Genomic DNA, 144,179 nt, shown 5'->3' on the forward strand with positions numbered 1-144,179 from the left:
AACAAAAGTTACAAGCGTGACAACTCTAGTGGCTCTAGGGTGTGTATTTTGCGTTTCATATAATTGACTCGTGGAGGTGATTGACTATATACCTATTGTTATACATAATCTCTCTATTTCAGTGTTTTGGAGCTATTATTATGATTATTATTAGCTGTTATATAATAGCAATAAGGCCCGAGGGGGTGTGGTATATGACCGATATACCAAGGAAAGGGCTGTTCTTAAGTTCGACGCAACGTGGAGTGCCTTTATACAGCCTTTAGCTGTGGTACATTGGCCATGTACCACAAACCCCTGAGGTGCCTTATTGCTATCATAAACTGGTTACCAACGTTGTTAGAGAAGTACAAATAAATGTTTTGTCATACCCATGGTATACAGTCTGATATACCACGGCAGTCAGCCAATCAGCATTCAGGGATTTAATCACCCAGTTTATATTTTGCAACAAATCTGCTTTATAATCTCAAGGGACGGTGCTAGATACCCGCGTAGAGTTGACAATATATTCTGTCTCACTCACTGTTGAAAGGATTTAATGCAAATGTTAATCCATTATGCCCTTCTTAATGTGGATAGCCTATGTGTAGGATTATCTATATGCCTCTATGGCCTCATTCCGTTCTCCATATGGTGTAACTATACTTTCAGCCTTGGGGGGGGGGGGGGGGGGGGGCAACTGATGCAAAACAAAGATGGACGTTTGATACATGTTTTATTTCTTCCTCTACACAGCCTTTTATTGCATTGTTGCATCACCAGATATTGTACTTGCAGGGCCCACCATCTCAAGCACTGTGTGACAAAACCAACCATTGGCAATTAAAATTCCATGTATTTTGAGATGCAGACGATGATGATAGATAGGTAAAACCACTGTTTTCTCATCTCAAGGGAACAACCTATAGAGAAGCATTTCAGATGGCTCAGTAGGATCGGCTAGAGACGGCTACAGCTGCATAGTAGGTCATGAAACGTAGATTCAGTTTCTCGTTGCAATACTCTATCATATTTACAGATGAACAGGTAAATAAATACTATAGACATGTACAACCCTTATATAACTCTTGTATGTTATTAGATATTTTCCCCACAGTTTGTTTGTTTGTTTGAGCACAGGAGAAGAACACATGCTCTCGAGATGAATAAGAGATTGGAGGCTAAATCATGCAACTGGGTCAAAACATTGTTTTTCTTTTCACTGAGAATCACTGTAGAGAGTGTTTTTTTCTTCCTCCTGTACCAGTGACTCATCTTCTACTTGCTGTCTGCTTGAAGAAATGGACAACTGTGGTGAGGAGCGGGTGAGAAAATGTGATACCTTAACGGTTCAGTGACGAAATCCCATTTGCTATTTATAGCTCCTTCTCCAGAGACAAATTCCTCTTCGAAAGGCTTCTTATGATGATTGTAGAATAATCTCTACAGTATATTGTGATGTAGTATTATGTCCACTGATGCCAATTGTATGGTGTACGGTAATGCAAACTCACCATGTCCTAATGAGGCATTGTCTATTTCTAAAAACTCCCATTGATTAGTAGATGCTAATAGCTTTACATATACCTTTGTCCCTTTCCTGCATATGCACAATATGCTATGGTCTGTGGCAATAACTTTTCAAACTCTCATTTCTATAGGAAGTGTATGGAGCCATGGTTGTAAAAAAAAAAGTCCTTGATTGTCAAAATGGCAAACACAAGTGGAGAGAGAGTTTCCAGGTTTCACTAGAGGTGTTTCTTGCAAAGAACCATTTCAGTGATGATGCATCATCACATTGTCCTCGTCCAAACCTGCTGCCAGAGTCAGAGTCACTGTCCGCACAGTGAAGAGCCTCCTCACCGCTTTCTGCAGGAGATGCTTTAAGTCCTTCGCTGTCTTCGTTCTGAAAGACAGCAAGAAGGATGTGGGACATCAGTTCATAAAGCCTGTGGCCTTTTTTCCCATTGAACTGTCATTGCTGAAGAGAGAGTCCCACTTGCGCTCTGTTTAAGTTTGAAAGAACACAACGTTAGTCAGCTGTTAGCAAGATCTTCAGCAGAAAAAAATCCAGGAAGAGTAAAAAGGCAATCAGTGTAAGTACTGAGTATCCCACTGAGATACTACTCTAGTCATGAACACCTTGTAATGCTATACATTTTTCATGCATAACTCTACATCATTTATTCTTCTTGGCAAGTTGTTGTTCCGCTTTCTTCCGCTTGTGTCGGTTGATCTCCTCCATCTGCAAGCCATGAGCCATTTTCCTGAAACATACATTGGAGAGGTAAAGCAAATGCCACACATGGGAACTCAAGACCAGAGCTGGCCAACCCTCCTCATAATGCGCTGCATGTATCCACTTTACGTTGGCAGAGGCTGTATTTACACAGGCGGCACAATTCTGATATTTTTTCCACTTATTGGACTTTTGACCAATCACATCAGATCTTTTCACGTCAGCTCTTTTTCAGAACTGATCTGATTGGTCAAAAGACCAATTAGTGAACCAAAATATCAGAATTGGGCTGCCTGTTTTAACACAGCCATTGTAACTATTTTTGAGCTGCTGGTAAAGTGCAGTTTGTATACAAATCAGTTCATGATACATACACTATATATACAAAGGTATGTGAACATACCCTTCAAATTAGTAGATTAGGCTGTTTCAGCCACACCCGTTACTGACAGCTGTATAAAATCAAGCACACAGCCATGCAATCTCCATAGACAAACATTGGCAGTAGAATGGCCTTACTGAAGAGGTCAGGGACTTTCAACGTGACATAGGATGCAACCTTTCCAACAAGTCAGTTCATCACATTTATTCCCTGCTTGAGCTGTCCCGGGCAACGGTAAGTACTGTTATTGTGAAGTGGAAACGTCTAGGAGCAACAACGGCTCAGTCGCGAAGTAGTCAGACAAACAAGCCCACAAGCCCACAAAATAAGTACTGAAGTGCGCAGCTCGTAAAAATTGTCTGTCCTTGGTTGCAACACTCACTACCGAGTTCCAAACAGCACAATAACTGCGCAATGCCAAGCGTCGGTTGGAGTGGTGCAATACCAAGCGTCGGTTGGAGTGGTGTAAAGCTCGCCGTTATTGGACTCTGGAGCAGTGGAAAAGCATTCTCTGGAGTGATGAATCATGCTTCACCATCTGGCAGTCCGACGACGAATCTGGGTTAGGAGGATGCCAGGAGAACGCTACCTGCCCAAATGCATAGTGCCAACTGTAAAGTTTGGTGGATGAGGAATAATGGTCTGGGGTTGTTTTTCATGGTTCGGGCTCTGCCCATTAGTTCCAGTGAAGGGAAATCTTAATGCTACAGCATACAATGACATTCTAGACGATTCTGTGCTTCCAACTTTGTGGCAGCAGTTTGAGGAAGGCCCTTTCCTGTTTCAGCATGACAATGCCCCCATGCACAAAGCAAGGTCTTTACAGAAATGGTTTGTTGAGATCGGTGTGGAAGAACTTGACTGGCCTGCACAGAGCCCTGACCTCAACCCCATCGAACACCTTTGGGATGAATTGGAACGCCGAATGCGGGCCTAATCGCCCAACATCAATGCCCAATGCTGTTGTGGCTGAATGGAAGCAAGTCCCCAACATCTAGTGGAAAGCCTTCCCAGAAAAGTGGAGGCTATTATAGCAGCAAAGGGGGGACCAACTCCATATTAATGCCCATGATTTTGCAATGAGATGTTCGACAAGCAGGTGTCCACACATTTTGGTAATTTAGTGTAGTTTGATACCTGCAGGATCACGGTCACTTGGAACAAAGATAATCATTCCTTTTTCAGGACTTAGCTTTGACTTTCCTTACCCTGACTTAAGCTCAGGTGGCACAGGCAGGGGTTTGGTGAAACTGTCCCTTCCAACCAGCCAGTAGGTCTCCTCCATTCCTTTCCCCTGTGGAGACATGAGACATCCAAGGTCATTATTATTCAGTTGTTCATTTTATGATTTACTTTGAGGGTAATTTAAATGCCAGAGAGTGGGAGCACAAAGCTGACCTTGAGCTCTGTCTTTCCACGAAGTTGAACCTGGTAGCCTTCTCTCAGATCCACCAGGATCTTTGCTGTGCTATGGCTCAAATGGATTCGGGAGGCTGCAAACAATATGGTAGGAAAAATCTTATTTTGGGAGTCTGGTATAAAGCGCTTACTAAAACGCAGCCTAGAATTGCTTAATCTTTTAGCCATATTTGGCTCTTTGGTGGCAGGTCTTACGCATTCCTGTGGATTCCATCCTGGAGGCAGTGTTGACTGTGTCACCAAACAGACAGTACCTGGGCATGGTGAGGCCTACCACCCCAGCAACACATGGGCCTACAAACACACACACACACACACACACACACACACACACACACACACACACACACACACACACACAAAGTGGTGGAAAAAGTATCCAATTGTGATACTTTAATAAAAGTATAGATACCTTAATAGAAATTTCAAAGTGAAAGTCACCCAATAAAATACTACTTGAGTGAAAGTATATGGTTGTAAATATACTTACATATAAAACTAAATGTAATTTCTAAAACATACTTAAGTATCAAAAGTAAGATTATAAATCATTTCAAATTCCTTACATTAAGCAAAGCAGACAGTACCATTTTCTTGTTTTTACATTTTCCTTATAGCTGGGGCAAACTCCAACACTCAGACATCATTTACAAATTATGCATTTGTGTTTAGTGAGTCCGCCAGATCAGAGGCAGTAGGGATGATCACGTGTTCTCTTGATAAGTACATGAATTGGACCTTTTTCCTGTCCTGCTAAGCATTCAAAATGTAACGAGTACATTTGGGTGTCAGGGAAAATGTGTGGAGTAAAAAGTAAATTATTTTATTTATGAATATAGTGAAGTAAAAGTAAAAGTTGTCAAAAAGATAAATAGTAAAGTACAGATACCCCCCCAAATTACTTAATTAGTACTTTAAAGTATTTTTACTTAAGTAGTTATATCACTTCACACACACAGCACTGGTGACATGCCTGTTCCTAGGGGACATTTCATATCAACACTGTCAGAAAAATATAAACGCACTGGGAAGTTCATGGCAGTTTGACTGTTTATGATGTTTGACATCAGTATAGTTTGTGGCGTTAATTTCAAAATGATTTGTACTTCCATTTTGTTGATACGGGGGTCTTTAAAATGGAGCCCTGACCTGAGTGCAGTCCAATGCGTATGCGAACAGGTACATCCGGCATGTGTCTCATCTTGAAGGTGCCAACAGCACTCAGGATGTCCAGGGCCATGCTGGATATCTCTGCAGCATGACGGTTTCCATTGGGAACAGGTAGGCCGGACGCCACCATGTATGCATCTCCTATTGTCTCCACCTACAATCGAAGAGGAAATATCTTCAGTAGGTTACAAAGGTGCACAAGAAGACACACTAAGTCATTAATTCAAGACTAAGCAAAAGGCTTACCTTGTATACATCATGATTGCCAATGATGGCGTCAAATAGAGTATATAGGTCATTGAGGAGGTCCACCACTTCGATAGGCTCGCTGTTGGCAGAGATTGTGGTAAAACCTACTATGTCGCTGAAGTAAAGTGTTACATTTTCAAAATGCTCTGGTTCCACAGTACCGCCAACCTTCAGGACGTCTGCAACAGATCTGCAAACAGAGAAGAAATACCATTTAGGGCCCTCGTCATCGGAAACTGTATACTTTGTTTGAGGAGAAACATTTGTACATCCTAGTCAGTATCTTTGAGTGTATGTGTCATTGTCTGTTATTCACGGAGGCAGCATCTGAGTGAGTAGTTTCTCAGTCTTCAGTTTCTCTATCTCCAGCTCCTCGGTCCTCTCTCTGATCAGCTCCTCCAGGTTAGAGGAGTACTGCTCCAGCATCCGCAGCATGGAGTCTATAATGTTGGTCTTCCTCCCTTTGTTGATGTTCTTAAACTGGGATTGATGGGGGATGTGTTAAAGGTGAACTCGAATGATGCTTTTATATCCCCCAGTCAAACGTATACAGACAAAAGGTTCCCTTATATTAGTCTATTTGTTTAAAGACACTGATTGTGAGTGGTCTGTTTGAAGTCTCAGTCTAAGGTACCTGGTCAAAGATGTCATTGAAGTGCGGCCGCCTATCTGCCTGTTCGTTCCAGCACTGTTTCATCAGCTGGATACACTCCAGGGGGGCGTGGTCTGGTGATACCACAGGGCGGCACAGTGGTGGAGAATTCCTCACCTTCTGGATGACATCTGACAGACCGGAGCAGACACTCTGAGTTACCCCACCAAGACCAAGCTACAGTATCTACTACTGACATTTTCTTTTGCACATTTTAGTCATTGAGCAACTTACAGTAGTTAGTGCATGCATTTTTGTTATTTCTCCCCGTGGGGAATCAAACCCACAACCTTGGTGTTGCAAGCACCATGCTCTACCACCTGAACCACAAGGAGGACCAACAGACAGCACTGGGACCATGCATGCAACAGACGTTATTTATGTATACGCATTCAAATGAAGCCTGAATCACCCACCCATCCCCTATTAAACCACCCTGTTAAACCACACACCCTATTAAACCACATCCCTATTAAACCACATCCCTATTAAACCACATCCCTATTAAACCACACCCCTATTAAACCACACCCCTATTAAACCACACCCCTATTAAACCATACCCCTATTAAACCACACCCCCCATTGAACCACACCCCTATTAAACCACACCCCCATTGAACCACACCCCTATTAAACCACACCCCTATTGAACCACACCGTTGAAACCCGACTCTTCTACTTTGTTGTTTTAAATTGTGTTTGGGGTTGTGATTGGGTGAGTGATCCACACCTTCAGCAGACAGGTCCAGCATACAGAAGGGAGGTCCCCGCAGCACCACCTCCTGCATGATGATGGCGAAGCTGTAGACGTCCCCTAGCTGGGTGCCGCACAACCCTGGGTGAGGGCTCCGTAGGATCTCAGGGGCCGTCCACAGCAGCTCTGCACAACCAAACAGGCAAGTAGGCATGCACACACACTACAGTTGAAGTCAGAAGTTTACATACACTAAAGTTGGAGTCATTAAAACTTTTTTTTCAGCCACTCCACAAATTTCTTGCTAACAAACTATAGTTTTGGCAAGTCGGTTAGGACATCTACTTTGTGCATGTCACAAGTAATTTTTCCAACAATTGTTTACAGACAGATTATTTAACTTTAAATCCACTGTATCATCATTCCAGTGGGTCAGAAGTTTACATACACTAAGTTGACTGTGCCTTTAAACAACTTGGAAAATTCCAGAAAATGTCAAGCTTTGGAAACTTCTGACATAATTTGAGTCAATTGGAGGTGCACCTGTGGATGTATTTCAAACTCTGTGCCTCGTTGCCTTGACATCATAGGAAAATCAAAAGAAATCAGCCAAGACCTCAGAAAAAAATTGTAGACCTCCACAAGTCTGGCTCATCCTTGGGAGCAATTACCAAACGCCTGAAGGTACCACGTTCACCTGTACAAACAATGGTACACAAGTATAAACACCATGGGATCATGCAGCCGTCATACTGCCCAGGAAGGAGACGCGTTCTTTCTCCTAGAGAGTAACGTACTTTGGTCCGAAAAGTGCAAATCAATCCCAGAACGACAGCAAAGAACCTTGTGAAGATGCTGGAGGAAACAGATACAAAATTATCTATATCCACAGTAAAATGAGTCCTATATTGAAATAACCTGAAAGGCCCTCAGCAAGAAAGAAGCCATTGCTCCAAAACCGCCATAAAAAAAGCCAGACTACGGTTTGCAACAGCACATGGGGACAAAGATCATACTTTTTTTTAGAAATGTGCTCTGGTCCGATGAAACAAAAATAGAACTGTTTGGCCATAATGACCATCGTTATGTTTGGATGAAAAAGGGGGATGCTTGCAAGCCGAAAAACACCATCCCAAAGTACGCTTGCGGGTTATACACTCTATCTCCAGGACAGAACAGTAGCCTCTGGAAAGACACAGGGCGGGGTCCTATGCATTTATGTGAACAACAGTTGGTGTACGATATATAAGGAAGTCTCAAGGTTCGCCTGAAGTAGAGTATCTCACGATAAGCTGTAGACCACACTATCTACCTAGAGAGTTTTCATCTGACATTTTCCGTATCTGTCTCCATACCACCCCAGACCGAGGCAGGCACTAAAACCGCACTCAATGAGCTGTATTCCGCAAACAGGAAAACGCTCATCCAGAGGTGGCGCTCCTAGTGGTCGGGGACTTTAATGCGGGAAAACTTAAATCAGTTTTACCTCATTACTATCAGCATGTTTAATGTGCAACCAGAGTGAAAAAAATTCTAGACCACATTTACTCCACACACACATGCGTACAAAGCTCTCCCTCACCCTCCATTTGGCAAATCTGACCATAACTCTATCCTCCTGATTCCTGCTTACAAGCAAAAATTCAAACAGAAAGCACCAGTGACTTGGTCTATAAAAAAGTGGTCAGATGAAGCAGATGCTAAACTACGGGACTGTTTTGCTAGCACAGACTGGAATATGTTCCAGGATTCTTCCAATGGCATTGAGGAGTACACCACATCAGTCACTGGCTATATCAATAAGTGCATCGAAGACGTCGTCCCTACAGTGACTGTACGTACATACCCCAACCAGAAGCCATGGATTACAGTCAGCATTCACACTGAGGTAAAGGGTAGAGCTGCCGGTTTCAAGGAGCAGTACTCTAACACGGAAGCGTATAAGAAATCCTACTATGCCCTCCGACAAACCATCAGACAGGCAAAGTGTCAATACAGGAATAAGATCGAATCGTACTACACCAGCTCTGACAATCGTTGGATGTGGCAGGGCTTGCAAACTATTACAGACTATAAAGGGAAGCACAGCTGAGAGCTGCCCAGTGACACAAATATACCAGACGAGCTAAATAACTTCTATGCTCGCCTCGAGGCAAGTAACACTGAAACATGCATGAGAGCATCAGCTGTTCCAGATGACTGTGTGATCACGCTCTCCGCAGCTGATGTGAGTAAGACCTTTAAACAGGTTAACATTCACAAGGCCGATGGGCCAGACGGATTACCAGGATGTGCAATCCCAGAATGTATTGACCAACTGGCAAGTGTCTTCACTGATATTTTCAACCTCTCCCTGTCTGAGTCTGTAATACCAACATGTTTCAAGCAGACCACTATAGTCCCTGTGCCCTTGAACACTAAGGTAACCTGCCTATACGACTACCAAACCCATAGCACTCACATCTGTAGCCATGAAGTGCTTTGAAAGGCTGGCCATGGCTCACATCAACACCATTATCCCAGAAACCCTAGACCCACTCCAATTTGCATACCGTACAAGCAGATCCACAGACGATGCAATCTCTATTGCACTCCACACTGCCCTTTCCACACTGCCCTTTCCCATTGACAGCTTCCAACACCACAGTGCCCTCAAAGCCCATCAATAAGTTAAGGACCCTGGGACTACACACCTCCCTCTGCAACTGGGTCCTGGACTTCCTGGCAGGCCACCTCCAGGTGATAAGGGTAGGTAACAACACATCCGCCACGCTGATCCTCAACACGGGGGCCCCTTAGGGGTGCGTGCTCAGACCCCTCCTTTTCTCCCTGTTCACTCATGACTGCACGGCCAGGCATGACTCCAACACCATCATTAAGTGCTGATGACATAACAGTGGTAGGCCTGATCACCAACAATGATGAGACAACCTATAGGGAGAAGGTCAGAGACCTGACCATAGAGAGCCTTTTTATTCTCTATTTTGGTGTGACTAGAGTGGGTGATCTAGTGCATTTATTTCTATGTTGGCCTGGTATTGTTCCCAATCAGAGGCAGTTGTTTATCGTTGTCTCTGATTGGGGATCATATTTAGGCAGCCATTTCCCCACTGTGTTTTGTGGGATCTTGTTTCTGTGTAGTTGCCTGTTGAGCACTGCTTGAGCTTCACATTGTCACGCCCTGACAAATTGACTTTATTGAAATTAGGTGACTTCTGAAGGTAATTGGTTGCACCAGATCTTATTTAGGGGCTTCATAGCAAAGGGGTGAATACATATGCACACACCTCTTTTCCGTAATTTTTTTTTAAATAATTTTTTTAAACAAGTAATTTTTTTAATTTCACTTCACCCATTTGGACTATTTTGTGTATGTCCGTTACATGAAATCCAAATAAAAATCAATTTATATTACAGGTTGTAATGAAACAATATAGGAAAAACGCCAAGGGGGTGAATACTTTTGCAAGGCACTGTACATGTACATAATTATCTTCAATTACCTCAACACCGGTGCCCCCGCACATTGACACATTGGCTCTGTACTGGTACCCCCTGTATATAACCCCACTATTGTTATTTACTGCTGCTCTTTAATTATTTGTTATTCTTATCTCTTACTTTTTATGTTTTATTTTTTGAGGTATTTTCCTAAAACTGCATTGTTGGTTTAAAGGCTTGTAAGTAAGCATTTCTCTGTAAGGTCTACCTGTTGTATTTGGCGCATGTGACAAATTAAATTTGATTTGATTTGAGTGGTCTTAACACCCACCTTCTGCGGAGGGATCTTCATATGGGAATCTTTGTGCCATCAAAATCTTGTTGTAGCCGTAGTCTGTGAGCTTGAGCACAAAGCGGCCATCCACTACGCAGTTCCGAGACTTGAGTCGTCCATGACAAACACCTCGGTGGTGGAGGTACTTCATGCCCTATGGAAGACAGAAAAAAAGTAGTGTTGGTGTCATGTCAGAGAGAAAGGTAGCTTGCTGTAGGTATACCGTGAGTTGGGCATTAAATTAACTTTGGGACCTAAACTCTAACAAATCTGTAATGTAAAATGATTTAAAGCACATTGTGGCAGCTGCAGGTCTTCCTATAGGAATAGTGTAACTGTATGTCTCTGAGGGGATTTTGGCCACACCCCACTACTAGTGGTTACCTTGATAAGGTCCAATAACAGGGAGGTCTTAAACATCCAGTCCAGTTTAACGTCACTATTGCTTAGCAAGTCCTGCAAGCTGCTACGTGAGCAATACTCTGTCATGATGCCGAAAACACCACAGTCAAGGAAAAACCCCAGGAAGAGGTTGACGTTCTCGTGTCGTATGTCCTTCATCTGAAAGAACAGAGCCGTGACAATGGGCTCATTTTAATTGACAACAGAGATACATTAGTTATAGTCAGACGGATTTCTCATCATCAAATCTTCTTACATCGTAACTGGCAGTATATTTTACAGTAGAACCTCACCAACTCAAAGACGTCACTGGTCTGGGGAGTAATGGCTTTAAAGTTTCCAGACGGGAGTCTTTTCATCCAAGCCCAGTCTCCCTGTAAAAAGGTACGTGTTTGAATCAACTTTCAGACAAGCCTCAGAACTCCCTGAACCATTCTTAGAAGAGAGCCTCCTGCCCCCGTTACCTCAAAGATGGCTATGTTGGAGTTTGCATAGGTTGCCGGGGTGACGGTGGAGTCAGAGAAGGGAGTAGAGAGGCTCTGACGATCCGTGTCTGAGGGTTTCCTACGCATATCACCCACTTTGCTATCATCTAAACTTAGCTTCTGAAACATGGAGAGAAAAACATAGGTTGTTGACAAAACCACTCGTCATGCTGCAAAGATATCAAAGAAAAATATATATATATTTTCAATTGCATGTGTTGTCCAACCAAAAGTATGTGGACACCTGCTCTTTGAACATCTCATTCCAAAATCATGGACATTAATATGGAGTTGTTCCCCCCTTCGCCTCTATAACAGCCCTTCACTCTTCTGGGAAGGCTTTCCACTAGATGTTGAAACATTGCTGGACTTGCTTCCATTCAGTCACAAGAGCATTAGTGAAGTCGGGCACAGATGTTGGGCAATTAGGCCTGGCACGCAGTTTGCATTCCAATTCATCCCAAAGGTGTTCTATGGGGTTGAGATCAGGGCCCTCTGCCGGGCAGTCAAGTTCTTCCACACTGATCTCAATTTCTGTATGGATCTCACTTTGTACACAGGTGCATTGTCATGCTGAAACATGACAACATCCGCCAAACCAGATTCGTCCGTCATACTGACAGATAGTGATGCGTGATTCATCACTCCAGAGAACACGTTCCCACTGCTCCAGAGTCCAATGGCGGTGGCAGTGGCTGAAATAGCCAAATCCACTAAGTTGAAGGTGTGTCCACATACTTATGGCCATATGCTGTATATCAATCATTATGTGGGAACTTAAATATGACCCCATTGGATCTTCCAGACACTGTCAGTTAGGGGATCTGACCTTATTACTGAGTGAGGGGTTGATGAAGATCACATCTGCCAGGGTTAGCATGATCTTGTCAGGACCCCTGACTAAACTAATCTGGTTGATACGCCTCCTAAAAGTGAAAGGTGGAAGGAGGGGTGTAGAGGGAGGGGAGAGGAGGGGTGAGGGAGGAGTGCCATCAGCAGTAGTTCAGAAGGTACCTAAAGGTCTGTGAAGACATATTGAGAAATGTTGCTGCTATTACCAGCTGTTATAAACTTGAGTCATACAAATGTAGAAAATAGCAAACAAGAATATGTGGAAAGTACTGTACAGTATTATAAATTGGGTGGTTCGAGCCCTGAATGCTGATTGGCTGAAATCTGTGGTATACCACTGGTATGACAAAAACATTTCTTTTTACTCTTCTAATTATATTGGTCACCAGTTTATAATAGCAATAATGCACCTCAGGGGTTTATGGTATATGGCCAATATACCACGGCTAAGGGCTGTATCCTGGCACTCCGCGTTGTGTCATGCATAAGAACAGCCCCTTAGCCGTGCACACCCCCTCAGGTCTTATTGTTTAAATAGAATACCTTATACAGTAGTAGAGTCCACTTGAGAAGATAATGGTCAAAAGGATACACAGGAAGACTATGATAAGATGGAATGGATCCACTCTCCCTAAAACAAAGCATATCATAGTAGAACATCATATAAAGAATCACACCTGATTTAAAAAGATACCTAGCTTATCACAGACTATGTCAACATACCACCAAACCCTGATCTAATTCTCTGTTCCACTTTCCTCTAGAGAAAGATGTCCTCTTTATGAACAGATGGTAACTGTTCCCCTCCTGTTTGCTGGTGTGTGTGCACATGCGTACTTGCCTGCGTGTGAGCGTGCGTAAGTGCAGTGTGTGAGTGTGTGTTTTCATCTGTCTGCATTTAGCCCCCTTACCATCATTTGTCATTTAGTACAATTTACTGTGTTCTCACCTCCTGTGCATAAGGTGCCTGGAATGAACCAGCAGCTAGAGTCTGGGCTGGGCTGGACCCCCCCTGGGAAGTGGATGCTGCGGCCCAGAGACATCACCATCCCAGCCTCCAGGTCCACACAGTGGGTGGGCAGCAGAGGCCAGGACTGCCCATCTGTGTCCAGCATCACATACTTCAACAAGCTGGCCCCGGAACCGTTGGTGCGGACACGCTGGCTGAAACCATAGAAAGCCATGTTCCTGGAGTGGCGCACCAGGTTGGCTCCAGACCTCCACTCCCCAGCATCACGAACATTCTGCAGAGCGTTAGCCATGAAGAGGATCGAGCTGTAGATGGTACCAAACAGAGGAGAAATCTGGAAAAAATGAAATAAGAACATAACGATATTTAGTCAGATATGTTTACGTAGTCTGTCCACAAGATATTCGTGTTACACAAATGCAAATATACAAAACCATGGACACTATAATGGCCTGATAGGATTTAGTCCAAAAACATGGACACTATAATGGCCTGATAGGATTTAGCCCAAAACTATGCCTATGCATGTAAGCCCCAGTTGTCCTCAGCTCATTCAGCTGTACCTGGTGGAGCTTGATGTGTCTGGGAACCCCCCCAACATTCACAGTCTTCTGGTAGGCCTTGTAGAATGAGTTCTCCTCTGAGTCCATGGTGACGGTCAGGACAGCGTCGTATGCTCTCCGCAGCTTGCCGTTGTTGATGAGGGCTGGGTAGCGGACATCCCTGTAGGGCAGGCTGTAGAGCAGTGTGTCGTAGGGGATGAACACCAGGGAACCGTCCGTCAGGTGCATGTCCAGAGCAGTCTCCAACAGCAACCTCTGGATGTGTCCTCCAATCAGCACAGAGTGCATGCAGAGGATCACCACTGATTATGGTAAACACAAATCACTATGAGACATGAGGTTAATAGTAGGATAAGTAGTAGTATTAGTAGTAACAGTAGTAGTAGTAATAGTAGTAATAGTAGTAATAGTAGTAATGGTAGTAATAGTAGTAATAGTAGTAATGGTAGTAATAGTAGTAATAGTAGTAATAGTAGTAATGGTAGTAGTAGTAATAGTAGTAATAGTAGTAATAGTAGTAATAGTAGTAGTAGCAGCAGTAATAGTAATTGTAGTAACAGTAATAGTAGTAGTAGTGGTAAAAGTAATAGTAGTAATGGTAGTAGTAGTAATAGTAGTAGTGGCAGTAATAGTATTAATATTCATGGTAATAGTAGTAGTAGTTATAGCAGTAGTAGTAGTAAGAGTAACAGCAACCTCTGGATGTGTCCTCCAATCAGCACAGAGTGCATGCAGAGGATCACCACTGATTATGGTAAACACAAATGACTATGAGACATGAGGTTAATAGTAGTATTAGTAGTAGTATTAGTAGTAACAGTAGTAGTAGTAATAGTAATAGTAGTAGCAAAAGTAATAGTAGTAATAGTAGTAATAGTAGTAGTAGTAGTAATAGTAGTAGTAGCAGTAGTAGTATTAGTAATAGTAGTAATAGTAGTAGTAGCAGTAATAGTAATAGTAGTAGTAGTCAAAGTAATAGTAGTAATAGTAGTAATGGTAGTCGTAGTAGTAATAGTAGTAGTAGGAGTAGTAATAGTAGCAGTAGTAGCAGTAATACTAATAGTAATAGCAGTAGCAGCAGTAGCAGTAGTAGTAGCAGTAGTAGTAGTAGTAGCAGAAGTAGCAGCAGTAGCAGTAGCAGTAGCAGCAGAGCAGTAGCTGCAGTAGCAATAGCAGTAGCAGCAGCAGCAGGGAGCAGTAGCAGTAGTAGTAGCAGTAGTAGTAGTAGCAGTAGCAGCAGCAGCAGAGCAGCAGCAGCAGTAGCAATAGCAGTAGCAGCAGCAGCAGGGAGCAGTAGCAGCAGCAGCAGCAGTAGCAGTAGCAGCAGAGCAGCAGCAGCAGCAGTAGCAGCAGAGCAGTAGTAGCAGTAGCAGTAATAGCAGTAGCAGTAGCAGCAGAGCAGTAGCAGCAGTAGCAATAGCAGTAGCAGCAGCAGCAGGGAGCAGTAGCAGTAGCAGCAGCAGCAGTAGCAGTAGTAGTAGTAGTAGTAGCAGTAGTAGTAGCAGTAGTAGTAGAAGCAGCAGCAGCGAGTAGTAGCAGTAGTAGCAGCAGCAGTAGCAGTAGTAGTAGCAGTAATAGCAGTAGTAGCAGCAGCAGTAGCAGTAGCAGTAGTAGCAGTAGCAGTAGCAGTAGTAGTACTAGCAGCAGTAGCAGTAGTAGCAGTAGCAGCAGCAGCAGTAGCAGCAGTAGTAGCAGTAGTAGTAGTAGCGGTAGTAGCGGTAGCAGCAGTAGTAGCAGCAGTAGCAGTGGTAGCAGTAGTAGCAGTAGCAGCAGCAGCAGTAGCAGTAGCAGTAGTAGCAGTAGTAGCAGTGGTAGCAGTAGCAGTAGTAGCAGTACCAGTAGCAATAGCAGTATTAGCAGTAGTAGCTGTATTAGCAGTAGTAGCAGTAGTAGTGGTAGTAGCAGTAGTAGTAATAGTAGTATTAGTAGTAATAGTAGTAGAAGTAATAGTAGTAGTAGTACCAGTAGTATTAATAGTATCTCTCTGGCTCCTGAGTGGTGCAGCGGTCTAAGGCACTGCATCTCAGTGCTTGAGGTGTCACTACAAACACCCTGCTTCGATTCCAGGCTGTTTCACAACCGGCCGTGATTGGGAGTCCCATAGGACGGCGCACAATTGGCCCAGCATTGTCCGGGTTTGGCCGGTGTAGGCTGTCATTGTAAATAAGAATTTGACTTGCCTAGTTATATAAAGGTTACATTATAAAAAAATAACAGTAGTAGTAGCAGTAGTATTAGTAGTAGCAGTGTAATACTTGTAGTAGTAGTAGCAGTAGGATTGGTAGTAGTAGCAATAGCAGTAGTATTAGTAGTAGCAGTATTATTATTAGTAGTAGCAGTAGTAATACTACTAGCAGTAGTAGCAGTAGAATTAGTAGTAGTAGCAGTAGTAATACTACTAGTAGTATTAGCAGTAGTAGCAGTAGTAATACTAGTAGTAGTAGTAGCAGTAGTATTAGTAGTAGTAGCAGTAGTAATACTAGTAATATTAATTGCAGTAGCAGTAGCAGTAGTAGCAGTAGTAGTAGTAGCAGTCTCCTGACCCCTCCTGTCTCAGCCTCCAGTATTTATGCTGCAGTAGTTTATGTGTCGGGGGGCTAGGGTCAGTCTGGAGTACTTCTCCTGTCCTATTTGGTGTCCTGTGTGAATCTAAGTGTGCATTCTCTAATTCTCTCCTTCTCTCTTTCTTTCTCTCTCTCGGAGGACCTGAGCCCTAGGACCATGCCCCAGGACTACCTGACATGATGACTCCTTGCTGTCCCCAGTCCACCTGGCCGTGCTGCTGCTCCAGTTTCAACTGTTCTGCCTTATTATTATTCGACCATGCTGGTCATTTATGAACATTTGAACATCTTGGCCATGTTCTGTTATAATCTCCACCCGGCACAGCCAGAAGAGGACTGGCTCATAGCCTGGTTCCTCTCTAGGTTTTGGCCTTTCTAGGGAGTTTTTCCTAACCACAGTGCTTCTACACCTGCATTGCTTGCTGTTTGGGGTTTTAAGCTGGGTTTCTGTATTGCACTTTGAGATATCAGCTGATGTACGAAGGGCTATAAAAATAAATTTGATTTGATTTTGATTAGTAATACTACTAGTAGTAGTAGCAGTAGTATTAGTAGTAGTAGCAGTAGTAATACTAGTAATAGTAATTGCAGTAGCAATAGCAGTAGTAATACTAGTAGTATTAGCAGCAGAAGCAGTTGCAGTAGTAGCAGCAGTAGTAGTAGCAGCAGTAGCAGTAGCAGTAGTAGTAGTAGCAGTAGCAGCAGTAGTAGTAGCAGTAGTAGTAGTAGCAGTAGTAGTTGTAGCAGCAGTAGCAGTAGTAGTAGCAGCAGTGGCAGTAGTAGTAGTAGAAGTAGTTGTGATTGGTTAGTAGTTGTCTAATGAATTAAACTGGCTCTGGTACTGACAGCACTGTAGTAATAGTAGTTAGTGATAGACAGGTTGTAGTTGTATAGAAAGAAAAACCTGAATGATAAACAGGACTCACTGCGGATGTTTTCTGCCCTCTTGACCCTAGTCAGAGCCAGTCGTATGCTGGCAGGGTCCTTGTCTGTGGAGACCACGGTGGTGACAGGGAGGCCGTAGCTCCGCAGAGCGTCAGCGACCTTGCTGCCTGTGTCCACCCACACATCCTCAGCAGAGGAGATGATCCCTATGTGTGCCCAGCGGAAGTGTCTCACCAGGCTGAGCAGCACCCAGGTGGGCGAGGGCACCGTGCGGGCGAAAGTAAGGTGCCTACTTCGGTCGTCCAGCTCGTAGTTCACACAGGTCCAAGAGAACAGGGCCTTGTTCCAGTTGTTGGCCAGTAAAGAGGCTGCATCACAGTAGCCAGGGTTGACAGGGCCCAGGAAGGCATTAGCCCGTGCGTAGTGACCTAAGAAACCCTTGAGTGCCATGGATGTCTGGCAGTCCTCGTCAATGATGACATACTCAAAGGTGGTGCCCAGGGACAGTGAGGGGTCATTGTTGATCCTCTCCACAGCTAGTTGCGCTGCCGTCTGGGGCAGTGCCTTAGCAAACAGAGGGTCACATTTCCACGGTCCAACTAACCCTACCTTGAACACAGTAGAAGTAGATCTAGCCGCACAGGGCACACTTAGGGATGCCAGCAGGAACCACAGTAGCCAGGCTCCATGGGGAGGGGAGGGGAACTTGGCTTCTGTGAGGACTGGGGTTGTCAGATAGGTTGATGCCCACTCATGCAGTGAACTGTGAAGCTGGTAAAGCTGCCGGAGCATTGCAAGATGCCTTCTCCAGCAGATCCCACAATCCACTATCCCTCAAACGCTGTCCATTCCCCAAAAGGCCCAATGTCCTGTGAAATATAAAGGTATGATGACAAATACTGCACGTATGGGTTTATTTTCTCCAATGGGATGATCATTCATCATGTGTGGTGATAATCCAATCATGGCAGACATGGAGTGGAGATAAAAATAGCCCTCTGTCTGTCCCCATCGACACCTGCCTAAAAACACTGTCACATAACAATCACCGGCCTAATCAATTATAGAACCATGCATGTTGTTTAAGTTTAATGTAAGAATTGTAATTAGAGAGAGAAACAAACTAAATTCACATTTTAAACCTGGCTCGTTCAATCATATAATTAACCGTATCGTATTTTATTTGACATAAAAATGTAAATGACCCCTTATTACATAGCTATCCTATTGAAAGCCATTGTAAAGATATTGAATTCAACACATTCACACGTATTTGTTTGTGGATGGAATTACCCTGTAATTATCTTTTCAACAAAGTTCTAATTCTTTAGGAGAGACAATGGAGGAACAGAAAGAAGATTCATCTTGGGTAATATCTGCTCCCGCCCCTCCAACCAAATGTTTGTTTGTGTACATGTGTGTACATGTGTGTGTTTGTACTGAATATGTTTGTGTGTATATGCGTGTGTATTTGTGGTAATGTGTATATATGTGTGTGTATATGTGTGTGTGTGTGTATATATATGTGTGTATATATACATGTGTATGTATATGTGTGTGTATCTTATGTGTGTGTGTATATGTCTGTATACTGTATTTGTGTGTATGTGTATATATGTGTGTATGTATGTATGTATCCCGCAAATAACCAGTCTCAACGTCAACAGTGAGAGGCAACTTCGGGATGCAATTCAGTGTCTGTTCCTCTGTCCAGTGTCTGTGTTTTTTTTGCCCATCTTAATCTTTTCTTTTTATTGGCCAGTCTGAGATATGGCTTTTTCTTTGCAACTCTGCCTAGAAGGCCAGCATCCCGGAGTCGCCTCTTCACTGTTGACGTTGAGACTGTTTTTTTGCGGGTACTATTTAATGAAGCTGCCAGTTCAGGACTTGTGAGGTGTCTGTTTCTCAAACTAGACACTCAGTGGTGCATCGGGGCCTCCCACTCCTCTTTCTATTCTGGTTAGAGCCAGTTTGCGCTGTTCTGTGAAGGGAGTAGTACACAGCGTTGTACGAGATCAGTTTCAGTTTCTTGGCAATTTAACGCATGGAAGAGCCTTAATTTCTCAGAACAAAAATAGACTGACGAGTTTCAGAAGAAAGTTCTTTGTTTCTGGTAATTTTGTGCCTGTAATCGAACCCACAAATATTGATGCTCCAGATACTCAACTAGTCTAAAGAAGGCCAGTTTTATTATTTCTTTAATCAGAACAACAGTTTTCAGCTGTGATAACATAATTGCAAAAGGCTTTTCTAATTATCAATTTGCCTTTAAAATTATAAACTTGGATTAGCTAACACAACGTGCCATTTACTTCGCTACTATGGTCTATTTATTGCCTTACCTCCTCACGCCATTTGCACACACTGTATGTAGACTTTTTTCTATTGTGTTATTGACTGTACGTTTGTTTATTCCATGTGTAACTCTATGTTGTTGTTTGTGTTGCACTGCTTTGTTTTATCTTGGCCAGGTAGCACTTGTTCTCAACTGGCCTAGCTGGTTAAATAAAGGTGAAATAAAAAATTAAATAAAAATTGGAACACAGGGGTGATGGTTGCTGATAATGGGCCTCTGTACGCCTATGTATATATTCCATAAAAAATCAGCCATTTCCAGCTACAATAGTCATTTACAACATTAACCATGTCTACACTGTATTTCTGATCAATTTGATGTTATTTTCATGGACATAATATGTGCTTTTCTTTCAAAAACAAGAACATTTCTAAGTGACCCCAAACTTTTGAACGGTAGTGTATGTGTGTGTGTGTACAGTATATGTGTGTGTGTATATGTGTGTGTGTGTATAGGTGTGCGCATACGTGTGTGTGTGTATATATGTGTATATGTGTGTGTGCATAGGTGTGTGTGTGTGTATGTGTATATATGTGTGTGTATATATATATGTGTGTGTATTTATGTGTGTGTATATATATGTGTGTGTATATGTGTGTGTATATATGCGTGTGTGTATATATATGTGTGTGTATATGTGTGTGTGTAAATGCGTGTTAATATGTGTGTGTATATGAGTGTGTATATATGTGTTTGTGTGTATATGTATGTGTATATGTGTATGTATGTATGTGTATATGTGTGTGTATGTATGTGTGTATGTGTGTGTGTATATATGTGTATATGTGTGTATGTGTGAAGACAAAAGTCCCATCTCGAATGGACTAATAAAGTATATCTTACCTTATCGTGTTTTGTTATTACCACTACCTTCACTAATACTACTACTGCTAATACTACTACAGCTATTAATACTACTACTACTACTACTGCTATTACTATTAATACTACTACTGCTATTACTACTAATACTACTATTACTACTACTACTAATACTACTATTACTACTACTACTACTATTACTAATGCTACTAATGTTGCTACTGCTACTACTACTATTACTGCTAATACTACTACTACTACTAATAGTAATACTATTACTTTCCCAATACATTTAAATATCATTCATTGATTTTTAAGATAAACGCATTTGAACATTAATTCCATAAAGAAAGTAGCCCTTCTATCCCACAATATATTGATAGCAGCTAGCCGATATTGTTATACAAGCTTGCATTTGGCAGGTGCATTATCATCCTTACCATTTTAGTACAACACTAAGGTCTCTTAAATCCAGTGATGTTCCCCCTATGAGACATTCCGTAACACTGAACTGGAAAGCCACGTTGAAAGTGAAATTCAGAGTGGACCTTAGTAGTGAGAGTGAAGTAGTGAACACTAGTAATCCACTCAGGCATAGTATCAGAAGGAGTGACGCATTACAGACCTAGGGCAGATGACCTGTGGATTATAATAAATCCCTTCTATCCATCTCCAACACTCTCAGTAACACCCCTATTGCTCAGAGTCCCCATGTTTGGCTTAAATGTTTAACGACCCCCCCACTTAAGTGCCTAAGAACTGATCTTTCAAAAACCTGGGTACAGTAAGTAAGGTACCAATTTTGAATGCAATGTAGTTGTGATAGGGAATTGTTTCAGCGGAAAACATTGTTTTTTGAACATACAGTATCTTGGATTTATATCAATTCAACTATCATGACACTGGAGGAACTTGCATAAGACGAACAACCAGTCAATAAAACAGCAATCATGCTCCCCCGTTACTTTGTCAGAGTGAATAAGGTTTGGGCAGCAGTGGGTTAGAGCAGACGCATACTAATGATTTGTCACAGACACACAAGCAGCTCTGTTTAATTTCTGAGCGATACATGACCAAAAGCACAAATGTTGGCAGCTCAAAAACAAATGTTGTAGGCATCACAAGTCAAGGCAAGAAAGATGTATTGACACGATAGATTGTCTCAGCTCATAAGCAAAACACAGCTGGCCAACACTGTCATATTTCCAGTTAGACATGACCTCTATACACTGTATTGCCGTCACAGAAACAAGCTGCCGGTGTACTGTAGCACGTAAAGCAATACAAACTATAGCCTTTTCCTTCTCTCCCTGATTGTCCACAATACTCGCATGCCACATATTGAGTGAAAAGTGTTTGTTACACATTGAGAAACATAAACATTGGAGTTGTTTGATGCGCTACGGTTGGCCGGCCAATGGTTTAGTATTCTTCAGTAGTTCAGAGGCTGACAGTCTCTCCCCAGAGCTGGGTTTATTGCTCCTCCTCCTCTGCAGAAAAGCCATGAAGTTGTCATTTTTGGAGCTTGACTTCTGGACGACCCTCGGGGTGCCTTTAATGGGGGATCCGTAACCCTGCCTGCTCCCAGTGCTGTCAGCTGTTTCTTTACGACCCAGGAGTTTCTTCTTTGACCTTTAATAAAAAAACAGGGAGTCCAGAAAGTAGACCAATATAATACACTTGTTCTAATACACGTGTTATGAAGAAAAAACCATTGAGAAACAACTAAAAGATGAAATAATTCTGACAATATACTTTTTTGGAAAGTTTGTTAACGCTTGTTTATTTGTTGGATGTAATTATTTAACCAATTTAGTGTGCATGAAAGTGGACAGGGCTCGTCTCCTTATATCTAGTTTACCTATGTAGCACTGGTAGTTTGTTTTGCGTGTTGCTTACTATTCTATTTTGTGGGAAAGTAAGTCCCATTACCTGTGTATGATGGTGAATAGGTCCTCAGTAGTTGGCTGTGAGGAGTTGTGGTCCAACTCTTCCTCCTCCTGCTCCCCGAGGCACAGTGTTCTCATCTGAGGCATTGCTCTCCTCTCTTCACTGTTCTCATCTAGGAAAAATCCTGTTGGAAAAATATATAACACCATAAATTCCATTTGGGATGAAAATACTTTAGTTCAAGAGCTAACTCGTGCCATCTACATATTATGCGTACATATTGATTCAATAATAACAACATACAATAAATAATGTTACAGATGATGCTACAGATGTTGGTTACAGATGTTACAGACTGCATGCATAGAGTTCAAAACAGTGTGAGTGAGTTCTTCTTATAAAATGTAAGAATACCATCTCTTATCCTGTTATGGTTGCAATCTTGTCCAGTAAAGTCTCTGTCTCTGTAAACACTGGCAGTAACCTGGTAACCACTGGCAGTAACCTGGTAACCAGTGGTATGAGGCTGGTATGCACTGGCAGGAGCCTGGTAAGCACCACTGAGCCCAGACCAGACATGGCTCCTGGTGCTCTCCTGTCCCAGTGAGCTGATGGAGGGCATGAAGAGGACATCAGGTTTCTTTGCAACTGGAGGGGGAACCAACTTCTTCTTCCTATCTAGTTCAGCTTGAAGAGATGTGGTGCTGGTGAGAGAGGTCCTTCTCACATTCCTGGTCTCTGAATAGCAGGAGGCAGGTGGTGGGTGTGAGTCAGTCACATCATACTGCTGCCTGTCTACAGCTTGCTGCCTCTGAAACATAACCCCATCACTGGCAACACGAGGAGGCTGGTGTGACCTCTTAGGCTTCACTCTTCTTTCCACCATAAACATGTCCTCTTGGCTCTCTCTTGGTGAGGCTGGAAGGGTCTCTGAGAACTGTGTAGAGATTGAGGAGGACTTTACCATATGTATTGGTGGCCATTTGTGTGCGGGTGGCTTAGTAGCAACAGGTGGTTTAGCTTTAGGACTGTAGTGGACCAATGGACAGCTCTCCAGCTCCAGCTCCTGTTCCTGCTCCTCCTCCCTGATGACTTCAGGTGAGCCCTCCAGGCCTTTGTCTGAATCTGAGCTGCTGACGGAACGTAAACGAACATTGCTGAGATCCTCCTGGGTCACCACAGGCATCACCATCATGCTGGAGCTCAGCCTCTGTCTGGGTTTGGTAGTGCCAGAGGACTCGGAGTGACGCCGCGTGGCTTTAGATTTGATCAACGTCGGGTCTGGGAGAGGGACAATCCCTGGCAACTCCAGGGACAGCCGTAGCCTGCTGTTGCTGGCTCTGGGGGAGGTGGGTGAAGTGGAGGACTTGGGGCGCATCCTGCAGCCCAGGGGGGAGGGTCCAGTGATGGCAGACGTGAGGATAGGAGGGGGGGAAGTCTCACACTGAGATCTGGACTTGCCATTGGAAGGGGAGACTGGGGCAGGTGGTAGGAAGGGGGACTGTTTACAAGTTAGAGATGGAGGGTGTCGCAAGGGGGGAGAGGGTCTGACCGATTCTGACCAGCTGGTGGCTTTTTTGTCCTCATTTCCAGTAATACCCACAGCAGGACCTGAGCTTGACATGGAAGAGCAGGGGTCAGTAGATCTTACTTCACGTAGCTGCCCATTATTGTTGACTGGTGGCCCAACCAGAGCCTGTACAGGCTGAGCAGGGGACTGCTCCAGGCACAGTACCTCCTCTGTCCTGGGTGTGGAGATGAGGATGAGGTCAGGCAAGAAGGGGTCTTGGGTAGCTGTGTCACTGTCCATGTAGAGGCTCTTGGTCCTGTTGTCTCTGAGCTGGGAGGCGGAGTCTCTCCTCAGGGACACGCTACGGGTTGGCGGCGCCGGCCTCCTCCTCGTCTTCCTCAGGATGATGCTGTGGGACCGCGACCGTGGACCACCGTGATCAGGGGAGACGTCTGGGCTCAACGGGGAGCTGTCGCCTCTACTAATGTCCTCTGAGCTGTTGTCAGGGCATAGGTGGACGTAGCTGTCACATCTGCTTCTGGAAGTAATTGAGTTTGAGGCAGTGGCTGCAGAGAAGGAGCGACCGCGAAACTCAGGGTTGTGTACTGGCAGGACCGTCTCCTCATTTTGAATGGGGTTAACTATATAACACTCCCTTTCACCCTTTCTACTGGCAGTGTTAGCCATGGCAGACAATCCAGTGGAGGCATAGGGGCCAACCTGCTGGAACTGGGAGGTCACAGAGGCTTCTGGGGGGTGGCATATCTTGGCAGCATGCTGGCATGGGGACTTCACCACGTCAGGACAAGGGGACATCATGATGTTTGGTTGGTATGATGTGTTGTCCCAGTTGGGGGAGAAGGTGGACCCTTTGGGCCCCTTCCAGGCCTGACTGGTACACATCAGGGCCCTGTTCTCCATGACATCAGAGACAGGCCTGAGACACCAGGTAGATCACAGGCTGTTTGGCTGAGCAGAGATGAGTCCTCTTTAGAGAACAGAGTTTCACAATTCCTTCATCTGGATGTTACCTAAGGGGACGAGAAAATAGAAGAAACAAGTTGTGTGAGTGACAGCACAGTGTGTTCATCTTGGTTTCAGAAATAAAACAAAATATGCTATTCTGTCTTTTATTCATTTCCCTTTTGAATATAACCATAGTCCTTTGAGTATGAGGATACTGTATATAAGGAGAAAATGAGCATGTGAGTGGGAGAGGGTGAGTGAGATGTGGCTGGAGAGAAGGAAGGAAGTCAGAAAATATCTCTGCCTATCTTGGTCTTGTGCTTGATAAATGAAGAGTGGGTGTTTACCATGGTAACTGCTACCTGGTCATCCCTAGTCAGATCACAAAAACAATCATTTGAACCCCAGATTAGATCTATACTGCATGATGCCTGGTTCCACAGCATCTACACTGGATGGGATGAGCAAACTATTGAAGAATAATTGACAGATTGGAAAAGCTATTCCAGTAATCATACCTAAAAAAATCCATGGCTGTTAATAAAATGGAAAGATTGTGTGTAGGGAAAAAAAGAGAACATTTTGATTGCGTTAGATTGACAAAAAAAAGGTTAATTAAGAGGACCATGCAGTCATGTAATGAACAGGAATAAAGATATGATAAATGCAGAATTTTTGTTTCAGGGATAGTATGATGAATGATCTACACATCCAACGATGGAAGACTTGCTTAAGTCTCAGCACAGTCAGAGTGTGAATTAAATTAGCCAAGGAAGGCGGTCAATGCTGTTTCTTGGGAAAATGCTCCTCTGTCGTTGTTGGAGAGGGCACGTGCTATTGGGATAATTAGTGGGGTAAAGACTGTTGCATACAGCTGATCATGGAATTCTCCCTCTTTCATTGCTGGACTAAACCTGTAGTTGTTATGAAGTTCATCTATTATTTTCATCTTCATTTCCGCTCTATTGCCTGCCTTCTCTCTGGACAACTCTCTGAGCAATATCTTCTGCCTTAAAGAGGAAGATCTCTAACTATTTCTTTCCTCTAAATGGTGTGTTGGTTATGATGTCGTCAAAGACTGTGTTTTAGCATGGGTCAAGTAGGCCATTTAGATATGCTGCACACTCCACCACTGACAGTCAAAGGAGAGTTTTCTCTGCATTCATCGGTATAACAAACACCATAGCCTTTGGGAATGGTTCCCTGGATGAACGTATGATCACTCCTATTCCCTTTCCTTTAACAAAACAGATTTTGTATACATACACACACAAAAAAATACCACACACAGACACACACACACACACACACAAATACCACACACATACACACCCACACACACATGCAAAAAGACCACACACACACACAACACACACACACATGCATGCACACATTTATACACACACATGCTTGCAGTTACCCACATACGCATGCAGGCACACACCCTCTCACAACGCACATACACAGACACACACACAGACAATAACAACAATGCTTAAAAATAGAGGGCTTTCTGACATAATCATGTCCATGTTCTACCTTGTCAGATAGATGGCTAGAATGAAACCGATAGAAAGAGAGACAGATATATGTATATATATATATATATAGAGAGAGAGAGAGAGAGAGAACGCCAGAGAGACGTGTAAATACCCTAGAGCGACAGAGACCCTCGACTTCCTTGAATAAATAGATGCTAATTGGAACAATAAAAATGCTAATCTTTCACATAAACCACACAACACTGTTTGCATGTCTACATACATGAAGTCAAAATGAGTACATGACAGAATGAAGAGACATCAATGTCATCTCAACCTTCCTGTAAAACAGAGCCTGATGAATGTGTCCATAAATCCCTCCAAAGCTCTGTGTCCTCCCCTCCTACCTCACAGCTGGCTCAGGAGATAGAGCTGTGGCTTCCAATGCAGCACTCCTACATCTACGCTACAGCCTGCTCCTACAGCCCAATACATTCACATGCTGTTGCCATGACAATTGGAAGTGGGCTGCTACTTGCTCTGACTTCGTTGGATGCTGAGAGAGGGAGGGAGAGAGAGGAGGGAGAGGAGAGAGAGGGGGGAGAGCGAGAGAGAGAGGGAGAGAGGGGGAGAGGTAGAAAGACAGAGAGAGGAGAACAGAGGATGGACATCAAAATATTTTTGGGATGGCGTATGAAGCATATTTGCCTCTGAGGGACAAGGATGGTATTGAATTGTTTCAAAGAGGCTGGCACATCAAAATAGTTCCATTGCCTCAACAGCTGCATCATGACAAGAGCTGACTTGATATTCCTGGCATGCCTTGGATGGTTTACTTTGAGGAGCATAGATACAACCAAGTAATTCACAGCTGTTTTGCTACGTTTGACTTTTCCACATGGACGTGTTCAACTTCATCAACTTTTATGTAAATAAAAGCATGACGGCTTGAGACACTTTGAGTAAATGTCTTACAATTACCTCAGTGTTGTTAGTCTCAATGGGTGTGTTTACCAGATCATGCCACGGGCGGCTGCTCGCTCAGGAACATCCCTTTAGAGGCTTCAGAAAGATATATCATGTCTATGTTGGTTTCAGGATTTTTAACTTTTTATTTTTTATTTTTTTTATTTCACCTTTATTTAACCAGGTATTAACAATTAACAAGTCAATAACACAGTAGAAAAAAAACTATCAAAAAGCATCAAGCCATACAGTCTCAACAAAATGACTAATGCACGGTGTAGCAGATGTTGACAATAATAACTGAGACGAAAGATGACAGAGCTGAGAAAGAGAAATTGGCTCCATCCTCTTCTTCTAATGTTGAGACAGAGCTATTGACCAATGTTTAACAACGTTTGGGAAACATTGTTGGCACATGATGGGGACAGGAACAAAAAATAATTGCACCTCTACCTCCAGATGTGCAAGATGACTTTTCATCACGCGCAGCAAATCACCGTGCAGCGCCAGTTCATGACTACCTCCCACTCCTCCTCCACCACTAAAGGAGTCTCCACCCTCTCCATTTGCATTGTGCTGGATCCCCTTCGCCATGTACTTTCAGGTGGCGGACATCAGATACCCCCCCATCCCTTTATGGAACCTGAGTTTTCCTGCTAGCCACAACAGTTCAACAAGTATGTTGCCATAGACAGTCTGCTGTGTGGTCACATCTGAATAGAGCATTGTTACATGTAGGCCTTCATCACCTTGGTGGGACTACTGGTCTGTATGACTTATGAAGGTGAATTAAATACAACAGACAGTACTTGAACTGTACCAAGACGGCTTTGCTGTGCCAATTGTTTCAGAGTCAATGTGAACCCTTCAGAATAAGGCCTGTGGTTTATCCAAGCTTGACTTCTTTCCCCAGAGTAATCTCAGATGACGCATGCTAATTGAGTTTCTTTCTAATACCATGCAGACATGACCTAATACATTTGATCGTTATAATTATTGATTTACTGCATTACGTTACGGAAAGTAAAGGTAGCAAAGGAATCATTGTACTTTTGAAACTGCTAGTTACCTAACTTGTTACATGTCATCTTCAAGCCATATTAGTGGCCCTTAGTTGATCGATCGTAAAGAGCTCAAAACTGAGTTTATTCATTGGTCAATAATTCACCATTCCATACTAATGTTATCCACAGAACCTTTTAAACCTGATAGCCCAAGACCTACATATAGAAATCAAATCACATACCTCTTTACCTGCAAGGAAGGAGGTCATGAATTGTACAATATATCGGATTAATAATAATAATAATTCTAATTTTGGGAATTGTCAAATTTACCTGATCAAAACCAGCATCCTCAATGAGATGGTGAGTTGTCTCTCTAACCCTCTTGTCACCCACGTACCAATATGACCAAATGTTCCTCAAATGTAACTTCTAAACCAGACCCTAACTTTCAACAAAGGAAGTGGCTGTGTACCAGGCATTGTGACAGGAAACATGAGATGGGGAGTGATTAGGGCTGGGGCTGCTTCTATCGGGGTCAAGTGTTTAGTGAAGGGTGAGAACAACACCACTATTTCCACACCCCTTGCTTCCCTATTGGCAGACCATGCTCACACACCCTCCTCTATGTAGTGTAACAAGTACTAGAAGGTGATTCATGAAGTTGATCAGACTTCCTACAGTGATCATGAGGATATATGGAGGGAGGGTCTAAAATATTACTCGTGAAAGTTCATTGGTCTTAATAATTCCGGAAAAAGAAAATAACTCTGCATAGTAAAAATTAACTTTTGTTTTTGACAGGCATGTCAGCTAGTTTGAGTATTTTTTAGCCAGCTAGCCAGCTACTCTACTGACCAGTGGTGGCATGGTCAAACTTCCAAAAGATGTCGCCCCCCACCCCCTCTTTAAAGTGATATACTGCCACCTGCAGGTTCCAGGACAACACAGTTCTCTACTCATACTGGTATCACTTTGTCAAGGGAGGAATGTGCTTTGAACATAAAATTAACTCAATCAGATGCTGGAACCATTCTCATCAACGGAGGTCAACAAGATTCAAGCTAACTCTTAGGATCCTTGTGTGAATATATTATATTCCACACAATTAAAATGTAGTTGGAAAAAATACCAGGCCATAGCTTAAAAAAGTACATAAAATAAATAAACCCGAAACAGCTAATAGTATTGACTATTTATTTCTGAAAATCTATGCTGTGTCACCCTCTTCCACAAGCTCTGAATCACACATCGAGTGAAGAATGGAGTGGGAGCACTTGACGTCAGTTGGAGAATCATCCACAGGACCAATAGGATAGTAACAAGCGAGAGTCAATGCCAGCGAATTGCCAATATCATTAGCGGTGTGTCAGCCAAGACTTAACGTCTCCTGTGAGAAATAGAATCAGAAAAGAGTTGTTACAATAACGGTAAAAGAAAACAGAGGGTTTATATTATACATCGGTGCCGGCGGTTACCGGTTATAGTCTTCACCCGCGCGCCCAATGTCTCCATCTTCCCTGTGAACAGCTGTCAAGGAATGCGTATGGGCAGACCTCAACAAGCCATCTCAACATCACTTGACTGAGGCATAGTGACACGCACGGATGCACTGGTTAGTGATCAGCCTATATATCTATATATTATGTCCGCGTTTAAAAGATAGACAAGAGAGAAGAACCCTTTTCTCACATAAATGACATCATTTGGTTTTTGACCTTAGAAGTCCTTTATAATCACGCGAGAGGGTAAGAATAGATGTGTGGATTAATAATATTAATTTGCCCTGGGTGAAACAACCCATATCTAATGTTTGGGCATGCTATTACTAATCGAAATTACATGGATCTAAAATTAGATCAAAGACAAGCCATTCATTTCCATTTTTACCGTTTCTATAAATTCCTGCTCAAACAGCCAATCCTTGATGTCAGTAGTCCCGACAGAGGGGCTCTCATTTGAATTTAACTCTTTGTTGTATGTATTGGGAGACAACGGAGGAAATGATAAGTACACTAACAGCACAGTTGAACTGTTATAATTTGACTAATCGGTGATACTCTGCTAATATCCTTTATGCATAAAAGGCAGCATTTTGGCCATGCATTCACGCCACAATTTGTCGTGCGTCTGTCAAATGAGACAAATGTTTTATTTGGAAATATGTAAGACACTCTTGAACACAAGTGTCTTTACACTGTACATTTCCCACGGTGATCACTCTGACATTCTCTATCTGCGCCCCCTCCCCTTCTCTGTCATTCTCAGTGATGATTCACTCTCTGCCGCAGCTATGAGTAACCAATTCCAAAACACCTCTTCCCCAATCTGGAGTGTTCAAGAAGGAGGGAATTCCACGCCACCTCCAACATTTGAGCTGGAGCCGGTGCCTGTCAGCGTGAATCCCTGGGATATAGTATTGTGTGTCACAGGGACCTTAATGTCCTGTGAAAATGCAATCGTGATTGCCTTAATTATTTACACGCCCACCCTGAAAGCGCCCATGTTCGTGTTGATAGGGAGCCTGGCTTTTGCGGACCTACTGGCAGGGCTTGGTTTGATAGTGAATTTCACCATCACCTACATATTTGATACGGGATTCGCGACGCTGCTATCAGCTGGACTGCTCATCACTGCCTTTTCGGCCTCCGTTCTCAATATCCTGGCAATCACTGTGGATAGATACCTGTCCCTCTACAACGCACTGACATACCACACAGAAAGAACAGTGATTTTTACCATCGTCACACTGGTGCTCATTTGGGTGACTAGCATCACTCTGGGCGCGTTACCGATCATGGGTTGGAACTGCCTTAAGGATGAGACTACTTGCAGTATTTGCGCTCCCATTGATAAAAATCACGCTGCAGCACTGGCTGTGACTCTTCTTTTTGTATTCGCACTCATTTTGCAACTCTACCTCCAGATTTGCAAGATTGCTTTTCGTCACGCGCAGCAAATCGCGGTGCAGCACCAGTTCATGACTACCTCCCACTCCTCCTCCACCACTAAAGGGGTCTCCACCCTCTCCATTATACTTGGCACATTTGCATTGTGCTGGATCCCCTTCGCCATGTACTCTCTGGTGGCGGACATCAGATACCCCCCCATCTATACCTACGTCACCGCTCTCCCAGCCATTTGTCACTCAATGATAAACCCCATCATTTATGCTTTCAGAAATCCCGAGATACAGAAATCTATGAGACTGGCTTGTTGTTGTGGATGTGCATCTTCCAACTTCCCTCTGCGACCAAGGACGCCAAGTGTTGTCTAGGCAACTGTTGTATGTTAGCCTATAGCCTCTAATCAAGTAGTTACAAACACATCACAATCTTAATGACTAATCCGAAAAGATTTGTGGGTGTTTTGTTTTGCATTTCATGTGTATTGAATAACTACTGTACGTCTGATGTCCTCTTGTATATTTTACTGAGCATAGCATTAGGATTTCTGCTCTCAAAATAAACCCGTTCAATTTCTCTAAAGGAAGTGTATTGTCCCAAAGCTACCAGTGCAGTATTGATGCGTTTATATGGAGGTAGTAGCCTTCACTGTACGAGCGAGCCCTCATATAAAGGCCTCATTTAACAACCTTTAGATTATAATTGATGCATCTGTACGTGTCATGTGCAATGACTCGGTGTCGCTCATAATGGCATTTAAAGTAGCCCCTAACTCATTAGGCAAATACGTGTTCTGTGTCAGTACAATAGGCCTAATGTCCCCGTATTGATTCAATTTAATTTTGAATAATGTTTATCAAAGGTTGTTGAATGTTCATCAGGAGGATGTCGAAACTTGGTACTGACTTACCGCGTCTCTACACCTTCAAAATGTGTAAACTGTCCCTTCAGTCTGTCATACAGTGGGGCAATTAAAAGTGAGCCAATGTGTGATTTACGCATGGTTTATTGCGAGGGGGAAATGCTGGAATGAGTGGACTATGTAGCTCAGCGTTATCCGCAAAGCCGTTTCAGCACCATAGACAACGAAACGTGAGCCATCGCCCACTCGATAACGGACGCATATGCCTGGTAATGCGAGCTATGTAACTAGTACTGTAGGAGTGGAGAATAAGCCTAATTTGTGTGCTTTTTTAATTCAAGACAAAAGCAGCAAAATAGTGTCAGCCAAGGTTTTCCAAATGAACGCACCCAGACAGTATCATATATTCCCTGTGTGACGGGCCACTCTAAATGTTTCAAGGGGGGAAACCCTTTGCATTCGTCATGCGCAACACTAATGGATTAGAAGTACAATAGACTACGTGCAATATCTGTATGCCTATAGCCCACCTAGACCCTCCGTAGACCTTACACATCAACATCTGATTGACTTCTGATGTCATAACATATTTTTGTTGCTTGCCCACTAAAAACAAATGGTTCTACATAGTGCCAAAAAAGGGGGCATTTCGCTTGTTACCATAGAATATCTTTTCTTTGGTGCTATATATATAACTTTTTTTCAATTCTAAATTGAACCTGTATGGGCAATAAATAATCATTTCGTAAGGTTCTATAAATAACCATTAAAACATGTTATATAGCACACAAAAAAAGATTCCGCTATGGTTACAACCCTTTTTGGGGCTATATAGAACCCTTTTAATGGTTCTTCATATAACCTTTATGCAGAATGGTTCTATAAAGAACCTTTCTCAATCTAAACAGTTCTTTGTAGATCTATTTGAAGAACCATACAGGTTTTTTTTATTCTGGTTAGCCATATTGTTAAAATTCCATAGGTGTTATTATTGTGTTAATTGACAAGTTGAATCAGATGTGCTAGCTCTGGAACTGCTGGGGTGCCTGAGGAAAGAATTGAGAACAACAGTTCTCAGTTGACACAAGGCCACACATGAGTCTTTCACTAGACACTGTTTCTAAACCATAGTCATATATAACATGTCATGGCATAACACAACAGATTAGAGAAACTAGAATAAATGAGCCGCTGGCCCTAAATATTTATTATCACTAAAAGAACAATGAAACCTTTTGTGAACTGTAAAGAACCATTGAAGGGCTCAAAGGGTTCTATGAGTCATTATGGTTCCACATAGAACCATCACCCTTCCCAAAGAACCCTTGATGAACCCTCTTTTCTCATGTTTTCACAACAAATCAATGTTTAGGCCATGTACACATAGATGTCTGTAGGGTAGTTGTACAGAATGGTTGCAGTGCATCATTTAAGAAAAAGCTAAATTATGCAAATTGTAGGCTACAGTTTTGTTCTGCTGTAATAGCACTCATTCCAATAGTTGGTAAATACAAATGTTCTAATGTTTTAATTGTTTTTGCCTTACTTTGTCTCACGGGCAATAATGTATAACTTGTGTGTTAATAGTGATAAACTGAATGACATTACATGTTGTTTCTCAATAGAACGTGAGCACTATACATAACTACTAGCCACTTGTCAGTTTATGACTGTATAATACAGTAGCTGCATCACTATGACTTCAGTAATGTATGGTGGACAAGTTCAGTACTTGAATGATAATGCAATGTCTGTTGTTTGAGATGTGTGTGGAGAGCCCTTACAGAATGTAGGCTCATCTACTGCCTATTCACTAGTAGTTCCGTCAAAGAGCTGCTATAAGCAATCCACAATAATTGGAACCCTCAATTTGATATGCTATGATTAGAGTCAAGTCGGAGGGAACTCTGCAACTAGAGTCATCACTATTGAATTGAAGGCTGTCTCCTGTGTGCCACAAAGCTTTGCTTGTGGTAATACTAAATGGAATGTTTGTGTATGATTCAAATGATTGTCCCAAACACTGATCCCCTTGGTCATCATCCTCCACTGTCAGCATGATTTGATTTTGCTATGTCAAGATCTAGTATTCTCACAGGGTTTGGAAGTCCTTAAGGTCTTATCATATTGATATAAAGCTATATTTTTATATATTTATTGAAATAAATGTATGTTGTTTGTATCTCTTATTTGTTTTAAATAATCAATGATGTTTTTGTCTTAAGGAAAACCACTTCAATGTGTCTTGTCCAACCAGTTTAGAAATGTGTTTAAGGTTTGATTGTTTTTATACCAAAACAATTGAAAAGCTACTGTCAAAGTTGTTTGCTTTCATAAGATGCCGGGGCACTCTTTGTTGCATGGTTAATTTCTGTTCAAAACACCTCACCATATTGTCACCAAGACAGGGTTTTAGTTTGGGTTTTTGTAACAAAGGTAACCAACCAAATCTGTAGCAAGGAGACATCCAAACCAGGTGTCTGTGAAAGAGGCCAATAAAGGTTTTTGTTTACCATGTTTCTGTTTGGTGTGGGTGACTCAGTGGGGTCCTGGCTCTATGCTCCCTGGGACAGATGGAGGCTCAGTGACCGCTGCCTAGTGCGATGCCACTGCCTTTGAGGGGAGCAGGGGAACAAACAGGATCCAACAACAGCTATCTGTATCTGTCTGGTGTGAAATCTGTCTCGTTGTCCTCTGTAGCTCAGTAGAACATTGCACTTGAAACGCCAGAATAGTGGTTTCGATTCCTGGGACAAACCGTATGTAAAATGTTTGCATGCATGACTGCAAGTACCTTAAGATAAAAGCATCTGCTAAATTACATTGAATATTTTTAGAATAATAAACACTCCACTAATATCAGTGCTGCTTTACATGGGACCAGAAAGAGATACGGAGTCATTTCCAAAACACTTTACCACTGAAAGGTTCCGGTACCTTCTACAAACATTGGAAAGAAACAATTCTCATTCAAAAACAGACAACACAGACTCTATAAATGCATTAGCTAGTTTATCATCATACATACAGTACCACATCCAGTGGGGATTTACCTGACCTTATTAAAATATCATCCTTAGGATGTGGCTCTACAGCTGGACAAGAAATACTGTCATGTCCTTGGCTTAGAATGAGCTGTTCCCTCCCATGTCGTGGATCTCATGAGTTCATTTGTCTCTATGCCCTTCTTGTCGTCCCAGATGGCCAGATGGCCTGCGAGGTGGGTGGGGGTCATACTGTACATGCAAAAATAACCATTTACAAATGTCTCTCAGAACCAGTGCAACATTTGGTTATTCATATTCTAGTGATACAGTACAATAGGGTCGTTATATCAGTGCAATAGGTCAGTGATAAGCAGTCACAAGAGGAACCAAGACAAAAGTAAGGTATCATAACACTTATTTCATTTTATTAGCTACTCATACGTGCACTATTGTTACTAGGTTTGATCAATGTGATAGATAGATAGTCATTTCATATCTAGATACCCAAATTCATTTTACAAGCAGTGCTACAAAAATGTATACAACAATGAATTGTAAAACACATTAGTAGTAATATAAACATATGACTTGATAGAACATAGGACCAGTATGTCTGAAACATTGCTATGCCCCCCCCCCCCCCCCTCTCTCGTCTGCTCCAGCAGGACATTAGTCAAACTGGACGACAAGCACACCAAAAATCAACCACTACCTCTTCAGGACTATCTATTTCCCAAACTAAATTCCCAATCTGGCCCTCATACCATCATGGCCACCTAATCATCCCCAGTTTACAATTGGCTCATTCATCCCCCTCCTCTCTCCTGTAACTATTCCCCAGGTCGTTGCTGTAAATGAGAATGTGTTCTCAGTCAACTTACCTGGTAAAATAAGGGTAAAATAAAAATATATACAGTATATATATAATTCAGGACTATCTCTTCAGGCATTAAAAGAGTCAGAAAATAAATTAACAGCAAGGCACACACACACAGACATGGTAGTCGTTAGTCAACCAGCAAATCTTCAGCAAATTATGTTCACCAAAAACGACAACTGATGTTACACACTGCCAATTAGGGTATCAATACTTAACCACAACACTGTAGACAAGTAAAACAAAGGTGACACACTCTGACCATAGTTTGCGCTGTTTGTTTCTATGTTTTGTGTGGTCAGGGTGTGATATGAGTGGGCATTCTATGTTGTATGTCTAGTTTGTCTGTTTCTATGTGTTTGGCCTGATATGGTTCTCAATCAGAGGCAGGTGTTAGTCGTTGTCTCTGATTGGGAACCATATTTAGGTAGCCTGTTTTGTATTGTGGGGTGTGGGTGATTGTTCCTGTGTTGGTATTCACGTTACGTCTTCGGTCTTTTTTTTTTTTGTCGGTTCATTGTTTTTGTTCGTTGTTTAAGTATCCCATTAAAAATGGATAATCATCACGCTGCATTTTGGTCCTCCTCTCTATCTCCAGACGACATCCGTTACAAAAGGGACGTCCCTCAGATAACAAGAAGTTGTGTTGATGACACAGTTACGACTACAGTACCATGTGTCCAAAAGTATCAACCAACCTGATATACACTTGACGTGGCATCTTCTTCATATAGAACCAGAACAGAACACTAAATACTTTTCAATAGACATATTTAAGTGCATTATGTTACAGATCAGACTAGTTGAAAGAATGCCTTGGCCTCTTCACCTTGAAAACAACATTGTGGTTTTTGTCTGACTCATTTACAGGTGGAAGATATGCAACTGAAACCACAAATAATATTCAAACTACAATATCATGACTCATGAAATAAACACCTTTATACTGGACCTTGTGTATTATATTATAATCATATACAGTGCATTTAGAAAGTATTCAGACCCCAAGCTAACTATAGCTAGGCTACTCATGATGTATTGGTTGACCAAGCTAATTACAGCTAGGCTACTCATGATGATGTATTGGTTGACCTAGCTAACTATAGCTAGGCTACTCATGATGATGTATTGGTTGACCAAGCTAATTACAGCTAGGCTACTCATGATGATGTATTGGTTGACCTAGCTAACTATAGCTAGGCTACTCATGATGATGTATTGGTTGACCAAGCTAACTATAGCTAGGCTACTCATGATGATGTATTGGTTGACCTAGCTAACTATAGCTAGGCTACTCAAGATGATGTATTGGTTGACCAAGCTAACTATAGCTAGGCTACTCATGATGATGTATTGGTTGACCAAGCTAACTATAGCTAGGCTACTCATGATGATGTATTGGTTGACCTAGCTAACTATAGCTAGGCTACTCATGGTGATGTATTGGTTGACCTAGCTAACTATAGCTAGGCTACTCATGATGATGTATTGGTTGACTACTCATGATGATGTATTGGTTGACCAAGCTAACTATAGCTAGGCTACTCATGGTGATGTATTGGTTGACCAAGCTAACTATAGCTAGGCTACTCATGATGATGTATTGGTTGACCAAGCTAACTACAGCTAGGCTACTCATGATGATGTATTGGTTGACCAAGCTAACTATAGCTAGGCTACTCATGATGATGTTTTGGTTGACCAAGCTAATTACAGCTAGGCTACTCATGATGATGTATTGGTTGACCAAGCTAACTATAGCTAGGCTACTCATGATGATGTTTTGGTTGACCAAGCTAATTACAGCTAGGCTACTCATGATGATGTATTGGTTGACCAAGCTAACTATAGCTAGGCTACTCATGATGATGTATTGGTTGACCTAGCTAACTATAGCTAGGCTACTCATAATGATGTATTGGTTGACCTAGCTAACTATAGCTAGGCTACTCATAATGATGTATTGGTTGACCAAGCTAACTATAGCTAGGCTACTCATAATGATGTATTGGTTGTTTGTTTTCTTCTTTTGAAGCGCTTGGGGATTATGAAAAGCGCTATAGAAATGTAATAAATTATTATTACTATCGGCTGATATTGGCCTTTCACCCCTACAGTGCATTCAGAATGTTTTCAGACCCCTTGACTTTTTCCACATTTTGTTACGTTACAGCCGTATACTAAAATAGATCATAATGACAATCTACACACAATTCCCCATAATGACAATCTACACACACAACCCCATAATGACAATCTACACACACAACCCCATAATGACAATTTACTCACAATTCCCCATAATGACAATCTACACACACAACCCCATAATGACAATCTACACACAATTCCCCATAATGACAATCTACACACAATTCCCCATAATGACAATCTACACACACAACCCCATAATGACAATTTACTCACAATTCCCCATAATGACAATCTACACACAATTCCCCATAATGACAATCTACACACAATTCCCCATAATGACAATCTACACACACAACCCCATAATGACAATTTACTCACAATTCCCCATAATGACAATCTACACACAATTCCCCATAATGACAATCTACACACACAACCCCATAATGACAATCTACACACAATTCCCCATAATGACAATCTCCACACACAACCCCATAATGACAATTTACTCACAATACCCCATAATGACAATTTACTCACAATACCCCATAATGACAATCTACACACACAATTCCCCATAATGACAATCTACACACAATTCCCCATAATGACAATCTACACACAATACCCCATAATGACAAAGCGAAAACAGATTTTTCAAATGTTTAGCAAAAGTATTCAAAATAAACAACAGAAATACTTTATCTACATAAGTATTCAGACCCTTTGCTATGAGACTTGAAATTGACCTCAGATGAATCCTGTTTCCACTGATCATCCTTTTTATTTATTTTTCCTTAATTTAACTAGGCATTTCTGCAGCATTGAAGGTCCCATAGAACACAGTGGCCTCCATCATTCTTATATGGAAGAAGTTTGGAACCACCAAGACCCTTCCTAGAGCTGGTCTCCCGGGCAAACTGAGCAATCGGGGGAGAAGGGCCTTGGTCAGGGAGGTGACCAAGAAGCCGATAGTCACTCTGACAGAGCTCCAGAGTCCCTCTGTGGAGATGGGAGAACCTTCCAGAAGGACAACCATCTCTGCAGCACTCTACCAATCAGGCCTTTATGGTAGAGGGGCCAGACGGAAGCCACTCCTCAGTAAATGGCACATGACAGCCCACTTGGAGTTTGCCAAAAGGCCCCTAAAGGACTCTCAGACCATGAGACACAAGATTCTCTGGTCTTATGAAACTAAGATTGAACTTGGATGCCAAGTGTCACCTTGCACCATCTCTACGTTGAAGCAGAGTGGTGCAGCATCATGATGTGGGGTTGTTTTTTAGTGGCAGGGACTGGGAGACTAGTCAGGATCGAGAAAAAGATGAATGAAGAAAAGTACAGAGAGATCCTTGATGAACAGGACAACAACCCTAAGCACACAGCCAAGACAACGCAGGAGTGACTTCGGGACAAGTCTCTGAATGTCCTTGAGTGGCCCAGCCACTGGACTTAAACCTGGAGCCTGGACTTAAACCCGATCAAACATCTCTAGCGAGACCTGAAAGTAGCTGGGCAGCGACGTTCCCCATCCCACCTGGCAGACCTTAAGAGGATCTGCAGAGAAGAATGGGAGAAGAATGGGAGAAATTACCTGAATACAGGTGTGCTATGCTTGTAGCGTCATACCCAAGAAGACTCGAGGCTGTAATCGCTGCCAATGGTGCTTCAACAAAGTACTGAGTAAAGGGTCTGAATACTTACGTAAGTGGGATTTAATTTTTCTATTTATTATTAATTTTTGCAAACAATTCTAAAAAAACGTTTTGCTTTGTCATTATGGGTATTGTGTGTAGATTGATGATGGGAAAACAACTATTAAATACATTTTAGAATAAGGCTGTAACATAACAAAATGTGGAAAAACTCAAGGGGTCTGAATACTTTCTGAATGCACTGTATGTACGTATAAGCTTGCTGTGCTTGGATCCAACAGATCCCCCCCCCAGACCCACTGTGGCTTCCTCCTCTCCCTTCCTCTCCTTCCCCTCCTTCCCCATACAGTATCTGACTAGTTAATGGATACTGTCATACTGTGTAAGTGTCTCATCTACTTTCCCTAACAAGAGGTCAATTGAGATGTAGTATGCTGTGTGTGTGTGTCCTGGTATTGGAATAGCAGCAGTATGTAGGTGAGTACAGTAAGTCCTAGCCCTCTGCTCTGCCCCACCCTCTCCTCTCCGCCTCAGTCTGACCACTCGTTCTCCTCAGGCTCCGAGTCCTCATCTGATTCGCTGTAGTCCACTGCGATACGTCGGGACAGGATGGTGGCCACGTCGTTCCCCACAGGCTCCCGCTTGGCTTCCTGCTCACGCTGCTCCTGCACCTTCCTCAGCTGGATGCCTGAGGACACAACACAAGTAATCTGCTGGTTACAGCTGTCAAAAGATACTTTCCCTACTGTATATATGTTACTAGTAGCTGGGCTATCTTTCCATGTACATTAATGTAAACAGATCGTGCTGTGTAATCCTAGTGAACCAGAGGGTCTCACCTCTGCGGATGGCTGACAGCAGGTCGCTCCGTGCGTCGCTTATCGGGATGCCTAGCACCTTGCCCTTCCTTGGCAGTGTGCCCCCAGAGGGGTGCATGGCATGGGCTGGGGAGGGAGCGAATGTTGGGGGGCCACCAGGTGGGGGTGGAGGAGGGGCAACAGGGGGTCCCCCAGTGACAGGGTGGGATGGAGAGGGGAAGTAGCTGGCGGGCGGGGGTGGAGGGGGTGAGGGGCTGTATGGGCGGGACAGGGTGGCCATGGTGCCAGGGGCCAGGGTGGGGAGACCTGCAGGGGCCAGGGTGGGAGGCCCGGCTGTGCTGTCGAAGGCCGTCTGGGCTGAGGGGATGAGGGGAGGAGGTGGGGGTGGGGCCGGAGGGATAAAGTGCTCTGGCATCTGGTGACCACTGTGGAACAATGACAGAAAACCAATCAAGTCAGACAGGGCCTGTCCAGAACTACATCCTTTACATGATATCAAATATATGCCTGTGGCATTTACTGTAGATAGAATGGGCTTTGAGATTTTCATTCAACTTATATACAATAGAAGAAACGTAGTCATAGAAGGAAAAAGGAGAGATGAGATGAGAGGAGAGATGAGAGGAGAGAAGAGAGATGAGAGGAGAGAAGATGAGAGGAGAGATGAGAGGAGAGAAGAGAGGCAAGACGAGACGAGAGGAGAGAGGAGAGATGGGAGGGAGAGATGATATGAGAGGAGAGAGGAGAGGAGAGGAGAGATGAGAGGAGATAGGAGAGATGAGGTGAGAGAAGAGAAGAGAGATGATGAGAGTAGAGACGAGATGAGAGGGGAGGGAAGATGAGAGGGGAGACGAGAGAAGAGATGGAGGGATGAGAGGAGAGGTAAGTAGAGAGATGAGAGATGAGAGGGGAGATGAGAGGGGAGATGATAGGAGAGACGAGGTGAGAAGAGAGACAAGGTGAGAGATGAGAGGAGATATGAGAGGAGAGGTGAGAGGAGATGAGAGATGAAAGACAAGAGGAGAGATGAGATGAGAGACGAGAGGAGAGATGAGAGGGGAGACGAGAGGAGAGACGAGAGGAGAGACGAGATGAGAGACAAGAGGAGAGATGAGGAGAGACGAGAGGAGAGACGAGAGGATAGACGAGAGGAGAGACAAGAGGGGTAGCCAGCTACACACCTAGCCTCTTTGGCAGCTGCAGGCCGGGGTCCGTTTAGGGAGGGGTCTGTGGGTGTGGGTCCTTGGTTGGGCTGCACGCGGCCCAGGGAGTGCTGGCGGGCTTGGGCTGCAGCGGTGCCGGCAGCAGGGGGTCGGTAGGCCCGGTCCAGAGACTGGGTCTGGTTGAGGCCTGTGAGGTGCTCCTTCCCATCAGGACCCAAGACAGCTCCCTCCTGGGGTGGGTGGTTAGGGCTGGCAGGGTAGGACAGCTCATCAGACATACCAGACCTGGAACATTTAAAACCACAGATAGAGGTTGATGTGGAGCAAGGGATCATCAAAGACTTTCAACATACACCTAGTCTCATGTCAATGGAGGTCTTAAAGAATGGATGTGTCATCTAAAACCAAGGAACAAACTATTAAAACATAACAGTATTGCTGGATTACAATGTATAATATTATATGGTATCCCTTTAAGACTGCAGATTTGGGCACTGATATGGAATGCAGTAAATTATGTCAGAGCTCACGCTATGCGCTTCACAGCGCTGAATGTGTTTTGACTGACAGCCGTTCTGAACGCAACAAGTTGCCCCCATCCCTCCTGCTAATTGGGCAACTTTTTCCACATGTTTGTTGTCTGAGTGAGAGACATGCTGTAAATTAAGAGGATGATGTATTTTGAAATATGAGACGTTGAGGGTTATAATAAATACCTCTGATGTCATACAACCAATCCAAACACTCACGAGTCCAAACATGCACTTCACATTTCCATATCATAAAACTCATGTCATATACAGTACAGTGTCAAAGTTTATCCTCACTATGATGTACAGTTATCAGATGACATGGGGTCATACCCTGGGTTCTTCTGAACAGAATGAGCCTGTTTGTCTATTGTGAAGGAAATTTGCTGTGGAACACGCACCTGAATGCATGCATGACTGCTTTGAATGCACACAAATTATGATCGGTTTCCCTGAATTGCCCTGTGAAAGCCTAACACTGTAAGATCGTACGTTATAACGTATCTAGACATGTTGGCAGTAGAACAAGCTTTCAAATGATGCCCACCTGACCCAGATTGATTTATAATGGGCCGTTTTTGGATTGCGTAAACAACAACAGTAACTGTGTGATGGCGGGGATGCAGGGCTGAGTTCCAAACAAAACAACTGCAAGTGTGTTTGCTCTAGTTCCTCAACAGCACAGCTAGGAGAACTTTAAAAAACGCCTTGTAGTTGAAGATTCTTCTTTGAGTCACAAAAGTGCATTGAAATTACTTAGGAACTGTGCACACTCTGGAGAGATGTACGGCCACTTGGAGACACCAGTTAGTCCTCTAACTCAAGCCCTTGTTATTTTTTTTGTCTTATGTTGCACCTACCCCATATTTTCCAGGAATAGTCTTATCATGTTACTGAATGTATCCAGAGTTTTTCCAGAATTCGTTATCAACAAATGCGGCAAAAAAGGAAATGTAAAATGCACATAAAATCAACAGTGTGATGTTTGGATTCCGTCCTGTGTCCGGTGAACTGTTGTGTCCTCAACTTTAGTCAAACATTGTTCCATAATCTCCTAACTGTTCTCTTTCGATTGCTACCATGCTCATGCATTTTCATATTTATTCTGTAAGAAACATTTCAATTTAGCCCTATCCAACCAGGCCAATTTCCATCAGTGTAAAGGGTTTTAAGGAGCATGCAGGCTTTCAAACGTTTAGGTAGATGGCAGCAGAGAGCATATTTAGTACATTTACATTTAGTGGCACACATATCATACATAATATCATACAATTGTTCATAAAAAGTTCCTTGATTGATTGGTTTGTTGGTTTATTGATTGTTTGGTTGATTGATGATTGAATGATTGATTGTTTCAGTGCATCCCTACTGACCTGTCTGGAGAGAGAGATCCCTCAGAGGACATGCCATGGTAGGGTGAAGGCGTGAGGCGGTTTTCTGGACGGAACTCCTTGTCGTATGCCATCATGTTCCACTCCTGACGACGGTTACGGGCCTTCCTCACCTTCTTCACCTCCCGGCTGGGGTCCTCCACCTGTTTCTGCTCCTAGAACAGAAAAACCTATAAGACTGGGGTCCTCCGCCTGTTTCTGCTCCTAGAACAGAAAAACCTATAAGACTGGGGTCCTCCGCCTGTTTCTGCTCCTAGAACAGAAAAACCTATAAGACTGGGGTCCTCCGCCTGTTTCTGCTCCTAGAACAGAAAAACCTATAAGACTGGGGTCCCCCGCCTGTTTCTGCTCCTAGAACAGACAAACCTATAAGACTGGGGTCCTCCGCCTGTTTCTGCTCCTAGAAAAGAGACAAACCTATACATTTATTTGATTTAACTTTTATTTAGTCAGGAGAAACCCATTGAGACTAGGGTCTCATTTTCAAAGGTGCCCCAAGCTCAGCAAAAAAGCAATACAACAATACAAAATTATCACTTAATAAAAAACTACAAGTTACAACTTTCAACATTACTATCACAACAATCTCCTTCATTCAATCAAAACAACTGCAACTGTCATACAACCCATCTACTACTAGTCTTAAAGTGCCATGGCAAAACCAGGGAACCTGCATTCACAAAACAGGGAGTTCTGCAGGCTATTCCAAGAATGGGGGGCTTTAAAACTGAAAGCGGATCTACCTAGATCGGTACGAACGAGTGGAACCTAGAGAGTTAACCATCCCTGTGAGCGGGTTTGGTATCTCAAAAGTGAAGTGAGGTAGGTTGGAAGCTTTTTCAGCAGAGCTTTGTAAACAGAAAGGGAGTAATGAAGTAATCTACGGGACTTTAGCGAGGACCAGCCGACCTTTTGATACAAGATGCAGTGATGAGTAGTAAACCTGTCATCTGTGATAAAGCGAAGTGTGCTATGGTTCACTGCAGCCAAAGGTTTTAGAGTAGTGTCTGCTGCATTTTGATAAAGGGTGTCACCATAGTCCAAAACTGTCAGGAAAGTTGATTGTACAATCTGCTTCCTGCTGTTTAGAGAGAGGCAAGACATATTCAAAAAATATATATATATATCCACTTTAAATCGTACATTTTTAACTAGCTCTTCTGTATGTTTTTTAGGCGTTAGATCTTTATCAATTCAAACGGCCAGATATTTATAGGCGGGAACACAGTCGATGAGAGAATCATCCAATGAGTAAATACATTACATGGCCAAAGTATGTGGACACCAGCTCATCGAACATCTCATTCCAAAATCATGGGCATTAATATGGAGTTTGTCCACCCTTTGCTGCTATAATAGCCTTCCTCCTTTCAGCATTGTCATGCTGAAACAGAAAACGTCTTTCCCCAAACTAGTGCCATAAAGTATGCTGTAGCGTTAAGATCTCCCTCCTTCACCAAACAGTTGGCACTATGCATTCGGACAGGTAGCGTTCTCCAAGTACATGCCAAACCCAGAGAGGCTCAAACACAACAAAATTGTGAAAAGGTGGAGGGGTGTGATTACTTCCTGAAGGTTCTGTAGAACATGTATGAGCTCATTTATTAATGTAATACATTTCAGTTCTGCAACAGCTGGTGCAGTTACGTCTTAGTTGTTATTTAATAAATCATCATGCTTCCTCTAATTAAGGGCTCTATTCAATTCGTATCGCGGAAATTCAGCGTTACAGTTTAATTGAAATTTAAAGGCAAAGTTCCTGCGGAGACTGGTTCCTGCGGAAACTGGTTCCTGCAGAGACTGCATTCAGCGCTGCAGATGACGGCTCAATAGGAAATGATCTTTCCATTTCTATCGTGCCAGCCGTACTGTAACTCTGCAGCCATACAGATCAAACAGCCCCTAGACAATTTAAGATGTATACAGTATCTTAGTAGTGTTAGAAAGAGGTTTTGTTCATCTTGCTAAACACATTAGACAAGGCTATTCACTAACCATGTTTCCTCTCTTGCTCGCTCCCTCTCCCTATAAGCCCTCATTCTCTCTTTCCTTCCCATGCTCTATGTCTGTCTAAACACATGTCCACATCCTGAGGCTTTTGCACAGACAGTCTAAAAAAGAGCAATGAGCTAATCCTGACAGGCTTGATGTCAAATGGTGGAGGGAAGGAGAGAGGGTCTGAGACGAAAAAACAGCCAACAGTCATAACAATATATATATATATATATATATATATATATATATATATATATATATATATATATATATACATATGAGGGAGAGAAAGAGCAAAGAGCTTGCAGCGAAATAGAGAGCAGTGATTCATCACAGATACACATAAAACACACATTCACGCACGTGCACATACACGTCCACACAAACTCACTCACCTTGTCACCTGCCTTCTGCCGCCTCTTCTCCTTACGCTTGTTTTCTGTTGCCTGGATCATCTTCTCTCTCCACAGATTAAAGAAGTAGGATGGGTCTGTGTAGAACTTCAGACCATCCTTGTTGTCATCCCTGTATGACAACACATCCTGACCTGAGACACTGGCCGTGGCAATGCAATTGACACCTACAATTTTTAACTCTTATCTTATAATACACATAAATTGCACATCCCCAATGCTTAATTCTGTACCTTAACGTAAAAGGAGAAGTGCAATGACTAAAGTGGGGTTCAGTAAGTCGTAATGTGATTGGTTGAGGGCTAACCTGTAGGGGCTAAGGATGTTGAGGGGTGGAGGTTTGTCACAGCGATGGTACATCTCCATGACAGGGTTGAGGATGGAGTTCCTGGACACCACCTGCTGGTCTTGGATGGTGGAGCTCTTGAAGGCTTTCCTCATGTTGATGTCCTGCAGCGAAACTGGGACCAGAATGCCAAGGATAAACACAATGAATGAACACTACAACACTGACTCATTGGCAGCTATGAATGAAGTGCCATGGCACTTCGAACAGGATGAATATACAGTCCCCAGTGTATCCCAGCCTGTATAATGACAACTAATGTATTGGTGATCGAAGCAGCAGGGAGCCTGGGACTCAGCTGTTGGGCCCTAAGCCCTGGCGAAGCCCTAGCATTATGCAACTGTGTATTTTACTACACTTCTTTACCATGGTACTCTTAATTTGATGCTCAATCACACTTTCATACCACATGCTGTGCTGTATGTTGTCCTGGGAATCATCATGCATTGTATGTATTGTATTGCATGTATTGTATGATGTTCAGCAGATCATTTTACCCTTCTTATCCCACAGGTGTGACCCCCCCAACATTGCCTCCACCTACCCTCCTCCACAGTGGAGTCCAGCTGGGTGACTTTGACCGCCAGCAGGTCCACTCTCTCTTGGAGGCTGTTCATTCTCATGTAGAAGCTGTTGGCCTCATTGAACAGCTCTCCAAAAATATCCTCTGCATGTCGACCTGCATTCACAAAACACACACACACACACACACACACCATGCATAGACATGGGTCAGGGACAGAGAAGGGCAGTGAGTGAGTCAGTCAGCAGTCACTCAGTCAGCCAGTCAGCCACTCAGTCAGTCAGTTAGTCAGCCAGTCACTCAGTCAGTCAGTCAGTCAGGTGTGTAGACTTACTCAGGCCCCCCAACTGTTTGATGATGGCTGCCAGGGTGCTGTTAGTGACACACTCCAGCTCGCTGGTGACCCCCTCCGGCACGGCTCCACGGCACAGGTGCCTGGGCTCGATGCATCTTTTAACCAGCGGCATGGCGGCTGCCCCCTACACACAGTCACACACTCACCTACAGAGAGCCAGGGAGGATGGGTTAAAAAACACTCCAATTAGCACATTCATGACAGCTATAAAACAATATATTTAGTCTTCAGTGGAGCCATCTATAATGAACCAAAATATAAACGCCACATGTAAAGTTTTGGTCCCATGTTTCATGAGCTGAAATAAAAGATATGACATGCAGAAATGTTCCATATGCACAAAAAGCTTATATTTCTCTCCAATTTTGAGCACAAATTTGTTTACATCCTTGATAGTGAGCATTTCTCCCTTACCAAGATAATCCATCCACCTGACAGGTGTGGCATATCAACAAGCTGATTAAGCAGTCTGATCATTATGCAGGTGCACCTTGTGATGGGGACAATAAAAGGCCACTCTAAAATGTGCAGTTTTGTCACAACGCCACAGATGTCTCAAGTTTTGAGAGAGCGTGCAATTGGCATGCTGACTGCAGGAATGTCCACCAGATTTCTCTATCATAAGCTATGTCATTTTAGGGAATTTGGCAGTACGTCCAACTGGACCCACAATCACAGACCACGTGTAACCACGCCAGCCCAATACCTCCACATCCGGCTTCTTCACCTGCAGGATAGTCGAAGACCAGCCACCCAGACGATGAAACTGTGGAGTATTTCTGTCTGTAATAAAGCCCTTTTGTGGGGAAAAACTCATTCTGATTGGCTGGACCTGGCTCCCCAGTGGGCCCTGCCCGATCATATTGAAATCAATAGATTAGGGCCTATTGAATTGATTTAAATTGACTGATTTCCTTCCATGAACTCTAACTCAGGAAAATCATTGAAATTGTTGCATGTTGCATTTATATCTTTGTTCAGTATATATTGAACTACCTGTTGTGTGACACGTCAATTAGAAACACCGAATAAAGAAAGAGTCAATAAATGGGACAGAGAGACGCAATAATGACCATGTCATCAACCAACAGAGAGAAATCACAACATTTACAGCATTTAACCATTTCACTTTTTTTTAAATACATGCAAGGGTGCAATCATAAGGGCTCTTAATTAAAGGCATGCAGGACAAAGACCTACTGTAGTACTGTCCAAGACAAGAGGGGTGAGGTTCAAATGTATTGATAAAAGGAAAAACGACATTATTATGGATCATAATAGTAGCGTTGTAAAGTAAGGCAAAGACAATCAGAGGACGCCTGGACATGAGGATTGAACGGTCGGGTGGTACAGACTAGAAAACCAATGAAATGTGAGGACAGTATCATGGTCTACTGCACCATGGGTGGATGACTGTGACAGTGTGTGTGTCTGTGGGTAGGAACTCTGTTCTCAACCCATCAGGCTAATGGGTAGTGACCATCTACATTAACAGGACTCCCCACACAGCCCTAGGGCAGGCTGGCATGTCTTAACACAACCGCCTGGCATTATTTTATACAGTACGAACCACTGCCTACTGCTCAGCATGTCCCTGTAGTGGAGATACAATAGAGGAGACATCATCCAGCCCTCTACATCAGTGGTTCCCAACCTTTTTATAGTCTGGTACCACTTCAAACGTCCAACTTTCAGCTGTGTAGCCCCTCTAGCACCAGGGTCAGCGCACTCTCAAATGTTGTTTTTTGCATTCATTGTAAGCCTGCCACACACACACTACACAATACATTTATTATACATAAGAATGAGTGTGAGTTTTTGTCACAACCCAGCTCGTGGGAAGTGACAAAGAGCTCTTATAGGACAAGGGTACAAATAATAACACCTAAATGAAAAAAAAACACCTAAATGGACTGTTTGAAAATGTGACTCACATTTTTATTTGGCGTGCCCCCAATGGCATTGCGCATGCCCACGTGCCCCAGTTTGGGAATAGCCACTCTACATGATCGTCACCAGACTCTTCATCAACCATCTCCCTGACCAACCTTCCTCTGAACAAGCCATGAACTCTTCCTCTCTATCTTTGAAGGATGCACGAACTCAAAGACTTGGCCTCTATTGGTTGACCTATCTAACTATAGCTAGGCTACTCATGATGATGATGTATTGGTTGAACAAGCTAACTATAGCTAGGCTACTCATGATGATGTATTGGTTGACCTAGCTAACTATAGCTAGGCTACTCATGATGATGATGTATTGGTTGACCTAGCTAACTATATGTAACAGTATAATTTTAAACCGTCCCTCGCCCATACCCGGGCGCGAACCAGGGACCTTCTGCACGCATCAACAGTCACCCTCGAAGCATCGTTACCCATCGCTCCACAAAAGCCACGGCCCTTGCAGAGCAAGGGGAACTACTACTTCAAGGTCTCAGAGCAAGTGACGTCACTGATTGAAACGCTATTTAGCGCCCACACTAACTAAGCTAGCCGTTTCACATCCGTTACACTCACCCCCCTTTTGACCTTCCTCCTTTTTTTTCCGCAGCAACCAGTAATCCGGGTCAACAGCATCAATGTAACAGTATAATTTTAAACCGTCCCTCGCCCATACCCGGGCGCGAACCAGGGACCTTCTGCACACATCAACAGTCACCCTCGAAGCATCGTTACCCATCGCTCCACAAAAGCCGCGGCCCTTGCAGGGCAAGGGGAACTACTACTTCAAGGTCTCAGAGCAAGTGACGTCACTGATTGAAACGCTATTTAGCGCCCACGCTAACTAAGCTAGCCGTTTCACATCCGTTACACTCTTTTGACCTTCCTCCTTTTTCCGCAGCAACCAGTAATCCGGGTCACGGCACCACTGTAACAGTACTCGTCTTGCGTTGTGTACAATCAGTCATCGACACGGAACTCCAACATGTAGCACCAGTCATGTAGCTTTATTCTGATAAGAACGACACAAAATTGCACGTCATGCAATGCACGTCTCACCATCCAACTCTGCACTCACGCACTGTACAAAATATATGAACCCCCCCACCAGACACAGTAAGTTGCTAGCTAATACTGGCGTGAATTCTCTACAACAAAATGCACAACAAATATTCTCCAAAAACCCGCTGCATCTTATGTGTGATGTTCGAATAACATTTACAAACAATTTGATATAAATTGTACATTTAAATCATCACTTGAGTGTAAAAATAACTTTTGATGTACAGTGCTTTGCAACCAACAACTTACCGCTGGTTTGGTGCTTGTTCACTGGGACGATTCTAACTGGAACATCCCCCCTCGTAAGCAAGCTACGCAAACCAGCCAATAAGATGCCATGTTGAGTAGGTGAAGGCAAAACAAACTCAAACCAAAAACCCATTGGCTTAACAATAAAGTGGCAAGGGGAATCACCAATATAACCCTGTTACATATAGCTAGGCTACTCATGATGATGTATTGGTTGACCAAGCTAACTATAGCTAGGCTACTCATGATGATGTTTTGGTTGACCAAGCTAATTACAGCTAGGCTACTCATGATGATGTATTGGTTGACCAAGCTAACTATAGCTAGGCTACTCATAATGATGTTTTGGTTGACCAAGCTAACTATAGCTAGGCTACTCATGATGATGTTTTGGTTGACCAAGCTAATTACAGCTAGGCTACTCATGATGATGTATTGGTTGACCAAGCTAACTATAGCTAGGCTACTCATAATGATGTATTGGTTGTTTGTTTTCTTCTTTTGAAGCGCTTGGGGATTATGAAAAGCGCTATAGAAATGTAATAAATTATTATTACTATCGGCTGATATTGGCCTTTCACCCCTACAGTGCATTCAGAATGTTTTCAGACCCCTTGACTTTTTCCACATTTTGTTACGTTACAGCCGTATACTAAAATAGATTAAATCGTTTTTCCCCCTCATCAATCTACATACAATGCCCCACAAATGACAAAACAAAACCAGTTTTTTAGAAATGTTTGCAAATGTATTAAAAATACAAAAACTTTAATATTACAATTACATAAGTATTCAGACCCTTAACACAGTACTTTGTTGAAGCACCTTTGAAGCACCTATGACGCTACAAGCTTGGCACACCTGTATTTGGGGAGTTTCTCCCATTCTTCTCTGCATTACCTTTCAAGCTCTGTCAGGTTGGATCGGGAGTGTTGCTGTACAGCTTTTTCAGGTCTCTCAAGAGATGTTCAATCGGATTCATTCCAGGCTTTTACTGGACCACTCAAGGAAATTCAGAGACTTGTCCCGAAACCACTCCTGTGTTGTCTTGGCTGTGTGCTTAGGGTTGCTGTCCTGTTGGAAGATGAACCTTCACCCCAATCTCCTGAGCACTTTGGAGCAGGTTACATCAAGGATCTCTCTGTACTTTGCTCAGTTCATCATTCCCTCGTCCTGACTAGTCTCCCAATCCCTGCAGCTGAAAAACATCCCCACAGCATGATATTGCCACCACCATGCTTCACAATAGTGATGGTGCCAGGATTTCTCCAGACGTGACGCTTGATACTCAGGCCAAAGAGTTCAATCTTGGTTCCATCCAACCAGAGAATCTTCTTTCTCATGGCCTGAGAGCTCTTCGGGTGCCTTTTGGCAAACTCCAAGCATGCTGTCATGTGCCTTTTACTGAGTATTGGCTTCCGTCTGGCCAGCCCACCATAGAGGCCTGATTGGTGGAGTGCTGCAGAGATGGTTGTCCTTCCGGAAGGTTCTCCCATCTCCACTGAGGAACTCTGGAGCTCTCTCAGAGTGACCATCGGGTTCTTGGTCACTTCCCTGACCAAAGCCCTTCTCCCCCGATTGCTCAGTTTGGCCAGCTATAGGAAGAGTCTTGATCGTTCCAAACTTCTTCCATTTAAGAATGATGGAGGCCACTGTGTTCTTGGGGACCTTCAATGCTGCAGAAATAATTTGGTACTCTTCCCCAGATCTGTGCCTCGGCACAACCCTGTCTCGGCGCTCTACAGACAATTCCTTTGACCTCATGGCTTGGTTTTTGCTCTGACATGCACTGTCAACTGTGGGACCTTATATAGACAGGTGTGTGCCTTTCCAAATCATGTCCAATCAATTGAATTTACCACAGATGGACTCCAATCAAGTTGGATCAAGGATGCACCTGAGCTCAATTTCGAGTCTCATAGCAAAGTGTCTGAATTCTTATGCACTGTATATTGGTTTCGTCCCATAATTCAACCAATAACCTAAATTCAATAAATAGGATGAATAAAGGGTATCTCATGCTTATCTGAACACGTGGCCATTTTCATGTCATTATTATCACAATGTTTAAAATCAACATTTAAAGCATAGTTATTGGACAATTGTTCTTTCGGATGGCAATTTATGAGAATTCAGTGTGGAAAAAGTACACTTTTCAATTTCCCCGCTGTAACACAGTATATCGGGAGACATATCGGTATCGTTAACCTCTCTGGGGTAAGGGGCAGTATTTTGACATCGGATGAAAAGCGTGCCCAAAGTAAACTGCCTGTTACTCAGGCCCAGAAGATAGGATATGCATAAAACTGTTAAAATAATGTCTGTGAGTATAACAGAACTGATTTGGCAGGCGAAACCCAGAGGACAAAACATCCAGGGAAAAAAATTATTGAGGTCATAGGATTTTCCAATGGATTTCTATGGGATGCCCTTATTATTGGGAACCTGGTTGCAGTTCCTATGGCTTCCACTAGATGTCAACAGTCTTTAGAAATTGTTCAATGTTTTTCTTTTGAGAAATTAAGAAGTAGCCCTATTCATTGTAAGTGTCACTCCAGGTGGACTCTACTGTTTTGGTGCGCGTGAATAGGAGCTCGCTCCACGTTGTTTTTATCCAGTATTAGAAACAGTTTATTCCATCTTAGATTTTATCGATTATTTACGTTTTAGGGTACCTGAGGTTGGATTAGGAACATTGTTTGAAATGTTTGGACCAAGTTTACAGGTAACTTATTAGATACTTTGTAGGCATGTTGGGCGAGATGAAACCGGTGTATTTCTGAATCAAACACGCCAAATAAATGGACATTTCAAATCAAATCAAATCAAATTGTATTTGTCACATACACATGGTTAGCAGATGTTAATGCGAGCGTAGCAAAATGCTTGTGCTTCTAGTTCCGACAATGCAGTAATAACCAACAAGTAATCTAACTAACAATTCCAAAACTACTGTCTTATACACAGTGTAAGGGGATAAAGAATATGTACATAAGGATATATGAATGAGTGATGGTAAAGAGCAACATAGGCAGGATACAGTAGTAAATTTTTGGGACATAAAGAAGAACATCATCGAACAAAAGAACCATTTGTGATGTTTCTAGGACATTTTGGAGTGCCAAAAGGAGAAGATCTTCAAAGGTAAGGCATTAATTATATCGCTATTTCTGACTTTTGTGTAGCACCTGCCTGGTTGAAATATATTTTTCATGGTTTTGTATGCGGGGTGCTGTCCTCAGATAATCGCATGGTTTGCTTTCGCCGTAAAGCCTTTTTGAAATCTGACACAGCGGCTGGATTAACAAGAAGTTAAGATTTATTTTGATATATAACCATATATTTTCAAGAATGTTAAATATTTGAATTTAGTATTTTTGAATTGTGCGCTCTGCAAATTCACCGGATGTTGGCCAGGTGGGACGCTACTGTCCCACGTACCCTAGAGAGGTTTAAGTTACCGATATATTGGTATCGTTAAGTTTTGTCCCCCCAAAAAACATTTCGGTAGGGCTCTAAAAAAGACTAACATACAGTAATCTTACAAAGCTTGATTGTGAGATAGTACTACTGTAATCTAAATATATGCAGTATATACTCTATATAGAAATAAGGCTATTCTGTTCAATATCATTGGAAGACAAAGAACATTATTACTTTTCCTACATCAGCATATCATCTTGAAATGTCAGGCTTTGGAAAACTAAATGCATAGAAACAGTAAATGTCTTGGTAACAGTAAATAAATGTATTTCGTAAGTCATTTTGGACTGACCAATGTAAATATATGTATTTCCATGACAGAATTAAAAAGTCATTTTGGACTGACCAATGTAAATAAATGTATTTCCATGACAGAATTAAAAAGTCATTTTGGACTGACCAATGTAAATAAATGTATTTCCATGACAGAATTAAAAAGTCATTTTGGACTGACCAATGTAAATAAATGTATTTCCATGACAGAATTAAAAAGTCATTTTGGACTGACCAATGTAAATAAATGTATTTCCATGACAGAATTAAAAAGTCATTTTGGACTGACCAATGTAAATAAATTTACATGCAACTTAAAAGTTACAGATCACGGAATTTTGGCAACCTTGAGGGAATATTATTTGAGTCAAAATATGATGATCCTATGACTGGGAAGATATACAAAACCTTGCTGAGAGCCTAATGAACTGACAATCTCTTAGAAAAAAACTAACTATCGGAATAATGACTTAAAAAGAACTGATGTTGGCACAAGATGAAAGTTGGAGCATAACTAACGAAATTACATTTAACGAAAATGTACTCTTAATCCAGTATAAACTTATGTATAGCCTTTATTATACAAGAGAAAACATTCTCAAATTCTACAGCAGTCATGTGTAAAATACATAATGACTCAATAATCCATGCTTTCTGGGAATGCTATAAAGTTCGGAAGTTGTGGGCGGAGCTAGAAAGTTGTCTGTCAGAAGTATTACAATGTAAACATACATTTAATTCGTCTCTCTGCATATTCCAAGACATGTCATATGGGGGTGTGGTGAGATACCCAGTGGGCTGGACGATTCTCTTCTCATCACTCATCTTGAAAACATGTATACTAAAAACATGGAAATTAATTGAATTAATCCATCATTAACACAATGGAAAAATCTATTGATTTATTACTGAAATATTGAAATTGCGTGAGCTACGGAGAGAAACAAAATGGTGAAGTTTCAGGCCATGTGGCAGAGAGTGATGAGGGAGCTGGAGATGGAGGTGTGTGCAAGTGGGTCTTGGCAGGTGTGATGTTGTTGATGTTTGTATGGATGTTGTCGTTTGTATGTGTATGTTTGTATTGTTTATAAAAGAAAAGTAATAAATACATGTCAGGTTTTAAGTAAATGTATCTTATTTAAAAGAAATGGGACAAGATGTTCCAATTCTACAGAGTCCTTTTTGCAGCTGTCAGAGTTCCAATGAATTGGCACAGCGAAATACCTAGACATGTGTAAACAACCTCAAGGGGAACCTCTAGATGGGAAGCTGGGGCAGTGCACGTGACTGTACATCCTCACACTGAGGAAGGCCCATGATACTCTGGAGGATGGGAGCTGGCCTTGTAACATGTCTGCTCTGCAGCTTCTAGGTTGCAACCCCTCTCTGCTCTACGCCACACTGTGCGAACCTTGAGTTCAAGACCATGAGCAGCTGAATAGTCGAAAGTGCAGTTTATTTTTGAGAATGCATTCTTGAGTGGTGAAAGCTTTCAGCCACAGAAGGGTTCAGACGGGATCAAAAAACATTTCATACTTCACTATTATGGAGAAAACTAATATCAGACACTCACAGCTGCAACTTGTGAGAGGATTAACTTGATTTGAAGCCTACTTTGTAATTAGGCCTTCCACTTAGAGCAAGCTAAAAGGAATCCTGCCACTCACTATTTTGACCTCAACAATGAGCAAGCTAAGTGGCAGCTGAGTAAACAAATCCAAAGCTTACAGTCTCTGCAGCGATAGTTATCGTTCTGTATCCTTAAGAAGAAAGATACATTTACTATCTTGGTGAACGATCCCGGTAATCACTTATACATCTCCTAGTGCTGAGATCACCTCACCTCTTAAATATTATGCTTATTTATGTCCTGACACACTACAGCTTATTGTTCAAATATGAATGAGTAAACTTTGTTCTCCTTTGATAGTTCTTCATGAATGATTACTTTCACCCCAAACACTGCCGTCCTCTCGAGAATCTATTGGCTACTGTTGCTGGCATCTTCTAACCACTACAGTCTCTACCACATATTTTGCCATTCTCTCCATTGATTGCACTGTCTCTTTGTTGTTGGAGTTTCTTGCTATTCAAACTAACAGAGGTTCTTAGCATCTAGCTAAATGCTACCAGTGATTCTAAAAAGTTGGGTGACTTCTCTCTCATCTCTAATTCTTATCTCCTCTACTGGAGCCTGTGTATAGCATGCCTCCACAGCCTGGACTTAACAATCACGTGAACATAACTGATTAATGAGTGGAAACCATAGCAACGCTTCCACCGTGCTGTGCTGCATGACACTGACTCCAGGCTGCCTTTGACATAATCTACAGTATGTTCAGAACAAGATAGTAGAAATCAATGATCTACTGCATTCCTCCCATCACGGACCTAGCAGTTCAATCAGAGCCACCATATAGTGAGTGAATATATTAAAACAAGGTAAGAGCAATGAGCAGTATGCAAAGATCAGCACAGTTATGAGTAAATTATACAATGGCAGCACCCCACATTAATGGTCCCTCCTGCTCCTATAAAAGGACACCTGAAAAAACTGTATTAAGACTACTGAAGTCATGACTCCATAACCTTCCACTGTCATGCCCTGATCTGTTTCACCTGTCTTTGTGATTGTCTCCACCACTCTCCAGGTGTCACCCATCACCCCCGTTATCCACTGTGTATTTATACCTGTGTTTTCAGTTCATTTTGTTTCGTCAAGCCTACCAGCAGTTTTCCTTCTGTTCCGGTCTCTCGATTGTACCTGTTTTCTAGTTTTCCTTCTGTTCCGGTCTCTCGATTGTACCTGTTTTCTAGTTTTCCTTCTGTTCCGGTCTCTCGATTGTACCTGTTTTCTAGTTTTCCTTCTGTTCCGGTCTCTCGATTGTACCTGTTTTCTAGTTTTCCTTCTGTTCTGGTCTCTCGATTGTACCTGTTTTCCCAGGTTTGGACCTTTTCTGCCTGCCCTGACCCTGAACCTGCCTGTCGTCCTGTACCTTTGCCCCACCTATCTGGATTACTGACCCCTGCCTGCCTTGACCTGTCTTTTGCCTGCCCCTGTTGGATTAATAAAATGTTAATTTGACGTTGTCTGCATCTGGGTCTTACCTGAAACGTGATATCCTCTGTTGCTTTACAAGTAACAGTTTGCAAACTTTCTCCTTAGCAATTAAGACTACATTTTATGGTCTACCCTTCGTAACCCCTAGATCAATCAAGATTGTCAAGGTACCATTCGGCTGACAAATCAACCATGCCAAGTCATCCTCCACCAAGTCTAACCTAATTGTGTTCCATATCAGCTCAGAGGACCGACTCCTATTTCTTTCCTACAAGCTGTTCCGGCAGAAAGGTGCCTCTTTTAAGAAATGGTTGAAATATGCATAAATATCAGGGTGACATTCAAGACTGCTAAACAATTAAACAAATGGCCACCCGGATATTTACATTGCCCCCCTCCCATTTATTTTTACACTACTGCTACTCACTGTTTATCTATGCATAGTCACTTTACCCCTCCCTACATGTACAAATTACCTCGACTAACCTGTACCCCTGCACATTCACTCGGTACCGGTACCCCTTGTATATAGCCTCGTTATTTTATTGTATTACTGTTCAATATTTTTTACTTTAGTTTATTTGGTAAATATTTTCTTAAATCTTTCTTGATTTGCATTGTTGGTTAAGGGCTTGTAAGTAAGCATCTCAGAGGTCTGTTGTATTCTGTGTATGTGACAAAGTTTGATTTGATTCGATACTGCTGTTCATGCTGTTGTCTTGGTAAAAGGCGAGCATGCACCTGGAGGTCTCATCTAGTAGGATATATGGTATGCTTTACAAACATGTGCATTAGGTAACACTTAGTTAATATCTGTGTAATAGCACTGTAATTACTGTAGTATTGAAATGTTACACAATAGCCTAGTTTAGTAGGCCTAATTTATTCGTAACTGCTTAGTAATAGATCGATGTGCAGACATGTGGCTCTAAATCTGCTGCATCATGCAGGCACAGATTGCTTTTCCAAAAATATCCATGGCTTAATTAGTAGTCATCTTTGATTGGACATGACTGATTAGAAGAAAAATAATGACATTAGTGAGTTCATTCAGTTGGACTGATGATTACGTCATCATACCTCCGACTGTTGCTGCTTCTGCACGTGCATGTGATTTGTAAAGAAAGGGGAACAGGTGCTCGCCACTACAACCATTGGGCTACAGCAGCAGATAACCAGTCAGTGTTCAAGTACAGCTGGAAATCTAATAAACGTGAACGTGAAGAGGAAAACCAATATATTGATTGGTTAGAATTGACCAGGATGAATAGGATAGGTTGGGTTGATTGCATTTGGAGTGATGAGCGCGTCAACCTATGACACTACGGAGGCACCATATATGTCACACGAAAATATGTTTTATGTTCCGCATGATATAATGTCTTCTATTGTAAAATTATAATAAATAGAACCGCAGTCACCCCCACCCCCTCTATTATGGATTAGTATTTTTCCAAACACATTTTTTTTTAAATAGAATTTGAAATACATATTGTGCAATATATAATAATGTAGTCTATTCTAGTGATCAAAGAATGGTCAAATGGTACATAAATCTACTTACCACTGGTTGTTTTTCTTAACCTTGTTTTACCTCCACTCTTTGGCTGTATTATTTGGCAGCTATTAAGACATCACGCATGGAATAGATCGAAGGCATTGCTGCTAGCTACCATCATTATCGATGCATTGTCGACGTCAAGTGAATGGAGAACGATGCTGAAATCTGGATTCCCTATGCCTGCATGTGTGTTTCCTTGGCAGCGTCGGCTTTCCTCGACAAACACTCTGCGGCAACGAAACCACTGCGCATGCGTGTATGGGCTAACACGGACCACCACCCACCACCCAATGCCCAGAACATAAAAACTAACAATTTAGGACACAAAAATTACATCCCCAATTTTTTTTAGCATGAATAGAATGACCTAGCTGTGACAATGTGGCTTTATACAATATGCATAGACCAGTCTATGTGATAATCGCATGTTTCCATGCATCAGGGTGAGGGGCAGTACTGTGCATGGAGTGCTATGCTGTGGAATCTGTGGGAAAGGGGAACGGAATACAAGGGGCTCTCATTGTTGGGGGTGAGAACTCTGTGCTTGTCCGTGTGCGAGCGCGTGTGTGTGTAAGAGGCACACGATTCAAGCCTTTTAAAGTGGAAAGAAGTCTCCCCATTCCTAGCTTGGTACAGAGTGATCTAGAAGCTTGGATGCACATCCAAAGTATTTATCTAGCACTCTCTCTACATCTCATACACTAATGACAATTCAAAGGGTGAAAAGTCACAAATAAACTCAGCAAAAAAAGAAATGTCCTCTCACTGTCAACTGCGTTTATTTTCAGCAAACTTAACATGTGTAAATATTTGTATGAACATAACAAGATTCAACAACTGAGCCAAACTGAACAAGTTCCACAGACATTTGACAAACAGAAATGGAATAATGTGTCCCTGAACAAAGGGGAGGTCAAAAGTAACAGTCAGTATATGGTGTGGCCACCAACTGCATTAAGTACTGCTGTGCATCTCCTCCTCATGGACTGCACCAGATTTGCCAGTTCATGCTGTGAGATGTTACCCCACTCTTCCACCAAGGCACCTGCAAGTTCCTGGACATTTCTGGGGGGAATGGCCCTAGCCCTCACCCGCCGATCCAACAGGTCCCAGACGTGCTCAATGGGATTGAGATCCGGGCTCTTCGTTGGTCATGGCAGAACACTGACATTCCTGTCTTGCAGGAAATCACGCCCAGAACGAGCAGTATGGCTGGTGGCATTGTCATGCTGGAGGGTCATGTCAGGATGAGCCTGCAGGAAGGATAGCACATGAGGGAGGAGGATGTCTTCCCTGTAACGCACAGCGTTGAGATTGCCTGCAATGACAACAAGCTCAGTCCGATGATGCTGTGACACACTGCCCCAGACCATAATGGACCCTCTACCTCCAAATCGATCCCGCTCCAGAGTACAGGCCTCGGTGTAACACTCATTCCTTCGACGATAAACGCAAATCCAACCATCACCCCTGGTGAGACAAAACCGCAACTCGTCAGTGAAGAGCACTTTTTGCCAGTCCTGTCTGGTCAGGCGACGGTGGGTTTGTGCCCATAGGCGACATTGTTTCCGGTGATGTCTGGTGAGGACAATCAATTTTAGAATACCGCTGTAACGTAACAACATTTGGAAAAACTGAATGGGTGTGAATAGTTTCCGAATGCACTGTAGGTAAAAAAAGGGAATGTCAGCTCACTGTTTTACTCCTCTCAGACTTGATATTTTAATAAAGCTTTGGTGATTAAGATTTATTTCCAAACAGTCTCACGAGCCAAAAACATTATTGTTTTATGTTTCTAAATAGAAAGTATACAGGCACCAACTCACACCTTGTTCAATGCACATAATGGGCAGGGTGCGTCAAAATTCATGCCATAACCAACTGTTTTACTGCTAAAATCAGCTTTTGGTTGGTCTTAAATATCCCTACCAGCGCTGTCGGAAATTAGCACTTAAAGATCATGTTTTTAAGGACACGGCTCAAATATGGTGATGTTAGACAGGTAAATTGCCAAACCTGGCGTTAGGGCTGGAAAATTGCAAACTACATGCGTTTGACACTAGCGCCGCCTTTAACGCCAGCCGAAAATAGAAACCCCATACGTCAGAACTGAAGAAGAAAAAAACACAGATCATATCATATTAAGCACCACTGGCCAAAATTACATTTTGCATTTACTTATCAATTTCGATATTTTTTGGTATTTTGGTCCAATAAATTAAAAAGTAAAAGAAATCGATGCAAATGCATATGTATTACTTTTGTTAGTTTATCATACTACTACCATCATCAAAATGAAATGAATAGTAACCCCTTAAATGGACTTACATCCATAATTTCAAAACTCACTACATTGAATCACACATAATTTAAAAGCCCATTTCAATGTTACAAACTGGCCTATTTGTAGTAACTTACCTTGAAGATATGATGATTGGGTCTAAATGGGTGTATGTATGACGTTGGGTTGACTAAATTCATAGGGTTTGTCTTTAACTGCCATTTCCAGAAAGTCAGACTCTATCCACACACCAACAAATTGTTCTCAGCCTCAGAAGCATCTGCATTCACTAAATGTTCCGTGGTTATCCTTAGACTAGGGTTTCCCAATCTCACTTTGCATAATAGGCAAATATGTGCATATTTAATGAGATATCACCTAATTTGTATATTTTAATACAATATTTCAGAGGGGGAAAAATATATAAAAAAATAAACTAGTAAAATTTGACTGTGATATATGATTTAAGAAGAAAAAAATACTCATAGGGTGTGGTTCCTGGCCTCACTCTGTCAGAAATATGAACCAGTCTTGAGGTAAATGGGGAGTGAAACATCTCCTTGTCCATGAAGACATCTGTTTCCCATTCAAGTGCAATACTATTATCTTTGACTTGACTATTGACTATTATCTTTGACTATCATACAGACAGGAAAAAACTTCTAGTAAGAAATTAAATGTTTATGTATTGTACAGTATATTTCCATTAGGTGGCACTGTGGCTCCAGGATTACAGAGAGATACAGCAAGTGGTTTTCCTGTAAATGACCCTCAAAGCCCTGTTGTCACAGATGCAAACGCCTTTTGATTTACTAGTAGTGCAGTTAATGGACATTTCATTACAATAACCACACTGACTACACACATATTACTCACTAGCTGTAATTAATGTCTGACACATACAGTATCAATTGTGCAGACTTAACACTATTTCATATCTCATTGAGTCATGTTTACAGGTCCAGCAACAGAGTACATCTCCTGTGTTTGAACAGGAAGTGGAGCTGGAGAATCCAGTACATCTCCTGTGTTTGAACAGGAAGTGGAGCTGGAGAATCCAGTACATCTCCTGTGTTTGAACAGGAAGTGGAGATTGAGAATCCAGTACATCTCCTGTGTTTGAACAAGAAGATGAGCTGGAGAATCCAGGCAGTGACATGAAGCAACAGCTGTGTCACAACAATGTTTTGTATGTAGAGAGCCTGGAGGGGAAAGACAGTAGGCCAGCCAGCCAGTTCAGACACAGCTGACTTCCTCAGCGGTGGTGGGACAGACACTGGCCAACTTCTCAAGCATCCCAGACCTTGTACCCTCTCTATCCAACCCCATTCTTCCTTTCATTTCCCCTTTATACCCATTGTGGCTGTTACAGCTACAGTCGTTGGCATCTTTACTGCATAGAATAGGCGTGACGGTATTAACAGAAATATTCTTGGTGCTCTTGGCTGGCGGGCTGTGGTAGATACACTGTAGGTAGCGTTGGAAGGCCTGTCTGTAGGTCCTGTTGAATAGAGTGTAGACCAGTGGGTTGACACCAGAGGAGACATATCCCACCCAAACAAAGACCTTTAGGAGCACTGCCAACACGGGCTTATTGCACAGGCTTATTATCGAGTCCTCACACAACACGCTCAGCACATTGGTGATGAAGAATGGACACCACATCATCAGGAAGAGGAAAAACACCACACCCAGGACCATGGAGGCTCTCCTCTCATTTTTGATTGATTGAGCCATGCCAGCTCCCCCTGGCTCCTGTCTCCCTGTTGGAGAGATGGGTTGAAGGGAGGCTTGAGAGACGGAAACGTCGGAGGAACCAACAGCTGGCAAGGCCTCAGGGGCAGGGTCCTGTTTGAGGAGACGGAGACTGTCCCCTGCAGGGGACCTTGGGGTGATCCTGAGTAGGGCCGGCTGGTTGATTGAAGCCTGGCCTCCATGCAGGAAGTCAGAAGCTTGGTGCTGCAGAACACGCACAGTCAAACAGTAGCTGACCACCATGATGACCAGAGGGACAAAGAAGGCTACGAAGGAGCCAATCAGGACGAAGCTGTGCTCGTTCAGTACACAGGTCCCGTTGACAAACACCTTCCCCTCGTCATACAGGCCAATCACAGGGATGGGTGTGGAGATCACTGTCAGAGAGAGAGAGAGAGAGAGAGAGAGAGAGAGAGATGGACATGGAGATCACTGTCAAAGAGAGAGAGGTGGACATGGAGATCACAGGACAATTAATATCACTTATTATTGTCATATTTAAACCAATGCACAAACATGGCTACATCTATCTCAAAAACATTATATTATTAGATTAGAAGAGGGAATCATAATGATTAAACAACCAGCAGGTTGATTCAAGGAAGCACATGAGGGCAGAGAAAGTGGATTGAGGTTTTTAGATGAAGTCAACAAGCTAACAGGTTGACTGGCTGTCCGATTTCTGTGAAACCAAAAAAAGCCTTGAGCCACGAGACCCTAATGGATGGTCCTGTCGTCCCTGTTTAGAGCATCTCTCAGCGTGAAGATGTCAGAGAGCCTCAGGAGAGGTCAGAGAAAAACGGTCCGTTTTGGCTTTCTGACAGACTGTAGAAAAAAAGCACTGATGTTTTTTTCTTCAAAAAGGCAAAACAGAAAGAATGTCACATAGTAACTCACTATCTCTCCAGACAACACAGACAACACAGTAGGAGGAAATGATTTAGCTAGATCTCTTGTTCAATCGTTTTCCCCCCTCCTGATTTACAACAACTACGTCAGCATGAACTCACCTATGGAGATGGTCCAGACGAGGGCGATCTTAGCCTTGGCCTTGGAGAGGGTGTTGGAGCGGCTATGTTGGATGGGGTTACAGATGCCCACATAGCGGTCCAGTGAGATGGCGCACAGGTGCATGATGGATGCTGTGGAGAACAGCACATCTAGGTAGATCCAGACGGGACAGAGGGGTCTGGGGAAGGGCCACACGTAGTCTGAGGGATGGACAGACACAGTTCACTAACAATTACTGATATTTCATTATCAAATCTTTACACCTGCTTTGTGACCATACAAACAAATCCAAGGTCATTTTTCAGTCTCATATATCATCAAATAGACTGCTATGATGTAACTAGAAAAATCATGTAATGATGTAACCGATCAAAGTATTTCATCCTTAATGACATGAAAATAATGAACATTTATGAGGAAAGAGTTTATCTGGCCGTTGCACATTTGCACACAAACCCATTTGATCTAAAATAAACAAACTCTTCAATGCCACTCAAAGTAATGGGGCTTACTGAGATAAGGGCATTCTGTGGGAACGGGGTAATCTCACATTAGAATGTGTTTCTGTCTACTCAGATGATCTTCATTTGGTCATGGTAAACCTGAACTGTTCCTTTATCCTCGTCTAAGGGTCTTGACCAATTGTACCCATTAACAGACACAAAAGGCTGATTTGTTTGCTCCGATAGACATGCCATAACATGTTAACCAGGATCTTTTTCCTCACCGTCTTCCTCATCCACTCGAAAATCAGCTCACAGCAAAGCCTCGTATCCCTAGCTGCTTTCAATAGATCATTATTCAGAGGGTAAACAAGCACTGCTTTGCTAAAAGAGCTCAACCCACCACCTACCTACCTACCACCCACCTACCTACCTACCCACCTACCATAGAGAATGTTGATCAGTGAGACCGGCATGACGAGAAAACCCACAAGCATGTCTGCCACAGCAAGGGAGCGCAGGAAGAAGCTGGTGGCATTCTGCAGCTTCCTCTCCAGAGACACAGCCAGGATGAGCAGGATGTTGCCCACCACAGTGAAGAAGATGACCATTAAGATGAGCAGAGCAGGCCAGTTCTTCGCCTTGTCAGGTGTCTCCGGTCTGGAGTCAGACTGATTCCACTCCACAGGGAAGCTCAGGTTAAAGAAAACTGTAGTGCTCTCTGGCATAGTCATCCTGTCACTGAGAGAGGCTATAGGCTAGACCCTCCAAGCAGGGCTGCTGCTGTGCTCAGCCACCCATCACCTGTGCTCCAAAGCAGCACTATGGTGCTCAACAAACATTGGACTTCCTGCGATGCCAATGATAGACAGAAGGTTTAGTTTTTCATACCCGTGGCGCACTCGGGTGTTATTTGTGATGATATATTTTTTTTTTATCTGCAAAATAAATCGAAACAGTTCTGAGTTAGTTACATTTCTGTAAACACATTTCCACTGTAGACAGACAACTTAGCTTGTGTATTAACAGAACATTACAGCCACATCAACCTCTGCTTCAATGTATGTAACATCTGTCTGTGATTCTCAGCAGCAAATGTTTTAGTTGTCATAGGAGACTTTGCATAACAAATATTTGTACTGTATGTGCAAATGTTATTTTTCCATTGTTTACTCCCCCCCCCTAAACAGTTAGGCTATTTTATTTATTCAAATGACGTACTACTAGACTTGACTTTATATTCGCATGTGCACATCATACAGAGTATACATTTAGAGCAGATGGCAGTAGGCGTGATTCCCTAATTGCTCTGGTTAAAGTCCGCTATTCCTGCCAGATGGTCTGGATGCTCTGGGCTCTCTGCTGGTGCCAAAGAGGATGTGCAGTGTGTGATCACGGGACATGGATCCGGTTCTGATCCACGGAGTCAAGGAACAGCTGGACCGCTGCCAGAAAGCATGCAGCATCAATAAGATCCGCAGAGACTGTAAGTCTTGAACTGCACTGTTGGTTAACGGCTTGTAAGTAAGCATTTCACTGTAAAGTCTACACTTGTATTCGGCGCATGTGACAACAAGTTGATTTGATTAAAATAGCAAAGAAATTATACAGACTTGATACAGCGCTTGGCTATTGAAGAAGACCCCAGATGGCATTGCATGCTATACTTCTGTAAGAATGGCCAACTGCTGATGTGTATCACATTGGTCTCTGTGCCACATCGGGAGTCTGGGTAAAATGCTGTGTCTTTGACAGTCAGACTAGAAGCCACTACCACCGTAAGAACATAAAAATGTCATACCATGCCGTGCTATAATCCCAAACGATGTCAATGTATTATCCTTCAAAGGGACTAAAGGCTAAAGAGAAATACAAATTAGAAATAGTCAGAGTTAATTTTAGTCCTTGGATGTCTTCATTCCTCCGGCAAACATTGAGGCTCTGGTGATTCAATCGTCTGAAATAAAAAAAAATGTCACGTTTAATTTGCTCACCAAACACCAAGCTACACGAATTTAACACGAATTTACCCCTGGGGGAGTGGTGGAAAGTTTAATGTTTTAAAATGCATCCCAGCACTGACAATGTCTATAGCAGTGGAGGCTGGTGGGAGAAGCTACAGGAGGACGGGCTCATTGTAATGGCTGAAATGGAATAAATGGAACGGAGTTAAACATGTTGTTTCCATATGTTTGATGTGTTTGTTACCGTTTCATGTCATTCAAGCCATTAGAATGAGCTTGTCCTTGTATAGTTCCACCCACCAGCCTCCAATAGTCTGTAGGAGAGAAAAAAAATGATGATGTAGAACAGGGCTCTCCAACCCTGTTCCTGGAGAGCTACCCTCCTGTAGGTTTTAACTCCAACCCTGTTCCTTGAGATCTACCCTCCTGTAGGTTTTAACTCCAACCCTGTTCCTTGAGATCTACCCTCCTGTAGGTTTTAACTCCAACCCTGTTCCTGGAGAGCTACCCTCCTGTAGGTTTTAACTCCAACCCTGTTCCTGGAGAGCTACCATCCTGTAGGTTTTAACTCCAACCCTGTTCCTGGAGAGCTACCGTCCTGTAGATTTGAACTCCAACCCTGTTCCTGGAGAGCTACCCTCCTGTAGGTTTTAACTCCAACCCTGTTCCTTGAGATCTACCCTCCTGTAGGTTTTAACTCCAACCCTGTTCCTTGAGATCTACCCTCCTGTAGGTTTTAACTCCAACCCTGTTCCTGGAGAGCTACCCTCCTGTAGGTTTTAACTCCAACCCTGTTCCTGGAGAGCTACCATCCTGTAGGTTTTAACTCCAACCCTGTTCCTGGAGAGCTACCGTCCTGTAGATTTGAACTCCAACCCTGTTCCTGGAGAGCTACCCTCCTGTAGGTTTTCACCCCAACCCTGTTCCTGGAGCGCTACCCTCCTGTAGGTTTTAACTCCAACCCTGTTCCTGGAGAGCTACCGTCCTGTAGTTTTCACTCCAACCCTAATGTAGCACACCTGATTCTAATAATTAGCTGGTTGATAAGCTGAACCAGGTTAGTTAGGTTGAAGCAGGTCCATGGGGATTCGCGATGACAGCAGTCGAATTGAAGTACTGGAGATAATTGCAAACGTAACAGAAGAAGAAGATGGCAGACAAGGAAAAAAACAAGAAAGTGGAATATACACTACATGACCAAATGTATGTGGACACCAGCTTAAACATCTCATTCTAAAATCATGGGTATTAATATGGAGTTGGTCCCACCTTTGCTGCTATAACAGCCTCCACTCTTCTGGGAAGGCTTTCCACTAGATGTTGTAACTTTCTTCCATTCAGCTACAAGGTCGGGCACTGATGTTGGGCGATTAGGCCTGGCTCGCAGTCGGCGTTCCAATTAATCCGAAAGGTGTTAGATGGGGGTTGAGGTCAGGGCTCTGTGCAGGCCAGTCAAGTTCGTCCACACCAATCTCGACAAACCAGTTCTATATGGACCTCACTTTGTGCATGGGGGCATTGTCATGCTGAAACAGGAAATGGCCTTCCCCAAACTGTTGCCACAAAGTTGGAAGCACAGAATTCTCTAGAATGTCATTGTTTGCTGTAGCGTTAAGATTTCCCTTCACTGGAACTAAGGGGCCTAGCCCGAACCATGAAAAACAGCCCCAGAACATTATTCATTCTCCAGCAAACTTTACAGTTGGCACTATGCATTGGGGCAGGTAGCGTTCTCCAGGCATCCACTAAACCAAGATTTGTCAGTCAGACTGTCAGATGGTGAAGCTTGATTCATCACTCCAGAGAACACATTTCCACTGCTCCAAAGTCCAATGGTGGCACGCTTTACACCACTCCAGCCGACGTTAGTTATTGCGCATTATGATCTTAGGCTTGTGTGCACCAGCTCAGCCATGGTAACCCATTTCATTAAGTTTCCGATGAACAGCTCTTGTGCAGATGTTGCTTCCAGAAGCAGTTTGGAACTCGGTAGAGAGTGTTGCAACTGAGGACAGACGATTTTTACACACTACGGGTTTCAGCAGTCACCGGGCCTGTTCTGTGAGCTTGTGTGGCCTACCACTTCGGTAGAGCAATTGTTGCTCCTAGATGTTTCTACTTCACAATATCACTTACAGTTGACCGGGGCAGCTCTAGCAGGGCAGAAATTTGACTTGTGACTTGTGACAGTGCCACGTTGAAAGTCACTGAGCACTTCAGTAAGGCCATTCTACTGAAAATGTTTGTCTATGGAGATTGCATGGCTGTGTGCTTGATTTTATACGCTTGTTAGGAACGGGTGTAGCTGAAAAAGCCAAATCCACTCATTTGAAGGGATATCTACATACTTTTGTATATATAGTGTATTATGAATAAATATAGAGTGGGGGATAGCAGAAGCCTTCTGGAAGATCTGTCGAAGGGGAAGATGGCAGATAAGGAGAAAGGGGGAACATGTTTTGATGGAATGGAGGATTGCACAGCACTTTTGAAAGATCTCGAGAAGGAAAGTAAAATAATTGTGGTACAGGTGCAGTGATGACCGACAAGAAGGAGCTGAGTGCACTGGGGAACAATGTGGTGATGATGGTTGGAGTCAAGTGCAAAAAGAGGAATACGTGCTCTAGTAGCTCAGAGATGGAACCTGACAGGGGTATGGATGTAGTACCTGCAGTGAGGACTGCTGAGTTCAGGCCTCGTCCAGATGGTGATGAAGGTGATTTTGGCCCAGTGGGAGTGAGACTTTGAGAGAATGGATCTTTGCCTTCTGGCTGATCCATATGTGGTGTCAGGTTGGGTGGAAAAGAGGTTAGGGAATGTTTGTTCGGTGAAAGTGACTCGAAGTGCTATCATGTAGATTTTGTGAGTTTCTGCTGTCCAGAGGGAGCGTGCGCTCCGTACAACGCGACTGGGGACAAGAACTGTGACTTGCTTTCCTCTCCAGAGCAGGGCATTGCTCCCTCTGGTAGCAGCTAATGGGGATCCAGCTAATGGGGATCCAGCTAATGGGGATCCAGCTAATGGGGATCCAGCTAATGGGGATCCAGCTAATGGGGATCCAGCTAATGGGGATCCAGCTAATGGGGATCCAGGTAATGGGGATCCAGGTAATGGGGATCCAGCTAATAGGGATCCAGCTAATGGGGATCCAGCTAATGGGGATCCAGCTAATGGGGATCCAGGTAATGGGGATCCAGGTAATGGGGATCCATAATAAATACAAATAACTGGAGTGGCGTTAAGTGTTGAGGAAGATCAACTGAAGTGGAAGATTCCCTGTGTCTGTGACGCCCGTCATTTGGTTTGACGCAGACCCGGTGGAGAGCTGATGACCCGGTGGAGAGCTGATGACCCGGTGGAGAGCTGATGACCCGGTGGAGAGCTGATGACCCGGTGGAGAGCTGATGACCCGGTGGAGAGCAGATGACCCGGTGGAGAGCGCAATTAAATGGAAAAGCCACCGTCTGGACTACTAAGTTAGGATCTGTCAGTTATCCCGTAAGAGCTTTTGTCCCAAATCCATTAGCGTTTTAGGTGTCAAACTTATGGTAATATGGCAGTAGTGTGTAGCAGGGAGATTCTGAGATGTGTGCAGGAGAACATGAGACAAAGGAATGTGTAGTATCAGTGGAACAAAAGTGTGTGTGTGTTAACTATAGGGGTACCCATGGTGCTGGAGATCAGAGGTGTCGGGAGAGAGAAAGACAGGTTGAGGTTACCAGGATCAGAGTAGTGCAGAAGGTGTCGTATGCAGAGGCACTGAAGAGAGTAGTAGAGGAAGATGTATCCAGGGTGAAGAATCCTAAGAGGATCTCTGTGAGTTGGCCGAGGCCAATAGAGAGTGATAGGAATAACATGTGCTTCAGTAAGGTTGGTTTTTAGGCGTTCATGGCCATTGTTGTCAATTATACCGCAGGAATGGAACGTAAATCATAGAGGACATAGAGAATAGGCTAATACACAGCCAATACAGTAGGTGGTGGCATGCACCTATGACATTTGTTTGCGGGCCGCCATAATACCAAATAAGACACACCAAAGTAGCCGTTGCAGACTCAAGTCAGGGACATAGAGAGGCTGGTATTAGCAAGACTAGTAGAGTAAGTGTATTGTTGTCAGAATAGATGGATGCAGTTCAATGCATGATTAATATAATTCACCAATACATTTCTTGGTAGTCCAAAAAATATTGCTATCAGGTTGTAAATCACAGCTGGCCTGGTACATTGTTTGCTGCCTCCGCCCATTCGGGATGCACTGTTTCAGTTTCAATGACTCAATATTTTGGACAAAAACGGACAATGTAACTAAGGCTGGGAATGTCAATACAATCAATCTACCACGGGCAATGATCACAAGTCAGTCGTAACGGGGCTAATTAACTAGTTGTATGTAGCTATTTATTTAGCAAGCTAAAAACCTGGAGCCTAACGTTAGCTAGCTAGCTAGGCTGTCATGTCATTGTGCGAGTGGCCGACTTTTTCTCATCATATTACTTTTACAGTGGCTACAGGTAGAGATGTTGCTGTCATTTGGTTAGCAAGCAAGAAACGTGAATAGCTTTGCTAGCTAGCTATGCTGAACTTGAACGACTATTATCCACAGTTAGCATGCATATCTATTATTTGTAAATCAAATGTACACTGCTCAAAAAAATAAAGGGAACACTAAAATAACACATCCTAGATCTGAATGAATGAAATATTCTTATTAAATACTTTTTTCTTTACATAGTTGAATGTGCTGACAACAAAATCACACAAAAATTATCAATGGAAATCAAATTTATCAACCCATGGAGGTCTGGATTTGGAGTCACACTCAAAATTAAAGTGGAAAACCACACTACAGGCGGATCCAACTTTGATGTAATGTCCTTAAAACAAGTCAAAATGAGGCTCAGTAGTGTGTGTGGCCTCCACGTGCCTGTATGACCTCCCTACAACACCTGGGCATGCTCCTGATGAGGTGGCGGATGGCCTCCTGAGGGATCTCCTCCCAGACCTGGACTAAAGCATCCGCCAACTCCTGGACAGTCTGTGGTGCAACGTGGCGTTGGTGGATGGAGCGAGACATGATGTCCCAGATGTGCTCAATTGGATTCAGGTCTGGGGAACGGGCGGGCCAGTCCATAGCATCAATGCCTTCCTCTTGCAGAAACTGCTGACACACTCCAGCCACATGAGGTCTAGCATTGTCTTGCATTAGGAGGAACCCAGGGCCAACCGCACCAGCATATGGTCTCACAAGGGGTCTGAGGATCTCATCTCGGTATCTAATGGCAGTCAGTCTACCTCTGGCGAGCACATGGAGGGCTGTGCGGCCCCCCAAAGAAATGCCACCCCACACCATGACTGACCCACCGCCAAACCAGTCATGCTGGAGGATGTTGCAGGCAATAGAACGTTCTCCATGGCGTCTCCAGACTCTGTCACGTCTGTCACATGTGCTCAGTGTGAACCTGCTTTCATCTGTGAAGAGCACAGGGCGCCAGTGGCGAATTTGCCAATCTTGGTGTTCTCTGGCAAATGCCAAACGTCCTGCACGGTGTTGGGCTGTAAGCACAACCCCCACCTGTGGACGTCGGGCCCTCATACCACCCTCATGGAGTCGGTTTCTGACCGTTTGAGCAGACACATGCACATTTGTGGCTTGCTGGAGGTCATTTTGCAGGGCTCTGGCAGTGCTCCTCCTGCTCCTCCTTGCACAAAGGCGGAGGTAGCGGTCCTGCTGCTGGGTTGTTGCCCTCCTACGTCCTCCTCCACGTCTCCTGATGTACTGGCCTGTCTCCTGGTAGCGCCTCTGGACACTACGCTGACAGACACAGCTCGCATTGATTTGCCATCCTGGATGAGCTGCACTACCTGAGCCACTTGTGTGGGTTGTAGACTCCGTCTCGTGCTACCACTAGAGTGAAAGCACCGCCAGCATTCAAAAGTGACCAAAACTTCAGCCAGGAAGCATAGGAACTGAGAAGTGGTCTGTGGTTATCACCTGCAGAACCACTCCTTTATTGGGGGTGTCTTGCTAATTGCCTATAATTTCCACCTGTTGTCTATTCCATTTGCACAACAGCATGTGAAATTTATTGTCAATCAGTGCTGCTTCCTTAGTGGACAGTTTGATTTCACAGAAGTGTGATTGACTTGGAGTGACATTGTGTTGTTTAAGTGTTCCCTTTATTTTTTTGAGCAGTGTATTTGGCATGGATCAAATGCGTGAGCAGGCAGTTCCCATTCAATTGTCAAAACATGGGTTAGGACAATAGTGCATTGGCAGAGAAGTTGAAGAAGGGGTGAGCAGGCTACTATTCCCCAATGTTTATCAGTGCAAATTGTATATATTTTTTACTTTTTACCCATTTTTCTCCCCAATTTCATGATACCCAATTGCTAGCTACGGTCTTGTTCCATCACTGCAACTCCCGTGCGGACTCGGGAAAGGCGAAGGTCGAGGGCCACGCGTCCTCCGAAACACGGTACCTTAAGCCACACTGCTTCTTGACACACTGCTCGCTTAACCCAGAAGCCAGCTGCAACAATGTGTCGAAGGAAAAAAGTACAGCTGGCAACCAAAGTCAGCGTGCATGCACACGGTCGCCACAAAGAGTCGCTTGATCTCGATGGGACAAGGACATCCCAGCCGGCCAAACCCTGGACTCGGTGGTGGAAAAAATACACAATTGTCATACTTGAGTAAAAGTAAAGACACCTTAATAGAAAAGGACTCAAGTAAAAGTGAAAGTCACCAAGTAAAATACCACTTGAGTAAAAGTCCAAAAGTATTTGGTTTTATATATAGTTAAGTATCAAAAGTAAATGTAATTGCTAAAATATACTTTAGTAAAACCAAAGGATAAATCATTTCACATTCCTTATATTAGATTTAGATTTTTTGGTTTTATTATTTTAAGGATAGCCAGGGGCACACCAACACTCAAATATCATTTACAAAATAATAATTTGTGTTTTAATGAGTCCGCCAGATCAGAGGCAGTAGGGATGACCAGGGATGTTCTCTTGATAAGTGTGTGAATTGGAAAAATGTTCTGTCCTGCTAAGCATTCAAAATGTAACTAGTACTTTTGGGTGTCAGGGAAAATGTATGGAGTAAAAAGTACATTATTTTCTTTAGAAATGTATTGAAGTAAAAGTAAAAGTTGTCAAAAAGATAAATAGTAAAGTACAGATACCCCCCCAAAAACGACTTAAGTAATACTTTAAAGTATTTTCACACCACTGCCCGGATGACGCTGGGCAAATTGTGCGCCGCCTCATGGGTCGAACCCGGATCTGTAGTGACGCCTCTAGCATTGCGATGCAGTGCCTTAGACCGCTGCGCCACTCAGGAGGACCATCAGTGCAATTTTGATGGCCAACTACAAGCTGAAAAAGTGTAAGTTTCAGCAGTCCCAAATGTAAGAGGATTTGTGTTATTTATATCTTTTCAGAAATCCATTCAGGTATTTTGTGGCAATGCTTTCTAATGGTCTAAAGTCACACTGTTGCTACTGCCTGAAAACACACAGTCCAGTTCAAAGTGAATGATGGCAGGCTGTGTGGCAAATGGCTTTTGCATAAAGGCCTTCTGTAGCTCTGATTGGCTATGGCGCACCGGTCTGTGTAGAGTCCGGTCCTGGACAAGACTGACATGTTTTTATTAAGTTTTATTTGCTGCAGTTGTAACAGTATAACTTTAGTCCGTCCCCTCGCTCATAACCGGGCTCGAACCAGGGACCCTCTGCACACATCAACAACTGACACCCACGAAGCATCGTTACCCATCGCTCCACAAAAGCTGTGGCCCTTGCAGAGCAAGGTGAACCACTACTTCAAGGTCGCAACGCGAGTGACATCACCGGTTTAAATGATATTAGCGCGCACCACCGCTAACTAGCTAGCCATTTCACATCGGTTACAGTGTCTATTAATTGTCCAAACGCACGGCTGGTTTCCCAGTATTGCATTATAATTTTCAAAATGCCTTACTCTACGTCATTCCCAAACATTCTATGAAAGTATGAAAATGTGAAAAGGATAATAATAATAATCATTAAAAAATTAAAGGTGTCATATTCTTCCTGGGGGTGTACTGATTCTTATCAGATTTCATGTTGATAAAACGCTGTGAGTTCCACCTTAAGTCCTACTAAATGTGTTGATCCAGATCTGTTCCAGCTTTAGCTAACTCCTCTGACCACTGTAATGCCATGTATGGTATCAAATAGCCCTATGTTTATAACTCAAGAATTCATTCCACTTCTTACCCTAATCAAGAGTCATCAGACAAACATTAAAGCACAGACACAACCCAGACTGAGTTCCTGGGAAAAACCAAACGCAGGACAATGCCCTGGTCGGTGATGCTATGACAGGATTCTCAGGAGAGGAGAGGCTGAAATTGTTCACTTGCAGGAAGTGGTTCTGAAGAGATTAATTAACTTGACATCTAGAGCTGGCAGAGGTCATTCTGTCCTCAGCAAGGGGAATTGTCCTCAATGTGACAGCATAGGTGTCCCACACATTAGGAACCTTTAATCAGAATCACCTTTATTTGCCAAGTACATTTGCATGTAAATTAATTTGACTTGGTGAAATGGTCCTGCCACATTAAACAGAATATACAGACAGACGACAAACAGGACATACAGACAGACGACAAACAGGATATACACAAACGATAAACAGGATATACAGACAATAAACAGGATGTACAGTCAGACAATAAACAGGATATACAGACAGACGACAAACAGGATATACACAAACGATAAACAGGATATACAGACAATAAACAGGATGTACAGTCAGACGATAAACAGGATATACAGTCAGACGATAAACAGGATATACAGTCAGACGATAAACTGGATATACACAAATGATAAACAGGATATACAGTCAGACGATAAACGGGATATACAGTCAGACGATAAACAGGATATACAGCCAGACGATAAACAGGATATACAGCCAGACGATAAACAGGATATACAGCCAGACGATAAACAGCATATACAGCCAGACGATAAACAGGATGTACAGCCAGACGATAAACAGGATATACAGTCAGACGATAAACAGGATATACAGCCAGACGATAAACAGGATATACAGACAGACGATAAACAGGATATACAGCCAGACGATAAACAGGATATGCAGTCAGACGATAAACAGGATATACAGCCAGACGATAAACAGGATATACAGCCAGACGATAAACAGGATATACAGTCAGACAATAAACAGGATATACACAAACGATAAACAGGATGTACAGTCAGACGATAAACAGGATATACACAAACGATAAACGGAATATACAGTCAGATGATAAACAGGATATACAGTCAGACGATAAACAGGATATACACAAATGATAAACAGGATATACACAAACGATAAACGAGATATACAGTCAGACGATAAACGGGATATACAGTCAGACGATAAACAGGATATACAGTCAGACGATAAACAGGATATACAGCCAGACGATAAACAGGATATACACAAACAATAAACAGGATATACACAAACGATAATCGGGATATACAGACAATATATGAAGAAGCGGAGTTTACACAAATCCACATGTGATGCAGTATGTACACTATGTAGACTGTAAGCTAAGAACTACAAGCTTCCCTATAAACCCTAATCGACATTATAAATGATGGATGTAGAGATGTGAGACTCAACTGCCTGATGCATACCAGATAGAGAGAATAAAGTATATTATTTGATCTTAGTAAACAGCCCAGGCATGTTTCAAAATGGTAATACTGTTGTTTCTTAAATTTGACTTGTATATATTTTAGGTAGGCTTACGGGTTGTAGACATGAGCTATGACATCAGATGTTCCTATACTGTGAGGGTTAGTATTAAATCATGGATGAAACACCACATGCCAGTAGCCGTTAAACTTTAAAAAATGGTACATGTAGTGCTGATTATTCATGATGACTGTCTCTCTCCAATGGGGACAGCATGCTAAAATAAAAACCTGTCTGCAAGCCTGTGGTGTAGGCAAATAGGTCCTCCGTCCATTTCCACAGTCAGAATAGATTTTTTTAAAAACACTATGATCTTCATCCCAGGGAAGACTTTAAGTGCCAATGATGTCTGGCACGTTCAACCCAGGTTAATGTATAGCCCGATAAATGTTATAAAAGTATGAAAGCATAGCCTACCATTTGACTGTTAAATTGACTTTGGGCTTGGCGGGCAAGGCCAAACTATTCTTCAAGATTCAAAAGCAGATCAACTCTGCCATTGGAAAATGCTTTCTCTTATTAAATGGGCATATGCAATATTTATTTAATTTTTTATTTCACCTTTATTTAACCAGGTAGGCCAGTTGAGAACAAGTTCTCATTTACAACTGCGACCTGGCCAAGATAAAGCAAAGCAGGTGACACAAACAACAACACAGAGTTACACCTGTAATAAACAAGCGTACAGTCAATAGAATGTGTAATATCATATTACACCACTGATCATTAACAATCCATTATTGTACCAAACCAAAGGGATATCCTCTTTCTAAGAACAGTCATTTGATTATTTGTTTTCTTAGAAGGACTCATTCATAGGAACCTTAGACATTATGGGTCCGATTCCAACAGTATTACTCCTTTTCTACGCACACCTTTCTTAAGCACTTGTCAGTATTTGGTATTCGCACCTTATTCGATCGAGTAACACGCTCTGAATAAATGTAATTCAACTGCTGAAAACCATCCCACTTGCTGACAAACATATTTTCTTGTGGAGTTGTACTGAATGTACTGAATGTACTAAATGACATTTATCTTAAGCCATCCCTTTAACTATACCTTTAAGTTTGAATGTAGTCGACAGACTCAATAGAATATATGGAGAGAACGTTCAGAATATTAGGGATCATTGAAAGAAAGCCATGTAAATACACATATTTGACCTTCATTTAACCAGGCAAGTCGACGAAACAATGTGAAGAAATGGAATGATAATGTACTGTAGGCTATACAACCTGAAGGGAACTAACAGTAAACTGGCAGTTGAATATGTGGTTATTAGGCCTACTGAAGGTCGATACTGATTGTGGCTAATATTTAACATGAAAGAAATAGGAGACAGAGAAAGTCGTGGTAGCCCGTAATTAAGATATTGTGGAGTGCTCATCCCTGCAAGTTAAAAGACTGTACAATTTAAATTCTGCATAATGGCACATCATTTCATAAACTTTACCGTGGGAAAGTTATGTTGATATGCTTCATCAGTTTGCTGTCAAATTAGTGATTTCACATGTCTCCAGGATTATAAGGTAAAATGTATCTAAAACAAGATATTTCAAATTCTCTTATCCAAACAGATTACCTAGCTTGTATCAATAGCTCTTATCAAGTTGTAAATTACAGTGCGTGGAGAATGGTGTTATTTCTATGGAGGGAAAGTAGATGTTTTTACCACTTGGAACCGGTAGGTTCGCTGGACCTTAATGAATTAGTTTCTTCGCGTGTAAAGATAGTGGAATTATTAGGGGATTTAATTCAAGATCAGAATACAGCATATCTGTAGACACACGTCCGCTACACATTCATAACTTCATACAAACGAATAACAGCTTAATAGCATTCTATTTTATATGCTTAATTTCAAGGTCAGAATACACACAGAGAGAAGAGTGCATATAAAGGGAATACCGTTCCACTTACACTTAACTTAGGTCAGAATCGACCCTATGCACTTGATAAATATATGTGTCTTTGCCTGGATTTGTGCAAAGGATTACATTGCAGTCAAGAACAGACCTGCTGACTCAACACTAATCAGACTATACAAGTGCAGTCATTCACCTAATGCAATCAATTAACCATGAGATCCAAGATCAATGCCTAATATCAATCTCTGTGGCAAAGCCAATCAAATAATTTAGTGAAAGGGTGACTGCAGAAGACCTTTTCTATAATTCCATGCATAATAGTTGTATCTTTTATCAATGTTTATTATGAGTATTTCTGTAAATTGATGTGGCTCTCTGCAAAATCACCGGATGTTTTGGAACTACTGAACATAACGCGCTAATGTGTACTGATATGTTTTTATTTAAATATTAACTTTATCGAACAACACATACATGTATTGTGTAACATGAAGTCCTATGAGTGTCATCTGATGATGATCATCAAAGGTTAGTGATTAATTTATCTCTATTTCTGCTTTTTGTGACTCCTCTCTTTAGCTGGAAAAATGGCTGTTTTTCTGTGACTTTGCTCTGACCTAACATAATCGTTTGGTTTGCTTTCGTCGTAAAGCCTTTTTGAAATCGGACATTGTGGTGGGATTAACAAGAAGTGTATCTTTAAAATGGTGTAAAATACTTGTATGTTTGAGGAATTTTAATTTTTTCTGTTGTTTTCAATTTGGCGCACTGCGCTTTCACTGGCTGTTGTCATATCGATCCGGTTAGTGGGTTCTCAGCCCAAAGAGGATATTATTAATTTACTACATTAGTAAACAATGTCTCAATGGGCTTCAAAAGTGTAAAACTATCATGTTGTTCTCATGGACTGTCAGTCTTTGCACCCAAGCTCTATCTATGTATTTGAGAGTGGTTACATTTTCTCAGCCACATTCCTCAGCTTTAGGCTACAGCCAATTAAGTGGCTGCCATTTGATTGAAAACGAACTAAGGCTTTATATGGACGGTAGCTAGCCATAAGAGCGTTGGGCCAGTAACCCGAAAGGTCGCTGGTTCGAATCACTGAGCCCACTAGGTGAAACATCTGTCGATGTGCCCTTGAGCAAGGCACTTAACCCTAATTGTTCATGTTAGTCCCTCTGGGTAAGAGCGTCTACTAAATATAAAGTGGGTAGGCTGTTTAGAATTGAAGATCCTAAAACGGTCTGTATAGCCCTATAGCGAACCGATGCAAATTAATTCAAGTATCTTATTTGAGAGCGCTTGCAAATCTACATAGGATATACAACAATTTCAAAGCGAGACGTTACATACCGCCAATGATGCTGTCGGACCTTCTGCGCGCACTTTTCGTTTTCACATCCTCAAAACGTATTTCCTTCATAAACCCATCATGTATGTCAGCCTCCTTTCATGGTAAAGTGAGAACTCTCCGTGTAAAATCTGCGGCAGTTGCAGAAGTAGAGGCGTATCCTCTGACTTAGAGTCGAGAACAAACTCAATGTTCTCATCTCCACGCCTTCCATCCATCCAAAGACGCTGCCACGCTCACAATGCCGCTCTGCTTTGTGACTGCTCGTGTACATTTTCAGATGAGATTGTTGTTCAATATTGCTTAATTAATAATGCACGTAAATTGCAGTCTGTTTTGAAGACTTCATTCCGCTTGCAAACTACGTGTTCAATTAGATAGGGTTTTCGATTTCCTCATCTGAATGTGCATTTCTTGCACAAAGTGAAAGAAAATATACCTACTTCATATTTTGATGCAGTAGGCCTACTACTGTACTGTCAATAACAACATTGCAAATAACGTGTTTTATTTCTGTCCCTGACCCCCTTAATGGTATACTAAATATGGTCCATCTGTCCTAGCCAGAGGCTGAGCCTAGCGTGCATGCGCTAGCCTGAGTCATACAGTCACCAACGCACACACAGGACAGATCCAGTCAATTCGACATAGTGTTGATCCATAGCCTATGTTTACTTAACACAACTATAGCCGAGGGCATAGCCTTGGGAAGTAAGGGTGCTGAAACAGCCCCTGAAAATCGGAATAAACTTTTTTTTCTCACAAACGTAGTGTACCCAAAACACAGAAAATAGTGTTATCTTCTGCCCATGTTTTGACCTCGGACCAGGGGAGAGTTACCAGCTATGACATATCCAGGACAGTGAGGAAGGAACCTTGCCTGTCTCATGAGGGCCCTCTGTCTGACATGGGCTGCCCATGGACCAATGGGCAGCCCATGGACATCTCAGCAAGAACATACAATATAGGGACAAGACAGAGACCCCAATCAACTGGAGACATCAGGGAACTATTAGGTTACTGCCAGCCTGCACCTGCTGGGTTAGAGATGTGAAACAGGAGAATAAAATAACTTTGAATTTTTTTTTCTTTGGACATTCTACAAATTCATCTTTGGAGAAGAGACCAATCAAATCAAGGGTATGCATGATATGCAATTCCGCTTCTGTTAGCCTACTCTGTCAATACGATGGGTCTGTAAACATATATTAATAGTGGAGTTTTATGACCAGGCTGTGACACATTAACCAGCATCTGAAACACTACAAAGTATCAACTGACCAACACTGTATTGATACGACATGTCTCCGAGTGACTTCCTTGACACAGACCAGGACAGACGTGTTGGTGCTACTAAACCAGGTGGAATGTCGCAGACCAGGATGACCTCTGACATGCAACCAGTCTAATGAGAAGAGAAGCACAGCTATAGCTCTGTGTCTCCATCTGTCAGACTTCAATTACAGCTCTAATGACTACCTCCCTCCCTTCACTGACTGCATCCTTACTTCCTGTTTCTCTCCTCCATTCTCCCAGTCCCACTCAATTTGCAATTATACTTGATATATCTCAAAACAACATGGTCTGGACTCAGGATTTGAAATGGCAGAGGGACAATTCACTGACAAGTTGAACAAACACCTTCTAAAGGCTACTGTTCATTGTAAGACTGCTATGCATATAATATAAACTCAGCAAAACTGAGTCAACTGCATTTAATTTCTGCAAAATTAATATGTGTAAATATTTGTATATACAGTGCCTTGCGAAAGTATTCGGCCCCCTTGAACTTTGCGACCTTTTGCCACATTTCAGGCTTCAAACATAAAGATATAAAACTGTATTTTTTTGTGAAGAATCAACAACAAGTGGGACATAATCATGAAGTGGAACGACATTTATTGGAAATTTCAAACTTTTTTAACAAATCAAAAACTGAAAAATTGGGCGTGCAAAATTATTCAGCCCCTTTACTTTCAGGGCAGCAAACTCTCAGACGGTAGGCACTCTAGTGGTGTCCGGCTGTGCTTTGGCAAAGTGGGTGGGGTTATATCCTGCCAGTTTGGCCATCCGTGGCCACAGTGTCTCCCGACCCCTGCTGTCTCAGCCTCCAGTATTATGCTGCAATAGTTTGTCAGGGGGCTAGGATCAGTCTTATATCTGGAGTATTTATCCTGGCTCATCCGGTGTCCTGTGTAAATTTAAGTATATTCTCTCTCTGTCCTAGGACCATGCATCAGGACTACCTGGCCTGATGACTCCTTGCTGTCCCCAGTCCACCTGGTCGTGCTGCTGCTCCAGTTTCAACTGTTCTGCCTGCGGCTATGAAACCCTGACCTGTTCACCAGACGTGCTACCATGTCCCAGACCTGTTGTTTTCAACTCTCTAGACAGCAGGAGCGGTAGAGACACTCTGAATGATCGGCTATAAAAAGCCAACTGACGTTTACTCCTGAGGTACTGACCTGTTGCACCCTCGAAAACCACTGTGATTATTATCATCTGACCCTGCTGGTCATCTATGAACATTTGAACATCTTGGCCATGTTCTGTTATAATCTCCACCCGGCCCAGCCAGAAGAGGACTGGCCACCCCACTCCTCTATAGGTTTCTTCCTAGGTTTTGGCCTTTCTAGGGAGTTTTCCCTAGCCACCGTGCGTCTACACCTGTATTGCTTGCTGTTTGGGGTTTTAGGCTGGGTTTCTGTACAGCACTTTGATATCGGCTGATGTAAGACGGGGTTTATAAATAGATTTGATTGATTGCTGACAGCGAATTAAGTACTAAAATCATTGCATAAGCAAGAGAAAATAATTGACATAGTGGGTGTACTCACTAAAGTAGCTAACAGTGAAGTAGCTGACAGTGATTGTGTTATTGTATGGACATGTCTGGGTCCAGCCAGGAGTACAATCTCATAGAAAAACACATACAGTACACAGATATTTAATCTCTCAAGTGTCAATTAACAACTGGATATTTGAGTTTTCATACAAAACCTTGAGAAATCTAGAATGCTACATAACAAAAAAAACATTGTTAAACCCTATTGTCTGTTTGACATTCTCTTCCTATTACATGCATTTTGTATTAGTGTAAAAAATAACTACTCTAAAACAAATTCAACAGACTGTGCTCTTGTTGATTTTTAAACATTTTCCTCTACAAGGAGACAACAAATATATGACATACAAATAAATAACCTATTTACACTATTAGCAGACAGAGTTCCTCCTCCTGTGGTTCACTTAGGAGACTTGCTGCTCTATCAGAGCATCTTCTAGTGTCTGGACAGCCACCAAGGGAATACACGCTACCTCAAAGAACACTCTGAAATACAGGAGATTCAGAAATAAAATACATGTTTTCTTCCTGGACATAGAATGAATCTAAAAACATGTAAGTCTACGTTGACACTCTGCCGAACCCTTGTTTCTCCTTGTTCTATTTTACATTTTAGTCATTTAGTCGATGCTCTTATCCAGAGCGACTTACAATTTAAGATAGCTAGGTGAGACAGCAACATTTCAATCGTAGCAAGTACATTTTCCTCCGTGAAAGGTATGTCTGTCACCTACAACAGAGCAAGGTGCCTTACTTGTGGGAATACTTGGTAGTGACGGCTGTCAGCTTGTCATCAGTAGGACAGGCTAGCATGGTGCGCAGCGTCTTCACCAGGGGGGTTAGCTCCTTCACAGTGTAGCCAGTGTGGTACTCTAGCATGGCTGTCTGGGGTACAAAGATACATCTCATTAATTAGAAATGCGCGTTTAAAATATTAAACACAATATTCAACAATTTCGTTGGTTTTACTGAGTTACAGTTCATATAAGGAAACCAGTCAATAGCAATAAATTCATTCATTAGGCCTAATCTATGGATTTCACATGACTGGGAATACAGTTGGTATCTGTTGGTCACAGATACCTGGGCCTCAGGATCTAGTCACGGTATATTTGTGCATTCAAATTGACATCAATAAAATGCAATTGTGTTCGTTGTCCGTAGCTTATGCCTGCCCATACCATAACCCCACTGCCACCATGGGGTACTCTGTTCACAACGTTGACGTCGGCAAAACGCTCGCCCACACAACACCATAAACGGGGTCTGCAGTTGTGAGTTCGGTTGGACGGATATATACTTCCAAATTCTCTAAAAACAAATGTTGGAGGCAGCTTATGGTAGAGAAATAAACATTAAATTATCTGGCAACAGCTCTGGTGGACATTCCTGCAGTCAGCATGCCAATTGAACACTCTCTCAACTTGAGATGTCTGTGGCATTGTATTGTGTAACTCAAAATTGAAAAGGCACTCGCACATCTGAGCTATCTTTTTTTGCAGGTGCAAGGCAACAGTTGAAACCCACACACTGCTCTTGCTAGCACCACTGCTCTTGCTAGCACCACTGCTCTTGCTAGCACCACTGCTCTTGCTAGCACCACTGCTCTTGCTAGCATCACTATAAACCTTGAGGCCGACACGTAAAGCTTATTAAAGAGCAGTGATACTAACAAGAGCACGGTGGGGGTTTCTTTCCCCCCCCCCTCATTATGTTGTGACAAAACTGCACATTTTAAAATGGCATTTATTGTCCCAGCACAAGGTGCAGCTGTGTAATGATCATGCTGTTTAATCAGCTTCTTGACATGCCACACCTGTGAGGTGGATGGATTATCTAAGCAAAGGAGAAATGCTCATTAACAGAAATGTAAACACATTTCTGCACAAAATTTGATAGGAAAAAAAAAAAAAACTGTGCGCTTATGGAACATCTCTGGAATCTTTTATTTATTTCATGAAACATTGGACTTTACAAATGTTGCATTTATATTGTTGTTCAGTGTAGCTTAACTCCACAGAGATATCCAATGTATCTGCCATTCTTCCATTTAAAACTATCATGTGTGTCTATGCTGATCAGTTTGTTGTGAAAACCCTTTGATTGCAGTGAAACAAATTCAGATATGACAATCAGAGTAAATGGGAGCCATGCGGTATGGGATTGGTGTTTACAAAAAGAAGAGTTGACGTGACTATAGCAGCTTAAGAAAATGGCGCCGGAGAAGAAGGTAGACGTTTTCCGTGTCCCCAACTGATTGTTTTTTTGTTTGTTTATTAGCATTTTTTGTAACTTCTTTTTAAAATGATTTTGTACATAATGTTGCCGCTACCGTCTCTTATGACTGAAAATAACTTCTGGACATCAGAACTGCGATTGCTCACCGCGGACTGGCAGAATATATTTTTTTCTTTAACGAGTCTGACGAGCCCTACACGAACAATATACTGCTTTCTCAGGAACAGGCCCAGATCCCCGTGATTTGTGAGAAGAGGAGGCGGAGAAAAAGGGGCAGGAGGGCGGGCTGCCTTCTGAGAATTTGTAGGCGATCGAATAAACCCCCACTTCCTTCCATTCTGCTAGCAAACGTGCAATGTTTGGAGAATAAAATAGATTACCTACACGCAAGATTAAACTACCAACAGGACATTCAAAACTGCAATATCTTATGCTTCACAGAGTCGTGGCTGAACGACGACACCATCAACATACATCTGGCTGGTTATACGCTGTATCGGCAGAATAGAACAGTGGCGTCTGATAAGACATGGGGCGGCGGACTATGTATTTTTGTATATAACAGCTGGTGCACAATATCTAAGGAAGTCTTTAGCTTTTGCTCATCTGAGGTAGAGTATCTCATGATAAGCTGTAGACCACACTATCTGTATTTTTCATAGATGTTTACATACCACCACAGTCAGAGGCTGGGATTAAGATGGCATTGAATGAGCTGTATTCTGCCATAAGCAAACAAGAAAATGCTGACCCAGAGGCAGCGCTCCTAATAGCTGGGGACTTTAATAATGCAGGGAAACTTAAATCCGTTTTACCATTGTAAAATGTGCAACCAGAGGGGGAAAAAAAACAACAACTCTGGACCACCTTTACTCCACACACAGAGACGCATACAAAGTTCTCCCTCACCCTCCATTTGGCAAATCTGACCATAATTCATCCTCCTGATTCCTGCTTACAAGCAAAAATTAAAGCAGGAAGCACCAGTGACTAGATCAATAATCTGCTTCATCTGTCAGATGAAGCAGATGCTGTTTTGTTAGCAGAGACTGGAATATGTTCCGTGATTCCTCCGATGACATTGAGGAGTACACCACATCAGTCTTTGGCTTCATCAATAAGGGCATCGACGACGACGTCCCCACAGCGACAGTACGTACTTACCCCAACCAGAAGCCATGGATTACAGGCAACATCCGCACTGAGCTAAAGGCTAGAGCTGCCGCTTTCAAGGAGCGGGACTCTAACCCGGAAGCTTATAAGAAATGCCACTATGCCCTCCGACAAACCATCAAACAGGCAAAGCGTCAATATAGGACTAAGATCGAATCATACTACACCGGCTCTGACGCTCGTCGGATGTGGCAGGGCTTGCAAACAATTACAGACTACCAAGGGAAGCACAGCCAAGAGCTTCCCAGCGACACGAGCCTATCAGACGAGTTCAACTATTTTGATGCTCGTTTCGAGGCAAATAACACTAAAACATGCATGAGAGTGTCAGCTGTTCCAGAAGACTATGTGATCACACTCTCCGCAGCCGATGTGAGTAAGACCTTTAAACAGGTCAACAGTCACAAGCCCACGGGGCCAGACGGATTACCAGGACGTGTACTGCGAGCATGCGCTGACCAACTGGCAAGTGTCTTCACTAATATTTTCAAGCTCTCCCTGTCCGAGTCTGTAATACCAACATGTTTTAGCAGACAACCAGTGCCTGTGCCCAAGAACGCTAAGGTAACATGCCTAAATTACTACCGAACCATAGCACTCACATCTGTAGCCATGAAGTGCTTTGAAAGGCTGGTCATGGCTCACAACACCATTATCCCAGAAACACTAGACCCACTCCAATTTGCATACCGCACAAACAGATGATGCAATCACTATGGCACTCCACAAACTCCCTCATGCACAAAAGGAACACCTGTCGGAATGCTATTCATTGACTACAGCTCAGCTTCCAACACCATAGTACCCTCAAAACTCATCGATAAGCTAAGGACCCTAGGACTAAACACCTCGCTCTGAAACTGGATCTTGACCTTCCTGACGGGCCGCCCCCAGGTGGTAAGGGTAGGTAACAACACATCCGCCGTGCTGATCCTCAACACAGGGACTCCTCAGGGGTGCGTGCTCCCTCCTGTACTCCCTGTTTGCTCATGACTGCACAGCCAGACACGACTCCAACACCATCATTAAGTTTGCAGATGACACAACAGTGGTAGGCCTGATCACCGACAATGACAAGACAGCCTATAGGGAGGAGGTCAGAGAGCTGGCTGTGTGGTGCCAGGACAACAACCTCTCCCTCAGCGTGATCAAGACTAAGGAGATGATTGTGGACTACAGGAAAGAGGACAGAGCACACCCCCATTCTCATCGACAGGGCTGCAATGGAGCAGGTTGAGAGCTTGAAGTTCCTTGGTGTCCACATCACTAAACTAACATGGTCCAAGCACACCAAGACAGTCAACAAAACCTATTCCCCCTCAGGAGACTGAGGTTCTACAGCTGCACCATCACTGCCTGGTATGGCAACTGCTCGGCCTCCGACCGCAAGGCGCTACAGAGGGTACTGCGTACGGCCCAGTACATCACTGGGGCCAAGCTTCCTGCCACCCGGTGTCAGAGGAAGGCCCTAAAAATTGTCAAAGACTCCAGCCACCCTAGTCATAGACTGTTCTCTCTGCTACCGCACGGCAAGCGGTACCAGAAAGCTAAGGCTAGGTCCAAGAGGCTTCTAAACAGCTTCTACCCCCAAGCCATAAGACTCCTGAACACCTAATCAAATGGCTACCCTGGCGATTTTCATTGCCCCACCTCCCCCTAATTTACACCACTGCTACTCTGTTGTTATCATCTATGCATATTCACTTTAATAACTACCTACATGTACATATTACCTCAACTAACCGGTGCCCACCGCACACTCACTCTGTACCAGTACTCCCCCGTATATAATCTCACTATTGTTATTTTACTGCTGCTCTTTAATTACTTGTTACTTTTATTTCTTATCTGTATAAAACATTTTTAACTGCATTGTTGGTTAGGGGCTCGTAAGTAAGCGTTTCACTGTAAGGTCTACAACTGTTTTATTCGGTGCATGTGACTAATAAAATTTGATTCGATTATTGTACACCCACTCACCCATCCTCCCAGGCCTTTAGTGATGAGGGCCAGGAGCAGGCAGGCAGCAGCCAGGCGAGAGCCTCTCTCAGGAACCTGCTGCAGCTCCAGAAGGCTCAGCTCACACACATAGCGAGCCAACGTCAGGGTCTCCATGCTGGCGCTCACACACTGAGGAGAGGACGCAGAAGCAAATCATTTTGTCCATCTATTTACTAACGCAGCATATCAACGAATACATCTCTTTAAAAATATGGGTGACCTCTGAAGCAGGTTGTTTTCCTCCCGTGGATCCTCGTTTCAAAATACATTCCTGAGTACTGCCCAAGGACAAGGAGGGTCTCACCTTGGCATAGCGTCGGAGAAAGCGGTAAGGGACTGGAATGTTGATATCAAACTGCAGTGCCTGCAAGATGTTTATCTCCATGGCAATAATCTCTTCCCTGTTGTAGGCGTCATCGCAGATGTACAGGAAATCGTCAATGCATGGCGGAGTGCGTTCCTAAGTGAGGAAGACAATACTCAATACTTACTAACTGAAAGATAATGTTTAACTTTAATAGCAATTCATGATTAGGACAGAATTGTTAAGCTTCTAAGCAACATGAGATATTCTGATGTTCAGATCTCTGACCAGTCTCGTAACCCTCAGGGCCTCACCTCGAACTTGGAGGCGATGAGCATGGCTGTGGAGCCAATGAGCTGCAGGCTCTCCCTCATGATGACGCTGCAGGCCAGGTAGTGGTCCGTCAGCTTTACCGCCAGGTACAGGGTCTCGTGGTTAAGCTCAAAGTTTTCCTGAGGTAGACATTCAGATCTGGAATGTGTTAGGGCAGCTATACCCAAAACACATGTTGGTGTGAAGAAAATCAATAGGCTAACCAAACAAAGCTATCTGTAACCAAAAGTCACCTGAAGTTCAACCATCCAATCCACCAGAATCCCTCTCATGTCTTTGTTCAAGTCCGGCTGACAATTCATGTAATCCTTTAAAACAAACTTCTCCTGAAGAAAAATGATAACATTTCATTCAGAGGATGTTATGTCACCCACCATATGAACTCCTATATGAAAACACCCCAAGACAAAACCTTACCTCTCTCTCCCTCAGGTAGTCAAATATTTCCTTGGCATACTCGGCGCTCATGGAAACGTCACCATAGAATTCCTTGTCAATGTCAAACTCGTCAGGCACCACCTGGGAATAGGACACAGAGAGAGGAGAATGACTGCCTTGTTGAACCCAGAGGGTTGATAGCATGGATGTGTCTGTCTCTCACCTGTCTCCCTGGGCAAAGAGTGGTCTCCTCCTGTGGCCATACCACCAGGTCTTTCTCTGGGGATAGGCCCACCTCTAACTTCATAGATTGCCCATTAGAGCACACAGCTTTAGGTCTACAATGGTTATAAAAACAGACAAAAAACACACACACATATATATGTTTTAGCTGTGTAGAGAGAGAACATATACGAACACAAAATGGAGACATTGATATACAGTGCATTTGGAAAGTATTCAGACCCCTTCCCTTTGTCCACATTTTGTTACGTTACAGCCCTATTCTAAAACTTTCCCCTCAATCTACACACAATACCGCATAATGACAAAGCGAAAATTGGTTTTTAAACAATAACGTTATTTACATAAGTATTTAGACCCTTTGCTTTGGGACTCAAAATGAAGCTCAGGTACATCCTGTTTCTATTGATCATCCTTGAGACAACTTGAGTCCACCTGTGGTAAATTCAATTGATTAGACATGATTTGGAAAGGCACACACCGGTCTATATAAAGGTTCCACAGTTGACAATGCATGTCAGAGCAAAAACAAAGACATGGGCCTCCCGGGTGGAGCAGTGGTTAAGGGCGCTGTACTGCAGCGCCAGCTGTGCCATCAGAGTTCCTGGGCCCAGGCTCTGTCGTAACCGGCCGCGACCGGGAGGTCCGTGGGGCGACGCACAATTGGCCTAGCGTCGCCCGGGTTAGGGAGGGCTTGGTCGGTAGGGGTGTCCTTGTCTCATCGCGCACCAGCGACTCCTGTGGCGGGCTGGGCGCAGTGTGCGCTAACCAAGGTGGCCAGGTGCACGGTGTTTCCTCCGGCGCATTGGTGCGGCTGGCTTCCGGGTTGGATGCGTGCTGTGTTAAGAAGCAGTGCGGCTTGCTTGGGTTGTGTATCGGAGGACGCATGACTTTCAACCTTCGTCTCTCCCGAGCCCGTACGGGAGTTGTAGCGATGAGACAAGATAGTAGCTACTACAACAATTGGATACCACGAAATTGGGGAGAAAAAGGGGTAAAAAAACAACAAAAAAACAAAGACATGAGGTCGAAGGGATTGTCCATAGAGCCCCGAGACAGGATTGTGTTGATGCACGAAAATGTCTACAGCATTGAATGTCCCAAAGAACCCAATAGCCTCCATCATTCTTAAATGGAAGAAGTTTGGAACCACCAAGACACTGGAGTGATAGATGTGCAGATGATGATTTGCAAGTAGAGATACCGGGGTGCAAAATAACAATTTGGCGATGAGGTATTTGGGTGGGCTATTTACAGATTGGCTGTGTACAGGTCCAGTGATCGGTAAGCTGCTCTGACAGCTGATGCTTAACGTTAGAGAGGGAGATAAGACTCCAACTTCAGTGATTTTTGCCATTTGTTCCAGTCAATGGAAGTAGAGAACTGGAAGGAATAGCAGCCAAAGTAAGTGTTAGCTTTGGGGATGACCAGTGAAATATACCTGCTGGAGCATGTGCCATAGGTGGGTGTTGCTATGGTGACCAGTGAGCTGCGATAAGGCGGGGCTTTAACGTCCTTGAGTGGCCCAGCGAAAGCCCGGACTTGAACCCGATAAAACATCTCTGGAGAGACCTGGAAATAGCTGTGCAGTGACGCTCCCAATTCAACCTGACAGCTTGAGAGGATCTGCAGAGGAGAATGGTAGAAATTCCCCAAATACAGGTGTGCCAAGCTTCTACAAAGCTGTTTTTGCTTTGTCATTATGGGGTATTGTGTGTAGATTGAGGGGGAAAACTATTAAATCCATTTTAGAATAAGACTGTAACGTAACAAAATGTGGAAAAAGTCAAGGGGTCTGAATATATTCCGAATGCACTGTAGCTACAATAGTTTAGGCTGTTATGGACTGAATACATTAATGGACATCGTAGTTGATGGAAACGTCACAAATGCTAATTAGTCAGATAATTATCCCATTAGAGTAGACTGATCTAATTCTAACCCTATCGGATAGACCTCCGGTCATTTTCAGTGTGTTCTGACTGCAAGATATCCGAGCTGCCCAAGTCACCTGCTCCATAATGAGATGAACAGAAATGCTCTTTATTACTCAGGCCAAGGGCATTTTGTGTCACCTCATCAGTGACCGTGTCTAACCCATTCTATCCAATCTAGATCTTAAGCTTTTAGTAAATGATGATCAGTGTGGCGAAGAAATGGCTCTGAGGAACATTACTCTTTCAGATTAGCTTCATTCTTGGCAGCTTCTTTGCTCTTAAGTGCCTTCTTGGCAGGCTTCCCAATCTTGGTCTGGTTGTTAATTTGAATCTTGGTGGCCTATTCAAAAGGGGTAAAATGAGAGAGACAAAAGTAAATCTTTATGACCATTCAGATTGTGAAATTTCCTCAGAAGACACGTTTACATTTTAAAGGTCCAAATAGGGTACCAACCTAGCAGTACATCGGGTACCAACCTAGCAGTACATCGGGTACCAACCTAGCAGTACATCGGGTACCAACCTAGCAGTACATTGGGTACCAACCTAGCAGTACATTGGGTACCAACCTAGCAGTACATTGGGTACCAACCTAGCAGTACATTGGGTACCAACCAGGCAGTGATACACCATTCATTACACATAATGGCAACATTTACAGGATCAAAGCTGCTTATTACACAATAATGGCACAGCGGTCTAAAGCACTGCATCTCAGTGCTTGAGGCGTCATACAGACACCCTGGTTCAAATCCAGGCGGTATCACAACCAGCCGTGATTGCGAGTCCCATAGGGCGGCACACAATTGGCCCAGCGTCGCCTGGGTTTGGCCGGTGTAGGCCGTCATTGTAAATAAGAATTTGTTCTTAACGGATGTGCCTAGTTAAATAAAAAAATGTTTTATATGTCCAGTGCTTTATGTAGCAGTCATACATTTAAGCCGTAAGGCCCGAGGGGGAGCCTTATTACCATTATAAACCTGTTACCAACTTAATTACAGCAGTAAAATCTATAAATATATACAAAACATTAGGAACACCTGCTCTTTCCATGACAGACTGACCAGGTGAAAGTTATGATCCCGTATTGTTAAATCCATTTCAAATCATTGTGGATGAAGTGGAGGAGACTGGTTAAAGAGGGATTTTTAAGCCTCGGGACAATTGAGGTAGGTGCTAGGCGCATCCGTTTGTGTCAAGAAATGCAACGCTGCTGGGTTTTTCACACTCAACAGTTTCCCACGTGTATCAAGAATTGTCCACCACTCAAAGGACATCCAGCCAACTTGACACAACGGTGGGAAGCATTGGAGTCAACATGGCCCAGCATCCCTGTGGAATGCTTTCAACATGTTGTAGAGTCCATGCCCCAACAAATTGAGGCTGTTCTGAGGGCAAAATGGGGGGGTGGGGGGTGTGCAAGTCAATATTAGCAAGGATGGGGATCAAGACAAAAACAAACATCTATGGATTTTTTTTTTTTACCACTAACATATTATTGTGATGCAGCTCTTAGTATTGACCAACACCCTCTTACAATGGCTTTGGGCTCCTTCACAGAAATCAGCGGTTTATTCTAAACTCTAATAATGGGATGATTCGATTATGATACGCCGCGGGGAACCGGTCTATGGCCTACCCAGGCCAGATGAATCTAAGCTCCTCAATGAGTCCGTAAACTGCTTTGAAACAGTGTCACATGTGCAGTGTTTATACGTGATGACACTTCAAGCACCTCCTCAACTGGTATAACGGAGATCATTTCTGAAATATTTATCTAATATTGCTTGTCCAAGTATGAGTTACAAAAACGCTGTGGATACTGTAGTTATAAATGGGATATTTTAACCAAAGAGGTTATTCTCGGTATCACTTTACACATAACGTTACATTCACAAGCATCACTGATGAAAAACCTTGGTCAGCTTACATTAGTGATGTCAACAAAGGCAGACCTTTTCTTTACGCCCCCCTGTGGAGAAGACCTCTTACTGTGAACACCCTCCTGAGGAAGACAAAGACAGGGTCATGTTTTATTTAGCAGAGAACAAAAATCAATTAGCCAGACCTTGTTATAGCTACAACACTTTGGCCTGATCATAAAACAGTGCAACATGTTCAATCATTGGAACACTTTTTCAAAAAGGCAGGATTTCATCAGATGTGAGTTTGATAACGTTAACTTCTAGCTAGTTACCTGATTCTCCATCACACCTAATGATCCTTTTCCAGGAACTTTGATGGAAGAGGGGTTCTTTCCCCTTGAGAAAGGCATCTCTCTGCTCCACCGGTAACGTTATACTTTGTTTTGTAGCTAACAGTCGTTTCTGTCGGAAAAGCCATGTCATTAGCTAGTTTGCTAACGTAGTTGGCACTAGCAAGGCATGGCTATCTAGACGCTGGGGACAGCAGACTACCGTCGCTTTACTGAAGCTAGCCAGCTATTAGCTAACATTTGCTAGTATTATATCAGACAATTACCAGTGACGGAACAAAGTAACTTAACTAGCTATTTACCTTCTGTACAGCAGATTTCCAACTGTTGGCCTCAATGACTCATCCTATGCGATTGTTGAAAATAAAGAGAAAACACGAATGTTTAGCTAGCTAAATAAGAAATTGCTCGCAGGGAAAGAACGCTTGGACTGGGGATTTGAAAGTTTGATTACAAATTTCAGCCGCATGGATTGGTCCACTCTCACAAAGTTCTACCCAATCACGCGTGATCATGCGTCACAAGCCCATCTTTGACATAGTTGGCTAATGGTTGTTAAGAGGCGGGGTCAGTTTTCCTCCTTGTTACATGAACAAAACCATGTCCTTATTTATGTTTATTTATTTTCCCCTTTGTACTTTAACTATTTGCACATCGTTATATATACATGATATATATTATATTATGTATATATATATATATATATATATATATATATATATATATATATATATATATAATATGACGTTTGTAATGTCTTTATTCTTTTGGAACTTCCATGAGTGTAATGTTCAGTTGTATTGTTTATTTCACTTTTGTATATTATCTACTTCACTTGCCTTGACAATGTTAACATTTGTTTCCTATGCCAATAAAGCCCCTTGAATTTAATTGAGATACATTTTGGATACATTAGTAACCTACAAGCTGTATACACCAGAGATGAATATTATTTTTATTTATACTAACGCATTCGCTTCAGTTGCTTGCAAGGGAAATCAATCTAGGAATTAAACACTACACAGTTAGATTTTCTTCATCCTCCTGTCAGAGAGGAAGAGTGAGGCCTAACTCGGTAGAAAATCTGTCTCCCTCGAGCAGATTGCGTTTTTTTCGTTGTTTTGCCCACCAAGCAAGGCATTTTTGTATGGAGATCAATGAGTGTAGAATTTGGTCAACCAAACAAATGAATGGCTTATTTGCTATGTGAGGCTTATTTGATCGAATAGAAGTTGTAATACTTTTATTGATAAAATTGTACTGATGTAAGTAGGACAGGTAACATCCCGGTAACTTTGAGAAAAAACACTGTATATCTGAGTTGTCTCGAGATGGCTATGCATATTAATAACGTGAGGCTAGTAGCATAACATCTCTCTCCATTGAATACAGGCAGATTACTTAAGCAATACTCATCGAATATTGAAAAAAGTATTACAATAATGAGATGTATCCTCCAATGCAAAGAAAGAGTAGGCTATGTAGACAACGACTCCCATTGTTAGGATGGAAAAACCTTGTCAGTATATCCATTATGGTGTTGGACTGTTGATGTTGGAAGGCCAGTAGGCGGCACCCTACACCCTACTGATATCCCAAAGCCCCCAGGACATTGCCCTGTGTAGGGTGCCGTCTTTCGGATGTGACGTTAAACGGGTGTCCTAACTCTGTTGTCACTAAAAGATCCCATGATCCGGTGTCCTGGCTAAAATCCCAATCTGGCTCGCATACCATCATGGTCACATGATCACCCCCAGTTTACAATTGGCTCATTCAACCCCCTCCTCCCCACCTGTAACTATTCCCCAGGTCGTTGCTGTAAATGGGAATGTGTTCTCAGTCTTCTTATCTGGTAAAGTAAGGGTTAAATAATCAAATATAAATACAAATAATAATATTGGGTAAGTCCTAACCAATGATTTATGGATACACTAGATGACTGACAGGGGTCACTGTGTTGAAGCCACTGTGACTCCATCTTGGCAAACAAATATTTTGGAAGCTATAGAAATCAATTTATTAATGTCTACATTTGTTTTTGTCATATTTATGATATTACAGCCACAATTAATACTTTTAAATTATATTATGTGAGCTAAATATACTTAAAACATTTTCCTTATAGTATTGCTTTTAGATATTACTAATGTTAGTGTCCCCACAACAACAACACAATACTGAAATACAGTGCATTCGGAAAGTATTCAGACCCCTTGACTTTTTCCACATTTTGTTACGTTACAGCCTTATTTTAAAATTGATTTTTTTTTATCCCCTCATCAATCTATACACAATACCCCATAATAACAAAGCAGAAATTGTTGCAAATTTATTAAGAACTGAAATATCACATTTACATAAGTATTCAGACCTATTACTCAGTACTTTGTTGAAGCACCTTTGGCAGCGATTAGAGCCTCGAGTCTTCTTGGGTATGACTTTACAAGCTTGACACACCTGTATTCCCCCATTCTTATCTGCAGATCCTCTCTTAGCTCTGTCAGGTTGGATAGGGGGGCGTTGATGCACAGCTATTTTCAGTTCTCTCCAGAGATGTTTGATAGGGTTCAAGTACAGGCTCTGGCAGGGCCACTCTAGGATATTCAGAGACTTGCTCCGAAGCCACTCCTGCGTTGTCTTGGCTGTGTACTTAGGGTCGTTGTCCTGTTGGAAGGTGAACTTTTGCCCCATTCTGAGGTCCTGAGCGATCTGGAGCAGTTTTTCCATCAAGGATCTGTCTGTACTTTGCTCCATTCATCTTTCCCTAGGAAGAGTCTTGGTGGTTCCAAACTTCTGTGTTTTTGGGGACCTTCAATGCTCCAGAAATGTGTTGGTACCCTTTCCAAGATCTGTGCCTCGACACAATCCTGTCTTGGAGCTCTACGGACAATTCCTTCGACCTCATGGATTGTTTTTGCTCTGACATAAACTGTCAACTGTGGGACCTTATATAGACAGGTGTGTGTGCCTTTCCAAATCATGTCCAATCAATTTAATTTACCACAGTTGGACTCCAATCAAGTTGTTGAAACATCTCAAGGATGATCAATGGAAGCAGGATGCACCTGAGCTCAATTTCAAGTCTCATAGCGAAGGGTCTGAATACTTATGTAAATAAGGTACTACTGTTTTTTATTTTAATACATTTGCAAAAATGTCTATAAACCAGTTTTCACTTTGTCTTCATGGGGTATTGTGTGTAGATTGGTGAGGAAAAACATTAATTTAATCAGTTTTAGAATAAGGCTGTAATGTAACAAAATGTGGAAATGTGAAGGGGTCTGAGTACTTTCCAAATGCACTGTACATGCAATTTTGTCTTTGAAACATTTAATTGAAATTCTGTAGAATATCTTTCATTCCTATGGACGACTGCTCCTACCAATATGGCCGACCGCTGGCTTCAAAGCCTCTCACAGCATCAGCAATCCTTGGTTTATATACATCATTGGGCCTAACAGGGGTTTGGATTTTGCAGTTCCAGCATCATTACTTTGATCTAGTTCATGCAAACGAGAGCCTGCTACCTGGGATCCATTTCATCTCAACTGAATAGTGTCTCTGGCTATATACAAGGTAATATTAGGGATTGATGGAGGTGGCCATAGAGGTACAGTACCTGTATAATATTCTTATCCTAAGGCTCTGCCTATGTGAAGTATACACCAGGGTGTGGATCTCAGACTACTATCAAGGTATTAAAGGAAACTTTACAGAAGGTCATGCCTCGCTCAAGGGTATAGCGACAGATTTCTCACCTTTTCAGCTCCAGTATTCGAACTAGCAACATTTTGATTACTGGCCCAACGCTCTAAACTCAATGCTACCTGCCACCTGTGTTGTTCTTGAGAAGTCCGTAGAACAACTCCCTCCTCTCGTTCACCATTGCTCTGATCTTCATCTCATAGCTGTGCTCTCTTTCGTTGCTCTTTATGAGGGCATCTCTAGTCTTTTCTATGTTCAGTCTCAGGTCCAACAGGTTCTGTCTTACCTTTCTCGTTCTCCTCCTCCATCCTTTCCTTCTCGCCTTCCATTATCTCTCTCTCTGTCTCCCTGACTCTCTCACTCTCTCTTGCTCTCTCACACTCTCTCACACACTCACTTCTCTTCCACCTCAGTCTTTACCACCTTCTCTCTCTTATCTTTCATTTCACCTCTCACTCTCCCGACCTCCTTCTTCTCCAATTTCACCTTCTCCACCTTCTTCTTCAACATGTTTTCTGTTTCTTTCAACTTTTTCATCACTCCTTCCAAATCTTCTCTCTGTCGTTTATCTTTTCTGCCACAATCTTAATACACTCTCTCCATCTTAGGCCTCCATTTCTCCTCTATCACCTCCCTCACCTGATCTACCTCCTCTTTTTTTCTCCTCCATCTCTGACATCACCCTCCCAACCTGATCTACCTCATCTTTTTTCTCCTCCATCTCTGACATCACCCTCCCAACCTGATCTACCTCATCTTTTTTCTCCTCCATCTCTGACATCACCCTCCCAACCTGATCTACCTCATCTTTTTTTCCTCCATCTCTGACATCACCCTCCCTACCTGATCTACCTCCTCTTTTTTCTCCTCCATCTCTGACATCACCCTCCCACCCTCTATCTTCAGCTTCTCCCCCTTCTCTGACATCACCCTCCCACCCTCTATCTTCAGCTTCTCCCCCTTCTCTGATGTCACCCTCCCACCCTCTATCTTCAGCTTCTCCCCCTTCTCTGATGTCACCCTCCCTACCTCTATCTTCAGCTTCTCCCCTTTCTCTGATGTCACCCTCCCACCCTCTATTTTCAGCTTCTCCCCCTTCTCTGATGTCACCCTCCCACCCTCTATTTTCAGCTTCTCCCCCTTCTCTGATGTCACCCTCCCACCCTCTATTTTCAGCTTCTCCCCCTTCTCTGACATCACCCTCCCACCCTCTATCTTCAGCTTCTCCCCCTTCTCTGACATCACCCTCCCACCCTCTATCTTCAGCTTCTCCCCCTTCTCTGACATCACCCTCCCTACCTCTATCTTCAGCTTCTCCCCCTTCTCTGATGTCCCCCTCCCACCCTCTATCTTCAGCTTCTCCCCCTTCTCTTCCTTCCGCTCCTCATACTCCTCCCTCTTTCTCTCTGCCTTTTCCTCCCTCTTTCCCTTTTTCATCCTCTAATTCAAGCTCTCCAACTCTTCTTTTACTCTTTTCACCTCCTCTTTCGTCTTATCTTCCACATCTATTTTCATTCTGTCCCGTTTCCTTCTCTTTGTTTTCAATCATCTCTCCTGTTCTTGCTGTCTTCTTCAGTCTTTCATCCACCTCCACATTCATCTGTTCCACTATCTTCTTCTTCCTCTCCAACGTCTCTTTGTTTTCAATCATCTCTCCTGTTCTTGCTGTCTTCTTCAGTCTTTCATCCACCTCCACATTCATCTGTTCCACTATCTTCTTCTTCCTCTCCAACGTCTCTTTGTTTTCAATCATCTCTCCTGTTCTTGCTGTCTTCTTCAGTCTTTCATCCACCTCCACATTCATCTGTTCCACTATCTTCTTCTTCCTCTCCAACGTCTCTTTGTTTTCAATCATCTCTCCTGTTCTTGCTGTCTTCTTCAGTCTTTCATCCACCTCCACATTCAACTGTTCCACTATCTTCTTCTTCCTCTCCAACGTCTCTTTGTTTTCAATCATCTCTCCTGTTCTTGCTGTCTTCTTCAGTCTTTCATCCACCTCCACATTAATCTGTTCCACTATCTTCTTCTTCATCTCCAACGTCTCTTTGTTTTCAATCATCTCTCCTGTTCTTGCTGTCTTCTTCAGTCTTTCATCCACCTCCACATTCATCTGTTCCACTATCTTCTTCTTCCTCTCCAACGTCTCTTTGTTTTCAATCATCTCTCCTGTTCTTGCTGTCTTCTTCAGTCTTTCATCCACCTCCACATTCATCTGTTCCACTATCTTCTTCTTCCTCTCCAACGTCTCTTTGTTTTCAATCATCTCTCCTGTTCTTGCTGTCTTCTTCAGTCTTTCATCCACCTCCACATTCATCTGTTCCACTATCTTCTTCTTCCTCTCCAACGTCTCTTTGTTTTCAATCATCTCTCCTGTTCTTGCTGTCTTCTTCAGTCTTTCATCCACCTCCACATTCAACTGTTCCACTATCTTCTTCTTCCTCTCCAACTTCTCTTTCTACTTTTCCAACTTTCTCCAACGTTTCCAGCTTCTTACTCTTTTTCTCCAGTTTCTCTTTCTGCCTGTCTTAGTATTTGGAGGTTTATTCAGATCCCCATTAGCTACTACCAAAGCAGCAGCTACTCTTCCTGGGGTCCACACAAAATATTAAAACATGACATAATACATAACATTAATGGACAAGTACAGGGCAAGGACAGAACTACATCCATGTCAAATAAGAATACACGCTTTAACACATTTATGCCTTAGCATCCAGTGCATTATGTACCCCCGGGGGGGTGCCTTATTACTATTATAAACTGGTTACCAACTTAATTACAGCAGTAAAAATACATGTTTTGTCATACCCGTGGTATACAGTCTGATATAACACGGCTTTCAGCCAATCAGCATTCAGGGCTCGAACCACCCAGTTTATAATATCCCATTTATTGCATCCTTTGCTACTAGTGTTACAGTTGTTTTGTCGAAGCAGGTCCTGATATCCTAATCCTGACAGCATTCTTGAATCCTGATATCCTAACACTGACAGCATTCTTGAATCCTGATATCCTAACACTGACAGCATTCTTGAATCCTGATATCCTAACACTGACAGCATTCTTGAATTATAATATCCGACTCCTGACAGCATTCTTGAATCCTGATATCCTAATCCTGACAGCATTCTTGATCCCTGATATCCAAACTCTGACAACATTCTTGAATCCTGATATCCTAATCTCACAGCACCAATTGTTCTGTAAACACAAGAGAGAATCTCAAAACATCAGGAACCATCTGTGTCATTGGTTGATAATCATGTGACTCATAGATGCTGCTGAAAGCAAGTGAAATAAAATAATCATGTGGAGTTTAACTCAAGTCATTAACTGCTGCTCATCTCAGAGCCACATATCATATCATGTAGAGTTTAACTCAAGTTGTTAACTCCTGCTCATCTCCCCTGGCATGAACAGAGCCACATATCATATCATGTAGAGTTAACTCCTGGTCATCTCCCCTGGCGTGAACAGAGCCACATATCATATCATGTAGAGTTTAACTCAAGTTGTTAACTCCTGCTCATCTCCCCTGGCGTGAACAGAGCCACATATCATATTGTATGGAGTTGCACCTAAGTTTCCCCCCTGCTATGTTCCCCTGACATAAATGCAGCAACCTTGAATCATGTGGAGTTGCACCTATCCAGACCCTCGTGTTTCACCTCTACCTCCTCCCTCTTCTTCACTTATTTGTCTTCCTTCCTCACCCTCTGGATCTCCTCCACCACCACATCTCTGCCTTGCCACCTCCTTCTCCTTCATCTCTACCTCCTCCCTCGTCTTCACTTCTTTGTCTTCCTTCCTCACCCTCTGGATCTCATCTCCCTGCCTTGCCACCTCCTTCTCCTTCCTCTCTACCTCCTCCATTCTTGTCTTAATTTCTTAATTTGCGCTCTCATCACCCTTCTCCTTTATTTTCACCAGCTCTCCCTCCTTTTGTATTTTCTCCAGCAGTTTATAGAGAATATTCACAGTGTCTTCATGCATTTCTGCATCTACACTCTCCTTTACTCTCTAACTCCCTGTCAATTTATCTACTCCAGCCCTCCCTCTCTCCATCTGAGGAGCTGGCTGGGAGAGAAAAGACATCTAGTGAAATGTGATCTGCAGGCAGACGGCACCACCTGCTGTTGTCCACACTGAACCCTTACACTGTTCCTTACATTGTTTCTTACACTGTTCCAGAAGCTCTGTACTGAGGTTGGGTGTGTTAGATACTGGGAAAGCCACAAAAAAAATGTATATATATTTATGAATCAATAAGGCAATCAATAAGTCAAACTGTTCAACCTAACCACCCACTCAGTCAGTCAATTAACCCAACCAATTAATCTCTGTTTGTGAAAGACACAAACACATGCTGCCGGATGCTCCAGAATGATGGCCACAGAGTGCTGGTCACAACTAGAATGAGATTATATTTCTATGGTTCTGGTACTGTCACATTGCCTAGGCCTGTGCAACACCAGTAATTCACCTATGCTTTAGCAAATGTGTCATTACTTTCCTTACATGATATGTGAAGTGTTTATGTAGGCCTTATAAAGGGCTGACAAACCACATTAAGGGCTTATGAACCGTAACATCACGTTATCGTCGCTGGTGACCAACACCCCAGCCAGTGGCAGCATTATGCTGCTGTAGTAGGCTATGTAATGAGAGTTTCTGACAGTAGAGGACACTGTGATTTTGAAACCTTATGTCATTGACTGCTTGAGACATGGAAGAACGCTTGAAACATTATATCTGGAAAAATAGACCTAAATCCCTCAAATCATTTAACACCAGGAATGTGTGTGTGTATATGTGTATTAAATCTGCAGTCTTATGCACAGCTGCAATGTCCATAAGGCCTCTGCATACACACAATCCAGCTGTGTTGGAATAGACAGTGCCAAAGAAGGCAGTGAGGACACAGGGGGCACTGAGATTGGCAGTGAAAATGCAGATTATGTTGAAAAGTTCCCACTCAACAGCCAGCACAAGTTTGAGTAGGCCTATATGATGTCTAGGGACATAGCTCTGATTACAGTAAAGCCATTTCACCCCCACATCTCAGCTGTGACCAGACCATTGGGTCCAGCTGCAGACCTCATCTCTCAGGCCCCCTCTCTATACTGCCACCTACTGAAGACCTCATCTTTCAGGCCCCCTGTCTATATTGCCACCCACTGGACATCTCATCTCTTAGGCCCCCTCTCATCTTTCATGCCCCTCTCATCTCTCAGGTCCATCTCTATACTGCCACTTACTGGAGACCTTACCCCTCAGGCCCCTCTCATCTCTCAGGCTCCTATCATCTCTCAGGCCCCTCTCATCTCTCAGGCCCCTCTCATCTCTCAGGCCCCTCTCATCTCTCAGGCCCCTCTCCCCCTCTCCAACGCCAGAGTAAACGTCACTTTCTGTTTAAAGGAAAACTCCACCGACAAACTATCTTTTGTTTGTTTCATTAGTCCATATGATGCAAAATCCATCATACCGGCTGTATTTCTATATTTTGAAAGTTATATATCTTGAAAACTTCATTGCTAACATGCACAATATTTTGGGACAATATCAACAACGGACTAATGAAACAAATACCAAAAGATAGTTTTCAGGTGGATTTTTCTTTTAAATTAGTGTTTCATTTCTATCTATCTAACTTGTACTAAGAGCTAGCTAGCTAACGTTATCTAGCTAATGTTAGCTGGTTTTCTAGCTAACGTAATGTTAGCTAGTTATCTAGTTAACGTAATGTTAGCTGTGTTAGATAGCTGCTTGGCTTCAACTAGGACAACAGAAAGTGTGTATTGTAATGGTTTCAACCACCAACTGCCTGTGAGTCTCTCACACACACACACACACACACACACACACATTCACTTACAGTATTTACACGCACATACACATTGTACACATTTACATACAGCACTCCTGCGCTCATTCTTCCCATACATGCAATTCTGCATTCCAACAACTCTACCTTAACTCCAGGCTACCCTAAAGCTGTTGACCTGCCAACCCCTCTCTGTCTTTGTGTTAGTTGCTGTTGAACCTAATAGTGGGCTTTCACAGCCGAGCCCGGTGTGTTATCCACGTTCTGAAAAAGACCTACTGCAACATCCTAATCAAGCCAGAGAGCCTGGGGAAGTGTGTGGGATTTCAGTCTGACACTGACTGCACAACACTATACCGTCCATCTCTGGCTGTTCTTTCTTTGCAACTCCATCCACCCATTTTTTTATGTGTCTGTGTGTGTTTCTCTCTCTGTCTGTGTGATGGCCTCACTCCATGGATGGACAGTCCTATTTTCAATAACACACTCCTGGGGCTGCTGTGGGAAACTGTTTTACTATGCAAGGGCCTACTGTTATGATTGTGAATGTAAATGCCTCCTGTTATTGCGCTTAAAAGTGAGTCTGGGTCAGTATGACCTATGTTGAATTAGTTGACAGGGAGAGAGGGTCTGTGTGCCATCTTTGCCCAGCTTGTGTGAATGTAAATAAAATCAAAGTGTATTGGTCTCATACACAGATTTGCAGAATTTATCCGTCATTTCCGGTCACAACTTGTAAACTTGTTTACGCTGCTGTCTGGTTTGTTGCCAACTTTACGGTTTTCTACTTTTTAATTACCGTTTTAGATATATATTTTTTCCCCCCACTTTTTTCATTCAACTTTTTCACCCCGGATGCTTTATCTGGACGTGGTTCATCAGGACCTCCACCAGCCGAAGCTAAGTAGTAACATTAACATGATGCCTTCTAATTGCAGTCGCTATACTCATAATATACAGGAGAACAACCGCCTTATGGCGAGGATAGCTGTGCTGCAAGCCCAGCTTCAGACGTAATTGTTAGGCAAGGTTCATTTCAGTGTAGGAAAGGATGAAACAGCGTCTGTGCCACCAATAAGTACAGATAGTAGTATAAATCCCCTCGCACAGTCCCCGCAGCCGGACAATCTTCTCATGGCTTCTGGAAGGAAATGCTGTAGGAATGCTCAACCGGTGAGTGGGTCAGAGGCCAAGCCTTCTCTGGTCTCTCCTCCTCCACTTACGGGGTCTGAGACACCGAAGCCTCCCACCATTAGCTCTGACAAATTGAACACCCTAGTCATTCACAACTCCATTACCCACAGTAATTACCCGCAGACTTAAAATGAATCATCCAGCGATCGAACACTGTTTACCAGGGGGCAGGGCTACCGACGTTAAGGCTAATCTGAAGATGGTGCTGGCTAAGGCTAAAACTGTCGAGCGTAGAGAGTATAGGGATATCGTTATCCACGTCGGCACCAACGATGTTAAGATGAAACAGTCAGAGGTCACCAAGCGCAACATAGCTTCAGCATGTAAATCAGCTAGAAAGATGTGTCGGCATTTGAGTAATTGTCTCTGGCCCCCTCCCAGTTAGTGGGAGTGATGAGCTCTACAGCAGAGTCTCACAACTCAATCGCTGGTTGAAACTGTTTTCTGCCCCTCCCAAAATATAATATTTGTAGATAATTGCCCCTCTTTGCGGGACTCACCCACAAACAGGACCAAGCATGGCCTGCTGAGGAGTGACGGACTCCATCCTAGCTGGAGGGGTGCTCTCATCTTATCTACCAACACAGACAGGGCTCCACAATGAGATAGGATGCAGGCCAGTCTGCCACTAGCACAGTCAGTGTATCCCTACCAACCAAGCCCTCCCTAACCCGGCTGACACTAGGCCAATTGTGCGTAGCCCCACGGACCTCCCGGTCGCGGCCGGTTACGACAGAGCCTGGGCGCGAACCCAGGGACTCTGATGGCACAGCTGGCGCTGCAGTACAGCGCCCTTAACCACTGCGCCACCCGGGAGGCCCCATTCCTGCCATTATTGAAAGAGATTGTGATATCTCACATCTCAAAATAGGGCTACTTAATGTTAGATCCCTCACCAAGGCAGTTATAGTCAGTGAACTAATCACTGATCATAATCTTGATGTGATTGGCCTGACTGAAACATGGCTTAAGCCTGATGAATTTACTGTGTTAAATGAGGCCTCTCCTCCTGGTTACACTAGTGACCATATCCCCCACGCATCCCGCAAAGGCGGAGGTGTTGCTAACATTTCCGATAAAAAATTTCAATTTACAAAAAAAAAATGACTGTGTTTTCGTATTTTGAGCTTGTAGTCATAAAATCTATGCAGCCTTTTTATAGCTACTGTTTACAGGCCTCCTGGGCCATATACAGCGTTTCTCACTGAGTTCCCTGAATTCCTATCGGACCTTGTAGTCATGGCAGATAATATTCCCATTTTTGGTGACTTTAATACTCACATGGAAAAGTCCACAGACCCACTCCAAAAGGCTTTCGGAGCCATCATCGACTCAGTGGGTTTTGTCCAACATGTCTCCGGACCTACTCACTGCCACAGTCATACTCTGGACCTAGTTTTGTCCTGTGGAACAAATGTTGTGGATCTTAATGTTTTTCCTCACAATCCTGAACAATCGGACCACCATTTTATTACGTTTGCAATCGCAACAAATAATCTGCTCAGACCCCAACCAAGGATCATCAAAAGCCGTGCTATAAATTCTCGGACAACCCAAAGATTCCTAAATGCCATTCCAGACTCCCTCCACCTACTCGTCAGAGTACAAAAATCAGTTAACCACATAACTGAGGAACTCAATTTAACCTTGCGTAATACAATTTAACCTCGCAACCCTAAAAACAAAAAAAGATTTGTCATAAGAAACTAGCTCCCTGGCATACAGAAAATACCCGAGCTCTAAAGCAAGCTTCCAGAAAATTGGAATGTAAATGGCACTACAACAAACTGGAAGTCTTCCAACTAGCTTGGAAAGACCGTACCATGCAGTACCGAAGAGCCCTCACTGCTGCTCGATTGTCCTATTTTTCCAACTTAATTGAGGAAAATAAGAACAATCCAAAATGTATTTTTAATACTGTCATAAATCTAACTCTAGTGACTCTGAAAAACACCAAAAGAAAGATGCCCAGGGTCCCTGCTCATCTGCGTGAACGTGCTTTAGGCATGCTGCAAGGAGGCATGAGGACTGCAGATGTGGCCAGGGCAATAAATTGTAATGTCGGAACTGTGAGACGCCTAAGACAGCGCTACAGGGAGACAGGGCGGATAGCTGATCATCCTCGCAGTGGCAGACCATGTGTAACAACACCTGCACAGGATCGGTACATTCGAACATCACACCTGAGGGACAGGTACAGGATGGCAACAACTGCTCGAGTTGCCCCAGGGACGCACAAACCCTCCATCAGTGCTCAGACTGTCCGCAATAGGCTGAGAGAGGCTGGATTGAGGACTTGTAGGCCTGTTGTAAGGCAGGTCCTCACCAGACATCACCGGCAACAATGTCGCCTATGGGTACAAACCCACCGTCGCTGAACCAGACAGGACTGGCAAAGTGCTCTTCACTGACCAGTTGTGGTTTTGTCCCACCAGGGGTGATGATCGGATTTGCGTTTATCGTCGAAGGAATGAGAGTTACATGGAGGCCTCTATTCTGGAGCGGGATCGAATTGGAGGTGGACGGTCCGTCATGGTCTGGGGCAGTGTGTTAAAGTATCATCGGACTGAACTTGTTGTCATTGCAGACAATCTCAACACTGTGCGTTACAGGGAAGACATCCTCCTCCCTCATGTGGTACCCTTCCTGCAGGCTCATCCTGACATGACCCTCCAGCAGGACAATGCCACCAGCCATACTGCTTGTTCTGTGTGTGATTTCCTGCAAGACAGGAATGTTAGTGTTCTGCCATGTCCAGCGAAGAGTCCGGATCTCAATCCCATTGAGCACGTCTGGGACCTGTTGGATCGGAGGGTGAGGTCTAGGGCCATTCCCCCCAGAAATGTCCAGGAACGTGCAGGTGTCTTGGTGAAAGAGTGTGTTAACATATCACAGCAAGAACTGTCAAATCTGATGCAGTCCATGAGGAGATGCACTGCAGCACTGCAGCTGGTGGCCACACCAGATTTTTAATTTTTTTATTTCACCTTTATTTAACCAGGTAGGCTAGTTGAGAACAAGTTCTCATTTGCAACTGCGACCTGGCCAAGATAAAGCATAGCAGTATGAGCAGACAACACAGAGTTACACATGGAGTAAACAATTAACAAGTCAATAACACAGTAGAAAACAAAGGGGGAGTCTATATACAATGTGTGCAAAAGGCATGAGGTAGGCGAATAATTACAATTTTGCAGATTAACACTGGAGTGATAAATGATCAGATGGTCATGTACAGGTAGAGATATTGGTGTGCAAAAGAGCAGAAAAGTAAATAAATAAAAACAGTATGGGGATGAGGTAGGTGAAAATGGGTGGGCTATTTACCAATAGACTATGTACAGCTGCAGCGATCGGTTAGCTGCTCAGATAGCTGATGTTTGAAGTTGGTGAGGGAGATAAAAGTCTCCAACTTCAGCGATTTTTGCAATTCGTTCCAGTCACAGGCAGCGGAGTACTGGAACGAAAGGCGGCCAAATGAGGTGTTGGCTTTAGGGATGATCAGTGAGATACACCTGCTGGAGCGCGTGCTACGGGTGGGTGTTGCCATCGTGACCAGTGAGCTGAGATAAGGCGGAGCTTTACCTAGCATGGACTTGTAGATGACCTGGAGCCAGTGGGTCTGGCGACAAATATGTAGCGAGGGCCAGCCGACTAGAGCATACAAGTCGCAGTGGTGGGTGGTATAAGGTGCTTTAGTGACAAAACGGATGGCACTGTGATAGACTGCATCCAGTTTGCTGAGTAGAGTGTTGGAAGCCATTTTGTAGATGACATCGCCGAAGTCGAGGATCGGTAGGATAGTCAGTTTTACTTGGGTAAGCTTGGCGGCGTGAGTGAAGGAGGCTTTGTTGCGGAATAGAAAGCCGACTCTTGATTTGATTTTCGATTGGAGATGTTTGATGTGAGTCTGGAAGGAGAGTTTGCAGTCTAGCCAGACACCTAGGTACTTATAGATGTCCACATATTCTAGGTCGGAACCATCCAGGGTGGTGATGCTAGGCGGGCATGCGGGTGCAGGCAGCGATCGGTTGAAAAGCATGCATTTGGTTTTACTAGCGTTTAAGAGCAGTCGGAGGCCACGGAAGGAGTGTTGTATGGCATTGAAGCTTGTTTGGAGGTTAGATAGCACAGTGTCCAATGACGGGCCGAAAGTATATAGAATGGTGTCGTCTGCGTAGAGGTGGATCAGGGAATCGCCCGCAGCAAGAGCAACATCATTGATGTGTACAGAGAAAAGAGTCGGCCCGAGAATTGAACCCTGTGGCACCCCCATAGAGACTGCCAGAGGACCGGACAGCATGCCCTCCGATTTGACACACTGAACTCTGTCTGCAAAGTAATTGGTGAACCAGGCAAGGCAGTCATCCGAAAAACCGAGGCTACTGAGTCTGCCGATAAGAATATGGTGATTGACAGAGTCGAAAGCCTTGGCAAGGTCGATGAAGACGGCTGCACAGTACTGTCTTTTATCGATGGCGGTTATGATATCGTTTAGTACCTTGAGTGTGGCTGAGGTGCACCCGTGACCGGCTCGGAAACCAGATTGCACAGCGGAGAAGGTACAGTGGGATTCGAGATGGTCAGTGACCTGTTTGTTGACTTGGCTTTCGAAGACCTTAGATAGGCAGGGCAGGATGGATATAGGTCTGTAACAGTTTGGGTCCAGGGTGTCTCCCCCTTTGAAGAGGGGGATGACTGCGGCAGCTTTCCAATCCTTGGGGATCTCAGACGATATGAAAGAGAGGTTGAACAGGCTGGTAATAGGGGTTGCGACAATGGTGGCGGATAGTTTCAGAAATAGAGGGTCCAGATTGTCAAGCCCAGCTGATTTGTAGTTACTGACTGTTACTTTTGATGTTGACCCACCCCCCCCTCCCTTTGTTCTGGAGTATTACTCCTGTCCTATCCAGTGTCCTGTATGAATTTAAGTATGCTCTCTCTAATTCTCTCTCTTTCTCTTTCTCTATCTCTCCCTCTCTCTCTCTCTCTCTCTCTCTCTCTCGCTTTCTCTCTCTTTCACTCCGAGGGCCTTGCTTCAGGACTACCTGGCCTGATGACTCCTTGCTGTCCCCAGTCCACCTGGTCGTGCTGCTGCTCCAGTTTCAACTGTTCTGCCTGAGGCTATGGAACCCTGACCTGTTCACCGGACTTGCTACCTTGTCCCAGACCTGCTGTTTTCAACTCTCTAGAGACAGCAGGAGCGGTAGAGATACTCTGAATGATCGGCTATGAAAAAATAAATGACATATACTCCTGAGGTGCTGACCTGTTGCACCCTCAACAACTACTGCGAATATTATTACTTGACCCTGCTGGTCATCTATGAAAATTTGAACATCTTGGCCATGTTCTGTTATAATCTCTACCCGGCACAGCCAGAAGAGAACTGGCCACCCTTCGTAGACTGGTTCCTCTCTAGTTTTCTTCCTAGGTTCCGGCCTTTCTAGGGAGTCTTTCCAAGCCACCGTGCTTCTACACCTGCATTGCTTGCTGTTTGGGGTTTTAGGCTGGGTTTCTGTACAGCACTTTGTGACATCAGCTGATGTAAGCAGGGCTTTATAAATACATTTGATTGATTGATCGCAGGTGCAGCAAAATGCTTATGTTTCTAGTTCCAACAGTGTAGTAATATCTCAAATATATCAGAATGAGCCATATCAGATCGAGCAATTTTAGAGTCCGTACTATATATATTTATATATACAGTTGAAGTTGGAAGTTTACATACACTTAGGTTAAAACTTGTTTTTCAACCACTCCACAAATGTCTTGTTAACAAACTATAGTTTTGGCAATTCGTTTAGGACATCTACTTTGTAGATGTAATTTTTCCAACAATTGTTTACAGACAGATTATTTCACTTATAATTCACTGTATCACAATTCCAGTGGGTCAGAAGTTTACATACACTAAGTTGACTGTGCCTTTAAACAGCTTGGAAAATTCCAGAAAATGATGTCATGGATTTAGAAGCTTCTGTTAGACTAATTGACATCATTTGAGTCAATTGGATGTGTACCTGTGGAGGTATTTCAAGGCCTACCTTCAAACTCAGTGCCTCTTTGCTTGACATCATGGGAAAATCAAAAGAAATCAGCAAAGACCTCAGAAAAAATAGTAGACCTCCACAAGTCTGGTTCATCCTTGGGAGCAATTTCCAAATGCCTGAAGGTACCACATTCATCTGTACAAACAATAGTACGCAAGTATAAACACCATGGGACCACGCAGCCATCATACCGCTCAGGAAGGAGACCCGTTCTGTCCCCTACAGATGAAAGTACTTTGGTGCAAAAAGTGCAAATCAATCCTAGAACAACAGCAAAGGACCTTGTGAAGATGCTGGAGGAAACAGGTATAAAAGTTTATATATATCCACAATGAAATGAGCCCTATAATGACATAACCTGAAAGGCTGCTCAGCAAGGAAGAAGCCACTGCTCCAAACCCACCATAAAAAAGCCAGACTGCGCTTTGCAACTGCACATGGGGACAAAGATCATACTTTTTGGAGAAATGTCCTCTGGTCTGATGAAACAAAAACAGAACTGTTTGGCCATAATGACCATCATAATGTTTGGAGGATAAAGGGGGAGGCTTGCAAGCCGAAAAACACCATCCCAACCGTGAAGCATGGGGGTGGCAGCATTATGTTGTGGGGGTGGCAGCATCATGTTGTGGGGGTGCTTTGCTGCAAGAGGGACTGGTGCACTTCACAAATAGATGGCATCATGAGGAAAGGAAAAGTATGTGGATATATTGAAGCAACATCTCAAGACATCAGTCAGGAAGTTAAAGCTTGGTCGCAAATGGGTCTTCCAAATGGACAATGACCCCAAGCATACTTCCAAAGTTATGGCAAAATGGCTTAAGGACAACAAAGTCAAGGTATTGGAGTGGCCATCACAAAGCCCCGACCTCAATCCTCTAGAAAATGTGTGGGCAGAACTGAAAAAGTGTGTACGAGCAAGGAGGCCAACAAGCCTGCCTCAGTTACTCTGTCAGGAGGAATGGGCCAAAATTCACCCAACTTATTGTGGAAAGCTTTTCTCTCCCATCTACACACAATACCCCATGATGACAAATTGAAAACATGTTTTAAGAAATGTATCACATTTATTAAAAATTACATACAGACATATCTCATTTACATAAGTATTCACACCCCTGAGTCATTACTTTTTTTTGGAAGCAGCTTTGGCCGCAATTACAGCATCTTTCTGGGTAAGTCTTTAAGAACTCCACACCAGGATTGTGCAACATTTGCCCATTATTCATTTCAAAATTCTTCAAGCTCTGTCCAATTGGTTGTTGATCATTGCTGAATAAAATATTCAGGTCTTGGCATAGATTTTCAAGTGGATTTAAGTCAAAACTGTAACTCGGCCGCTCAGGAACATTCACTGTCTTCTTGGTAAGCAACTCAAGTATAGATTTGGCCTTGTGTTTTCGGGTTATTGTCCTGTTGAAAGGTGAATTCATCTCCCAGTGTCTGGTGGAAAGCAGACTGAACCAGGATTTCTTGCACATTTTTTATTTAGCACATTTACCATCCTCCCTTAACTCTTCAATGAATATCCCTTAGGCCTCTACATTATGGACAATGTGTGTGTATGAAAACCATTATCAAAACAGTTTTTTTCATTCACATTTACCACAAAAACCAAGGTATGAATACTGTTGGGTGCATGTTTTGTTAATCATCTGTATAATTACTATTTTTTGAATTCACAGACTTTACCCTCCTACACCTCTGATGAATATAACAGGAAACCTGTTCGATCACCGTCCACTGCAAAATCATTCTGACTCAGGATACGGAGAACATCAACATCAACATGTCAGAGGATATACCCCTTGTACTTGGGGCTCTGCTGGGAGTTTAACTCATATTAGATTTTTAAAATTCTGTTTTGCCACTAAAATCATAAACACTGACAACTAAAATGTGTTGTTATTGTTATGCATATTATTATTATTAATAACCCCAAAAGGTTATTCAAAAGCTTCTTCGAGGAACCATTAAAAGGGGTTCTTAAAACCTCTACAGGATCGGTGGGTCCCCCTGTGGGACGGTTGAGCTAATGTAGGCTAATGTGATTAGCATGAGGTTGTAAGTAACAAGAACATTTCCCAGAACATAGACATATCTGATATTGGCAGAAAGCTTAAATTCTTGTTAATCTAACTGCACTGTCCAATTTACAGTAGCTATTACAGTGAAAAAATACAATGCTATTGTTTGAGGAGAGTGCAAAGTTATGAACTTGAAAAGTTATTAATAAACCAATTAGGCACATTTGGGCAGTCTTGATACAACGTTTTGAACATAAACGCAATGGTTCATTGGATCAGTCTAAAACGTTGCACATATACTGCTGCCATCTGGTGGCCAAAATCAAAATTTTGCCTGGACTGGTATAATACATTATGGCCTTTCTCTTGCGTTTCAAAAATGATAGTACAAAAAAAAAAATATATATATATTATCTTTTACCAGATCTAATGTGTTATTTTATCCTACATTAATTTCACATTTGCACAAAGTGTTTCCTTTCAAATGGTATCAAGAATATGCATATCCTTGCTTCAGGTCCTGAGCTACAGGCAGTTAGATTTGGGTATGTCATTTTAGGATATGCAGATTCTTGATACCATTTGAAAGGAAACACTTTGAAGTTTGTGGAAATATTAAATGAATGTAGGAGAATATAACACATTAGATCTGGTAAAAGATAATACAAAGGAATTTTTTTTTTTTGTTGTACCTTCATTTAAAAATGTTTTTGATTGAAGTAAAAAAGGTCTGGATCCTTAATTAAAAGCGGTTCTTTGAAAAATAATTTATAGGGGTTCCCCCACAGTTTCAATTTGAAGAACCCCTTAAGGATACTCCAGGAACCTTTTTATTTTTAGAGTGTAGTAGAGTGCAGGCAGTTTTTGATTAGTTTGAGTTTGGAGAAGGGGCGCTCTCCACTTGCCACTATCACAGGGTGTCTGAGGCAAACTCTCAGGGCAACAAAAGAATTGGGGTACAAGGAGGCAATCTGGTTTCTGGAGATGTGCTCCAATGTGTCGATTGGTTCAGCCTCACTGCCCAGTGTCCTGCTCAAGGCTTTGAGCTAATCGCAGAAGTATTTTGTGTCGATGTCCTTGTGTAACCGATGTGAAATGGCTAGCTAGTTAGCGGTGGTGCGAGCTGATAGCGTTTCAATTGGTGACGTCACTTGCTGTGAGCCCTTGAAGCAGTCTCTGCAAGGGCCGCGGATTTTGTGGAGCGATGGCTGTGTGCAGAGGGTCCCTGGTTCGAGCCCAGGTAGGGGTGAGGAGAGGGACGGAAGCTATACTGTTACATTTGGAAGCCATGTCCAGCTTTGCGCAGTCCCTGGTAAGCATCGCAATGTGATGGTAGTGATGCACAGGATACAGGATGCTGAAAACACTTCTGTGCTCCTCAAACTGGGTAAAGCGCTTGTTGATGGACTAGATAGCAGAATCAACAATCTGAATTTAAAAATCCACTTTACATTTCTGCTGAGTCAGTCACATGCTCATCCTCTATCTCGTAACCAAACAGACTCCGCTTCTTCCTTGGACAAACCGTGGGCTGCGCTGGGAAACAGGGCTGAATACCCACTATTTTGCGCTTGCTACATCGAAGCGTTAGTCTTGGAGAAATACCCTGGTTGAGTTTAATTGAGCCACTGCTTGTGACAGGTTAAAACACTGCAGAGGTAGGCCTATGGATGCACAGTGTAATACAATCTGAGCCGTCTATGTCCAATATGAACTGGGTGAGGGGAGCTGTCAGCCTTTTCATATTTCCAAACTATGCTACGCACCAGCCTCTACGACCAGAACCATGTCATGTGCACGAGAGGAGAAATTCTTTCGGCAGTCAGTCAGAAATGTTGACATAGAACCTACTGTCTTGAGAGAAAGGTAGGCTTAAAGATATCATTCCCGGCAGGAGTAATCTAGAACCCATCTTCATCTTCCAGGATTGCCATAGGACTGAACTCTCTGTCAGACAGGATTATTGTCATCATCCTACATAATTCATAATATTTCAATAATGCAAAATATGTTTAAATTCATTGTCTCCCAAATAGAATGAAATAAACAAGTAAATTAAACAAATTGAGATAGTGACACGAGCAGAATTCCATGAACTAAAATACATAAATAATCATATAAAGCAGCAACAATAGGCTATTTCTGTTCAGGTAGACAAATCGAAATGAAGTTTTAAAAAAAGGCTGCTACTGTGACCCGTAGAATGAGGAAGTAGTCAGGAGCCAATGAAATGATAAGCATTCAGGAGCCAATTGAAATAGGGGGTTCGTTTTCCCTAAGCGGTTCATCAGAGGGGTTGGAGAGATTAGGGGAAGGGCCTGAGAGATGAGGTCTCCAGTAGGTGGCAGTATAGAGAGGAGCCTGAGAGATGAGGATCCTGAAAGATGAGGTCTGCAGCTAGAGTCTACTGGACCAGTGAGGAAATTGGGGACTGCCAGTTTGACTTGTGGACAGACAAAATGTCTTCTTCTCACTCTATCTGAGGGAATGTGAGCCTTTGAGTGTTACAAATAAAGCTCAATATAAATAACCTACTGAACACGTAGGACCACAAAAACAGGCTACATTTTAGATGAACACAAATCAAGCATCAATAAACCAACCATGTCAAACTTAGCCTTCCTATTTGCAAAAAGCAGATCCAAACATATAGCATTAGAGCCAATTAAAATAGTGAGGTTGACTGTTCAAATGAGAAAACCGAGTACTTGTAGCAGGCTATAGGCTACAGAATCTTCCCACGGGAGATTAGTATAAAAACGCGCAGGAAAAAAAGCCTTTGTGTTCGGCAACAATTACACGTGGGCGATGTTGAATTTGGACAGTTTAGCCCTTGCAGCCCTCCCACTCAACAGAGAAAATATTGACAGTGTTATGGATGACGGAGTTGGTGGCCCCCCTCATCCACCAATTGTATTTTATGGCAACTCGAGATCAATTCAGACTTGTCGTTGAACAAAGACATATCATGGCCGCATCAAACAGCCCACGAGACGTCCAGTCAAAGTTATGGGTCCCAATGATCGTTATTGTCGTGGTTGTACTGCAAGTAGCTTCGACAACTGGACTCCTCGTCTTCTTGAACATGTCAGTTGCTCAGGTAAGGCGTTTTCTTTGACAAAACAGCTGATGTTCGCATGACAACCAGAAAACTTCTGTTTAGGCTCTCTTTTTTTCAGCTCACAGTTGGTTCTCCAGTCAGGAAAGTTATGCCAACACATTCAGAGTACATGCATAAAAACATTTATTAAGTATGTCGTTTCCTATAGAGTCTTCTTGAGGTGATGCAAATCAGTCTGCCAATAAAATAACACGTATCTAATAATTAAGAGTATATGAACTAACTACCCTTTATAAACCTGTTACAAATACTCTAAAAAGCAGTATTCTAGCTACAGGTAATAAGTACACATACAGTAGGCTACATTATTATTCACCTCCTAATCAGAACTATAATGCGTACTTATAAAGACAGTACACTTTCCCATTTAGATTGTATGAGACCTGCTGATTAAAAGTGAAATCTGTCTACGTAAAGTATCAGCATACACCGAAGACGTTGTAATTGGATGTTGTTTAATATGACTGTAATAATCAATGTAGTCTGGAGCTGTCAGGTCTAATCAGTGTACTAATTACATGGGTCAAATTCTCCTATTTCTGTAGTCTGGCATTGGCTTGTTACAATGATGGCAGAGGCTGTTAGCAGCACAAACAAAGAGCCAGTAAGTCACTAATATGAGTCTGGGGTGGAAGAAACAAACCCAAATTAACCACATCCCCCAGGGGAAAAAAACACATTGGAAGTAACAATTAAAGTTTATGAAACTGGTAGTCACCAGGCAAATACTAGTTGAGAGGAAAGGAATTTGTACTTCACTGCAACTCAATGCTATGTCAAACTTTATCATAAGGCCTGACTAACAATGCATTAAGTATTGTACAAAGTTATAAAAGCTGCCAAGTTTAGAGTCAGCTAAGTTCTGAGGTGTTGGCAATGGGGGCGTGGAAAGGTGTTGTTTCACTTGCACCCAAGCAGAGCAATCAAATCATGTACATGACTGATCTTGTACTGCATTACTTATCAAAACAAAAACACGTTTCTGGGAATGTTTGCCATTTGTTGTTATCGTGTTGGAAAAAGTACAACTGCAGCAGTGTGACTAACAGCACACGTCAATACAGTGGAAGTGGGAAGTTTACATACACTTAGGTTGGAGTCATTAAAACTCGTTTTTCAACCACTCCACAAATTTCTTGTTAACAAACTATAGTTTTGGCAAGTCGTTTAGGACATCTACTTTGTGCATGACACGGATCATTTTCCCAACAATTGTTTACAGAAAGATTATTTCACTTATCACTTTCACTTATTTCAACACTCTATCACAATTCCAGTGGGTCAGAAGTTTACATACACAACATACACTAAGTTGACTGTGCCTTTAAACAGCTTGGAAAATTCCAGAAAATGATGTCATGGCTTTAGAAGCTTCTGATAGGCTAATTGACATAATTTGAATCAATTGGAGCTGTACCTGTGGATGTCTGGTTCATTCTTGGGAGCAATTTCCAAATGCCTGAAGGCACCACGTTCATCTGTACAAACAGTAGTACGCAAGTATAAACACCATGGGACCACGCAGCTGTCATACTGCTCAGGAAGGAGACGCGTTCTGTCTCCTAGTGATGAACGTACTTTGGTGCGAAAAGTGAAAATCAATCCCAGAACAACAGCAAAGGACCCTGTGAAGATGCTGGAGGAAACAGGTACAAAATTATCTATATCCACAGTAAAACGAGTCCTATATCGACATAACCTGAAAGGCCCACTCAGCAAGAAAGAAGCCACTGCTCCAAACCTGTCATAAAAAAAGCCAGACTACGGTTTGCAACTGCACATGGGGACAACGATCGTACTTTTTGGAGAAATGTCCTCTGGTCTGATGAAACAAAAATGGAACTGTTTGGCCATAATGATCATCATAATGTTTGGAGGAAAAAGGGGGAAGCTTGTAAGTGAAAGAACACCATCCCAACCGTGAAGCACAGCGGTGGCAGCATCATGATGTGGGGGTGCTTTGCTGCAGGAGGAACTGGTGCACTTCACAAAATAGATGGCATCATGAGAAGGAACATTATGTGGATGTATTGAAGCAACAAGACATCAGTCAGGAAGTATTTATATATAGTATATATAGTATTTATATAGTATATATAATATATAGTATTTTTTTTATATATATAGTATTTATGAAAAGCAGCACACTCTTTCTGGTCTGTGCCATCAAGCCTGTTAGTTAATCCTTTGAAAATAGAACAATAATATTGAAAATAATTACATCGCAGATGTTATGGCGATACTAGGTCTATATTTTTTATGGGGTAAACCCAAAACAAAGTAGTTGCATCCTTGTCCTCTAATACAGATACAGACAAAGATACCTACTTATCCCTGTCCTGTGTGGGTTGTGCTGTGCAGGTGAGGAGTCAAGGGGTGGCTGAGGAGTTACGTTGCCTGGGGCTCCTTAATGCCCTGGAGAAAGACCAGGAGATACCGGAGTCTCTGGTTCAACTGTTTGGGGAGCCCTGCATCAAACTGGCCCAGGGAATAAGAGCCTATGTCACCAAGGTGGGTACCACCTGCTGTTTGATGCTGCCATAATGTATGTCTTTGTTCTACGACAGGTTTGAATTGATCTGAGTTGCCGTTAAAGCCCGCCCACTGGGCACAGACGTCAATTCAACGTCTGTTCCACGTTGGTTCAGCGTAATTCCATTGAAATGACGAGGAAACATTGATTCAACCAGTGTGCCCAGTGGGTAATCCAATTCTTGGATGAGGAGGGGAACACCCACTCCGTCATCCATAATGTGTTTGAGTGGGAGGGCTGCAGGAGCTTAACTGTCAATGTCTCAGTTACACAGTCATAGTTTTTTACATGAACATTTGTTCATTACAAACTATTGAAATACCGACGATGTTTGTAGAAGTACTACATACACATGGTGATGGAATTTCTAACAAGGGAGAGAGTTATAATAGCATTCACTTTTGCTTTACTCGTAACATGCTGTGTTGACGTTTCTGATCTCAGAGCTTAGTCCAGTGATGGAATACTTCAGAACCTTACGTACATCAGCTTCCTCTCTGATGCATGGTTGTTAATGGAGGTCTAACCCCCAGCTTAAACCCAAATATCAGACAAAGCTCCTCTCCAGCTTTCCTCTTCCAATGGTCCACATTGCATCATACTCAATTCTCTAATTTACTCTTACGGAAAAACCACATGAATTTCACTTGATCTTTAAAAACCACAAAAAAAATGTTTTATTTATTTAACCTTTCTAGGCAAGTAAGTTAAGAACAAATTCTTCACTAATTAGGTAAAGCTGTAAGAATCATCCATCATGGTCTCTTTCTGTCACACGTCAAATAAATCGAATCAAATCAAACTTTATTTGTCACACGTGCCGAATACACCAAGTGTAGACTTTACCGTGAAACGCTTACTTACAAGCTCTTAACCAACAGTGCAGTTCAAGAAGAGTTAAGAAAATATTTACCAAGTAGAATAAAATAAAAAGTAACACAATAAGAATAACAATAATGAGGAGGAAATTGGCTCCAATTAAGGGCCGTCCACAATTGTATGAATTGTTCAGCAGTCTTATGGCTTGGGGGTAGAAGCTGTTGAGGAGCCTTTTGGTCTTAGACATGGCGCTCCGGTACCCCTTGCCGTGTGGTAACAGAGAAAACAGTCTATAACTTAGGTGACTGGAGTCTCTGACAATTTTATGGGCTTTCCTCTGACACTGCCTATTATATAGGTCCTGGATGGCAGGAAGCTACCGTTCAAAATGTTGGGGTCACTTAGAAATGTCCGTGTTTGTGAAAGAAAATGTAAAAAATGGTCCATTAAAATAACATCAAATTGATCAGAAATACAGTGTAGACATTGTTAATGTTGTAAATGACTATTGTAGCTGGAAATGGCAGATTATTTTATGGAATATCTACATAGGTGTACAGAGGCCCATTATCAGCAACCATCACTCCTGTGTTCCGATCGCACGTTGTGTTAGCTAATCCAACTTCATAATTTTAAAAGGCTAATTGATCATTAGAAAACCCTTTTGCAATTATGTTAGCACAGCTGAAAACGGATGTTCTGATTAAAGAAGCAATAAAACTGGCCTTCTTTAGGACTAGCTGAGTATCTGGAGCATCAGCATTTACAGGCTCAAAATGGCCAGAAACAAAGAACTTTCTTCTGAAACTCGTCAGTCTATTCTTGTTCTGAGAAATGAAGGCTATTCCATGTGAGAAATTGCCAAGAAACTGAAGATCTCGTACAATGCTGTGTACTACTCCCTTCACAGAACAGAGCAAACTGGCTCTAACCAGAATAGAAAAAGGGAAGGGTCGATTTCGGGATGCTGGCCTTCTAGGCAGAGTTGCAAAGAAAAAGCCATATCTCAGACTGGCCAATAAAAATAAAAGATTAAGATGGGCAAAAGAACACAGACACTGGACAGAGTGAGATTGGAAAAAAGTGTTATGGACAGACTAATGTAAGTTTGAGGTGTTCGGATCAGAAAGAAGAACATTCGTTAGACGCAGAAAAAATGTAAAGATGCTGGAGGAGTGCTTGACGCCATCTGTCAAGCATGGTGGAGGCAATGTGATGGTCTGGGGGTGCTTTGATGGTGGTAAAGTGGGAGATTTGTACAAGGTTTGTACACTCTGTTTTGCAATGCCATGCTATACCCTGTGGACGGCCCTTAATTGGAGCCAATTTCCTCCTACAACAGGACAATGACCCAGAGCACAGCTACAAACTATGCAAGAACTATTGAGCTATTGTGGGAGCAGCTTCACCGTAAGAGGTGCCCATCAAGCCAATCCAACTTGTGGGAGGTGCTTCAGGAAGTATGGGGTGAAATCTCTTCAGATTACCTCAACAAATTGACAACTAGAATGCCAAAGGTCTTCAGGGCTGTAATTTCTGCAAATCGAGGTTTCTTTGACGAAGCAAAGTTTGAAGGACACAATTATTATTTCAATTAAAAATCATTATTTATAACCTTGTCAACGTCTTGACTATATTTCTTATTCATTTTGCAACTCATTTCATGTATGTTTTCATGGAAAACAAGGACATTACTAAGTGACCCCAAACTTTTGAACGGTAGTGTAGATCCTGATCAAGGGGTGGGTGGGAGTAGCATTTGAGAGTGCATGATGATTCATCTTCAAAGAGCACAGCTGTTTTTCATTATTTCAGTTGAAAAACCAATTGAGGCAGTCGCACATCTGGTCTGTCGCCTCCTTGTGTTTTTCCATGAAATCTAGGGAGTGAGATAATTTACTGGGATGTGTCCAGGTCCCAATAAAATGTGTACCCTCTCGACTTTGTCAAAAATTGTGTTCAGCATGAAATTGGAATTACAAAGAATTGGATTGCTCAAGAGGAATGCTGCACTGCATGTCATAGATAGGCTGTACTATACTCAATCCTATGCTGTGTGTTCTCTATTGAGCTCTATGCCACATCTTAAAAAGGGGTTTTGTCTTTCAGGTGACAGAAAACATTATTGCAAAACACGGCGTTCCAGGTAATCATCCATCAGTCATCATCATCATTATAGCATATCTTATCAATCTAATATCCACTCCTGGTGCTACTGTTCTCTCACTGCTATGCTCCTTTTCAGAGCCCAGTGCCCAGCCCAGAACCAAGCCCGTCAGTTCTGCAGGGCATCAGAAGCCCTCTGCTCACCTCACACTCCGAGATAGTAGCTTACAGGGTATGGGAGACTAGTATGTTTGTGCTTTCTTGTTCTTTTGTTGGGACATTCACTTTTGTCAGAGTTGTTTTGATTTCGTTTAATCCAATGTAATCTAATGTTTTTATGCTGGGATAAAATTGCAGTATGTCAGTCAATTTCAACTGTATAGCTTTAAAAACACTGTACTAATATCAAACATCTGCAGGGCCAGCTCTATCCTTTTGGGGGCCCTAAGCAATTTGATTGGGTCGCACCCCAATTCACGGCAAATATTTTGGTGGCACCCCTCTCGACGGTGTAGTGAAATATTTAAGTTTTAGTTAATTTCATGCAAATCTACACATTTTTCCATGGAACATAGAGAAAATATTGCAGTTTTAAGTACGTTTTCTGCAATTCTACACATTTTGCCATGGATCGGAAAGAAAACCTTGCAATTTTATAGTACATTTCCTGCAATTCTACACATTCTTTAATGACTTATGCCATGTTAATATGATTAATGTGTGAGAATGACTTCGAAAATCAATGTGGGCCCGGTCGGTATCTGTCCGATTACTACAAGTTTTGATAGCTGGCTAGAGTAACTACCAGTCTAACATTGTTAGCTGACATGGCCAATTGAGGACTGTCAGTGAGAGACATAACAAGAGAAAAACTGCTGATGCACATCCAAAATGTAAAAAATTACACATTGTGTATTCTACTATTCTTACTCTCAATTGTAAGTTGAGACCCTGACTAATTTCTTAAAAATATTTTTTTTTTAACATCCGGGGGTCCGAAGCGACCGCTTATGCCTGGAACCGAACCTGAACATCTTCAAAGACCATCTGAGCAAATAAAGGCGTGGCATCGCTCATCTCTATGTCATGATTTCACATAAACCTCAGACTTCACAGGGCAGTGTTTTCATATTCAGATCACCAGAAATCTATCTGATCATGTATCCACATGAACGCAGTAATGTTGTCCTCATTAACAAATACGTCAGAACAGCGATACTTATTTGTTTCTTGACTGAATTTTCGCTTGCCGCTTTCTCTCTCTCCTATCCAATCCACCTTAATGCTGTTTCCCTACTGCACAGATTTCGCCAAAGTTAAAGAAACCCTTGTTAAAGGAATCCAATTACCTACAGTGCCTTGCAAAAGTATTCATCCCCCTTGGCGTGTTTCCTATTTTGTTGCATTACAACCTGTAATTTAAATGGATTTTTATTTGGATTTCATGTAATGGACATACACAAAATAGTCCAAATTGGTGAAGTGAAAAAAATGACTTGTTTAAAAAACAAACAAATAAAAATAAAACAGAAAAGTGGTGCGTGCATATCTATTCACCCCTTTGCTATCAAGTCCCTAAATAAGATCTGGTGCAACCAATTACCTTCAGAAGTCACATAATTAGTTAAATTCCACCGGTGTGCAATCTAAGTGTCACATGATCTGTCACATGATCCCAGTGTATATACACCTGTTCTGTAAGGCTCCAGAGTCTGCAACACCACTAAGCAAGGGGCACCACCAAGCAAGCAGCACCCCAAAGACCAAGGAGCTCTCCAAACAGGTCAGGGACAAAGTTGTGGAGAAGTACAGATCAGAATTAGGTTATAAAAAATATCAGAAACTTTGAACATCCCATGGAGCACCATTAAATCCATTATTAAAACATGGAAAGAATATGGTACCACAACAAACCTGCCAAGAGAGGGCCGCCCACCAGAATTCACAGACCAGGCAAGGAGGGCATTAATCAGAGAGACAACAAAGATACCAAAGATAACCCTGAAGGAGCTGCAAAGCTCCACAGTGGAGATTGGAGTATCTGTCCATAGGACCACTTTAAGCTGTACACTCCACAAAGCTGGGCTTTACGGAAGAGTGGCCAGAAAAAAGGCATTGCTTAAAGAAAAAAAGCCCCAATCATATGCAAGAAGATACTCTGGTCAGATGAGACTAAAATTGAGCTTTTTGGCCATCAAGGAAAACGCTATGTCTGGCGCAAACTCAACACCTCTCATCACTCCGAGAGCACCATCCCCACAGTGAAGCATGGTGGTGGCAGCATCCTACTGTGGGGATGCTTTTCATCGGCAGGGACTGGGAAACTGGTCAGAATTGAAAGAATGGCGTTAAATACAGAAAGAATGGCGTTAAATACAGGAAAATTGTTGAAGGAAACCTGTTTTAGTCTTCCAAAGATTTGAGACTGGGACGGAGGTTTACCTTCCAGCAGGACAATGACCCTAAGCATACTGCTAAAGCAACCTTTGAGTGGTTTAAGGGGAAAGGGCAACAAAATAGGAGAAATGCCAAGGGGTGTGAATACTTTCGCAAGCCACTGTATAGGCCAACTCATCTTTGAGTCTACAGTAGTAATGCTTTGAATTGTCTGTCTGTATTGAAATATCTTCCTTTGTCCTCCTTATAGGCCCTATATCCCTGGCCCCTCAGAAAGACCTGCATCAGTCCTGCCGCCACCCGGTCCGGTCCTGGGGCAACCAGAGTTTCGGCTCCCATCTCCACAACATGACCCTGTCTCATGGACGCCTACGCATCCCCCGGTCCGGACGTTATTACTTGTATGCCCAGGTGTACTTCCGCTATCCCTCCCTCACCCACGAGGGGGGTAACCACCATGGGGGCTCCTCCAGCTACCAGCTGGTCCAGTGTGTCTACAAGAAGACGTCATACGCCAAGCCCCTTCAGTTGCTGAAGGGGGTGGGCACCAAGTGCTGGGCGCCTGACACTGAGTATGCCCTCCACTCTGTCTACCAGGGAGGCCTGTTTGAGCTGAGGGCCGGGGATGAGATCTTTGTTTCTGTGTCGTCGCCTACAGCCGTGCACGCAGAGGACTCATCCAGCTATTTTGGGGCATTTCGATTTGACCCATGAGCATGGAGGTTAAGGAGGGAAAAGCTCTCTCACACAAGAGGATGCTAAACATGTACTGTACATAGACTACAAATCACCATGGTTCTGACATAGCTAGCCACAGACTGGTGCACAGGCCATTAATAAAACTGGCTCACAGATGGCTACATTAGAACTATATATTTCAATAAGAGTGGTGCGGACTAATTGGCATCCCGCTTTGCTACTGTAGCACAATCACAAATAAGAATCTTCAGCACTGAGAGGGATAGTGGAAATGCATAAGACTAAGGAATGTGTGAATTCTTCGATATACAGTATGGCATGCAGCACTACCAACTACCAACGATAACTTTAGCTCTGGGGTCCATATGAAACCACTCTTCAGCCCTGATCTCTCTAGACATACCGGTTGCTTCCCACAATGTACATGTTGCCCCAAGTCTGGGATTTCCAAGACTAGCTCTGATCTGACCTGTAACTTACACTAAATTTGATTTAAATTTTAACATTTGTTTTTGATTTAAACAAGCACTCTTGCACCAGGGTTTTATTTTAGTGTTGAATGTACCTATTGAGAATACAAGCTCTAACTATAGCTAATCATGGATGATTAACAAACAATGGGCTCAAGGGGTAAAAACAAGGAATGGTGAAAGTTCTTCTTGATCCTGGCATAATCTTCTCATTTGTACAAAACCTTATTTAATGGGCGTCGGTAAGGCTCGAAGGGATTTTTGGTAATGGCCCTCTTGGGATTCCTTCATCATACTGAGAATTCTACTATTTATTCCGTTTAGCATAGGGCAGTGCACAATTGGCCCAGCGTCGTCCGAGTTAGGGGAGGGTTTGGCTGGGGAGGCTTTACAAGTAGTCCATCATTGTAAATAAGAATGTGTTCTTAACTGACGTGCCTAGTTAAATAAAATAGCAATGAACTGCTTTTTTTCAGCAACAACTTTTGATTGTTTTCTGTGGGTGGAGGTATTACTGATTACTGCAGTTAACCAGATATCAGTACTAGTCTTCAGTCATACTCCACTGGACATATGTATCAATTTAACGTCTGTTTGATTCAACCAGTGTGTGCCCAGTGGGACAGAGATTCAGCACTGGACAACTTAGTACTACTGTAGACGACTAGCTAATAATACTATAATAATAAGTATAACGCAAACATCTAGCAACCCAAAGGTTGCTTGTTTGAATCTCATCACTGACAACTTTAGCATTTTAGCTAATTAGCAACTACTTACTTTTTTTTTTGCAACTTTGCAACTACTTAGCATGTTGGCTAACTCTAACCCGTTTAGCTAACCTTCCCCTAACCCTAACCTAACTAACTAACTTTAACCCCTAGAGCGAATGTTAGCCAACTAGCTAAAATTAGCGGTAGCCAACTAGCCACCTAGCTAACGTTAACCGCAACAAAAAATTGCCATAATGTCATACGAAATGAAATGGATATCCCACTAATTAACATACCATACGAAACATAACATATCATGCTAAATACAGAATAATACAAAATACTCCGAGACCATGTTGGCGACAAAGCCTCTACAATTAAGACTGTTGTAATGTTTGCCAAGTTACTCTCAAAGTAAGACCCTAAGTCTGCTCCCTAACAAAGCTGAGTGATGGTAAGAGCTGAAACATGGATTTTTAAAAAAAGCATGAAATTGCCTTGGTCTGTTTTCAAAATATCACTTGTGTCATGACAGCGTTTCCACACGTTGTGTGTCAAAAATATTATTTGTATTTTATTCTGTTGTATTTCATTAAATTCTTAGCCTACTATAAAATATGTATGTTGATTGTGATCAGGGTAGCCTACATGTGTCTTGTCTGTGTAACGAACAAAATAACTATGGATTTCATGTGCATGGCGTAGCCATCTAGCCCATAGACTGCACAGACCAGTCACATAATTAAACCCAATATATGCCATTCTATTAATTTGAAAATACATTTTATTTGTCTTATGTTTTTTAGGATTTGCCTAAAAACGAATTAATAATGGATTTCTTTGTGACGGTGTAGTCTATATTCAATGGATTTATTAAAATACTATAGATGCCCACCCACATCTACTCCACCCCTGAACTTGCCTTCATGTGCACAGGCGATTTAAAAAAAAGAGAGGCCTATCTCGGCAAGAATGTGGTAAAAATTAGATAGTATGAATTGGGTTTTAAAAAACATTGCCCGTTTTATTTTTACAGGCAACATACCTGTGGGAAAAAAAATGCAAAAAATATTAAGTATTGTCAGAGCCAATTTTGAACTTCCTGTTAAGCACTGTTCAGGGCCACATCCTAATGGACAATGTGTTATTGGTTTGTTTGGGTTTGATGTAAAACTGTTTGCGATGTCTAAAAAGAGTGACTCTTTGACTGTGTATTTGACTATTGTTTGAAACTATAAACATTTACTGTCTAGACATCTTCCTGTCACTTTCTCATGAAAGGCATGACAGGCCACCCACACACAGCCCTCAGCCCACAGCAGTGAGTCATAATGGTTAGATCCTCAGGGAGGGATTCAATGGGTTCATGATGTTGGAGTGAGAATGACTCCAAACATACTTATTGGTGAGTAGCTGGGCACAATGAGCACAAATTTACTCATGTGAAAGTCAATGTTGTTTTAATTCAAGGCAAATATGAAATGACAGGGAATAAATTGATATTTCAATGTTTATGAATCTCAGTTGCATGTTTACGTAAGACGGTAGTGATACAAACCCATTGCAGTTTGCAGAAATAAAAATAGACATGGTTTGATGATGTTAAATACGATTACTGTAGCTGCATCTCCAAAAACAACTGATAAGCATGTTATTTTGAAATGAAGTGCTTTTTAAGTGATAAGAGATAACCTTTGAGACCCCAAAGTCAAACCTTTTACTGATGTAATTAACTACGGTACGGTATACAACACAAAAAAAATGGTTGAACTTGGTTGAAGTCACACTTGTCCTTAAAGGATAAGACATGGTTGACAGGAATACATTCATCTAGTTTAAGAATGTCCACCATCAACCTCCAAGGGTATCTGCTCTAGATAAAAGTGAGATTTGAGGTTCCTTGTCTTTGTTCATGTATATGCTACATTTCAATTGCTCATTCTTAGTGTGGACTTTGATGTTGTAGGGAGGGTAAGAGCATGAGGGTCTCGTGAGACAGCAAGAGCATGAGGTAAAAGGGAGAAGAGATCCAGAGTTCTTTACTAGACTGTTGACAAGCCAGTCCTGTCTCTAGATCCCCTGCCCTGGCCATGCAGATCCATAGACATTGCGAGAGGAGAGATAATAGCTGGAGGATGAAAAGAGATGTGACACACTGGAGTCCTCTCCCTTAATCATCCAACACTACTCTTCTCTTTGACCTCATATTCAGACTGCCTGTTAGGCTGTTCATCACTGAGGATTCTAGAGTGTGCTGGATAAAGTGATCCATAAACCTATACAATACGTAATATTCAAGGAAAAGGTCATACAAACCAGAAATATATAGAGATGCATATTCTAAATGAGTAATACAATTCATCTTTTGAGTGTTTGTTACCGATGACCTGGAAAAAAAGTATAGTAGTGTGACTGTAACCACAGCTGGGTGGTGCACAGTAGCGCCTCCCTGTGGTCAAAGAGAACCAGAGCATGCAGGTTTCAGAGGAGGGTTATTTACGGAGCTTATTTTATCCTGGTGAATAAGAAATCCATGCTGCCTTACAGTGTCCCTGTACGAAGAGGACATCATCTCCAGGTCTGTGTTAAACCACAACCAATTACATGAAAAAACAATGAGGAATATGACATTTCCAAGGAAAGAAACACCAGAGAAAATACATTTAGTCTTGACAGCCATATGCAAGTGCTCAATCATGACAAATATTTCAGGCAGACATCACAATTTAAATGGTGCATATCTTCATGATACTTTGATAGGTAGAAGCTGATAATTTTCACTCCTAGCTTAGTGATTGTATGGGTTAAGATGTCTATGTAGAGGAGGGAGGGTAGAGTATGTCTTGGCAGTGGTGTGGTTTATATCTCAGACTCCAGACTTGGTCTCTGCTCATTTACAATCCTTGGTCTCTCCAGAGACACATGCCCTACCCAGCATGCCTGCTCTCATCTGTCAACTGAAAAGGAAGACCACTCCTGCCAACAGAGCCAAGAAAAAATATTCTCCCAGTTACTGACGCTCATTTAAGAAGTCATACATCTTTTCTAAATCCAACTCATCTTTTGGGCCAATCCTGGAAAGCCAGCTTGGTGTTGAAGAACAACGAATCCTCTACCTCTCCAGTTGTAATGGAGTGGCCCGTTGTCACAGCAGGGAGGAATCCACTAGAGTTCTAATGGAGTGGCCAGTTGTCACAGCAGGGAGGAGTCCACTAGAGTTCTAATGGAGTGGCCAGTTGTCATAGCAGGGAGGAATCCACTAGAGTTCTAATGGAGTGGCCAGTTGTCATAGCAGGGAGGAATCCACTAGAGTTCTAATGGAGTGGCCAGTTGTCATAGCAGGAAGGAGTCCACTAGAGTTCTAATGGAGTGGCCAGTTGTCATAGCAGGGAGGAATCCACTAGAGTTCTAATGGAGAGGCCAGTTGTCATAGCAGGGATGAATCCACTAGAGTTCTAATGGAGTGGCCAGTTGTCATAGCAGGGAGGAATCCACTAGAGTTCTAATGGAGTGGCCAGTTGTCATAGCAGGGAGGAATCCACTAGAGTTCTAATGGAATGGCCAGTTGTCATGGCAGGGAGGAGTCCACTAGACGTGAACATAGTGCAGTGTAGAGAGGCCTGGGCGAAAGCAGTGGTTCCACAGTGATGTCTGGCCCACGGTGCTGCAGCTGGTACTACACCATCAGTTGAAGAGGATCGAGTCTGGGTCCCGGTTGGCTATCTGAGCCACGTGCTTCAGAATGTCCTTCTTTGTGATAATACCCAGCAAGCGGCTGTAAAAAAGAGGGACAAAATGTCAGGTCTGGACTTCTTACCATAATACAACTAAAACTTTAGGAAGGATATAAAAAAGAAAAATGTACAAGCCAATTCAGTGGCATTTTTTAATAAAACATGTTATCAATTTCAAGTCATTTTTTGCATCTGTCTTGGGGGGGGGGGGCTGCTCTATTCTACTTATGAAATCAGTCCACTATAGATGTAAGTAGAGGTCACTAATTACATAGCTAGTTCTCAGTAGCAGGTGTGTTACCCATTGTGTGTGATGAGGCACTGGCGCAGGCCCAGCTTCCTGAAGATGTCCACCACAATGTCCATGGCGGTGTGGTCTGTGACGGTGAAGGGACTAAGGTCCATGATGCCTCTGAGCTTCAGAGGAGGGGGGCTGTTGGGGGGCTGAGGGGGCGTGTACTCTGTAAAGAAGACCCTCGATGTGCTCACTATCCCATCCTGACGCTGTCTGGCATTATCTGAAAGGAGAGGGAGGGGTTACTGAGGGCTGGCAGTGGGATAAGACCAAATAAGAAGCAACTTTGGGTCCTTGAAAAGAGCTACAGTGGGGCAAAAAACAATTTAGTCAGCAACCAATTGTGCAAGTTCTCCCACTTAAAAAGATGAGAGAGGCCTGTAATTTTCATCATAGGTACACTTCAACTATGACAGACAAAATTAGGAAAAAAAATCAAAATCACATTGTAGGATTTCTAATGAATTTATTTGCAAATGATGGTGGAAAATACGTATTTGGTCAATAGCAAAAGTTTCTCAATACTTTGTTATATACCCTTTGTTGGCAATGACAGAGGTCAAACGTTTTCACACACTGTTGCTGGTATTTTGGCCCATTCCTCCATGCAGATCTCCTCTAGAGCAGTGATGTTTTGGGGATGTTGCTGGGCAACACAGACTTTCAACTCCCTCCAAAGATTTTCTATGGGGTTGAGATCTGGAGACTGGCTAGGCCACTCCAGGACCTTGAAATGCTTCTTACGAAGCCACTCCTTTGTTGCCCGGGCGGTGTGTTTGGGATCATTGTCATGCTGAAAGACCCAGCCACATTTCATCTTCAATGCCCTTGCTGATGGAAGGAGGTTTTCACTCAAAATCTCACGATACATGGCCCCATTCATTCTTTCCTTCACTTGGATCAGTCGTCCTGTTCCCTTTGCAGAAAAACAGCCCCAAAGCATGATGTTTCCACCCACATGCTTCACAGTAGGTATGGTGTTCTTTGGATGCAACTCAGCATTCTTTGTCCTCCAAACACGACGAGTTGGGTTTTTACCAAAAAGTTATATTATGGTTTCATCTGACCATATGACATTCTTCCAATCTTCTTCTGGATCATCCAAATTCTCTCTAGCAAACTTCAGACAGGCCTGGACATGTACTGGCTTAAGCAGGGGGACACGTCTGGCACTGCAGGATTTGATTCCCTGGCGGCGTAGTATGTTACTGATGGTAGGCTTTGTTACTTTGGTCCCAGCTCTCTGCAGGTCATTCATTAGGGCCCCCGTGTGGTTCTGGGATTTTTGCTCACCTTTCTTGTGATCATTTTGACCCCACGGGGTGAGATCTTGCGTGAAGCTCCAGATCGAGGGAGATTATCAGTGGTCTTGTATGTCTTCCATATCCTAATAATTGCTCCCACAGTTGATTTCTTCAAACCAAGCTGCTTACCTATTGCAGATTCAGTCTTCCCAGCCTGGTGCAGGTCTACAATTTTGTTTTTGGTGTCCTTTGACAGCTCTTTGGTCTTGGCCATAGTGGAGTTTGGAGTGTGACTGTTTGAGGTTGTGGACAGGTGTCTTTTATACTGATAACAAGTTCAAACAGGTGCCATTAATACAGGTAACGAGTAGAGGACAGAGGAGCCTCTTAAAGAAGAAGTTACAGGTCTGTGAGAGCCAGAAATCTTGCTTGTTTGTAGGTGACCAAATACTTATTTTCCACCATAATTTGTAAATAAATTCATTACAAATCCTACAATGTGATTTTCAGGAAAAAAAATCCCCATTTTGTCTGTCATAGTTGAAGTGTACCTATGATGAAAATTACAGGCCTCTCATCTTTTTAAGTGGGAGAACTTGCACAATTGGTGGCTGACTAAATACTTTTTTTGCCCCACTGTAAATATAATGTATTATTATTAAGAATACATGACATTGTTTCGACAAAAGTGACAGAGCATGTGGGTCAAAAGCCAGCACCTCAGCATGATGATGATCTGTCATCCCTACCTATGGAGATGGTGAGGTCCCTTCGCAGCACGAATCCCACTAGGCGTTGGGACTCATGGGAGACCACCACGGGGAAGCCGCTGTAGGTGGTGTCAGTGATCATGGTCTCCACGTCCTCTACCGTCATGCCGTCCTGGGTCAGTACGGAGAGCGGCGGGTCACTGCGACGCGGCCGCATCACGTCCATGGCCAGGGTCTTATGACTGAACTCCTCCTTGGCCTCCAGGAAGGGGTAACCGTTGAGGCGGATGTGAGCCTCGTAGATCCCCTCGCGCCCGATGGCGTCCGCCACCCACTTACTGGTCATGGCCGCAGCCATCAGGGGCACGATGTACTCCAGCCCTCCGGTCAGCTCGAACATGATGACCACCAGGGACACAGTCATACGGGTCACCCCACCTGTGGGCACAAAGCCAGTGGGGAGGGAGTGGGTGGCACAGAGAGAGGGGTGGAGGCAGAAAACATTAGGCATACCCACAAGTAGAGGTCGACCGATTAATCGGCATGGCCGATTAATTAGGGCCGATTTCAAGTTTTCATAACAAATCAGCAATCTGCATTTTTGGAGGCCGATTACATTGCATTCCACGAGGGAACTGTGTGGCAGGCTGATCACCTGTTACACGAGTGCAACAAGGAGCCAAGGTAAGTTGCTAGCTAGCATTAAACTTAACATATTCACTAGTTAACTACACACGGTTGATGATATTACTAGGTTAACTAGCGTGTCCTGTGTTGCATATAATCAATCGGGTGCCTGTTAATTTATCATCGAATCACAGCCTCCAACTTCGCCAAACGGGGGATGATTTAACAAAAGCGCAATTGTGAAAAAAACACAATCATTGCACGAATGTACCCAACCATAAACACCAACGCCTTTCTTAAAATCAATACACAGAAGTATATATTTTTTAAACCTGCATATTTAGTTAAAAGAAATCCAGGTTAGCAGGCCATATTAATTAGGGAAATTGTGTCACTTCTCTTGCGTTCATTGCACGCAGAGTCAGGGTATATGCAACAGTTTGGGCTGTCTGGCACGTTACGAACTAATTTGACAGTATTTTATATAATTATGACATAACATTAAAGGTTGTGCAATGTAACAGCAATATTTAGACTCAGGGTTGCCACCTGTTTGATAAAATAAGGAACTGTTCTATATTTCACTGAAAGAATAAAGTTTTTGTTTTCGAAATGATAGTTTCCGGACTTGACCATATTATTGACCAAAGGCTTGTGTTTCTGTGTTTATTATATTATAATTAAGTCTATGATTCGTTATTTGATACAGCAGTCTGACTGAGTGGTGGTAGGCAGCAGGCTCATAAGCATTCATTCAAACTTTACTTTGTTTGCCAGCAGCTCTTAGCAATGCTTTATTCACAGCGCTGTTTATGACTTCAAGCCTATCAACTCCTGAGATTAGGCTGGCAATAAAGTGTCTATAAGAACATCCAATAGTCAAAGGCATATGAAATACAAATGGTAGAGAGAAATCGTTGACGCGTCATAATTCCTATAATAACTACAACCTAAAACTTCTTAACTGGAAATATTGAAGAACTGGGAATATTGAACCACCAGCTTTCATATGTTCTGAGCAAGGTACTTAAACATTAGATTTTTTTACATGGCACTTTTACTTTCTTCTCCAACACTGTGTTTTTGCATTATTTAGACTAAACTGAGCATGTATCATAATTTCTTTGAGACTAAATAGATTTTCTTTATTTATTATATTAAGTTAAAATAAAAGTGTTCATTGTTCATTCAGTATTAATAGTAATAATTAGTAGTAATTGTCATTATTACAAATATATATATAAAAAAACAATTTTAAAAAAATAAACATTTTTTTTAACGGCCTATTAATTGGTATCAGCTTTTTTTGGTCCTCCAATAAATCTGTATCGGCAGTGAAAAATCATAATCGGTCGACCTCTAACCACAAGACAACAGTTAACCAGGAAAAAGGAGCCTAGAGTAAAGACAAAAGGAAAAGCTGTTAAACATGCAAGGTGCCAACATACAGTAGCCACGCAGGCCTTACCTAAGCAGGCAGCAGCCCCCACCATGGCGTAGAGGCCTGGGGTGATGCAGTCAGCACCAGGAGAACACCAGCCCCTGAAGATCACCCAGTCATGGTGGTAGTAGGCCAGCTGCTCCATGCCTATTCCCAGCAGCCTGCCTGCGATCGCCCCTACCGCCATGCTGGGTATGAACAGACCAGAGGGAACCTGGAGGAACGACATCCTTATATTAACGCTCAAAGCACAGATGTGTCATACAGATGTGACGGAGGTTCTCCAGTACCTTCATGCCGAAGGTAACCACGGTGATGAGCATCTTAAAGACAAGGGCCAGGGACAGCTGCCACATGGCCGTGTAAACGTCATTTCCAGCTGGGCGGTCCGGCAGCTCGTTGCTGCTCTTGGTGACGTTGGCATTGTCATAGTTACATAGCTTGGAGGAGTCCAGCAGGCCACAGTCGTTGAATAGCTCAGAGATGAGCTCACTGGTGCTAGTGCGGGTGTAGCTGTTAGGGAAAGCCACCACCGCCGTCACCGCGGTGACAACCAGCACCTCCAGGACCGGGTAGTGGCCCAGCCACGTGGTCTTACGCCTCCGGCACCACGCAATGTTGGCGCGGATGAAGAAGGCGCCCCAGATGCCCCCGAAGATGCCCAGGAGGATGAAGGGTACGAGCTCCAGGAGGTGCCAGGGGGTGTGGAACTCCACGTAGAACAGCACCAGGCGGCTGTTGCCAAACGGGTTGATGGAGCGCAAGGTGAAGGCTGCCACCAGGGCTGCGAAGAACGACCGCCACAGGGTCTTCAGAGGGAAGTAGTAGCTCACCTGACAGGGCCATGAGGAGACGGGCAGTTACACAGTGATCATAGTCGACTTTATAAACATTCAAAAGTTACCTTTAGGAGTGTTTCAATTTGACAGTCATAGAGGCACTTGTTACCTCCTCCAGACTGAAGAGCACTCCTCCTATGGGGGCCCCAAAAGCCACAGACACACCAACTGCTGCAGCGGCAGACAGAACCTGCAACACAAACCACCAAGCAAAGGAAGGAAGAAGGTGATCGGTGTCAGTACATTAATGCTTTACAAAACAGCTAAACATCAATGTGTCAGTACATTAACACTTTACAACACAGCTAAAATCAATGTGTCAGTACATTAACGCTTTACAACACAGTTAAAATCAATGTGTCAGTACATTAACGCTTTACAACACAGTTAAAATCAATGTGTCAGTACATGAATACTTTACAACACAGCTAAAATCAATGTGTCAGTACATTAATGCTTTACAAAACAGCTAAAAATCAATGTGTCAGTACATTAACGCTGTACAACACAGTTAAAATCAATGTGTCAGTACATTAACACTTTACAACACAGTTAAAATCAATGTGTCAGTACATTAACGCTGTACAACACAGCTAAAAATCAATGTGTCAGTACATTAACGCTGTACAACACAGTTAAAATCAATGTGTCAGTTCATTAATACTTTACAACACAGCTAAAATCAATGTGTCAGTACATTAATACTTTACAACACAGCTAAAATCAATGTGTCAGTACATTAATACTTTACAACACAGCTAAAATCAATGTGTCAGTACATTAATACTTTACAACACAGCTAAAATCAATGTGTCAGTACATTAATACTTTACAACACAGCTAAAATCAATGTGTCAGTACATTAATACTTTACAACACAGCTAAAATCAATGTGTCAGTACATTAACACTTTACAACACAGCTAAAATCAATGTGTCAGTACATTAATACTTTACAACACAGCTAAAATCAATGTGTCAGTACATTAATACTTTACAACACAGCTAAAATCAATGTGTCAGTACATTAATACTTTACAACACAGCTAAAATCAATGTGTCAGTACATTAATACTTTACAACACAGCTAAACATCAATGTGTCAGTACATTAATGCTTTACAACACAGCTAAAAATCAATGTGTCAGTACATTAATGCTTTACAACACAGCTAAAAATCAATGTGTCAGTACATTAATACTTTACAACACAGCTAAACATCAATGTGTCAGTACATTAATACTTTACAACACAGCTAAACATCAATGTGTCAGTACATTAATGCTTTACAACACAGCTAAAAATCAATGTGTCAGTACATTAATGCTTTACAACACAGCTCAGCAACACGGCTAAATAACAATTAATATAACACGATGATTCATGACTCACTGCAAAATATCTCTGTGTTGGAAAATAAATCTCAGGCACAATGTTTACAGAAGGGAGACAGAGTCACCGCATGTTTGTGGCATTGTACTTCCATTAATACCATCTCACTGTAGCCGAGAAGCAAAAACGTCCCCTTGTGGTATGTGTTTGTTGAAATCATCAAACCAGCCACAGGCTATTTATAGTTGAATGGGGTTTTCCTGCTGAATTTGACTTGAGGTTCTCACTCTTGATACAGCTTGATTTGAGTCAAAACAACATCAGTGGTCCTAGCTTTTGCAATTTGTGCCAGTTCCTTAAAATAATAGTTAAAAGGTTAACCAGTATTGTATCCATCCATTTAAAAAAAGGGTTCAGATGTTTGTGAATAGCCCAGTGCAGCATAAAATGAACACCCGTTAAATGCAGGTAGATTTAGGTATTAGCGGGTAAGAATGTTTATTTTCCCAGCACGCTGGCGGGTGGTCAATTTGCAAGGCTCTACAATGTGAGCATTAGATCCGCAAATAGAAATAGTGAAAAGTCAAGTAGGGAAGAATGCTGCAATAGCTGTTTTCTTCTATTTTGTTTTATAGCTGCTTATAGCACAAATAAATATCAATCTCTATCCCACCTCGCACAGCAACGCTGCCTGCTGTCTGGGAAGCTTTGTGCAATGTGCTAATACATTCATTCTTAGATGCCAAGTGCACAGGCATAAAAGTCGGTCTAATTTACACGAAAGTCTACAAAATGGGCATTGTTTAGTTCACAAGGACTGTTGGTTTTCAATGTTAGTTTGAGTCTGCTGCTTCAATTGATAGTGAGGATATGCTGTCTACTACAAGTCAGATCCCAAAATCTCTCACACAGACACACGACTCAGTGGCCCCGTTACCACGGTAACCTCTCACCTTTAAAAGGGCAGCTTAACATTTTGTCTCATCTGATATTTTGGTTAAAAAAGACTCAGGTCACAAAAAATGAAATGAAATTGAGCAATAGATCACAATGCTTCTTACAAATACATTTCTTGTTTTAGAAACAGTAAGCATGGTCATTTTGTTTTTTTAGGTAATTATGCAATAAAATTTAAAAAATCTGAGTGGCTGGTATATTTTTCCATCTACCTGCCAGTGGTTGGTGGACCGAAAAGTGAATTTTAGGCCCCATTTCTCACCTCTCTGCGCTTGGCCTCATTCTTGCGGTACTTGGTGAAGAGGTGGCAGAGGATGTTGCCACAGCAGCAGGCCACGTGGACCAGGGGCCCCTCCTTCCCCAGGCTGAGCCCCGACGACACAGCCAGGACCAGGGTGATGGTCTTAATCACCAGGGTCCACTTCCCCAGGTACCCTCGGATGATGAAACCACTCAATATGGTTTTGATCTGGGAGAGAAAATAAATAGCATGGGAAAATAAACCACATCCTTTGTCCTCATTCAAAAGAAGACATATCAAATAAGGGTAAAGAAATTAAATAATCTTACCTCTGGGATTCCAGAACCACAGGCATAGGGGGCGAAGGCCCTGACCAGTGTCACGGCCAGGAAGGAGAATAGCAGAGCCCAGCACACATACATTAGGTAGTTCATAATGTACGCAAAGGGACCCTGCAGACACAAATTTCACAATCAGACTGACAAAAATAATCACATACAATAAACACAATGGGTCAAGTAGTAATATTTTGGCACACCTCTGTTGTGCCGATGATGAGCTCAGCCCAGCTTTTCCACTGTGGACACTTGTCCCTCTCTTGGAAGGTGGTCTCGTTGGAGGTCCAACAGCAGTGCTCATGGTTGAACCAGAACCCGTTCAGACAAACCCCTTCCTTCAGGTCTGTCATCCAGTGGGCCGATATGTCAATCCCACCTGCCAACGCGCCTGGAATAGACCACACGGTAAATTACTAACACTACCAATGGCTCCCAGGTGCATTGCTGTGTGGGTCTTAGTAGAGGGAATCAAATGAAAAAGCATTTAGGCATCATCAATCTGTATACAATTAGGCTGACCTGACATGAGTCCAATCAGCAGCATGAGCAGCCATCCAGAGAAAGCATCACAGACACTGTTCACCAGTGCCCATGTAGACTCTTTGCTTTTACTGGTAATCTACACATCAGACAGGTGAAATAAATATTGTTGTTATAATACTATGATGCTTTTGATTCAGACAGTAATGCCATGTAACTTATACAGGTGTTGCTACTACACCTAATAATGATGACAAGTATACATAGATACTGATCTGAAGCCTGTTTGAGACACGCGTTTTGTTATGGGTTGGGAAGTGGGTTAAGACTAAGAATTAAAAGGACAAGGAGATAAATAGGATGTGGGTCACCTCTCTGTGCCGGTCACGGTCTTTGGACTTCTCCCGCACCCAGTCTATGGTGTTAAAGTCCTCATAGGTGCCCACCCCAGGCACAGGCTCATCAAGCAGGTCCATCAGTTTAGGAACCCCGTTCACCTCCTCCATACCTGGGTTATCCCCTGGAGGAGAATGGATGAAGAAGAGACGTGAGGAATTGAAGAGATTCAATGGACAGAGGGAAAACACATTCTAGAGCTGGCATTGCTTGAAGGGCAGTTTCCCCAGACACAGATTAGGCTAAACCTAGTCTTCGACTAATAATATATATATATTTTTTTTAATGGAGATTATCCATTGGTCTAGGACTAGGCTTAATCAGTGTCTGGGAAACTACCCCTTAGTGTTTATCTAATAACAAAGGTTTTACTTGCATATCAATAACACATACCTAAAGGGAACAATGTGTTACAGATAAAATAGCTGGAAAATATTGATGAAAAACAGTGGCACCTCACTGAGTGTGAGGTTTGGGATGTGATCAGAATAGTTTAGGCATAATAACTGCATAACTCCACATTCAAATTAAACCAAATCAAAACAAAGGAAGGAATGCAAAGCAGACGTTGTTCTCACTTATATTAAATCCCAGCAATGTAGGCTGGCCTAGATTAATGTGTTACCGTTTACTCATAACTAATAGACATTTGATCAAACAACACACCTATCAAAACAAGACACACATTAACAAATCCATGATTTGTGTGTGTGCGCGCGTATACACTACAACAGAGACATGGGCCTTGGTCTTACCAGAACCATAGTCTCGGTCCAAGGGTGGTACATCCTCCGTGTTAGAGAAGTCTAATGTCGACCCTGCTATCTCCACCATGTCCTCGTCACTTGTGCTACTTCGTATGCTATTGAAGCTATCGTTGCAATATCCGGTGTTATCCATCGATAATACTGAAGGAACACACACACACACACATAATGAGGTCATGGTCCAAAAGCAAAGAGTTCAAAGCAAAGGAATCATCCACCTAACGTTAACTGGATAGCTACACTAATGTTCTCGGGGCCCTAGCTATGTGAGCTAACGTTAGTTAGCTAATAAATCGGACAAACATTGTCAAGTTAGCTAGCTCTGTTTTAAAATGTGTTATCATATTTGACAGGCTTTTGTGGTTAGCTAACGTTAGCTACGGACTGACATCGACAATAGTGTCTCCAACCAAGGCAGCTAACGCGTTAGCTAACTTGCTAACTAACAAGTTGGCACAAAGCGCAGCCACACTCACATAACACTTGCAAGCAAGATTAACATTAGCCAGAGAAACCCGAGAGGTTCATATGCAAGCACATATTACTGACATCATATTAATATAAAAGTCGTTATTACTTTGTCGGATGGACTTCGACTGAGAACTCTGCTGTTCTGCTAATGTTGTTGTTGTTGTCTGATTCGAATGCCAACAACTTCCTGTTGCGACATACATTGAGAGCTGATCCCAGGTGATCATCTTCTTCTTCACGACAATAAATTAATTAAAGAGCACTACTACCTTGTAACGAACCCTCCCCATCCCACAAAACTCTTCCACCCCCCCCCCCCCCCCCCCCCCCAACCAGATGCTAATCAAATCCAATAATGTTTTATTTGTCACATTCGCAGAATACAACAAGTGCCGACTTTTACTATCAGATAATTGCTTATACAGCCTCTCTCAACAATGCAGAATCTATGAATGATAACAAAAAGAGTCATAGAAAGAGGAATAAAATACACAATTCATCTACATAGCGGGAGTACCAGTACCAATTTGCAGGGGCATGAGGTAATTAAGGTAGATGAAGTGTCAAGGCATCAGATAGATACTAATAAGAGTAAGAGAACAGAACAGAGTAGCAGCAGCAGCAATGATGAATGTGTGATTATGTGGGATTTTGTGTGTCAGTGTAGTGTGTGTGAAGGCCTATACAGTGTTTATATATAGTCTCGTAACTGCATAGAGTTAGTGCAAGATAAGGTCAATGCAAATAGCCCAGGCAACCATTTAATTTGCAATTTAGTAGTCTTATGGCTAATTAGCAGGCTAGTTGCTTGGAGGTAGAAGCTGTCTCGGACCCTGTTGGTCCGAAAGCCGAATATCCAGTACCGTTTGCTGGACGGTATCAGAATGAACAGTCCATGGCTTGGGTGGCTGAAGTCTTTGGTAATTTTTCCAGACCTTCCACTGAAACCGCCTGATAAGAGGTCCTGGATGACAGGGAGCTCAGCCCCAGTGATGTACTGGGTCGTCCGCACCACCCTCTGTAGCGCTTTGAGGTTGAGGGCTGTGCATTTGCAACACCAAGCGGTGATGCAGCTAGTCAAGATGCTCTTGATGGTGCAGCTGAAGAACTTTGAGGATCCGAGGGCCTACCCATGCCAAATTTTTCAGCCTCTTGAGGGGGAAGAGGCGCTGTCGTTCCCTCTTCATAACTTCTTGTTACGTCCTTAGTGATGAGGACACCAAGGAAACCCTACCTCTTCAAAGAGTGTCTTAATTTTATAATCCTGATCCAACACTTGCCCTCCCCTTCTAGCTCTGACTTTGCTGATAGCTACTTTATTGAGGAAAAGTGTACTTACTGTGCCTGTGAAATGTGACTTTCCCACCTAGCCATCTTAAGATGAATGCACTAACTGTAAGTTGCTCTGGATAAGAGGGTCTGCTAAATGACTCAAATGTAACAAACTTAAACCCCTCACCCACTCGTCTACAGCCCTGTCGATGTGGATGGGGACGTGCTGTGCTCTCTTTCTCCTGTAGTCCACGATCAGCTTCTTTGTCTTACTGACATTGAGGGAGAGGTTATTGTCATGGCATCACACTGCCAGGTCTCTGATCTCCTCCGTGTAGGTGGTCTCATCATCGTCGGTGATCAGGCCTACCACCGTCATCAGCAAACTTGACGATGGTGTTGGAGTCGTGCGTGGCCACATAGTCGTGGTTGAACAGGGAGTACAAAAGGGGAATAAGCATGCACCCGAGGGACTAAACCCTCAACACCAGAGGCCGGCCAGTCAGCAAGTCTTGGATTCAGAGGGAGGTGTTCAGTCCAAGGCTCCCGAGCTTGGGGATGATCTTGGAAGGGACTATGATGTTGAACGCTGAACTGTAGTCAATGCACATCATTCTCACATAGTTATTTCTGCTTTTGTCCAGATGGGAGAGGGCAGTGTGAAGTGGAACTGAGATTGTGTCTCCTGTAGATCTGTTGGCGCAGTATATGAATTGGAGTGGGTCCAGGATGTCTGGGATGATGGTGTTGATGTGTGTCAAGACTTCATAATTACAGATGTGAGTGCTACAGGGTGGTAGTCCTTTAGGCAGGTTACCTTGGAGTTCTTTGGAACAGGGACAATGGGGGTCAGCTGGAAACATGTTGGGATTACAGACTGGGACAAGAAGAGATTGAAAATGTCAGTGAAGACACTTGCCAGCTGGTCTGCGTAATGCTGATCAGTTAATTGGTGATTGATTATTCCTTTATTTCCCAAAGACTCTGGTTAATACTTTGGTAACCCGTCAAAATGGAGATAATAGTTTTAAAGTAATTATTTAACCCATCAGTGTAGCAAACAAGGATGTTTAAAAAAAGGATGTTAAAATATTGATATTTGTTCTGTGTTTCCAGCAGATGTAGAGTGTAGCTAAATTAGACAAGGTTACCCTCTGGTGGCTATGACATGCTACTGCTCGTCCCCAAACAGGTACCGTTGAAGTCGGAAGTTTACAGACACTTAGGTTGGAGTCATTAAAACTCGTTTTTCAACTACTCCACATATTTCTTGTTAACAAACTATAGTTTTGGCAAATCGGTTAGGACACCTACTTTGTGCATGATACAAGTAATGTTTCCAACAATTGTTTACAGACAGATTATTTCACTTATAATTCCAGTGGGTCAGAAGTTAACATAAACTAAGTTGACAGTGCCTTTAAACAGCTTGGAAAATTCCAGAAAATGATGTCATGGCTTTAGAAGCTTCTGATAGACTAATTGACATCATCTGAGTCAATTGGAGGCGCACCTGTATATGTATGTTAAGGCCGACCTTCAAACTCTGTGTCTCTCTGCTTGACATCATGGGAAAAACCAAATGAATCAGCCAAGACCTCAGAATTTCTTTTAGACCACCACAAGTCTGGTTCATCCTTGGGAGCAATTTCCAAACACCAGAAGGTACCACATTCGTCTGTACAGACAATAGTACCCAAGTATAAACACCATGGGACCACGCAGCCGTCATACCGCTCAGGAAGGAGACGTGTTCTGCCTCCTAGAGATTAACGTACTTTGGTGTGAAAAGTGCAAATCAATCCCAGAACAGCAGCAAAGGACCTTGTGAAGATGCTGGAGGAAACAGATACAAAGTATCTACAGTATATCCACAGTAAAACGAGTCCTATATCGACATAACCTGAAAGGCCGCTCAGCAAGGAAGAAGCCACTGCTCCAAAACCGCCATAAAAAAGCCAGACTACGGTTTGCAACTGCACATGGGGACAAAGATCATACTTTTTGGAGAAATGTCCTCTGGTTTGATGAAACAAAAATAGAACAGTTTGGCAATAATGACTATCGTTATGTTTGGATGGAAAAGGGGGAGGCTTGCAAGCCAAAGAACACAATCCCAACCATGAAGAACGGGGGTGGCAGCATCATGTTGTGGGGTGCTTTGCTGCAGGAGGGGCTGGTGCACTTCACAAAATAGATGGGATCATGAGGCAGGGAAAATTATGTGGATGTATTGAAGCAACATCTCAAGACATCAGTCAGGAAGTTAAAGCTTGGTCGCAAATGAGTCTTCCAAATGGACAATGACCCCAAGCATACTTCCAAAGTTGTGACAAAAATGGCATAAGGACAACAAAGTCAAGGTATTGGAGTGGCCATCACAAAGCCCTGACCTCAATCCTATAGAAAATGTGTGTGCAGAACTGAAAAAGCGTGTGCGAGCAAGGAGGCCTACCATCCTGATTCAGTTACACCAGCTCTATCGGGAGGAATGGGCCAAAATTCACCCAACTTATTGTGGGAAGCTTGTGGAAGGCTACCCGAAACATTTGACCCAAGTTAAACATTTAACGGCAATACTACCAAATACTAATTGAGTGTATGTGAACTTCTGACCCACTGGGGATGTGATGAAAGAAATAAAAGCTGAAATAAATCATTCTCTCTATTATTCTGACATTTCACATTCTTTAAATAAAGTGGTGATCCTAACTGACCTAAGACAGGGAAATTTTACTCTGATTAAATGTCAGGTATTGTGAGAAACTGAGTTTGAATGTATTTGGCTAAGGTGTGTGTAAACTTCCCACTTCAACTGTCTTTTTGAAAACTGGGTTATAATGGAATGGGTTCATGTATGCAGATGACAGTGTATCAAATTACACTCTCAAAAAAGTTCAGCAATGGCAGTAAGTTTTTGGGTATCACTATTGAAATCAAGCATTATTTCTTCGAACATGTACTCCCGGCAAGCATAGAGGGTTCAATGACTCCCCAAAACCAACAACCTATTTTTAGAGTCCTTGTTTGCTCAAAGAGAAACACTGAACAGACAATGGCGAGAGTTACAATCCTAGTGTACCCTATTTCTTAGCAGAACAAGTCAGACTTTGTCCACAGTGCATCTGTGTTCTAGTGACCTCTCATTGGCACCTCTGTTTCATCTGAACCAATGAGGTCAAAGGATGAAGTGAAAACAATATGATAAGTGAATAAATCTTTACCAGTTCAATACTTTCACAGCTACATGGAGAGAGAGTCAATTGACATAGGCTGGTCTACAGAATTGGTCTGGGGTACTGTGTATGATCAAGCCTGACATGAAAGCCTATTGTTAGCATGATGACCTAAAAACATCCCAAAATGTAATGGACCCAGTTTTTGAGACAAAACACGGTTCATGAATTACATCCTCTTTATAAGTCCCAATGTGGATAGTTTTCAATCCTTTTGGTTACATTGTTTTGGGTCCTGAGGCTATTATGAATATTTATGACTATTTAATGGGTGGAAGCTGCATGACACAACCCATATTCTTAGTTCAAATTGACTTGGTACTGGTACTGCCAGTAATGTATATAGCAATGTTATTTTTACTCTTTATTGTTATTCGTTATTCAATGTGTATTTATTCCTTGTGTCACTAATATATCTAAATACTTTTTTTTTGTATTTATTTCACCTTTATTTAACCAGGAAGTCTAGTTGAGAACAAGTTCTCATTTACAACTGCAACCAGGCCAAGATAAAGCAAAGCAGTGCGACACAAACAACATAGTTACAGATGGAATAAACAAACGTACAGTCAATAACGCAATAGATGTGTGCAAATGAAGTAAGATTAGGTAAGGCAACAAATAGGCCATAGTGGCTAAATAATTACAATTTAGCAATTAAGCATTGGAGTGATAGATGTGTAGAAGAGGAATGTACAAGTAGAGAGATACTGGGGTGCAAAGGAGCAAAAAAAAACAAATAACAATATGGGGATGAGGTAGTTGGGTGGGCTATTTACAGATGGGCTATGTACAGGTGCAATGATCTGTAAGCTGCTTATCTTTCTAAACTGCTCAAAAAAAGAAAGGGAACACTTAAACAACACAATGTAACTCCAAGTCAATCACACTTCTGTGAAATCAAACTGTCCACTTAGGAAGCAACACTGATTGACAATACATTTCACATGCTGTTGTGCAAATGGAATAGACAACAGGTGGAAATTATAGGCAATTAGCAAGACACCCCCAATAAAGGAGTGGTTCTGCAGGTGATAACCACAGACCACTTCTCAGTTCCTATGCTTCCTGGCTGAGGTTTTGGTCACTTTTGAATGCTGACGGTGCTTTCACTCTAGTGGTA

At 42.7% G+C, this 144,179-nt stretch overlaps 8 protein-coding genes across 11 annotated transcripts; 2 read left to right on the forward strand and 6 right to left on the reverse strand.

Annotated features, from left to right (window-relative positions):
* Positions 1-701: 701 nt before the first annotated feature.
* Positions 702-21,039, reverse strand: LOC110510163 (retinal guanylyl cyclase 2). 2 transcript variants are annotated; one of them, XM_021591524.3, is made up of 19 exons: positions 20,905-21,039; positions 17,328-18,155; positions 13,838-14,139; positions 13,254-13,608; positions 12,848-12,935; positions 12,282-12,378; positions 11,432-11,572; positions 11,261-11,341; positions 10,950-11,126; positions 10,563-10,719; positions 6,827-6,976; positions 6,076-6,224; positions 5,758-5,921; positions 5,439-5,631; positions 5,172-5,346; positions 4,218-4,316; positions 4,002-4,096; positions 3,812-3,897; positions 702-2,249 (listed from the first exon to the last, which is right to left on the reverse strand). In XM_021591524.3, exons 2-19 carry the CDS (start codon positions 18,076-18,078, stop codon positions 2,162-2,164), a joined length of 3,348 nt encoding a protein of 1,115 aa, XP_021447199.3. In that variant the 5' UTR covers positions 18,079-18,155; positions 20,905-21,039; the 3' UTR covers positions 702-2,161. The 2 variants fall into 2 exon arrangements, with proteins under 2 accessions (XP_021447199.3, XP_090082668.1); XM_090226542.1 differs by having other exon boundaries at positions 702-1,888; positions 20,905-21,035.
* Positions 21,040-21,487: 448 nt separating this feature from the next.
* Positions 21,488-28,815, reverse strand: si:ch73-362m14.2 (NHS-like protein 2). 2 transcript variants are annotated; one of them, XM_021591519.3, is made up of 5 exons: positions 28,615-28,783; positions 26,719-26,867; positions 22,769-24,895; positions 22,397-22,538; positions 21,488-22,096 (listed from the first exon to the last, which is right to left on the reverse strand). In XM_021591519.3, the coding sequence occupies exons 3-5, from the start codon at positions 24,783-24,785 to the stop codon at positions 21,865-21,867; spliced, it is 2,391 nt and encodes a 796-aa protein (XP_021447194.1). In that variant the 5' UTR covers positions 24,786-24,895; positions 26,719-26,867; positions 28,615-28,783; the 3' UTR covers positions 21,488-21,864. The 2 variants fall into 2 exon arrangements, with proteins under 2 accessions (XP_021447194.1, XP_021447198.1); XM_021591523.3 differs by lacking the exon at positions 26,719-26,867 and having other exon boundaries at positions 28,615-28,815.
* Positions 28,816-29,593: 778 nt separating this feature from the next.
* On the forward strand, positions 29,594-34,566 carry LOC110510161 (G protein-coupled receptor 12-like). Its single transcript, XM_021591518.3, has 2 exons — positions 29,594-29,896; positions 30,550-34,566. Exons 1-2 carry the CDS (start codon positions 29,889-29,891, stop codon positions 31,556-31,558), a joined length of 1,017 nt encoding a protein of 338 aa, XP_021447193.1. The 5' UTR covers positions 29,594-29,888; the 3' UTR covers positions 31,559-34,566.
* An 868-nt stretch (positions 34,567-35,434) lies between these two features.
* LOC110510159 (actin-binding protein WASF3-like) lies at positions 35,435-59,131 on the reverse strand. Its single transcript, XM_021591517.3, has 9 exons — positions 58,898-59,131; positions 47,239-47,405; positions 46,926-47,060; positions 46,343-46,496; positions 46,018-46,147; positions 43,610-43,782; positions 41,725-41,991; positions 40,565-40,968; positions 35,435-40,413 (listed from the first exon to the last, which is right to left on the reverse strand). Exons 2-9 carry the CDS (start codon positions 47,369-47,371, stop codon positions 40,256-40,258), a joined length of 1,554 nt encoding a protein of 517 aa, XP_021447192.2. The 5' UTR covers positions 47,372-47,405; positions 58,898-59,131; the 3' UTR covers positions 35,435-40,255.
* Positions 59,132-60,585: 1,454 nt separating this feature from the next.
* On the reverse strand, positions 60,586-79,595 carry LOC110510158 (5-hydroxytryptamine receptor 2A-like). Its single transcript, XM_021591516.3, has 4 exons — positions 79,352-79,595; positions 64,830-65,322; positions 63,941-64,141; positions 60,586-63,307 (listed from the first exon to the last, which is right to left on the reverse strand). Exons 2-4 carry the CDS (start codon positions 65,116-65,118, stop codon positions 62,412-62,414), a joined length of 1,386 nt encoding a protein of 461 aa, XP_021447191.1. The 5' UTR covers positions 65,119-65,322; positions 79,352-79,595; the 3' UTR covers positions 60,586-62,411.
* Positions 79,596-82,280: 2,685 nt separating this feature from the next.
* On the reverse strand, positions 82,281-93,517 carry LOC110510157 (G2/mitotic-specific cyclin-B3). Of its 2 annotated transcripts, none has more exons than XR_005040521.2 (12): positions 93,319-93,505; positions 92,999-93,128; positions 92,732-92,806; positions 91,041-91,141; positions 88,845-88,959; positions 88,661-88,762; positions 88,477-88,569; positions 88,225-88,362; positions 87,911-88,066; positions 87,586-87,735; positions 82,949-83,075; positions 82,281-82,680 (listed from the first exon to the last, which is right to left on the reverse strand). XR_005040521.2 is itself a non-coding variant. In XM_021591514.3 (12 exons), the coding sequence occupies exons 2-12, from the start codon at positions 93,074-93,076 to the stop codon at positions 82,599-82,601; spliced, it is 1,221 nt and encodes a 406-aa protein (XP_021447189.3). In that variant the 5' UTR covers positions 93,077-93,128; positions 93,319-93,517; the 3' UTR covers positions 82,281-82,598. The 2 variants fall into 2 exon arrangements, 1 of the variants encoding a protein (XP_021447189.3); XM_021591514.3 differs by having other exon boundaries at positions 82,949-83,079; positions 93,319-93,517.
* Positions 93,518-114,539: 21,022 nt separating this feature from the next.
* Positions 114,540-126,189, forward strand: LOC110510156 (tumor necrosis factor ligand superfamily member 10). Its single transcript, XM_021591513.3, has 5 exons — positions 114,540-114,919; positions 117,302-117,451; positions 120,402-120,438; positions 120,538-120,630; positions 123,046-126,189. Exons 1-5 carry the CDS (start codon positions 114,698-114,700, stop codon positions 123,507-123,509), a joined length of 966 nt encoding a protein of 321 aa, XP_021447188.2. The 5' UTR covers positions 114,540-114,697; the 3' UTR covers positions 123,510-126,189.
* LOC110510155 (H(+)/Cl(-) exchange transporter 5) lies at positions 126,121-138,861 on the reverse strand. The gene is made up of 13 exons (XM_021591512.3): positions 138,655-138,861; positions 138,066-138,218; positions 137,286-137,434; positions 136,954-137,053; positions 136,635-136,822; positions 136,426-136,548; positions 136,118-136,324; positions 133,677-133,757; positions 133,019-133,561; positions 132,756-132,942; positions 130,700-131,098; positions 128,713-128,929; positions 126,121-128,452 (listed from the first exon to the last, which is right to left on the reverse strand). The coding sequence occupies exons 1-13, from the start codon at positions 138,773-138,775 to the stop codon at positions 128,362-128,364; spliced, it is 2,559 nt and encodes an 852-aa protein (XP_021447187.1). The 5' UTR covers positions 138,776-138,861; the 3' UTR covers positions 126,121-128,361.
* Positions 138,862-144,179: the final 5,318 nt, after the last annotated feature.

The sequence above is a fragment of the Oncorhynchus mykiss genome, chromosome 29 (assembly GCF_057628025.1).
Source record: "Oncorhynchus mykiss isolate SJ-2025 chromosome 29, ASM5762802v1, whole genome shotgun sequence".
Classification (NCBI taxonomy): domain Eukaryota; kingdom Metazoa; phylum Chordata; class Actinopteri; order Salmoniformes; family Salmonidae; genus Oncorhynchus; species Oncorhynchus mykiss.

Excerpts from the sequence above, each read along its gene's own strand:
- LOC110510163 (XM_090226542.1), bottom strand. The coding sequence starts at position 18,078 with ATGCTCCGGCAGCTTTACCAGCTTCACAGTTCACTGCATGAGTGGGCA. Across the intron at positions 13,609-13,837 it reads GACACATCAAGCTCCACCAG|ATTTCTCCTCTGTTTGGTAC; the intron begins GTACAGCTGAAT and ends CATTTTTTCCAG. Across the intron at positions 6,977-10,562 it reads TGAAGATCCCTCCGCAGAAG|AGCTGCTGTGGACGGCCCCT; the intron begins GTGGGTGTTAAG and ends TTGGTTGTGCAG.
- LOC110510156 (XM_021591513.3), top strand. The coding sequence starts at position 114,698 with ATGACGGAGTTGGTGGCCCCCCTCATCCACCAATTGTATTTTATGGCA. Across the intron at positions 114,920-117,301 it reads TGAACATGTCAGTTGCTCAG|GTGAGGAGTCAAGGGGTGGC; the intron begins GTAAGGCGTTTT and ends TGTGCTGTGCAG. Across the intron at positions 117,452-120,401 it reads TAAGAGCCTATGTCACCAAG|GTGACAGAAAACATTATTGC; the intron begins GTGGGTACCACC and ends TTTGTCTTTCAG.
- LOC110510155 (XM_021591512.3), bottom strand. The coding sequence starts at position 138,775 with ATGATCACCTGGGATCAGCTCTCAATGTATGTCGCAACAGGAAGTTGT. Across the intron at positions 137,054-137,285 it reads ACCGTGACCGGCACAGAGAG|ATTACCAGTAAAAGCAAAGA; the intron begins GTGACCCACATC and ends TCTGATGTGTAG. Across the intron at positions 136,325-136,425 it reads GTGGTTCTGGAATCCCAGAG|ATCAAAACCATATTGAGTGG; the intron begins GTAAGATTATTT and ends TTTCTCTCCCAG.
- LOC110510157 (XM_021591514.3), bottom strand. The coding sequence starts at position 93,076 with ATGCCTTTCTCAAGGGGAAAGAACCCCTCTTCCATCAAAGTTCCTGGA. Across the intron at positions 88,960-91,040 it reads AATGAAGCTAATCTGAAAGA|ACCTAAAGCTGTGTGCTCTA; the intron begins GTAATGTTCCTC and ends TAACCATTGTAG. Across the intron at positions 88,363-88,476 it reads ATTGGATGGTTGAACTTCAG|GAAAACTTTGAGCTTAACCA; the intron begins GTGACTTTTGGT and ends TGTCTACCTCAG.
- LOC110510158 (XM_021591516.3), bottom strand. The coding sequence starts at position 65,118 with ATGACTATGCCAGAGAGCACTACAGTTTTCTTTAACCTGAGCTTCCCT. Across the intron at positions 64,142-64,829 it reads ACTGATCAACATTCTCTATG|ACTACGTGTGGCCCTTCCCC; the intron begins GTAGGTGGGTAG and ends TCCATCCCTCAG. Across the intron at positions 63,308-63,940 it reads CGTCTGGACCATCTCCATAG|TGATCTCCACACCCATCCCT; the intron begins GTGAGTTCATGC and ends TCTCTCTGACAG.
- si:ch73-362m14.2 (XM_021591523.3), bottom strand. The coding sequence starts at position 24,785 with ATGGAGAACAGGGCCCTGATGTGTACCAGTCAGGCCTGGAAGGGGCCC. Across the intron at positions 22,539-22,768 it reads CCATAACAGGATAAGAGATG|GATTTTTCCTAGATGAGAAC; the intron begins GTATTCTTACAT and ends TTTTTCCAACAG. Across the intron at positions 22,097-22,396 it reads CTATTCACCATCATACACAG|GTCAAAGAAGAAACTCCTGG; the intron begins GTAATGGGACTT and ends TTTTTATTAAAG.
- LOC110510159 (XM_021591517.3), bottom strand. The coding sequence starts at position 47,371 with ATGCCGCTGGTTAAAAGATGCATCGAGCCCAGGCACCTGTGCCGTGGA. Across the intron at positions 47,061-47,238 it reads CAAACAGTTGGGGGGCCTGA|GTCGACATGCAGAGGATATT; the intron begins GTAAGTCTACAC and ends TTGTGAATGCAG. Across the intron at positions 46,497-46,925 it reads GGACTCCACTGTGGAGGAGG|TTTCGCTGCAGGACATCAAC; the intron begins GTAGGTGGAGGC and ends TTCTGGTCCCAG.